At 40.2% G+C, this 103,715-nt stretch overlaps 2 protein-coding genes across 3 annotated transcripts; one reads left to right on the top strand and one right to left on the bottom strand.

Moving 5' to 3' along the window:
- Positions 1-3,122: 3,122 nt before the first annotated feature.
- LOC139207203 (solute carrier family 4 member 11-like) lies at positions 3,123-24,853 on the top strand. 2 transcript variants are annotated; one of them, XM_070836855.1, is made up of 20 exons: positions 3,123-3,286; positions 12,830-12,880; positions 13,689-13,784; positions 14,186-14,229; positions 14,506-14,725; positions 14,828-14,909; positions 15,192-15,315; positions 15,930-16,139; positions 17,102-17,186; positions 17,390-17,515; positions 17,752-17,865; positions 18,510-18,642; positions 18,954-19,027; positions 19,875-20,154; positions 21,237-21,343; positions 21,664-21,829; positions 22,031-22,204; positions 22,803-22,998; positions 23,488-23,657; positions 24,029-24,853. In XM_070836855.1, exons 1-20 carry the CDS (start codon positions 3,226-3,228, stop codon positions 24,093-24,095), a joined length of 2,580 nt encoding a protein of 859 aa, XP_070692956.1. In that variant the 5' UTR covers positions 3,123-3,225; the 3' UTR covers positions 24,096-24,853. The 2 variants fall into 2 exon arrangements, with proteins under 2 accessions (XP_070692956.1, XP_070692957.1); XM_070836856.1 differs by lacking the exon at positions 3,123-3,286 and adding an exon at positions 7,758-7,909.
- A 1,711-nt stretch (positions 24,854-26,564) lies between these two features.
- Positions 26,565-93,323, bottom strand: LOC139207095 (ecto-NOX disulfide-thiol exchanger 2-like). The gene is made up of 14 exons (XM_070836729.1): positions 93,207-93,323; positions 79,273-79,428; positions 68,156-68,362; positions 65,736-65,969; positions 62,261-62,473; positions 55,006-55,112; positions 51,552-51,672; positions 50,955-50,960; positions 47,469-47,653; positions 42,529-42,653; positions 38,883-38,922; positions 32,594-32,660; positions 29,351-29,436; positions 26,565-26,696 (listed from the first exon to the last, which is right to left on the bottom strand). Exons 1-14 carry the CDS (start codon positions 93,316-93,318, stop codon positions 26,565-26,567), a joined length of 1,791 nt encoding a protein of 596 aa, XP_070692830.1. The 5' UTR covers positions 93,319-93,323.
- Positions 93,324-103,715: the final 10,392 nt, after the last annotated feature.

The following is a 103,715-nucleotide window of genomic DNA, read 5'->3' as shown; positions in this document are numbered from 1 at the left end:
AGATTGACTATTTTTAAGGACCTGGTTTACTGTGTCAGCAGTTTGTCAGCACAGTCAGAATTGCGTTAGAATATTGTGAAATACTGACATGTAGAAATGTCATTTAATACAGACTGTTGTGTATGTTTATTTTGAAAGGCTTCGTTGTCAGCAGCCAGCTACCAAACTACATCCACAAGTAATAATGGACTCCTAAATATACAGAACTCCACATAAAGATAATCTTGGTAATATAACAACACTACTGTGAGACAGTTTACTTCCTGACATTACTCATTGAATACACCCCCTTCCAAACTCAATTACTTTCTCTCAACCACCGATGTAGCAACTTTTGGGGAAAATAATACATGAAACAATTGTGCGTTTTTGGGAACATTGTGTGGAAATGACTGCAAATCAAAACCCCAGAGAGATTGAGTGGTCTGCATTACAAACAAGTCAAACGGGTCGCACTGTGCTAGTGAACTCAAAGCGTAACGAATAAAGGAAAACACAGACAGGAGGATTCAACAGCTCAGTTATACAGTACTAGCAGTGGTCGGCACACATGTAGGCAGTCAGAGATCAGGCCAAAGTCAGGAAACAAGCAGGGATCAAACTAACCAGGTACACCACACACAAGGAGAAAATGCTGGAAAACTTGTCACAAAGGAACGGAGATGAACTGGAAGGAAGGGCAGACACAGACTAAATACACCAGGGCAGGCTAAAGAAACCACCCGCATTCTTTAATGGACAGCCCGAATGATAATAATAATGAGACAAAGGTGGAACTACTGAAGGTGGAGACACCATCAACAGTGACGGGGAAAAAAACACAATGAGAGAAAGTAAAGATGAGAGAAGAAATGAGAAGAAAATAAAACAGGAAATCAACACAAATTAGGACAGAGAGTGGGACATGACACAAAGTAAAGACTTAATCCTAAACTGTGACTTTGAAGAGTCCTCTGCCTATTAATTACATAACGAGGATGCTTGTTATCATGTAACAGGCCAAGTCTTATGATGCCAAGTCATTTCAATTCCCACAGACAGATTAAATGAGTATCTGTCCCGATGAATATCTCATCTGATAGAACGTAGCTAGTAGCTAAATCTGGCTCAGAATGAGATGCACAAACTGCTCAGGATTGATTGTAAGAAGGCATGATTGCACAAAATGGTCTTATGGTTACTATTAAAACTCGTGACACTGAATAGTCATTTAAATTCTTAAACTATGTAACTCATTGTCACATTGCGATGAATTGCGTCATATCAGCTGTCACAGTGTCTTACAATACATTTACATGTTATTCCATGCCTGTATTTCATGCTTTTGCAATTATTAACATACTAAAACTAAAAACTAAAAAGACGCATATGCCCCTTAGAAGTAGGACCGTTATTTTCAGCCCATGTCTTATGTACTGACACTATGTAAGACAAGTGGATGTTGTAATCATCGATGTGTATATGCATGTAGGCATATTGTAACCATGCGATCATGCACCATAAGCCAACTTCCGTAATCAAGTCGAGTTGATTTTAATTAAAATGTAAAGATGTCACAAATTTCCCTCGAGGTGCTTTGCAATCTGGAAACTACATGAGACTCTCTGATTGAGGAAAACATGGAAGTAAATTCCACAGATCACTTAACAGATTTTTTATAAGTGTGTGTTAGCTCTCTTAAACCTGTGTTCCCACCCTGCAAGGTGAGAGACAGTAAAGGTATTCTGGACTAAAGTGAGAATCTGGGTGATAATAGCGACAAATTTTCATCTGAAATAACTTCTTACTCAAACTTTTCAACAAGAGTGATTTCAGATAAGTGGGAAGGAGAAATTGTGCAATTGGAATACATTCACTGTGAGGAAGCTGACACAATAAGTGACAGATTACACATGAGGGTAGATGATTGCTGTAAATTCCTGTGGATACTGCATATGGGAGTAGCATCTGTGATAAATTATATATTATGGAGCTCTTCTACAGTAACTTTATTATGTACATGAACTTATGTTGTCTCATGTTATAGAAAAGTGATAATAATAAAATCCTACATGATCCATAAATACAATGTTACGGAAGTGAATTCTCATTGTCATGTCACCTGCTGTGTTAATAATACCTTTTTCTATTAACACAATATGATTCAAACTAGGAGCCAAACCTCAGAATCTCTTGGTCTCCAATACTTCAATTTGGACCATTCTTTTTAAAATCTCTTTTTAAAAGTTTCTCACAAACCCCATTATTATGGAAATCACTTACCTTTTAAGGAATAATGGGAGGGGGGGTGGGGTAGCGGAGCTCAGGCATGGTACAGCACCAATGTGCTCCATCACAAGTGCTGGTTGGAAACTCCCCTCCCAGTTAACAGTTATCTGACATTTTAATTACAGGCTCCGTGTTTGCAGATTTCTGTGTCTTTCAGACACGTACAATCCAACACTCACATCCACTTCATGCAGATTTTTGCCCACTGTGTGGAGGTGAGAAAGCTTGGGCGAAGTTTAAAGAACACTTTAAACTTCCGAACTTCTAAAAATATTTTAGACAAACTTTGAGAAACTGTTTACAGAGCGATCAGTTTTAATGCAAACTTTAGCCAGTGAATAAGAACGCATTCTTCTTCTGCTTGACTGACTTCTAAAGCACTGCTTGTGCAACATGTGGCACGGCAGTATTGTATATTAGTATAAGCACACTGACTTGTTCCTGTATTGTACTTGTCCCAAAACTGCAATTCTGTATCCAGGGACTATTTTGAGATCCTTGGCCTTTTGAATAGGGTAAATACTGCAATGAAACATACATGTTAACACTTCGCTAGGACGCAATGGTTGCATTCATGGTTTAGCATAACAGTGAAGTTGTCGACATCCAACAGGACAGTTACATTTGAATATCAGTTGAGTCCCAGCAGGGGTTAAAAGCAGTTTCCTCACACCTTCCTCCCCCCTCTCTTTGTCTCCTCTTTCCCTAAAGCCTGCCTTCACCTTCCACATAACCTTTTTTCACATAAAGTCAGCTTCACTGTGATTGGCAGGGAGGACATTAAGGTGTTATTCATTGGTAGTCACCCATTCCCATCTACCTGTGGGCCTGCCCGCAAGACCACTCATGCTCTCTCAAACAGGAACCGCATTATCAACGCTCAGCTCTGTGTAGAGCTTTCATTGCCGTATCCGAAATATCACCAATTTGTGGCTGCGTTGCAAGAATCCTTGTGTGATGAAGACCAAAAAGGAAGCACAGGAGATTTCAGAAGTCACTCTGAATCATTTTGCTGAAGGTAAGGGTCATAAAACTCTACCAGACTCCGACCTGAGTCAAAACAGTATCTGTGAATGATCATTAGTGTTTCTTCTTTGCTTTGTGGGAGCACCAGATGGCAACTATTACTTACTGCTTTGTCACTATGCACCAGTATTTGATTGAGAAAACCTACCCATTGTGTTTTCAGAGTGAGCTATCTGACTTTTGAATCTTATTGCTTTATTTATACAGTATCATTGGCAAATAGTGTGGTGAAATAATACCCTATAATCTAGAATGGGCATTCACTTGCATGCATTTTTCATTCTGCTTGTGGTATGCAGTGAGAGCTGTTGGCTGAATATGTGATGACCGTCACGCCCAAAGGTCAGGGCAGCAGATCACTTTAAATTGAATGTATGGAACAGAATACATACAAAAAAGCATATATGCTTGACTTCAAAACTTCTGTTCATCATTTTTGTTAGACAAGAATATGCAGGAGTGTGTCCCCCTGACTGCTAAAAATACACTTTACTTATCAGCAAAATCACAGGTATTTATTTAGAATGAATAAACAGTTTGAGGCGGCAGCTAATGTTTCATTTACTCAGACGGTTATTACAGAGTCGGTGGATGCCGAGTTTCTCCGGGCTCTTCAGTGTGAATAACAATGACTTAGGCTGTCTACACATGTGCCCATATTTAATGTTTGACTGCAAAAACTCTGTTACACATTTATCGCTCTCAGCCAGTAAAATATTATCAACAGATTAATTCAGCAGCTCTCATAAGCTATCATTTACTGCATGATGAAGCTACTTGATCATAGGCCTTTCTGCGGATTTTGATTTGAATATTCATCATTAAGATCTTTATGTTTTGCTGCTTTTACAACAAACAATGCAAACATCATGCGTGTGTTATGGGCTCCTGTGATAATGCCTCCCTCAGGTGTTCTTGTGTGTGTGTTTCCTGCAGTCATGCCCCTCAGCTGCTCATGGAGTTTCATTAATGTTTGACTGTAGACTCATAGACTCCATTGCATACTTCCAATGAACCCAGAGCCCAGAGCAGAACATTAGTTTATTAATGCAGCGTTAGTGGTCACTGTTTGACTTATTTTCCAGAATACATACTGCATGTACGTGTATTTCTGTGCGAGTGGGTCAGAGAATTGAGGATGAGTTATCTGAGGGAATCTGAATAGACTTTCAGGTATCAGCCTTTTACTGAGAATCATAAGTGGTGAACCTGTGAGTTCACAGTCGATCAGTTTTATCGTGTTTATTTTCCAGCTTGGGACTCTAATTTAAAGTTGTAGCATCTTCTTAGATGTGTGGAGTGTGGAGTGTGCAAAATACAAAATATAAAGGTTCTGTAGTGTGCAGTCATTATGGATTAGGACTGTTGCCTGAACATGTGACTTACATTTACTCATTTTTTACCTGGTTTTGGTCAGGTCATTTTAAAAATCAAATGTACAATTTATACCATATACTTTATATATACCACATAAAAACAAATACAGAGCACATACACATTCAGCACTAATGACATACTAGAGCTGGGGCCTGAATTTAAATCTAAAAGTTGATGTTGTTTAATATCCTGGGAGATTAGTCCCACATACAAATTCTACCAAAAAAATTCCACTTAAAATCACCCACACAAGGAAATCCCTCATGTGTCCTCACTGGTAGCTACAATTGATATTGTTTTTTGAATGAAGATAAATTTGATTAGTTCCAGGAGCTCTAAAGTCTGCAATCATCCAACGGGAACAGAAAAAAACAGAAAAGTACAGCTTGCTGTGACAAACCACCGTGGCACCGTAGAGTGAGTGAAACTCTACTCCGTGACAGTTTCTCTGTCAAGCTTTAATTGGCCTCTTTCATCAAGAAAAAAAAAAATCCTGTCATAAAATCTTCAGCTGAGTCGGATTCTGTCTGGTGCCTCGCTGTTTTTGAACAATAGACTGTGCTGCCATCTGGTGGCAGACGAGGGAACAGCCATGCCTCACTTTAACTTTTTTGTTGTTTTCTTTTTTGCCTTGGGCCAGGTAGTGATTGTCTTGAAAGTTGCCCGTTAACTCAGTGTCTCAATCCTCTCACTCTTCTAATCAAGGAGGAAGTTTTCCTTTCAGGAGACTTGGTTTATTTTGTTTGCCTCCACGCACCCATCAAAACTCCATGAGCTCTCTGTCCCTGTATGAAGTACCATGCACTGAGCACCTAAGGTGTGCTGCCTTTAACTGCCTTTGATGACAATTAAAAAGAGCCTGTAAAGTTTTACAAGGCTTGTAACTTCTAGAAAAATAACAAGCAGGTACACTGTGAGGAATTACATCATGCAATTAGGAATTCAGTGGAAGGAAGAAAGAGAGAAAGTCGCCAGCTTCTACGGGCACTGTTTGTTTTGAATGCAAAATTATTTAATTGTACTTCTCTCGCAGAGGTCATTTCATTTTTCTGTTTCATCGCTTCTATTAACATTCCAAAATTGTTTCCCAAATTGTCAGATAAAGCACAGCGTTACAATTTTTCCTTCATGCGCGCCAGTCAAAAGAAATAAGTGGAGTTTGTTCCTTGAGGCTCAGACTCAATCAAAAACACCACTCTCTGGGTAAACAAGTGATAGTCGTGTCACATTTCCTCCATTAGTTCAGCTTTATTCAGTCAAATCAACTCATGCAAGTATTTCCAGGACAGCCATTCAGTGTGCCGTTTGTCGCTCCAGCTAGAGAGTAAAAAAACTGAACAAATGATGTAATTGTTGTATTTTATTTCCCTTCCTTCTCAGATATATTTTTCACATGTGGAAAGATATATCTGTATAATTCTTAGTAGTTTCTTTTAAGGAAACAAATTGGTAGAAATAGTGAAGCAAATCTGAATCAAGAATTACATAGATAAAGGTAGGACACTTAAGACACAATACTACATATCATAATGAGGAGGAACCTGCATATCGACCACTTGGTTAATGAAAGCACATTACTGATATAATCATTAAACTAGTTATTAATGCTTTATTGTGTGCATATTGCTGTTTGATTTTACCTCCAGTTAAGTACAGTACTAAATCTTGTTGAGTAATGTCAATAACTATTTTGTTCATGTTTACTACTCCATAATGTGGAGTGACTGACAGCTAAGTACTATTGGATCATGAATACAATGTGATATAATGAGATCATTTTATACCTTTTTCAGTTCTCTTGAGCAGCCGGTCTGACAGTGACTTTAGAGTCGAACTGCTGGGGGCAGAATGTCTTTATTTATTTATTTAAACTTTGCACTTTTGTCACATCGATTTATGTCCGTTATTACATCAGGATTCAGCGACTTCACCACAGTCTATCCTTTACAAAGTCTGACAGGAGTGTCGCATGCTCCTCACACAGTGTATCTATTAGGGGCTGCGTTAGTGATGACGGCATGATGTCAGAGGCAAAAATGAACAACGGAAACGAATGTCTTCACACACACAAACAAATGTGAAGAAGTGAAAGATTGACATCATCTACCAAGAAAATGTAAAACAAAAAAGTAATATTTATTTTTGGCCACTGGTATTGTGCAATGTTGTGAAGAGTGTGTCACCTTTCTTCTAGGATTTTGGCATTCAGACACACACACACACACACACACAGAGTGTTGCAGGAGTGCTTTATGCTATTCTGCTGATTGACAATTGGTGGCAGTAATGTGCCAAGAAATGTGGCAATGTGGACATGAATGTAAACACTGTAGGTTTAAAAATGTTCTAATAATCTGCCCTCCCAATGTTTTATCAGGTAGGAAACGTATTCAGAAGTTTAATTATGCTCAAGTGGTACACACAATGTTCTGTATGTTGGTGAGACACACTGAATGTAAATACAATTTTGCCATCTATTACTGTTGTGATAATGAATACTACATAATAACGTACACTGGTAAAGGTTAAGTGAAATTATTTATTTTCCATAATTGTGTGTGTGTGTGTGTGTGTACAATCTGAAAATGCCCACCTGGCTGAAAGAAAAAAAAAAAAAAATATATATATATTTTCCAATACACTAATAGACTGAGCCGAATTCCTTACTCTTCAATACAAAACATGCAATTACGCCTTTTCCTTGTCATTTTCAGCCTCTAAATGAACCTCCTTCCCACCCAGAAAACCTTCAGACGACACATAAAACGGACACATATTAGTACATATACATGCACAACATGAAAGTTACCTAAAACTCTCAAACAGCATATTTATTGAATGAATAAACAGAATAAATTTTGATACATTGATACAGAAACACAGAAGCCTGTTGACTCTTTTAGTTATTTTAAACTACCTGAACCTATACAGTTCATAGGCACAAGGACCCAGCAGAAATAAACACCCCTCTCACCCCCATTGCCTTCTCTTCCTGCCCTCCCACTTCCTCCCTCAAACCCATGTGCTGCTGGAGGAGGTGCAGGGAGGTGATTTTACCTCAGCATGTGTGTGTGTGTGGGTGGGTGTGTGCATGAAAGATATTGAGAGGAGATCAGCAGTGAGTGCAGGGTGTTTGGGAGTCGAGGAGAATGATGATGGGTTGACCTTTGGAAAGCGTCTCACCTAAAAAACCTGGAGAACATGGAAGCCAAAAAGGTCCTCCATTTTGTGCCATCTGGTAAGTTTTACAGGGGTGGAGTGGGGTGAGAAGGTCTTTCATAGTGCAACCTGAGCCAACTCTGTCAAACACGTGGAAATACCCTCTCTGCAGCATGTGTATGTGTGTGTGTGTGTGTGTGTGTGTGTGTGTGCTGACAGCGTCCAGTAAATAATGTTTATAGCATATACTGTATAATGCAGGCTGTTATCTTTAGAAGTACAAACATTTCCTGACACCACCATTTTCTTTTATTTGCCTGCTTCTTTGGGTGCTATTCAAATGTTTTATGCCTTTATTTTCTTGACATTAAAACCAACTGAATATGAGCAAGATAGTCAAAAGCAAAGGATACGAGTCAATATTTAAAATATGGCAATAAATGGTACTTGTCTATCATGGTAGGTTTTTACAACAGACCAACAAATATTTTTAGCATCTGCTTTAACACTCTTAAAGAACCACACCGGGAGAAGAGAACCGTTCTACAAATGTTCATTAAAGTGATTTAAAAATACTTATTGGGTTAAACTGTCTGTAGTTGTGGGAGAAGCTAATATATAACTTTATGCTACAGCAGTGATGTCACTTCCCCAGTTTGTTACGTAACACTTCTTTAAGCGTGCCACTTGCAAAATACAACAATATCAATGGCTATCCAACAACATAGAGGCGAATTTCGACCGAAAATTAATTGGAAACTATTTTGATAATCATTTAATTGTACAAGTAAGTAGCACCATGTTAGGAATACTCTGTAGACCGACCTATTAATCAATTAATTGAGAACATAATGGGATAGAGAATCATGACAATAATAATTAGTTGAAGCCCAACAACCCATTAAGATGAAAGTCTTTTTTTTGTTCTGTGCCATTAATGGGTTAAAAAGACCGACTTGAGTTTTCTAAGAACAAGGATTAAGAAGATTATCCTGCAGAAAAATGTCCAATATTCTAATCTGGCAAATTTCAAGTGTTTCCACTCTTATTTAAGAAATTCTCTGGTTGACGTTGATGATAATGTGTCAGTTACAATTCAGCCGTTACAACTAATCAGAGTGATTATAGAAGCCATTCTTTTATCTGCTTTTATCTTCAGGTTTACAAGCAGGTTTTATGTCATCCACCACAAATTGAATGTTATTAATGAGAATTTGCCATTTAATATGTTAGCCTCCCAGAGGATTTGTGCCATTTGACACACACACACACACACACACACACAGAATCTTTTGATGTCTAAGTGGGAAAAAGCCTTCCTTCAGGTGTGTACTTTAGCTAGTAAAACATGACTTGTGTGACTATGAATTACTGTTCAGTGGTCTTTTCACTGTGCTGGATAAACAAACACCAGGCCGTCTTTATCATCAACCTTTGAGGTGTTGAAGTGGAATGAGCTGTGGTTCCTATTTCCTGTTGTTTGCTTTGTTTCAATACACAAATGTATGCGACTTACACAGCACACACTTCATGGTACAGCTGCTCAACTCCCACAAGGTCAAATTCAGATTTTTTTAAAAAGTTTTTTTAGCACTTTACTACAAAGCAAAACATTGAAAAGCAGACTTTCATATTTTAAAGAACATCTGCAATAATGCCTTACATTTATGAGCACCGTGATCCCTCTGCCTTGATGGTTTGACCTTGTGCAGCTCAGAATAAATGCACAGTGAGGTTTGTAGCTCGATGCACTTGTTTCCAGAGACCCAATAAGGATTTTTCTGTTTCCTTATGCTCAAGGACATCCTCTGTCTACAGATCACAGGATGGCGGGGATTAATAAAACATGTCTTGGGCTTTAAGTTAGCCTTTTTTTTTTATCCAGGGAGACACAGGACTTACAAACATCACATCACTGGCAGAGTGGTGGCCTGGTTTGTCAGAGTTAAAGTTCATTGGAAACATTAAAAAAAAAAAAAAAAAAACATCCAGATTTTAAGTCACAGTCAAAAAGCAGTCTGGGTGTTTTTTTCTTTAGTAATGTATTTTCTACAAATGTGGACATGGCTTATCAAACATGGAGCAATACAGATCTGTAAAGGCCTTAAAACACACCTCCTCATCAACGTTATTAGACAGAAGATGAAGAGTTTTGGTATAAAATACTTAAAAGTTATTTTTTTAAGCATATACTATTTAGCTTAATACATGGAGATATCAATTAAAACAGGCATGAATATGTATATCACTTTTACATAATTATACTGCATTAAAATAACTTGTAACCAATAACAGAATCAGGGTGGGAAAGCTATTTTGAGGAGGAGTTTCGATGTCAATGTTGCAGCACCGCTTGTGAAAGAACTCAAGGCTTGGCTTACACATCTGTCACTGTCAGTGTGTGAGGAAGTCAGCCAACAGAAAACCCACATGCATGAGCCATCGTAACCCACAGGCCTGCAGAAGCAAAGTGAAATATCCTTCTCTGATTGACTTTTACTGCAGCAGCCTGTACTGAGTCAACACAGATAAACTGAAGGAGAAAACAAACGGGTTACTGTTCGGTGAATTTTTACTTTTGAAGCCCAAATGTCATTGCTCTTTTATTGTAGGAACTGATGAGAAAAGTGTGTGGCACTGCTGTTTAGTGGTTGTCAGTCTCTGTTGTTGATCATGCTGCGATAAGACATAGTTGAGAGTATTTACAATAAACTTGACCTTTATCTTTATGAGGCAGGACTGCAAAGGTCTCAATCAGGCAGGCAGACTAAATCATCCAGCACACACCCGGCTCTGGTACAAACAGCTAGTTTCATAAGCTGCGAGGTGCCCTGTTGTCTGTGCAGACTCCTGTGAAGTGGAGGAGTCCTGGGAATGTTCTGTCTAATCTGCTTTGAGATATAGCCTTGCTCGGGAGTCCCTGAAGCCAATCTCTGCCTCAGGCAAGGAAAAGCTCATCCATACAGCTGCAGCAGAGTCTCACAGATCCATGACCGCCTAAACAAACATCGGACACAGCTGGCGTCAGATTTTTGTTGTAACTGAGCGGGAAGAGGTCTCTTTTCAGTTTCTCAGCATGTGCTGTTTTTCCACCGTGCTCTTAAACCTCTCTCTGACTGATATCCACTGTCTGTCTCCATAATTTGATATCATTTAATGTGCCACGTTACTTTACTAAAGGTTATTAAAGGGCTTTAAGGTTTGACCGACTATGTGTCATACTGGCAGTATTCAGTGGTTATGGCAATGATTCAGCAAGCTTGGATGTTACAGATAAATAGCCAGCTTTTTAATCAAAAGTTCCAATTTCTGTCTGCAAAATCTGTCACTATGTGCAATGAGAGCAGTTTAAAAGGTAGAAACCTGCTGCTGAATGCAGCCTGTAAAGTGAGAGGCGCTGTTGTCTAGGGAAAACACAGTCAGTCAACATGGAGTGCAGCTTCACAAAATTTGTGTCTGTGTCAAACTTCTATGATAAAATACATATTAGACCTGCATGGAAGGGATTTAATTAGTAGTTTAATATTTTAGTTGTGTCAGTAGGTTAATTTAAAAACCACGATTACAAACTACTGTGTCTTTAACTGTGTATTGTATTCTTGACACCACTGAAAATGAGGGCATGCCCTCAGTGATTCCTTGAGATTTAAGAAAAGGTTAAATGAATGAAAAAAGTAATCATGTTCGGCAGTGGGCTTGGTTTGAGTCTTGCCCTTCATAATGGTGTCAGTACTGGCCAAGCCTTCCTCACACTGCTTGGGAAAAATGTTGGAGGAAAATACAGATTCTATTAATTTCATCTATACCATTTACCTAAAAGTAATCAAATTTAAATTCAGTCTAAAAATACTGGAATCAGCTGGAAAAATACTCATCATGTGTATAATTTTACTATAAAGACGTATACCATCAAGAATGGGTCAAATGACTATGTGTAATGTAAAAGGAGTCACTCACATGATAATGAACCCACAGAGAATTATCACCAACTGCAGTTTTTTCAGTTGTGTGGAGCTTTTAGCATCTTTCAGCTCATTATTCTGGTTTAATGGCCCGCAATGTTACCTTTTGGTTCACTCTGACTGCTCTCACTGACCTTGTTTGCATCTGTCACAGCTAAAAAGCTTTGATTGACACACTGAACGCTAGTCGCCCTTCAGCAGGCAGCAGACTGACAACATTAGTAACTAGGTGGAGCATTTGGCAGGTAAAGAGTCAAATACAGTGGTGGAGACCAAAACCAAGCCACTAGGAAGTGCGCTTTGAAGGAAATTTTACATAGGGGCCATACCGTGTACACCGTGTATTACAACAATGGCGACCGTCATGCGATGCCATTGGGCCCAAAAGACTTACTTTCTTTCATAGACTTACTTTCATAGACTTACATTGTGAAAAAGACATCTGTAAATCAGCTGATACATTTTTTTTCACCATCAGAATTTACAAAGTTAGCGAGAAGATAACAGGAAGTTAGCTGGTTCGGCAGGCCTGAGACACTAGTGCGCATGCTTTAAGGGCTCAGCAATTTGGAAGATCCAGGTACTTCTATGCCTGGGAAGTTTACCATTTTTGGCTTCATGCACCACTGAGAAACTATCATAAGAATGAACGGAGACTCGCCTCCAACACTGTATTCAGTTCTCGCTATACATCCATCACCAAAACAGAGCTAAAAGGAGAGCGATTATTGGACTTGTATTCATGAGGCGGACACGAATATAGATTCAAATAAAAGCTCATAATGAGCTAATATCAGACGTTAATATATCAACATTTTTACTGCTGGCTCTGCTGCTAAGAGGCCAAAAATGAATGAATACTGTAATTAAAGTGGAACGTCTGAGGCATATTTGTTTTGTTATATTTCACATGATTAACTTCTCTACAATGTGGCCGAAGCTTGCATATAAACATAAACAATAATGAAATCTAATATGAAATACTAAAAGCTGAACATGAAGTTGCTTTAATTTCTTATTTGTCTTTTCTCCAACAGACGCTCCATCCACTGGGAGGTCCAAGAATGGATATGTTTTCCAAGAGATGGGTGCGTAGCTGCAGGAATAAATGTTATATTTACTCTGATTGCTTTTCTCAGCAAGGGTCCTGCTCTTTCATGTACTTGATATGAGCTGCTTTGCAATCAGAAAACAGTATTCAGTTTTTTTCCCTTTGGGACACCAGGGAGAATACAGTAGTTTTTCACATGTAAATTTATTGCAACATTTATTTGTCCCAGTGCCAATGCTCCTCGCTGCTCACTGATGACCCATTTCACATGCTGGTGAGCACAGCCAGTTCCTTCGCTGGTGTGTTGTGAGGTTAATTAATGGATAAATAACGAGGCAGATGATCTCCGAGTCAATGACGGGAAGAGGGAATAATCATAGCTCAAAGCTTTGCTCATGAAGGGTTAAGGGTAATTCTTTAATTCTCTGGCTGTTTCTCTCTCCGCTCATAAAACTCGCAATCGAGATGCCATATTTATCTTCTATACAATTAAGGAATTTACGAGGGGCTGCTATTGTTATATTGCTGCATGTCTGGTTTAAGGGGGATTTTTTATTGGGTCTCTCTCTCCCTCTGGCTGTGTGCTTGTCAACAGATGGCAGAGTGGTGGGAGGCAAAAATAAATTGTCCCTTTCTGTGAGACACTGTTAATGCTGGTAGCATAGCATCTTAGCCCTGATGCACAGAGCAGTTCTATTTCATGGTTAGGTTGACTTGCCCATTATTACTGCTTATTTCGTGTAATCCACTAAATACTGCAGCAAGCAGAAAGTTATTCTGATGTAGAAATTGAAATGATAGTAACGTAGCATCTATACTGAGACCATTTGTGTTTTTATCCACAGAGCTGCAGGATGGGGAACAGGAGGATTGTGGGCAAGATTCACCTGTCACTCACAAGGCGCACATCTATGAGACCGAGATCCAGATCAGTGTTTCAGGTGTGTGTGTGTGTGTGTGTGTGTGTGTGAGTCACAATAACTGAGGCAAAGTTCACAGGCATAAATGGGCAGTTATTGCTCCCTATTAATGAGTAATACTAATGAGAATATATAACACATTTTAGTCATTTCCAAAGCTAACTTTAGAAGTTTGAAAGAGCAATCTGCAGCGGGGATGAGATCAAAGATATGGGGTTGGGGACTGAGATAGTGTGAACAAGTGAAAATGCTGTTTAAAAGTTTTCTGTACAACATTCAGACTTTAATATAGTATTAAGCAATTTTTTGCTATGAAAAGAAACAGTGGAGAAATGGCGACCTGAGAGTTACACTCTGTTGTAATCCAAGCTGTCGTATAAAGAACCTTTACATATATATTTCCATGTGGCTTTTATTTACAGATGCTGACTGCCCTGGGTTTGGGCTTTTAAATACAACAAGAAAAGTAAGATTTGCTTTTCCAGTCACCTTCTTTGTGTTGTGACATAATCATTACTGCAACACCCAATAACACCTATAAATCCCCAGATTTCTACCCAGCTCACGCCGAAATTGTTTTAAACTAACTGAGAACTGTGCTAAATCTTAAAGCATCAGCAGTGAGCTGGGAGGGGAATGTGTGGATTTACTTGGTGTTGAGCGATATGTAGTGAACACAATCAGAAAATGAACCTTTAATATCAATATCAATGGATTTTCCCTTGTTCTTGGCTCACACTAGTATGTGAAGCCAATGAACTTCCAGGAGGAAGTGCGCGCCCACAGAGACCTGGACGGCTTCCTGGCCCAGGCGAGCATCCTTTTGGACGAGAAAGCTGCCACTCTGGACGAGGTCCTGAGGCGAATGTTAACTCATGTGGTGGAGGACGGCCACAGGAGCTGTGATGTGGACAAGGTCATGAACTCACTGTTCACGGACGCAGGAGGGAGGGAGTTAAACGGTGAGCAACACATATCAGAAGTGGACTGTGAGGTGAGATGAAGTGACGTATCAATATTAAAGCTTTTTTGGCTAATCATTGAAATGTTTTATGCTTTCACAGTTCACCTTCTGGCAGAGACCATTCAGGGCGTGACTGCTACTTCCACTGGTGTTCGTTACCAGCAGTCCTGGCTTTGTATTCTGTGAGTTCATCTACGATACTATTTATGAGAGAAGGTGCTATTTTGACAAGTTCTTGTAGCCTCCAGCTCAGTAGGAGACTGTTGTAGAAATCTCCCTCTTGATAATTGCTGAGATCAATTGACTGCACAGGACGACAATAGTTTCATTTGAAAAATAATTTTGTTTTGGGTTTGGTTGGGTCGGAGGGGGGTGTCTCATTCACACCTGCCAATACAGAATGCAGCACAATCAATCATTTCTACACCACCGATTCAAAAGAAATTATCCCTCTAATAATTCAGCTCCAATGTGAGGAGCCTGCAGAGGCGTCATGTCTGCATCGCCCGCCTGGACAAGCCGCAGAACTGGGGAGTCAACTGCTGCGAGGCTCGCTACGTCATCCTCATCCTGGCCCCCCCTAGAACGGTACGATCCAGCTCTCACTGCTTCTGTTCAAAACTCTCCTATTTTGAGCAATCCGTAGGTTTACCTGGTGCAGGTGTTGAGCTGAAACAATCACTTGTTTAATGTAATTGTCAGAAGACTAATCTATAGTTTTTTTTGATAATCTATAAGTCATTTGCTGCTTTTAGCCCCTTAAATGTGTAAATGTTTGCTGGTTTTTCTCGCATTAAATGACGAATAATTCTCCTCGGGATCTGGGAAACTCTGATGAGCATTTTTCAGCATTTCCCGACACTTTAGACCAATGATTAATTGAGAAAATAACAGGCAGGTGAATCAATAATAAAATAATAATTATTTGCAGTCCCAATCAGGTGCATTCTGACAAGCTACATAATTTTGGTTTGAGGTTTGGATCTGGCTGCTCACCTCATATGTCAGCTTTTGCTCACACGAGTGCAAAACTTCACAGTAAAATTTAAAGAAGCCTCAAGCCAGCATTTCTGTGCCGTTACAGACATTCAATAAAATCATCAAGAGATATTCTTAGCATATTATTAGTTAAGAAATACTTAATTGGAAGAGTACAGTCAAAATGCCAGAACAGATTTCACTTTCTTCATCATCCGTTTCAGAAAAGCACCAAGACGGCCATTGAACTGGGTAGAACATTTGCCACGATGTTCTCCGACATTTCCTTCAGGCAGAAGCTTCTGGAGGCCAAGAACCAGGAGGAGTTCAAACAGGAGCTGGTCTGCCAGCGACAGCAGCTCTCCATAGTCAATGAGAAGCCGGTCTTAGAGGAAGTGGAGGATTCAGATCCACGTAGAGGGAAAGCACTTCAGGTATTACAGGAGAGCAAAGCAAGAGGTGGCTCTGCGCTGCGATCAGGGCAGAATTCACTGAGTAATAAGTGGCCAAATTACTAACATGACTTTAATATGTTGTACAACTACAGAACAATGGCAATGGCAAAAAGCATAAGCCTTAAAATCACATGTACAATGATATGGAAACGTAACTCTACCTAACGAGGAGTTGTAAAAGCAACATTTACTCTCTCTACTGACTGTTAACTCTCCACATGTGGAGCCCACCCCCGTGTTTTCCAACTCCATCCAGGCATATAAATACGAGGTGCAGTGAAGGAAAGAAGTTGAGCCAGATTATCTGCTTATCCTTGATTCCACACTCTGTCAGCCAGGCCTGAGGAATGAGAAGCAGCTGGACAACAGGCCGAAAAAGCTGCCAAGTCTGCCATGGTGCTGGCAGCACTATGTGTGCGGCTCCATGTAATGATAAAGTACTTCATTATGCCCAGTGTTTAAATTAAGAGGAAATGTCTGCTCTCAGCAGGAGGTTGGACAAGAGGGAACACCCAAATACTGCCTAGAGAGAAAGCATGTATTTGGGTTGTAAAAGACCAAAGTTAACAACAGGTTGTGGCTACACCTGATGTCTTGAGTATTTAAGTGGAGGTTTGTTGCTGCGAAACCAGCTTTTAAATCTCTTCAGCAATTGCAAAATCATATATATATATTTCAAAAACAGGCAACAATGGTCATTCAGGTCGCCCAGTATCTTCAGCTGGATGTCAGCTCTGCTACTCCTCAAGTGTCTCTACAAAGAATATTAAAAAAAAAAAAAAATCATTATTACACTTATTGAAAAGACTCAGTATCCAGCCAGCAAATGTATGAGAATGGTCATAACACTACAGTTACAGTATATGACTAACTGAATACAGTCCATCACACTGACCAACGTGTCCAGTGGCCTTGAATCAATTCTGTCTTTTTCTTCACAGTGCAAAGATTTCTTTAAAGTGGGTAAAGGTGTTTACGATGACCTCCGCCGCAGACTCCCCCTCTACCCCTCAGACTTCACAGATGGTATTCATATTTTATTGTAACACTGCTTCCTAAGCCGGCAGATATCTATTTTGATTTGTTAGAATTTTTACTGCTACAAAATCACAAGATTTCTTCTTTGCAAGTCATCAGCTTTGAGAATAACTTCAAGTTTTGGCTGCTTTGACTGTTCTGGTCGGTTAGATTGTTATATCTGTAATAACACCCTTAAATAATCCATTAAGGTATAATTGGGAAGGACCGCTCGCTGCTGAAGTACACTACCACTGCTATTTTCCTCTACATTGCCATTCTGCTACCCGCGATCGCCTTTGGCTCGTTGAATGATGAAAGCACAAGAGGAGAGATAGGTAAGGACTCCTGCCTTTACTGTCCTGATCTAAAACATCATACAATATTATCAGAATCAGATCAGTTTTATTGGCCAAGTATGTCAACACATACAAGGATTTCGACACTTTTTTCCACTGCTCTCGTGTACTTACACATAAACAGACAACAAAAATTCAAACTTCAACTTGAAATTTAAACTATTTAATCTGAAGCACAGAAACATACCAAGGTTTGGCTGTTTGTTTTTTGACAGATGTTCAGAAGACCATTGTTGGCCAGAGCATCGGAGGAGTCATCTACTGTTTGTTTGCTGGCTCACCGCTCGTCATTCCACTGACCACTGCTCCACTGGCCATCTTTATAAGCGGTGTGTGTGTTGTGTCCTACTGCTTAAACAAGGAGATCAGAACATCTGTTTCTGCTACAGTCAACAGAAGGAACAGAAAAACTCATCATATATCACACGCAGCAGATGCATTGCAATTCAAGCTTGTTGCTGATCCTGAGTCAGCTTCAAACAACCACGACAACCAAAACACTCAATCACATGACTGTGTGTCTTTTGCTACAATCCAGAAGAAAATGCTGTGCTTTTTATCCCACTACATTTATTTGACAAAGTTAGCTACTAAGTTCTTTACAAATTAAGATCAACAATACAAAATACAATTAGCAAATCATGACGTCTAATTATGGATGAAGATAAATCGGTAAACACCTTTGTAAGTGCAGAGTTTTGACACATGATGAACTTTAACTTATGGTTAAGTAATAATAGTAAAAGGGTCATAATCTTATAAACTGGCTCCCAGTCTATATGGGACATTTAAAAACTATTCGTACCACTTGTAAAGGAATTCTTACAGGGAACTGATGCTTTGAATGTCCCATATTATCCAGAACAATATGATGTCTAATTCTATACTGCTAGAGCAGTATAAATGTTATAAGTTATAAGTATGTTATAAGTATGTATGAGTCTGTATGTGTGTACTTATGTATGTTTTACAGTCATCAGGGGCATCTGCGATGACTACGATCTCGACTTCGATGCTTTCTATGCCTGCATTGGTTTATGGAACAGTCTGTTTCTCATCCTCGGAGGTTTATTCAATGTCAGCCTGCTGATGAAACTCTTCAAACGGTGAATACACAACACCGCACCACAGCATTTGTTACTATGACATACAATAGCCAGGAGCCCCATCCATACTTGTGATATATATGTGCCCATGCACTGAGGTGAGGTCACTGATAAGCCAAGGCGCATCTGTTATGACTTCCTGTTTTCAGCCATAATTATTAATTTTGTTCGTTGTACACTCTTGTTATCTGGGCCATCGTTTCGCCTTGGATGGCATGTTACGTCTGTGCCAGTGTAAAAGAACAACTTGGATAAAACATGAATGATCGCGCCATGTTTTTTAAAAAATGTTTTATTCCATTATCTCCCAGCTCAACAGAAGAAGTCATTGCATTGTTCATCTCCATAGCATTTGTCGGGGATGCGGTGAAAGGGACTATCAAAAGTAAGTGAAACCAAGGTCAGACTACATTAAACATGTTTTGAATGCTTCTGCAGCAGAGCTATCTCTCCACACTGCAGGGGGAAGTGCAAACACCCTGCCTATCGTTTGTTATATATACATATCCATCATGTGGTCTTTAGAGGAAAAGCAAGCATGAAATCAAACACGGACCCCCCCCCCCATGTGCTGCGGAAAAGTAGACAGCCCTGAAATGTTAATATAATGGAGTTTTTCACATTCCTTCTGTACATATCTTTTCACCGAGGTTTTATTACAAGAAAGGAAAGAAATGGATGAGATGGATGAGCATATGGTGGATTCTTTAGAGCCCTATTCTTTCCTTTGTGAGCCACAGGCTACTGTAGTTTTCTACTAAACTACACCAAACTGAGCAAAGCTTGTATACACTGCGCTGCTTGAATGATTGAATGTGCGTGAATGTCAGGAAAAACAGAGAATGGCAACATAAACGGGGAATTATGTCAGTAAGGTAGTATTGTAGGTATGAAGACACTCAGTGTGGTGTGTGTGTGTGTTTGCCAGCCCTAAGGTTTTTGTAGGACTTGACAAAAATGTTGGAGACTAAGGATATTTTCATGTTATAGCAAGCTTCATATTATATTGTTTTTAATGTTAATTTGACGGTTATGATGGTGTTTTTATGTGTTATGGCTGTGTGTTACTTTCATTTTGTTTGTGAGTCATCACTGTGTGTGTGTGTGTGTTTGGTATCAGTGATTATCAAAGACGGGGCTACGATTCAGCAACACACTGTCATACGTTTGTCCCTCGTGTCATCCTAACTATCTATCTAAAGTTTCTTTCTTCTTTCCCTCACGCTTCCTAGTTTTTGAACACTTCTACCACGGGCCCACACTGGCAACCACAAACAGCACGCTGGTTCTTCAGCAGATTAATGAGATTCTAGAGAAGATGCAGAACCAGACGGGAGAAGCACGGGGGATTCATAATGAGACTGTGTCACTGATGGGACACGCAGAGGGACATGCGTTAATCTTCCTGCCTGAGTCTCTGGTATTGTGCTCAAGAGAAAGGCCCATCCTCTGCCTGCTGCTCATGTTGGGGACGTTGTGGTTGGGTTACGCCCTCTACCTCATCAAGAGGAGGTATGTCCACTTACTGTAGACGACCATTTAACATGTAAGCAGGATTGTAATGTTGTAGATGGCTGAGGTGGAGTTCATTCTAACTACTTTAGTTACTGTTGGGTATTTTAATGTTTGTGTCACGTTCTATAAGCTGATCATTGCTTTGAAAGTAAAACACTAATCTTTAAAATATAGCGACAGTGTGTCAGATTAATGTAGCGGAGTTAAAAGTACAGTATTTCTCTTTAAAATGCAGTGAAAGCAGTGGTGGAAAGCACATTTACTCAAGTACTGTACTTGGGTGCAACCTTAGAGGTATTTGTACTTTACATGAGCATTCAAATGTTCTCCTACTTGATACTAAAACTCTTCTAAATTTGAGGACACTTATACTTTTTGTTCCATTACATCAGTCTGACAGCTTATAAAATATGATGCATTATTAAACAGTGATCTAAACCATCTAAACCGTATGTAAAATATCTAGAATCAGCTTCACATGCATTGATGTAATTGATGATATGCATTGATGTAATTTTATTTTGAATGCAGGACTTATTCAAGCACTCGGATATGTGTTACATTGTCGCATTGCTACTTTTACTTCTTCCACCACTGAGTTTAAATATGAAGTAGCATAAACCAAAAGTGCCAAAGTACCATAAATCTGTACTTGAGTATATTAATAGAGTAAATGTAATTAATGACTTTGCACCACTGCCTGTGGTAGCAGAACAAAGCTTCATATAACTGCTTTCACTGCACTGTATGAGGTTGGGAAGACCTGAAAAAGAGAAAGAGAAGAGAAAGTGTACATCCCCGGAGTCACACAGAAAGTTACAAATCACAAGCAATGATTTTCACCCTTCAGGTATAATAATGTAATACATGAGGTGGATAAATGTGACTTTGCCATCATTTCTATGTCTGACTCCTGGGAGTCATTGTTCTTCCCTCTCAGTGACAAACCTTCAGTACTTGACATGGATTATTTTTCAAACTAAGCGAGTAGCTACTGTAAATACTGTAGTATAACTTGTACAATTTATTACATCAGAGTTGCACAATGTTGAAATAAGTGTCACTTCTTTCTCCCACAGCCCGTATCTGAATGACAAAATCAGAGAGGTGGTGTCTGACTGTGCTTTGCCTATCTCCGTGGTGATATTCTCCTTCATTGGCTCCTACCTTTTCCTTGACATACAGCGTGAGTACAGATCTCTCAAATAAAATAAGTGATAGAAGACATCCCCTGAGACTTAAAGTCACAACCTTGGCACAGAACAACTTCTGAAACTTCTTATGGAGGGGGGAAAAGAAGGAAAATATTTGCTTCCAGTGAGCTTTCAGCACAGTGTGCGTTCTGTACCTTTGTGGGCCAAAGACACTGGGTTGAATGTTGCTCACAAAACAAAGCTTACAAGCAGCAAAGTTCACTATTTCTTTTCTTATGAATTTTTTTTACCTCACAAATGAAACTGTTCATACTGAATTTGATGTCTTCTCTAAATCTTATGCTCCTAATAGTTCCTATATTCAGTATCTATGACAGCCCGATCTTCAACTTCCCTTCATTTGAAAAGCTGTCAGGGATGAACACACTGAGCGCGGTTGGGCTGGGTTTCCTCCTTGCATTGCTCATATTTATCGACCAGAACATCGTCATCTCGCTCACACACGTGCCAGAACACAAGTAAGAATTTCCAAGCCATGACAAGACATTTAGTATAACTTAGCACATTTCCTTCACAGCATTTAAACAGGTTATATTGTATTGTATTGCATTTCTTATTGGCAAACACGTAGTAGCTCATCAAAGGAACAGAAGTAATGCCGCAGCCTTTCATTGTCAAACCTCTTGAAACTTGTGTGTGTGTGTGTACGTCTGAACCAGGTTGCTAAAAGGCACGACTTTCCACTGGGACTTAATGCTGACTGGTTTCATCAACATCCTCATGTCCTGTCTGGGGTTGCCATGGATGCATGCCGCCTTCCCACATTCCTCCCTACACGCCCGTCAGCTGGCCAAAGTGGAACAGCACGTAGAGAACGGACACCTGTACTCGACGTGAGTGACGCTGAAACAAGGACAAAAAGACACCCAGCTCGTGACTGACTGCCGACAAAACACCAACTTGCCTAAACCCATTTAACCCTTCTGTGTGGAGGCTGTGAAACAGTGGTGTCAGTTCAAACACTGACCAAAATAACTGAAAAGGTATTTCAGTAAAGCACATATAACTAATATGTAGATTATAACAAGTATTTGAAAAAATATAGTCAGACAAAGAATATCATAAACAACAAATGTGTGCTGTAAGTAATTCTTATTTTCCTTCAAGATATTTGGAGTGAATCATTTTCATTTAGGTGAAAACATTTTTCGATGGCAGTGGTTCCTAAGATTAAGACTTATTTCTAATTTACAAATCCTTCAGACAAAACAACCTAAGAAGGAAAATCAATCTTTGGCTGACTACCATGTCCACAATGGGGCCATAACCTGTGATTAGGGGAGACACACACTTTTTTAAATCATTTTTGGGGGCCACAAGCAGCAAACACGGCGCTATGGTAATTCACAAAAGTATTGTGTATGCTCTCTAGTCAGCTGAGGTGTTTATTGGAATATTTAAAGTGCTTTTCTCTGCCTGTGTGTCAAATAGCATTGTGAGTGTGAAGGAGACACGTCTGACCTCGCTGGCGGCCAACATCCTGATCGGCCTGTCTGCATTCATGCTGCCCGTTCCTCTGCAGTGGATCCCAAAGCCCGTCCTCTACGGCCTCTTCCTCTACATCGCAGCCACTTCGCTTGATGGGAACCAGATGGTGGACCGCATGGCCCTGCTGCTTAAGGAACAGGTGAGCTGGAAGGACTCTGCGGGTTTGATTGGTTGGTCTGTTTGCTATAGCGGACAGTTTGCACACTTGCATCTCTTTGTCTTTCCTGTTTATTCGTTAAACTTCACATGGTGGCTGCCCAAAAATGGCAACCAGTGGTTGATGTCTAAAAAAGTTTATTATCCAGATATTCAGGGGGCAGAGAAAGGTTAGGGGTAAAAATTATGGCAACTTTGCTGCCACCATCACAGCGAATCTGGTCTCATTACGTCACAATGACATGAAAAACATCATTTGGTGAAAACAAGAGGAACAAGAGCTGCTGTACAAATTTGAATTAACTTGACCAAACATCAGAATTAACATGCGCACAGAGGAAACTTTTTCTTACTGACTTTGTCATTTATGATGCAACAACTGGTGCATGTTACTGTACTGGCCAATCTATTTTCACTTTAGCAAAGCAAAATGTCACTTTTAACCACATCATACTCACACTTCTCCATCTAGACCTCCTATCCTCCCACACACTACATTCGCCGCGTGCCTCAGAGGAAGGTCCACTACTTCACAGGGTTGCAGATTGTCCAGCTGATCGTCCTGTGTGCGTTTGGGATGTATCCTCTGCCCTACATGAAGATGGTCTTCCCCGTTCTGATGATCCTGCTGGTCCCCATCAGGTGAGATGACCCAGGCTGACAGGGGACAGAGTGGGACCATGGGAACCAACAGAACTGATCTGCATAGCGCTGGCAGTCTGTCAGACAGAGTTGTTTTTAAAGGGGCACTCCACTGATTTTAGATATGAAGATCAGTTTACTAGTCACACATTCTGTGGCCCTGGAGGGAGCTTTCTTCTCTCAGAGATAATAACTCAGGTGATATCAGAAATATCTCAGCTTGGGCTTGGAGACGGCACATTTATAACGCAAACAAACTGGGGGTGTGGAGTTTGAAAGACTTTTGTAAGGCAGTTGTTCAAAAACATTTGAGTCTTTTTCCATACAATACATGTAACTGTACCATCTGGTATCTCCATGTTTTATCTCAGGACCAGTCTGCTTCCCAGAATAATCGACGCCAAGTATCTGGACATCATGGACTCCCAGCACATGTAAAACAGAGCAACTTTATGCAAACACTCATTTTCTCCAGCTGGAAGGGAAACAGACTCAGAAAGATTGTGTTGCTAACTAAATCAAATGCATTTGGACTGCAAGATTTGGATTTGAGCACTTTGCTGCTGATTGGACGAGCATTTACACCCTTCATTTTGCTTTCTTGTTGCTCATCACACATTTTCCATCAATGTAGCTGACTCTAATATGTAGTGTTCCTACATCTTTATTGTATTTAACAATATAGTTGTGAAGGAGTTTCTTTTGTTCACAGACATACAAACACACACACATCTGTCTTGAGCTGGTAACTGACAGGTGCACGACTTAATGTCAGAGACATTTTTTTTACAATATTTAAAAAAAATCCTAATCATTTCAATAAATTTAGGCATCATGCTGTTTATTAGAGAGCTGCTTGGTCTGTGGCCTACTTGGGTTTGAAGTGTGATGTTGATGAGGGGATTATGTGATTTCACTGTTTTAACACCGTAAAAAAACAAAATCCATAATCATTTGACTGGAAGAGGAGGATTTTTTTCAAATGCAGAGCGAACTGTCACCTGGCATTGACTCAAATCAACCACACAGAAGCCAGGTATCACAAACTGTCCCACTTGTTAAGCTGTGAAAGACTGCTATTGTCATTTCTAGGAGACTCATAACAATAAAGTATGTTAGCGTAAAGATTATTGGTTCTGTCTATTTCAATGTTGAGATGAAATCGAACTGCTAAACAAATAAAGCCCTTTAAAGGATCTGAATGATCATTTTTCATTGTACTGAGCCTCCTCCATACTAACTCCCAAAGCAACACACTTAACATGCAGCACCAGTCATTGATACTGTAATAGGAAGCACCTGCTCAAATAGCATGACACACAGAATCAGCACAATACCATCCTTTGTTGAGCGGAGAGGGGCAGACAGTTGGAAAGCTTACATTTCTCCAATAGATGGCAGTAGAAGCTCATCTTCAGGATAGTTTGAGCTCAGGCTTGGCTGATGATAAATGTCCACTCACCAGTACATTACAGGAAAAAATGAGCCAGATTGATATCACCCAGTAGAAGAAACTGGGATAATGAGGTTAAGATTGGGTAGATATAAGGCATTAACAGTTTTCAAGTCACCAGCTTTAGATGTTTTGTTTAGATTTTTTTTTATCTCTCACTTCCTTTAAAGCCACTGTTGTAAGCCTACAAACCACCTGACGCTTTATTTTAAATACATTTTACTGCTACTTGCTGGGTTCAAAATTGTTACTCCACCGTTAATGCATCACCTACGTTATCATGACTGTTTTCTAGGCATGTTTTATCTGTCTACACGGAGTGCCGTGAATATATTAGCAGGACAAAAACACCCGACTGTTTGTTTGTGCCCTCTGATAAACAAAAGAGGGATCCTTTCACGTTGTGCTACAATGAAGCAGTGCAGACAATTATAATCAGTGGCTACGTGGCTGAAAGTATAATCACGAACGCAGCAGAAGAGAAGGGGTCGTTGTAATTCACATTCAACAATGTGGGGTTGAATTGTCTTTGTAAAATGAAGCAGACCTGGAAGGCACTGTGTGAATGTCCTCTGATAGCCAACATGTATCCTGTTCTTGATTTATGATAAGAAAATCATGATCATAGTGATCAGACTCAGATAACCAGATCAGACACACATCTGACAAGAAATTCAACAAGTGCAAAAAAAGATGTCTGTGTATTTTAACATTTGCAGCATCTTAGGTTCCCATCGATTATTCTCCCTGCTGTTCATTGTCCATTTGAGAACTGACAGTGCAATTATGTGGCACCAAACAGGAGCATAATTCAACACTGAGAGATGTGGAAATGACTACAAATCGATCTGATCCCTGCAACTGTCTTGTGTGCACTTTTAATAGCCTGGACAGAGAGCAGAAGGAAATCTAGGAATTCATTTTACACGATTGTACAAAATCAACAAGAGGCATAAAAAAAAAAAAAAAAAAAGCAAGCCAGAGAGTTTCGGGGTTGAAAATAGAGCCTGACGACCTTCCTGTGTAGCCCTTTAGTCCACGTCTGCCAGTACAAAGAGCCAACTGTGGGCTCGAGTATAAAAATACAACCAATCCCATGACTCTGCTGAGATTGGTTCTCTGAAGAGACTTTGGGTTGAGTAAAAAAGAAGAGGGGAGAGTGAGAGATGATGCGCTGTCACCATAGAGATGCATCCACCTCTTGGTCACCATAGAGATGCTGCAAAGTATTAATTTGCCATCACAAAACCTGTATATTTATCTCTCTGCCACCCACACAGAACACTCCTTCCTGATCTGCACTGAATAATTTGTGCTCTTGTCTGGGCAGGTGGAGCCGGGCGTCTCCATTAGTCGTGAGCTTTCTCCACATTTCTGGAGTTTCTTCCACGTGCTTGTGCTGTCTTGTCTTCCTGTCGTCCCTTTCAGGTCCCAGGGCGCATCACCTGCAGATTCTATGTGTTCTTGATGCCCTGAAAGCCGCAGAAGTTCCAGCGTTTCTCCAGACTTGCTCCGACACCAGTCAGCTCCAGTCTGAAGGTGCAGGGCAGCCGGGAGAGAAGAGCCTCCACCTCACTGGGGTTAATCTGCCGATGCAGTGCACACACAGCAAAGGCAACAGTTAGATGCCACACAAAACAACTTTTCACACACAAATTAACACTGACATTCTCACACATTCTCACACCTCCACTATTCACACCTCTGCTCTTCATTATGCTGATGCTTGTTTCTCACACCTTCGCTTAAACCTGATGAATAGGGTAAGCAATCAAGGCAATATGAGCCACATGACAGGAACTCTGCTGGCTCACACCAACCAGATGGGCTGAGCAGAATAAGAGAATCGGACTAAGGTGACAGTAGAGACAGAAATCCACTGTACTAGCTGCTGTAGACAACCTACAGTGTCTTGCATTAATAACTAGGTTGTTCAAGCCCGGTGCTGATGTCAGGATGCATTAAGGTCCATCATGGAGACAGAACTGGTGTATCATCACACACAATGGAGCAGAGTCAGTGTGGAGCTGGCAGATAAGCAGAGAGGATTGGGGTTGTTGTTGGGGAGTCCAGCCAGTGGTATTGACAAAACTCTGTGGGCTGTTTGATGTGCAGAATTAGTGGAAAATAGAAGGTACATGGACTCACACAGTCAGGTATAAAGCATGCTAAATACACACACACACACACACACACACACATATATATGTAACACACATGTTTTAAGCAATAGTTAAGCAAAGTGTACATTTTGGGAAGTACACTTTCTTGCAGAGTTAGATGAGAAGATCGATATTACTCATGTTTGTGTGATAAATATGAAGCTTGAGCCACGATATGGAAACAGTTGGCCTGGCTCTGTACAAAAGTAAAAGCAATCATTTGTTTTACAAAAACATAACAGTAAAAATGGGAATGAAGACATGAGCTTTGACTCTAATCTAAAAGTAATAGACTATCTAATAATGGAAAAAAATTGTACTTACAGTCATACTAGGCTTTGCTACAGACTGATAGTGATTCAGTCTATAAATGTACAATTCCTGTACATCACATCAGTCCACATAACATCAATTTCAGATCCAACAGAGGAACACCGACTGTCTTTAATATTTCATTTTGTTTGTTTTGAATGCCTGGTCCGTAACCAATGATCTTTACTAGTAAAATCAAGAGAAAAATAGTCTTACAAGATTATCATTTTAACAACATTATATCCACTAGATGTTCTCATCATGGAGGTGCCAAAAATCTACAGAGAGACGAGTGGCAGGAGGTAATGAGAGCACATTTGAAAATCAAGAGTGGCATCTGGAGCACCATGCTTCACCTGTTGCCACCGCGACCCGACCCCAGATAAGTGGAAGACAATGGATGGTTGGATGAATGGATGGGTCATTAAGAGATGGTGATCACAAAGCTCAGCTCAGTTATTAACCACAAATGAGCTCGAACATGTCGTCTTGTTCAGAGGAATCTGGCTGACTAACAGCCTAACCTGACAGTGGCAGGCAGCAGCAGACAGATGCAGGAAATTAATATAGTTATCAATAAGTTCTGCAAATGGGGATGTGTGACAAAATTAGAAGCCGATAACTGCAACAAGACAGAAACAGAGAGGCACTGATGGAGAAAAAGAAAAACAACATCAAACTTCTCTCTATTATGAGCAAGGTAGGAGTAGCTTAGGTCTAGAAGGTCAAGATAAACAAGATTTTGACCACAGGGAAGGTCAGCAGTACTTCGTCCTGCATCAGTAGAAAAAATCTGATGGGATAAACCTTCTGCGGTGCTCCAACAACAATTCAGCTTCCCACATTAGTTGCTGTTTATGTCACTAAATTATCAGTATTGTACAAGAATCATACCAGGAATGGCCACTGCACAGAAATGAAGTCAACTGTCTAGTCTGCTTCATTTTCTGCATCATTTATAATCCCTAAACAGTACCTACATCTGTGTGTGCCCCCCCCCCAAAAATAATATAAAACATAATATTATAATCTAATTAAAATACTCAAATGGTAAAACATGATTTGTATTTGAAAGGGAAAAAGTACAAGTCAAAATAAAATATGTTATTATCAGTGTTCTAGGTGGAAATCAATAGGGGAAATAGAACAGGAGGTTAGGGAAGAAATTTGTGTCTGAATTGCTTAGATCATATAAAACACGCTTTTATCTAAAAGCTGAAGGATGTGTAATTGGCTCAGATGAATGTTGGCCTGAAATATCGGTGAAATTTTTTTTTTTTTAAAAACAGGCCATAATAGCTCATTGTTTCATCCTTTAGCATCATTTTAAAAAAAAGTAGATTGTTCATCCAATGGGAGGAGGTCCAGATGAAAATGACATTATTTTCAAATGTCAATTCAAAAAAGAAATGGAGAGCTAGAGAGCTATTGACGAAAGGCCGTTTTGGCCATTAGTATGCAATTTTGAAACAGTCCCTTACTTATTATCCATTTATTATCATTTACATATCCTCCTGGTAAGTACAGGTATATGAGTGTGAAACAGTGCAGCTTTAAATAAAGGCTAAAACATCTCAGATTAACTGATGGCTATTGCCTGCACTTCAGGCTTGATTGTGTGCCAGGAGACTAAAATGGCACAGCAGGACCCTGGCATACAGCGGGCCCATATGTCAGCCCTGCAGGGAAATTTAATCTATGTCACTATGTCTAGGATGTGTGTGTGTGTGTGTGTGTGTGTGCGTGTGTGTGTATCTGCCTGTTACCTTGGTGTCCAAACGCTGCAGGTAGGAACAGATGTATTCGATGCTGGCTCCAAACGGGTGGACGTTCAGGAAGGTTGAAATGATCCCTGAGGTTGAACAAATAGGTCACACAGGCATGTTAATTAAACTGTCAAAATGCAAAGAGGTACCTTGTCACGTAGCTCCAGCCTTTGAGTTTCAGTCGCTTGTTAAACCAGTTAAATAACTTTGCACTGCAACAGAATGTTCAAGAAATCAGTTTGTGTTATTCTTCCTCCTCCTGCCTGACTGAACAACAAGCGGCTCCTCTCAGACAGTTAAGAGACTCTTATATTTTGTGGCTCCAGATTAGAGGGAGTGTTTGATGACGGGTTTGATGCTGTTATCTTTCATCAAAGCTGTGTACTGTTGAAACGCTCCAAAAACTCAACCAAACCATCTGCTCCCAGCTCTCTGATAGAACCAGGAGAGGGTTAAACCTCAAAGTCTGTTTGTCGTTGGAGCACCATGAGGCCGATTAAAGAGTCAAAAACTCCCAGGAAGGCAGCTGAGATTTGGTTGGTGGGTTTTAAGATGATTCAACCTCAAAGTGTGCGTCTGCATGGAGTCCACGGGCAAAGCAGCTAAGCTCAGGTTCAGACTTTCTGCACAGAGCGACAAGAGGAACTTGAAGGATAGTTCCTGATTTCCGACAGCTTGGCCAGCATTACCCTCCATAAAGTAACTGATGATATCTGGGAACAAATCATGTATCGTATTCTGTGAACAAGCAAACAAGCCTTGATATGAGTTAGAAAACGACAGCGAGCCGCTGAATGCTAAAAGACACTGATGAGGGACAGGTCATCTAGTGACTGTTAGAATCATATTCTGTTGTTGAAGTTCAAGGCAATTTCTGCAAAAATTCTGCAGATTTATATGCCAAAATCAAATAATTTCCTCATTGACATCTTTTGTTGCATTCATTTCAGCAATTAACTTGCAGAGTTGTAGCTACCATTGAGAACATCATAATATAACTAACAATATATCAGGGAACGACAAGAGGAGACGTTTATGTAAAATAATTACACGTGTTACATTTTCAAGGTTGATTTCATAGTTTTTCAGCCAAACATCTTAGTTTTGTAAAGTTTTAAGAGAAAAGAGTTTTAGACCTGATCATTTCTAAAGTCCTAGCTTTGACCCTAGTAACTTGGTGAGCAAAATCATATTATTATTGACGAGAAGAATTTTTCAATGGTGTTTTCAGAAGCACAATAGCTTCATTCTTATTGAAAAAACACAGCTCACCCTGAAAAAGCCTCTGCAGCTCAACAATACAACCACAAACGCTTTCATCTTTTGTACTTTTGCTTCTCATTTCGCAACCGTGTTCATCTACATTCACTACGGAGAGCAAAAGGACGGGCAAAGAGATTCCAACCTTTGTTTTCTGATGCAACATTTTCCTTCAGGAGCCAAATGTCCCCTTTTTCCTGCGGTGTTCCCTTCAACTCAGCATCAAACAAGACACCAGGATGAGTGATTCTGACATTAGGAGGTGCCAGGGTCTTTAGCTGTGGCCCATCTGCCTTAGCAAACAGCCAAAAACAGAGGACAAACGCCAATGGCTACCTAACTGCTGTACCTGTAAACCAATCACTCAGTCACTCTGTTGTTAAGACAGTAGTCGCAGGTATTTCTGGCACTGGAAGAGCAGTGGAACTGGAAATAAATTAACAGATACAGAACATGATATAATTTGGTAAACTCTAGCCCAATTTCTGTTGTACTTTTTAACAAGACGCAGCATGTTTTGAGCCAACGGATGTCCTTGACAATTAACATGTGAAAATGCAGCGTGCCGGAAAATAAGGCACAAAATAGGACAAGGCTTTGTTTACTTCTATAAATAATGTAGTTTATTATACACATGGGAGATAGACGTTGGCCATATTTTCCATTATCAAGAAGTCACATTGCGTTATGTAATCTAATGAGTAAAGTGGACGATTTCTCTCTTCATATCTTCCTCCTCTCTCGCTCTAATGGCTGTGTAATTATGCATAGTTATTACCTCAAAGTGACTGAAGCGAATCCAAAAAAAAAATCCCATAGCATTAGAGGTGGCATTAGTAGAGGATGTTGTGGTTATGTTATACAAGGGATGGATAATAACACAAATGGAAGAACACATTATGATACAATGCAGTCTCATGCCTCAGTCTCAGTCCCTACTCTCTTTGTGACGGTACTACTGTTAATTTTCTACCAAGAGCAAGGCTTTAATTGTTAACACTGTGGTATGGACTTGTTTATATCGTAAGGCATTCCTCTTATTTTGTACACCTCCCAAGTGTCAGTGTTTTGGGGGCACAGTGTTCAAAGCAGGGACAGGCAATCATTTAATTATCCCCAATCACAAATACTTGAAATCAATAAAATAAAGTAGAACTTCATTGTACACTAGGGTTGAAAATTGACCTAATTGAATTAATATGCAAAATAATATCAGAGCACTACCATAAAAAACACAATAAAATAGTAAAAGCAGCATAAAAAAGATGAAACATAAGAAAAAAATACTGAATAGCAGGTCTTGTAGGTCAGTTTTTAGAGTTAAGATTAAGTTAATCTATAGACATGCTGGCAGCTGTTTGGATATTGCACTGTTTCGAGCTAAATGCTAATATCTGCATGCTAACATGTTCATAATGGCAATGCTAAAATGCTGATGATTAGCAGATGATGTTCACAATGTCAACTTTTAGTTTAGCGTGTTAGCGTGCCAGCATTTAACCAATCAGCTTACAGCTGGGGGTGATGGACATCTTACTAGTTTTGCTGGTATTTGGTTTTAAACCAACGTATGAGACAATGTGAGAATTTGATGTAATGATGGCGCAAGAGGACAATTCAAGTCATTAAGTTTCTTTCCCTAGGCACTATGGGTATCTGTAACAAAAGTCATGGCAAGCCATCAGATAGTTGTTGAGACACAGAGAGAATAAAAATGACAGAAAACTGTCAGGATGTCTGTAGCTTTACTCCTTGTTGTGACTGTAATATAAGTCACTCAGCTTCATTCTGCACACTCCCACGCCAAAATGGCACGACCATGATATTCATGTGTTCATCAACAATTATCTGTCCTGTTAAGGTGGACTCTTCAGGCCAAACTAGCTTTTCTAGTGCTTCAGATTATGGAGGGACAGTCAAAACGACACATTTCCACCAAATGCAGTGATGCCATGGAGACAATGTAAGACAATGTAAGCATACCGACTAGCAGTGCATCCCTCTCAGAGTGAACAGGACTGTGATGGCTCTTCTCTGGAAGACCTTCCTCCTCCTGACTGCAGGACACCACTGATGATGCCGTTACATCCTGAGGAAAGGCGCACATAAAAAGCCTCAAGTGTCAAACTGTAGAGACTGCAAAACATAACCTAGTTGAATGACCCACATAACTGTAGCACCTCAATTAAACACAGATGCTACTGAAAAATCCAAACAGGGTTCTGGGTAGTTACAACCTCGCATTTGAGGCTGTACATCAATTTACTTGGTGATGCAAATGCACAGGAAATGCATTAATAAGCATGCAAAAGTAGGAAATAAACACAAAATAATCTACATAAAAAGAAAGACAAGACATCAAGGAAAAGATGAAGGAGCAAAAGAATTAAGCCAGCAGCTAGAGCTCTGACAAAGGGGCAAAAAAAAATACCAAGAGAGAGGAAGTGCCAACGATGCTAATGATCAAGCTGTTGTTTACTGAGAGGCTGTGACAGCCTGACACACAGAACTGAGGACAGAAGAGGAAATTTGGATGCGTGTGTATGTGGCAAAGACATTATGTATGTCTTGTCTGGCTGAAGTTTGTAAAATGTGGATCACACTGATGCAAGGTGGCCTGCAAAGAGTGTGCGCATTTACTGCATGTGTGTCTTTGTATGATGTGGCACAAGTCCTTCATTTTCTAACCCAGTTGTGTCTGGAAGATTTATTCAGGGCCAAGTACAGTCCCTGTGAAGATTGGCCTGTAATGATATGTCATGTCGGTGCAAGAGTTAAGGAAGGAGAGGAGAGGACGAGAAACGAAGTAGGGAAGACAAACATTTAGCATGGAGTAGCGAGGGTTCAGTCTTTTTCCCCACTTACACTGACTTGATTAGCACTCTGTTCGCTTCCTCTGTCATCTTGCTTTAGCGTCTCCAGCTAGAGTCAATTAGAAAAATGAGAGGAAACGTCAATGAGAGACAAGTCGCCCACTAATGCAATCAGACACACCAAAACTCACTCTCCATCCTGCTCTGACTCTCTCATACGCTCACACTGACACACGCGCATACACATGAGCAACATCGGTCGCTGCAGGATCAACAGGCCTAGTTTCAGAGGGACGTTTTCTCTTCCAAGCTTTGGAGACAAAGTCAGACAAAGAAAAGTCAAATAGTTTATGTCATTATATGGGTACACGTCCCAGAATAGCAACCAAAATAATTAGTCCTCTGCTCTGCAGTGCTACATGGAAAGACACTGATTTATTTAATCAAAGTTTCACGCACAGCGCAGAACACATGCTCTCAAGGAAAAACTTCTGAATACATTTGAATAAAAAAATGCTGTTAAAATGGCACATTGACATACTGTTTAAAATGATTAAAGTGGCTTCTCTTTCATTGCTGAAGGAGTGATAACAGCACTGACAGGTGTATGATGAAAGATGACATCTTCACAGAGGATTTAGGAGACTATGGGACAGATATGGCAACTACATTATTAAACAGACACACAGTCTTATGACATAATGCCGCACGGACAGCGGCAATCCTGCATGAATGCACACAGTGAATGAATATCTGCACGGTTTCATATGTAATCTATCATTCAAAGTAAACAAAGAACTCTCCTGTCACGCTGTATGAGAGGAGCTTATGCACCGTCAAATGTGCTGATATACTGTTTATCTTAATTCATATATGTTAATGTGTTTCTCCACCTACAGTATGTCAAAAGGAAAGCACCTGTTAGTTTCTTTGCGCTTGTTGAAAAAAATCTGTCCTCCCCCAGATGATGAAATAATCATTAGGATTTAGTACATAGATGTACAGGTTGTATTCTAACAATTATGCTGCTCTAATTGTTTAATTTTCCAACAGGGAGACAGTGATCTGATGCAATGTAGATCCAATGTAATGTTTAGTCGATCAGTGAAGGTAAACTGATGTCGTCAGAGCTACATTTTTGAAGGAGAGAATGTTTTTGATAATGATGACTTATATGTGATTATCAAAGAATTGTGACCAAGATATGTGCATACTGTAACAGGACACATTAAACCTGCAAACAGAAACAAGTTGTGAACAAGCATTGACATACAGTAGTATCACATTTTTGAAGAGGGCTGTTCAGCTGCTAAATGTTCCACTGCCTTTAACAGCTAGACTACTGTTTCTGTCTGCTGTTTGGTGATGATCAGGCAGTAAACTGTAGATTTCTAGAGCTTTTTCTCTGAAAATTGTTGCCTGCTGTGGCCATGAGAGCAGCGAGCGTACAGCGAAACAGTAAAGGTGTGAACTGCACGGGTAAAAAACTTACTAGAAAGCTTTGTAAATCTGTCGGGAGCTGCAGATTCAGGTGATCATTCTCTGTAGGTTCTATATATAGAATATATATATATATATATAGGTCTATATAGGTTAATATCTATTACGGCCTCTTTAAGTTTGTCGGTGCTCTCTGATGGACAAACCATGAAATACCAACACCATTTCTAAATTCCCGCAGGCATTGGCATTTGTGTTGAAATTTCTTGCCATTTACCAGCCCACATATACGCTTATAAGCTAGGCTAATAATAATGGCCCTGCCAGTTTAGCATTCAGGCTCTAATTATGAGTACTTACTTTAACGACACTCCTCACTGGTGAAGGGTGACAATTAATAGGAGCCATGCTAAGAAAGGACACTTCAAAGTCATCATCCCTGTTAGCGTAACCTTTTCAGTGGCGGTGGCAGAGCCATATTTAGGGGGATGTTTGCTGAGGCCAGATTCTCTGAGTTGTGCTGTAGGGGTTGATTGCATGTGATGGTTGTGGTGGAGGCTGAGGTTGTGCAACAAGGTGAAGGAGTGAGGTTGTGTGCTGTGCATGTGTAGTAGAGGTTCTGTTACTTGCTGGGAAAAGAGGGGTGGGGGAGCGTGATGAAGCTGTGGCTCGACAAGCTCCAGTTGAAGCACAACATCTTTCTCTTCTCTCTGCAGATCAACACTGCTCATGTTGCTCAAGTGTGAGACTCTCAGAAAGTTAAAATGCTTCTTTTTTTCCAAACCTCTTTGTCTCCGCCAGCTGAGCCATTTATTTTTCTTTTTGATGATTCACTTCTCCTATAGACACGTCTCTGGTTTTTCTACCTCCTTTTGTATTTGTCATTAATGCACGGGGATGAGGATAAAAAAATAATAAAAAAATAGGGGTGTGCTAACATGTCACAGCAATATTTAAACATTAAAACTTGGAGGTCTCTTGCTATATAACAAATTAATTATAGCTTTAAAAAGATGCTTTAATGTTGAGAACTAACTTTTTGTCAGTTTTTGTTGTAGCCACCAGCAGGGTTCACAATGGTAAACAAATATGAACATTTGGTGCTGTGTTCAGCATGCCACATATCAGTGCAGGATAGCAGGAAAAAAAACACACACACAACATACAGAATAGTGATGCACACAAATGCTGTTGTTTGCAATACTGTGAAAGCAGCTTCAGAAGATGAAAGTGGTGTTTTCAGCTTTCAGCTGGTAGCCATATGACTGTCTCATGGGATAGTCCAGAAATAGCTGGACATAAGCTACTGCCATCTCCTTAATGTCACCTGAGGACATCATCCTCACTAAGGTCCAGATGATGAAGTAACTCTGTGACTGTACAGCTCTGCTTGTATGGAGAGATAATCCTCCCGGGAACAGGACGAGATAAAGATGGAAGAACTGAAAAGAAATCTTCACCAGCAGAACAATGGAGCAACTAGAGAAGTTTAACCAAAAATGTGTCGTCCTTGCAGAGAGACAACTTCCAGCAACGTATACTATTAAAGAGATAGAATACAAAGAAAAAGGTAAACAGGCCAGAGGTCAGTCATACTAAGCAAAAGATATTAATTATTGGGAAAATAGTTCTTTAAAAACATTCTTGCATGTTAAACTGACCTTTTTGTACCAAAATACAAAGTTCTTTCTGCTAAACTCACAGGAGATTTATGAGAAAACAAGGGACTGGTAAATACCAAAAATTGCTTCAGTATACCTAATGAAAAAAAGGAAGTCACATAAGTTCTCAAAAAAACTAGAAAACAAAATCCAGATGAGGTATCCTGAATGTGAGCTCAGCAGGATGGAAAGCCAAGGGGCGGGTTCCCCACTCCTTTATTGGGTATTGTAGCACCTTATTGTGCACAGAGTGCATAGTTCTGTCTCAGTGTGCTGAGGACAGTTAAGCCTATTCACATAGAAAAGAGAAAAGCTAATTCACATAGTTCAAATATCTGCAGCTGAGCAACTTTCCATCAGCTCGCAGCAAGCCAGCTTGAGCAGCTCTGCGGATCAAAAAGATGACCTGAGAGCAGAAAGCAATCCACCACAGTCATCAGACAGCACTTGACAGTACCATTTTAATATCATCATTATCCAATTACATAGCTGATTGAACTTGATGCTCATTCTCATGTCAGACGTCTTTCCCTGTTATCATGCTGAGCCAAAGTAGGCCAGTCAGAAATGAAAATGTAAGAGGTAGTGGAGCACACCTGCACTCAGACAAAATCTTTATTGTATTTCAATGTATGACCTGCAATTAAATGTAATGTGCTTGGAGAAGAAAAGCAGTGAATCTCAGTATTTCTCTTGCTGTGAGTTCCACGACAGTTTGATCTCTTCACAGCCTTTGTCTGCGCTACAATTCATCCATCCATCCATCTTCAACTGCTTATCCCGAGTCGGGTCGCGGGGGCAGCAGTTTCAGCAGAGATGCCCAGACTTCCCCGACCCCAGTCACCTCCTCCAGCTCGTCTGGTGGGACCCCGAGGCGTTCCCAGGCCAGCTGAGAGACGTAGTCCCTCCAGCGTGTCCTGGGCCTCCTTCCGGTGGGACATGCCCGGAAAACCTCCCCAGGGAGGCGTCCAGGAGGCATCCGAAACAGATGCCAAAGCCACCTCAGCTGGCTCCTCTCGATGTTGAGGAGCAGTGGCTCTACTCCGAGCTCCTCCCGGATGGCTGAGCTCCTCACCCTATCTCTAAGGGTGCACCCAGCCACCCTGTGGAGGAAACTCATTTCGGCCGCTTGTATCTGTGATCTCGTTCTTTCGGTCATGACCCAAAGCTCATGACCATAGGTGAGGGTAGGAACGTAGATCGTCCGGTAAATCGAGAGCTTTGCCTTTTGGCTCAACTCCCTCTTCACCACAACGGACCGATACAATGAACGCATCACTGCAGACGCTGCACCGATCCGCCTGTCGATCTCACGCTCCATCTTTCCCCCACTCGTGAACAAGACCCCGAGATACTTGAACTCCTCCACTTGAGGCAAGGATTCTCCACCGACCCGGAGAGGGCACACCACCTTTTTCCGGTTGAGAACCATGGCCTCGGACTTGGAGGTGCTGATTCTCATCCCAGCCGCTTCACACTCGGCTGCAAACTGCCCAAGTGCACACTGGAGGTCTCGGCTCGATGAAGCCAACATGACAACATCATCCGCAAAAAGCAGAGATGCTATCATGAGGTCCCCAAACCGGACCCCCTCCAGCCCCTGGCTGCGCCTAGAAATTCTGTCCATAAAAATAATGAACAGAACCGGTGACAAAGGGCAGCCCTGCCGGAGTCCAACATGCACCGGGAACAGGTTTGACTTACTGCCGGCAATACGAACCAGACTCCTACTCCGGTCGTACATGGAGAGTGTGGAGCTGGTCCAGTGTTCCGCGACCGGGACGGAACCCGCATTGTTCCTCCTGAATCCGAGGTTCGACTATCGGCCGTATCCTCCTCTCCAGTACCCTGGAATAAACTTTCCCCGGGGAGGCTGAGGAGTGTGATCCTCCTATAGTTGGAACACACCCTCCGGTCCCCCTTCTTAAAAAGAGGGACCATTCCAGAGGCACTGTCCCTGACTGCCAGGCGATGTTACTGAGACGTGTCGTGTGGGTGATGGACGAGTCCACTTCTGAGTCCCCAGCCTCTGCCTCCTCAACGGAAGACCTGGCGGTGGAATTGAGGAGATCCTTGAAGTATTCCTTCCACCGCCCGACGACATCCCCAGTCGAGGTCAACAGCTCCCCACCCACACTGTAAACAGTGTTGGTGGAGTACTGCTTCCCCCTCCTGAGGCGCCGGACGGTTTGCCAGAATTTCCTCAAGGCCGACCGGTAGTCCTCCTCCATGGCCACCCCGAACTCCTCCCAGGCCCGAGTTTTTACCTCCGCTACCGCCCGAGCTGCAGCACGCTTGGCCTGCCGGTACCTGTCAACTGCCTCAGGAGTTCCACGAGCCAACAAGGTCCGGTAGGACTCCTTCTTCAGCTTGACGGCATCCCTTACTTCCGGCGTCCACCACCGGGTTCGGGGGTTGCCGCCACGCGCCAACAATGGAGGTGGAGAACATGGTCCACTCGGACTCAATATCTCCAACCTCCCCCGGGATCTGTGAGAAGCTCTCCCGGAGGTGGGAGTTGAAAACCGCGACAACAGCGGGTTCCGCCAAACGTTCCCAACAGACCCTCACGATGCGCTTGGGCCTGCCGAGTCTCTCTGGTTTCCTCCCCTGCCAGCGGATCCAACTCACCACCAGGTGGTGATCAGTTGACAGCTCAGCCCCTCTCTTCACCCGAGTGTCCAAAACACACGAACGGAGGTCAGATGACACGACAACAAAGTCGATCATCAACCTCCGGCCTAGGACGTCCTGGTGCCACGTGCACCGATGGACGCCCTTGTGTTCGAACATGGTGTTCGTTATGGACAATCTGTGACTAGCACAGAAGTCCAACAACAGAACACCACTCAGGTTCAGATCGGGGAGGCCGTTCCTCCCAATCACGCCCCTCCAGGTCTCACTGTCGCTGCCCACGTGAGCGTTGAAGTCCCCCAGTAGAACAATGGAGTCCCCAGTCAGAGCACCATTCAGCACCCCTCCCAGGGACTCCAAGAAGGCCGGGTACTCTGTACTGCTGTTCAGCCCATAGGCCGAAACCACAGTAAGAGACCTGTCCCTGACCCGAAGGCGCAGGGATGCGACCCTCTCGTTCACCAGGGTAAACTCCAACACATGGCGGCTGAGTTGTGGGGCTATAAGCAAGCCCACACCAGCCCGTCGCTGCACACCTCGGGCAACGCCAAAGAAATGGAGAGTCCAGCCCCTCTTAAGGAGCTGGGTTCCAGAGCCCAAGCTGTGAGTGGAGGTGAGCCCGACTATATCTAGCCGGTACCTCTCAACCTCCCGCACAAGCTCCGGCTCCTTCCCCCCCAGCGAGGTGACATTCCATGTCCCTACAGCTCCCTCTGCGGGTGGTGGGCCCACAGGAGGTCGGACCCACATCGTCCTTTCGGGCTGGGCCCGGCGCTACAATTCAGAGATAGTTTATGTTCGGCAATAAAGCGGTTGACATGCAAACAAACTGTACATTTGAGATGCTCTGTTTTATTGCAGTCTTCTCCAGCCAGCCTATGAACAGTCTCATTAGAGTTGTTTATCACTACCTCCCTCACTCAAGAGTACCTTAGTGGTTGCTGTTAAACAAAAGAGATCACACAGTCATTCAGGCCATTAAAGTAACCTTCTGGTGTGGCTTTTCTAAAATCCTCCCACTTACTGATGCCTCCTAATAACCAGGAAGGAGACAGCAGTGTGCTCCATTTTCTTTTTTTATGGTGTAAAATCAAGCATGGCATAGCTAGAGTGAAATGGGAGACAAGGCAGTGAAGGTAATGAAGGTATCCAGAGTTTTTTTCCCAAGGTATGAAAATATTTTCTGCTTCAGAAGTAGGGGAGATCAGGGTTTGTTGTCACACTTTATACTCTCATGTGAAGCGCTCATCATGAACACATCTTACAGTAGTCATTCCTATATTAGAGGGATTAGAGGTCTTAGTTTGAAATGGATATTCCTTTCATTCTTATAACAGCAAGTTATTAACTATCAAAGACACTCTTACACATTGTGATAAGCAACTCCATGACAGGGTTAGTTGTCATCAGAGCTGTGGTTTCAGTAAAAAAATTACTTTAAAAAACATTTGTAACCTTCAAGTTTTTTATGCTACAGACACCAAATCAGTTTTAAAATTGATAGAATCAACATCTCTTCAATACACATTGTATTTGACTACTTGTTTAGATGGCCAGATGGAAAGGAGCATCAGAGGACATCACCATAAATGTCTGATATCAACATGATGAAAAAGCGCCCTCCAGTTTGGCAGAAATAAGCACCGTGACAGCCAACCTATGAGCCAACCAATGCCGTTCTCTCTTATATACCGTAACATAAATCTCATTTGGGTTTAAAAGTTCATTCAAGGGTTTTTATGCCTCGTACCACACAAGAAACAATTCCAAGTCCCATCTTGAATTGACTTGAAAATGGGGAGAGACATCTCAATGTGCAAAATATAACCAGTTGAAATTTTCTCTTAAGGGACATTATAAATGCTTAGATTAAGTGAAATTCTCATTTAACATTTCAGTCACATTAATTGAGGTTTTCATGATGTCAAACCCCATCTTTTATTCTATGGTTATGGTCAGCATTTCTTCAGCAATAGCCATTCAAAGCATTTAAATTGTGTGATGACCTCTTTCTATAGTAGTAGGTTAGTGGTGTGGTCCACCATCCCCATGCAAGATTCAAGTTGCCTTCACATTCACAAAGGGTTCAAATGAAATAATGCAGCATGTAATCCAGCATTACCGTAATTTTATGTCATGTATTGTATTTACATGCACTTAAGTAATCAGGTATATTATATACTATATATTTTGGATGCATTGGCTTTCTCATTGTAACTTTTGAAGACGCTGTATTGATCATTTACTGTACAGACTAGTTTGTGTTGGTTTCAGTTTCACGGAGACTTTAGATGTAATCATTTTAAGTAAGTGGATGCAGTGCTCCACATATTGATCTTTCCTTTTAACCAGCCACTCTTGCTGTTCTGTCTCTCTTTTGTTATGCACATTCAAACTTGTAAAAAGCTGATTATAAGACCGGTTACATGTACACGTGCAACAGAAATCAGTGTTCCCCAGGAGAAATGCAGTTATGGGTATCAGGTTTCCCTAATCCCCGGCCCTGCTTACGGTAAGCAGGCTATTCGCGTACATGACATTTAAGAAAACTGCTGGATGGAGAAAGCCTACTGTAACCCAGTTACTTAAGTGCCGCACCAGAGCTGTATTAAGTTACTGCTAATGCAAACCAAACATTTCCTAATGCTGTTAGTTCACTTTAAAAGTGTTCAACTGACAAAACATGGGGTGGTTAGCACTGACCAAAATCACCCATAAAAAACAGTCTAAAAAATAGGGTAATGGTCATGGCATGATGGGAAAATACAGATTTTTAACTGACCTCTTTATTGAAACAATGGCTGTTTGTTTGGCTGCACTGGAAACACCAGTACATAATCTTGGGGCAGTACATGCTGCCCAAGATTTCCTCTATCTATAGTATTAAACCACACTTGCTGTTACCATGGTAACTACAGGTATCGCTAAATCAACCAAGATTGAAATCTTAAGGACTCTACTTTCATATCCACCATTTCACATGATTTAGACTTTGATCTGCTTGTCTGTTACATTTTCTAGCCTGAATGTTAAATTATTGGTTCAGTTATAGTGACAGTCTTTTAGGTACTTCAAATGATGTGTTACGGCTTTTTCAATTTTCTATTTGTAAAGTCGTGGTAAAAACTAAAGCTCTTCATCACCTGTGCCTTTAGTGAAAACATCCATACATCATTTACTGTGCTGGGTTGATTCAGGAAGAGATCCTTAAACATCACCTAAAATGCATGAAAATCTTCCTTCAATACAGGCAGCGGTGTGTTGAATTATTTTCCAGATATCGCAAACACATGAACATGAAAATAAGGTTTTTCCTTGACTTAGGATGTGCGTATGTGTTTGTTTTCTTCTGACCTGTAGTATGTGTGGGTTCTGCCGGTTGTGCAGTCCTGCCTTGAGGTTATGGATTTGGTTCTTCAGCTGCTGTTTGTCTTCTATACTCTTTTCAAGCTCTGCCTCTCGCTCCTTCAACTCGTCCTTCATTCTCAGCAGTTGCTAAACACAAAGAAGAAGAGTGGTTAGCTGTTAATGTTCATGTTAGCCAAGTTATATCAGTCCTGATCTCCTTTCTAACTGTTCTGACAGGGACAGCATAAGTTCATCTGATGCATTGTAGCGTCAGGAGCAGTAAGGCCCTGACCTTAACTCCAGTGAAACGAATGGTAAGATTCCTGTTGGGAGAAATTGAAAATAAGGTCTCCCTCATCAGCTTCTTTTAATGTGATGCTGAACAATTCATCAGTTACAATGGTGCTGTGCAGTGTGTGTCAAGTGAGGTGAAAAATGAGCACAGGAGACAGGGAGCTAGGGAGTGATTCAGCTGGTCAGTAAGGCAGACCTGAACATAATGAGCACCTCTGCCTACCTGGGACCTCATTCATAGTATTAAAAATATGTTTTCTGCATATGCTATCTAGATAATGAATGGTCCAATTACATCCTAATATTTTCACATTATGCATTGTTATGGTCTGTCATCTGTCTGCACTGTGTTTTCTACATGGCATACACTTTACTGTGCAGGTAAGGAGACAAGTGGCTGACACATAGCACAAATGTAGTATTCATATCTGGCACTATGATGGTGGTCCAGTGAAGAACTGGCTATGGCAAAATGCCATATTGATGATATTGATGATTCTGAGTACAAGATTTAATTAATTTTGACCTTACCATAAGTCTGGGATGAACTTGTTTATAATTGGAAATTTTTATCAGGTAAAGTAATATATTGCATTTTAACATAACAGCTCGTGTTGTAATTGGAATCTAATTAAACGTTGTGATCTTAGTGTTGATGGCACTGCCTGAATCTCAGATAAATGTAAATGTAATCTGTGCAACAGCAGCAAGTATGACCGTAAAACAGAAGCTGAGGCCTGATGTTGCCCACTGCTTATCTAGTTTCTTATTATGATGCAGGCGGATGCACAAACAACAAATACTTAGTATCCTGATGTAAATATATATATAATATATAATACCATATACTGAGGTCACAACCCAGATGACAAATTAAGATTGAAATAGATTGTATCTTCAGTGTCAGATGAAAATGAGGATTTTGGGAGAGTATTTTTTCAATAAGGTCCTTATGCATAAATCCTGGCTGTCTCTTATCATATCATAAGGCCAACGAAAATCTTATCAAATTGTGTTTATTTCTTACACAAACACCTTTCCTTAATGCAGATAAGACTGAATTGGGTATGTTTGTATGTATATCTGAGAGGTTGAAAAATGAAAGCATGGTATGAGCCCATTTGAATCTGGTTACTACTTAATAGTTTATTAGATGTACGACCAAAAGCAGAACATTATTTAGAGGCTCGGCTCATAACACTGAAATCAGAACAGTGACTGCAGAACTGGTACACAATTTGTTATAATTTGGACTTGGTGCTGAATAGACTATTGGCAAGCACCAGAGGCAAATCTCCACATATGCTTTCCGCCCCTCAGAGGACTGAACCTTGTCACAGTGATAAACAGAAGACTGTGGTTGCACTCTGCAGCTCCCTGATGGAAATGCGTATGTGGGAATGTGCAGCACTGAAAAAACAACAGATGTGCTCAGCCAACCTTTCATAGGTAAATATATTCTTAAAAATGTTAACATTTTTTGGGATCATTTAGATGAGCTGGGAAAGTGTGGTTGATGACATTTTGCATCTCAAATAGTTAAGAGAAAATCGGTTGCCACTGCATGAATATGTTTCACATGAAAGCCATCATCATCTTGTTATTATGCAGCAGTGATGTGTTTATTTTGTCATGAATGCAAAAGGGTCTGGCAAAGAGACGTTAACTTATGGGCTGCGACTAGAGAGGTACTAGAAAATAGGCTGAAATAAAGACAATATAAATGTCTTTTAGGTTTCAGGGTGAACATCGGCTCTCTTCTACAGATCGAGTGGAGGATGTGTTACATCATACGATAAATTTATCTGCTGATAATAATTCAGCCTTCTGAAGGCCAAAGAAGACCTCACTTTCAGACTGGGGAAAAAAGCAAAGTGTTTTAATCATCAGCTGAAGTTTTATATATGAAGACACATTTCATAAAGGTGATCACAACGCACTTTGTAAAATGAAATATAAGTGGATTTAAGCTCCGATGCTTTACAAACAATATTTTCTCTGGAATCTCTTTGCTTAAGGACTGCAAGCCGGGGCTATTTGACAACACAGCAGGTGATCAGAGAAGTGGATTGCTGCCTGAGGAAGTATTTTCTTTTTTCAATTGGATTACTAAATGTTCCTGAGGGTAATATTCTATTAAATATGGCCTAAAGCTGTGGTTTTCATTGCCGGTTCTCAGGACACAAATACTTACGGTTTCTTTTTTCATTTTAGCCATTTAAACAGTAAGGTCTGCTAAATGCCAAACGCTATTCTTCAATCATACAACAACAAATTGATTCACATCCTGGCCTCTGCAGAAACACGTGCCTGCAGCTAGCAAACACTGAACCAGATTAGATTAGTGTAATAAGTGTTTCACTAAGTAAAGGCTGCAAAAAAATTAAATATTAAAGGTTCAATCCACTCATTTTTTTCCCTCAACTACAATAAAGAAACTGAAAATGCTATTGAATGATCAGGTGACACAATGGAGGTGTGTGAAGGTACATGATTTACTGAAGCAATACAGTTGAAGGACAAATCCATAGAGCAGCAGAGTACTCTATAGGGAGCATGGCCTGCATTGTAAAGGTGAATATGACCACAATATAGCGTTGTACACTGAAGGATGAATACAACTATAGAACATGGGGTCTATATGTTAGTGTTGTGGTGTAGTTAGTGTATGATGATAATATATATAAGTGTGTACTGTATGGCCGCAGTGAATGTTGTAATATATAAAATGATTGCTAAAGAAAAAATCTATGGAGGCAGAGTCAAGCATGCATTAACACTAGGGCTGATTATTTTGTCTCAAAATACACCAAGTACAATATACCCATCACAATTCCCAAAAGCCCAAGGCAGCATATTCAGATGCTTAAAATCAAAATATATCCACTGCACTAACATACTATAACTACTATATGAGAAAGAAAAGAAAGTTACAAAGTTACTATTTTATCAGTTTATGATGGTATAAAACAGAGAAATGCAGCAAATTCTCACGAACCAGAAGATGTTTGGCGTTTTTGCTTGAAATATTATTGAAATTATTATCAATTGATTATCAAAACAGTTACTGATTATTTTTCAGTTTATTTATTATACTACTACAAAGCAGCAGCCTCTAGAGCTCTGTGATCAGCCTTAAAGCCACCATACAGCCACTGTCCACCCCCACTGGTGCTTTCACTTAATCTGCCGGATTAGAGCTCTTCTCAGCACTGGTGTGGGTGTGTATTGATTGTGCATGATTGTCGTCTCAGTCTGTTAGTTTGCAGCATCTGCTAGGGAGGGACAGCTAACACTTTTATAATCTTAATTGGTACATGCTGGTTGGTGACCTCACATATTTCCCAGCATATCCCACACATCAGTTTTATGTGTGGGGTCTTTAAATACACCTGGATGCAGCCAGGGCAGCTGTGCAGCACCCCACTTACCCAAAAGGCTCCTCGAAAGGCTCCTCGAAAAAATGACAAAGTTAACAGAAACACTGAGGGGGGTTTCTGTTAAGTTCCTGACCTTAGAGTGACCACAACCCTGACTGCTGACGTCTCTGATAACTGCCTTCAATCATCTTAACGAATTTCAACTCAATTCCCAGTGTTGTATATCCGTCTAGTTGCACAAAAAGCTTCAAGAAATCATTCATTCTTTATGCCAAGTGCTGCTTATGCTAGTTTTGGAGTGCATTGACAAATGTGACAATGTTGATAAACACAGATTTCTCTGAAAACGACTGCTTCGGTCTGTTTTTGTACGTGTCACAGCCCTGAAGATGATCAGCAATTTCTTGGAGCAGTCAAGTGTAGTCTGATCTGATCTTTGATTGAATCACTGATTAGTGAGAGCCGTGACAAGCCAAAGCTGCTATGATTTACACTAATAAAGTCCCTCCACTTCTGATGAGTTTGCAGTATCATGTGCAGCTAATTTAACTCATGCTGATTGGAACCTCACAGACAGTGGCTGAGGTTTGTTGTCAGGCCCTGTCAAGGTACCCCCTGTGTGATTGAATTGGGATGTATGTATGTAAATATGATTGAGGCAGAATAATTTCACCTGCTTTCTATGCAAAGCAACTTATTTCAAGAGTGTTTTCAAATCAAGCGATGGTGCGATGGTTGAGTTACCTCTAATTATTCTGATAGGGAGAGAATTCTCAAAACAGGAGACGCTACATGGCAAACAAATGGTATTCGCCGATTGTTTGGGAGGGAAAAAGACTCAAGAGTAACACTAAACATCTTGTTTAGTTGGATATTTTTGCAGCAGAGAGCACGAGTATATCGATTTTGTTTTAGATACTGACATTTATTCTATTTGGTTTCATATTAACCGATAATATGCGGCTCGTCTTTACAGCATATGCCAAAACAACTAACTGAAATCATCTGTTCAGTGGTCTAAACTTGAATCACAGGATACATCTAATGAGATGATATACTGTAACACAATAAAGACTCATGGAAATCTGTCTTCTTTTCCAATCCAGTCCATTGTTGTAAACCTGCAGTTTTATCATCGCACTCTCAAATCTGCATGATCACTATGTCTTTGGCATTCCCTATTGTATTTTCTCAACTTCCATCTGTGGTTTCCTGGAGAATTTCTGCCTGATGTATGAGGCATCTAATATCAGTTTATCTCCCGTATGCGTTTGTACTACCACATTACCTTCTGCATGCCTTGCAGAGCCTGTTGTAGGAAGCTGAGCTGCTGAGAGTGTGTGTTGTCCTCCTCACTCGTCATTGGTTGCTTCTTGCCCTGTTCCTGTTTGAGCAGCTCCACCTCGTTCCTGTAGGCGTCCAGCTGGCAGCGCAGGGAATTATTCTCCTCCTTTAAGGCTTCCGCTTGGGAAACTCCTATAGTTTCATAAACGGTACACAAACACAGAATGACACATTATTCGACTGCCTAATACAGAATGTAGTATGTCTAGTTTCTGTCTAAACGCCAAACTCTATTGTTCTGTACGCTCTGGGTTCCCAATTCGGGCATCAACAACAAACACCAACATATTTCCATTGTTTTAAAGAAAGCCAATTAAAAAAGAAAGTTAATTAAAAGAAAGAATTTAACTCGTTCTTGAAATGACAAACTCAATTCAGGAAGGCCTGTAAGCTCACAGAAAAGATACCTGAATTCAAATTTGAGACTCATTTTCACAAATAGATGCAGTTTTCACCAACTACCCACTGATAAAAACCCAAATTGAAGCATGTGTCAACCTCACATAATACAAACACATCCACAGACTTTATACTGTAACTGTACTATTATACCACATTCAGAAACCTTAAAAATGCCGTGACACTTTTCATACTGTCATGCTGATGCAAAATTAATTCAGTTTAATCTCAATTATAGGAAAAGTGTGCAGAAACCCCCTAGAGGCTTTTAGACAAAGAATCATTCTACTCCTTTTACATTTCTGAACCAAATGCAGTTTGAGAGCCTTTAAGAGATGATGTTCCCATGAAGGCACTGAAATACAATCCCTTTTGAAAAATGGCAAAAGTGCCTTTTATCTCTAAATAGGCTTTAACTTCAATTGAATTCTTCTTTTTCCTATTCTTTCTTTTTGGTATTAACTTTTCTGAAGAAATTTAATTCACACTGACCTCAGTGCGACGGAAAATGGAACAAAGCCGATTAATTGATTTTGATCTGAAATCCACTGCTAATAGTCTTACATGATGCCAACTCCAAAATAATATCCTACAATAGGCAGGTTAACAGAACATTTATTTATTTGATGGTCAAGGTTAAACTCCAAGATTGAACCCTTAATAGTTTTCATGCTGGTTGCTATCTATTAACAATCATGTCAGCTTCAGGAAATCTTTTAACATCTTTTTCAAGACAGACAGCTTACTGACTGAGTGGAAGTTAACCATCATCTCAGAGCTCTGAAATTTGTCTTGAAGTATTAAAGCACTCCAGACGAAACCACAGACCCTTCAGGATTGAACAGACTTTCTGAATCTGTGAGCTGGTGGAGACACGTGGACTTGGTAGATATTAGGGCCTGGTTATGCTCCACCTTATTTGACAATGTTGTTCTCAGAAGCGTTTATATCCGATCCAAACGGCCACATTCCAAGCCGGGATGGAAAACCAGTCATCACAGAGTGGAGGGAGACGTAGTAGTAGTTTAAAAATCTGGGATAATGGCGGTGGGATAATGATAGTCTCTCCTGGAAGACGTTCATAGTGTTGCACAAAAATGAAAAAAAAAAAAAAAAGACATAAATTTAAGCCCTGCCTCCTGTCGCACTTCTGCATTGCGTGGCTGGTGTGAATGTCAGACCCCCCCCCTCCCCAAATTGAATGTCGGAAAGGCGGGGGAGGGAGTTTCTGAAGCTGTGTGACTGTCCGAGGATTTCTGATGGAGTACACTGGTGCCTTTAAGCTTTTGTCGGGAGCTGCAAGTAACATTAACTGTATTACATCAGCAAAATGCTGAGCTTACCACATGCTGCTTGAATCAAATCAACCGCAACACAGTCTTTCCACTTATTTTCTTAATCTGTTTATCTATACCATGAAGCTTGATAGCTTGACAGTTCCCTAATGTTCACCCATACTTAATTTCAAGTCAAACTGTATTTTTGTTCTTCTGTTGTACAGTTTTTCAGTAACGTTTTTACCATACTTCTTTTTAGAAATACACATTTTTTCTTCTTGTGTCTTGTTGCCTTTTCATTTTTTTATTTTCTGTTTTCACACAACTCTTGAATCAGCAGACCACTTTCTTGGTTTGCCAGGGTGTGAATCAAAATCCCTGAAAGTGCAGTTGGGAACGATTTCCACAAGAACAAAAGAACAAAAGTAAATGTGAGAGAAAGTTGTGTCGAAAAGGCTCATTTTGGCCAGCATTGGACAGAGTATTCAAACTGTAAACCAAACTGTGAAGTACACTTTCATGGTTGTTTCCCTCAGATTGAGAGGGACATACGATGTAAATAAATTGCTGATAAAAAATGATATAGATTACATGGTAAGAATATCCTGAATTGTGCTTAATTTCACCTCTACGATGAACATGTGAATCATATTATGGTGATGTTACAGTTTCTTTCAAATGCACACTTGAAAGATCCTCTCATAAAGCTTTATATTTGTTTCTTTTCTTCTCAAGTTATATGTGGAAATATGATTAAATGACTTACTCACTGAGTTATAAAGATGGATATGGAGACCCCTTCTTGTGTTGAAGTTTGTGTGTGTGCTTTCTCCCACCAGTATTCAGCGAAGCAGGGAAGTGGTAAGGATAGTATTGATCATAAAGTCTTATTAACTTGCTGCCCAAGGAAAGCCAACAGTTTGTCTGGATTATATCCAATTCCCCCTGTATTTGCCCTGAATTTCCACGGTGAGGAATGTTATCAACACTAGCAAACACACATACCTGTACGCATGCATGCGCACACATACAAAAACAACTCCCATTAATCTGTGAGCTGTGACAGAAAACTCTCAGCCATAACTTGACATCTGAGGTTTCTTTTTCGGCTTCTTTGTGCGTATGTGTCTGTGTGCACACTGCGCACTGTATGCCCAGCTACATCATTTAGAATTCCATAAAAATATCCTTAATATGATATATTTTTATTAGAAGAAACTTCAGCAATACTGGCACTATTCCCTGTTTAATTTTACAGTTTTTTCTCTTTTTCTTGCTTATCAGATTTATCAGTGAAGAGATTCACTGTAGTAATAATAATAAAGCATCTCCCAATATGAAGCCTAAAGGGTGCAACTTTCTTCAGAGATTTCAAAAGATTAGCTCTATTTCCTGTTCTGCACATCTTATTTATCTCTGACTGTGTTGCCTGTTTCTAATATCAGATTACAGCTTCTTTTCAGAGGTAATGCAGGCCCCAGTTCTCTCTCTCTCTCTCTCTGTTTGTGTGTGTGTGATGCTAGTATCAATGATTTTTGTGCTTTCTAGGGGCTCCTTTGTTGTAATGCAATTGTTTGAGCAACAAATTTGATTAAGAATACTTTGTCTACAATTACTGTACTTACAGATTTCCTACATTTCCCAGTCCAAATCAAATTATGGTGTGGATCAAACATTTACCCCACGCTCCAAGACCATAACATGATTTGTGACCACAACAGCAGTTGTTTCTAGATTTATTTTAACTTTAAAACTTAAAGCTGATGCAGATTAAATGCTTGGCCAATGTATTCAAATGTAGCCAAATCCATTGAAAAGGTATAAGCATTCGCTTTACCATATTTAATCCAAACAGAGAAAAAAATCTGAACGGTTTTTCTAAACTAAAACTGGTTCAATCCATCAATCCATCCATTTTCTTCTGCTTATCTCTGGGGTTGGGTCGTGACGGTAACAGGCTAAGCAATGGAGGCTTTGAACCCACTTGGATTCCAGGTCCCCAATCTTGCCCAGGATGCATGAGACATTCCTCCAGAGGTGGGATTTGAACACCTCACAGATGGGGGCCTCCACCAGACGTTCCAAGTTCACCCTCACTACACGTTTCGGTTCACCAGGTTTGTCTGGCAGCCTCCGCCACCATCTGATCCAACTCAGTTCCACTCACAGCTCAGCTTGCTAATTGAGAGGTTTTAATATGTAAAAATTGGGAGTGGGGTCCAAAGTTAATATTATCCTTGATATGTGTTTATGCAAAAACACCAGTGACGTGCAAAATATTGGCTGGTAGATAGTATGCCCCCCCCCTAATTCAGAACCTGTATGCTGCTTGTCAGCCTAAATATTTATACCTGAGTCCTCAAAGTCTTTGCTGTTGGTAACAGAGCAGTCCTCCATGTCATCATCAGACATCTCCATCTCCTCTTCTCCTCTGAAGCCCATCAGCTGCTCACTGTGCACGTTTCTAATTTTCTGCAAAACATGAACAATAGCAGGTAAATATCTGCATTGAGATGTACTGCATTACATCTCTATTGCTTGTAATACAACATCATACCACAAAACGTGGGCAAACAAATGCAAAAAGTCCGACACACCCACAGTCACACCCACAGACAGTCACCTGTTTAGTGTCTTCAGGGTTTCAGCGCAAGGTTAACAGGGGCCAGGCATGTAGACATGTAGTCTTTAAATAAACACACAGAACTGCACACTGCATTTGTAAGTTGTAGGTGGCAAGAGGGTAACTTCTCGCCCCTGATCTCGCGTTCAAGGAGTAGAAGAATATGAACTCCTGAAGTGTTTGTTTTGTTGCTCACAATAAAATTATTTCATATGATGAGAAAATTCTTTGACCTTTACTCTGGATACTGTTGGCCAGGTGCAGTTTGACATGCAGAGAGATACTATCCTGTTGACCTCCTATTATAATTATTGCCTGGTAAGCACACACACAAACACACACATGCACACACACAAAAGAGCTTGCATCTGTTCTATTATCACATTTGGGAGCATGAGGCCTTTCTACCCTGGTTAATGCAGTGTGAAAGTATATAACAGATAAAAGGCAATGGGATTAAAACAGGCTATTGAGCATGTTAAAGAACTAAAGATCAAAGAGCACTATAATCCTTCATGAATCTGACGTCTTCCTGTTAACAACGGGAACCCCCTCAATACTGTCCTAGAAGGTTTCCAAGTAGTTGTGAATAAAACATTACACAACAACCTTTCTAATGTTTGTTTATAAAATATGTGACTCAGACCTACTGAAAAAAACATTACAATTCAGACTTTTGCTACCCAAACTCAAGAGTAGAATAACAACACAAAAGGCACAGCATGCTTTAACTTCAGTGGTGGTTAGATTTCTATGTTTGTTTTCCTCAACCATCTACTTTTCAATTTGTCGACTTCAATTTCCTGCACCATGTCAAAGGGCAGGACGAACTGGTGTCCCTTAAGATACAAAACAGTTTCCCTCTTCGTGAGAGCAAGAAGGGACGTGACATTTTGCCTGTGCAGATGATTTCCCCTGTAGGAGAACCCTTTACTCTAAATTTGGTACTTAGACTGAATATCCACGATTTTCAGCCTTCAGCCTTTCACCGAACTTACACATGTTGCTTTCAAAATGCACCTGAATATGCACACGTAGATGAGATTATATAACAACTGCCATCATGGTTAAAAGATATTTCAGTCGGGCCCAAAGTGGTGGACTAACCAACAGAACGACCGCTGTCAGTAAGAAAATCTCAAAGTCTGATTCCGATTACTCCAACCATGTCCTTTTACTGTTACTGCTTTCCCCAAATACTAGTAATAATACACTCTTGTTTGCATTTTTTCTTCATTTTTGTGTGCCTATTTTTTTTTGCATTTAAAAACTCCCTTAATATAAGCATATATTAAGCAAATAAAGCATAAATGTATGACACAGTGAGTGAAAACAGTTTAGAAAGGACATTTTTAATTCAAAGAAGACAGCATGCATAAAGGGATGGAAAATTTGACAGAAATAGACAAAAGCCAGAAAAGAAGACAAACAAAAGCACAGTGACATGTAAGATTTTGATTCGCTTCATTAAAGAAATTAAAAAAAACATCAAGTATAAATCATGTTACCCATGATGTTGCAGTAAAGTTACTCTGTCTGGTGCACAGATAGGGAGGCAGTTTGTCTTATTTTAGATACAGTGATTGAAACAACACCAAGCTTGACTGATCCACTGAGAATCATTCAGGGGCTGATTTACACTTGTGATGAACATAAGAGGCTCTTCAAGTGCAGCGGTAACAAACATCAAGATCTGAACATACACCCACCCTACGCACTACAGCCTGTGATGCAAAGGCTGCTGTCATTACACTGGGGAGTTAACAACAATGTGTAGAGGCATGGTGCTCCGCCTAACAGCAAATCAATATTCGTGGGTTAAAGTTTAAAGTGTGATTAATGTATCAACACTCTAATGTGGACAGCTCCCAGCAGCGGTTCTGAATAGTTGTTAATGTCATAGATCTATTTCTGGAAAGTTATTAGCATTTTCATAGTTCTGCAGGGGATGGATCAGAATAAATGCTATTCTCTTTTGATACTGTACATGAATATTCACAAACAATAGGGCCTCATTGACATTCAACAGAGAAGATGTTTGAGCAACATGCTATGACAAAGCTTCATTTGCAATGATGTGGGATTTCTGTGTGTGGATATACCACATTAGTTACAGTGTTTGTGTCTGTTTCTTCACTTCACCAATCAGATCTGCACCTAATGCTGCATTCTCTGTTAAAAACAACACAGACTCCATTAAACACAAATCTTCACTATAATTAATGTGGCATTTGTCTGACTGTCAGTACTGAAAAAAGCAAAACGCTGTCACTTTCTGAAAAAAACAATGAGATGGATAACCTCAATTTCCTGCCCAAACAATCCTGCAAAAATGCAGTTATTTTCCTGTCTGACCATAGCAGAGGCATCAAAACAACCTACAAGTTACCTGCTAATTAAATCCTCATCCACAAGCTCATGACTTTACGAAACCATTTACATGTATGTAAAATGCAATCTGCATCCTGGTATGTGATCTGGATAGTGACATCTGATCGTAGATCTGTTATCAAAAAACATTCTTATCTTGATTCTTCCTGCTACATGATTTTAAATGTATTTACTTAATTTACAGATTCATAAACTTCCCCACCCATATGAGATATCATGACACTGATCAGATGTTAATACTAGGTTTAAATGAGGTTACTAAAATTAGTGGAAAAACAGCACAACAACTAACCAAGTACTTACGAACCCAGCTAAGATTTTTTTTGGATACAGACAATAATATTGTTGAAAGATTGAGTGTTTCTAACTGCTTAGCTACCATCAATCATCCTAATGAGCTTTCACATATTAGAAAGACACATTTTCCTGATAGTGTGTGTAAAAATAGAGAAAATTCAGCTGTTTCAGCTCAACTTTTGTGTCAAGCTTTTACTTTTTTCAGAGTTTCAAAAACAATGACTAATTTATATGTACATGATGTTCACACTCAATACCGAATACCTCCTTTTAAAGGAGGATCTTAGTGAGCTTCTTTACTTTGGAGTTCCACAAGGTTAAATTTTAGGCCCCTTACTGATTTTTTACTTTTCGATTACAAGAATACACCTGGACTTTGGACACTTTCACTGCAAAAGGTTGACAGCATTTTAAGTACAGTATTGATCAAATCACTGCCACAAAAAATTAACATAAAAAATTAAGCAATCTTAAAGCAACATTGAAATACCAACCTCAACCTGCTTGCGCCACATGTCCAGGTTCTTGCGCTGAGCTTTGGAGAAATGGTCCCATGCCTTTTGTTTGGAAGCAGCATGGAATACAGATACAATCTGTTCAACTGTGGTGAGGAAAATATGTGTAGATGTAGGGGAGAGAAAAGAAAGAGGGGGCAGAGGAGCAGAGGAGTGAAAACAATGAAGTAATCTGGGGAAAAACAGCTGTGTGTCTGCAGCATGTATATGTGCCATACCTGTGCTAAATATTGATTCATGTTTTGCCATTATTTACTCATAGTATATAGATGTTGCCACATAGCATGACACAGGATCCAATTAAAACCAATTTTAGTGCATTGATTAGTGCATCTTCAACACCATCATAAAACAACCACGTGTTGTAAACTCCTTCATTTTGTCTTGAGCGGTTTTGGTGTGATAGATAGATAGATAGATAGATAGATAGATAGATAGATAGATAGATAGATAGATAGATAGATAGATAGATAGATAGATAGATAGATAGATAGATAGATAGATAGATAGATAGATAGATAGATAGATAGATAGATAGATAGATAGATAGATAGATAGATAGATAGATAGATAGAGTGCAGGATTCTTTGATTTCTTCAAAGTTTAATGATATTATATAATTTATAGAGGAATGATTAATGCACAAAGAGGAGAGGCAAACAACATGTTTCACTGTGTTGTGGTTCTATGCTTCATACCTCTACTGGCATATAGATTTACAATTCCTTATTAGCCTGCACACAAGTAATTAATGCTCTGACCAATGGATTTCTACACAGAACGTATTATCTTAAAAGGATGCAATTATTGGAGACAGAAATGGTGTTCTAGGGCCCATGAGAGGTCCCTAGTTTCTTAGAAAAAAAGGCAAGAGGAAAAACAGGCTGCCTTTCGTTGGAAATTGAAGCTGAACTTGATTATTTGGTGGAGAATTTTCCAGATAATAAGCCACAGTCTGTGATCTACTGTTTTATGTGGGCAGCATTATCAAATCATTTTCATGTTAATTTTAAATTATTGCGTATCTGTAACTTCACAAGACCATCAATGAAAAGATTAACAGCATCTACCCCCCTGTATGCTACATTTTGCAGAAGTCATAGTTCTATGGTGTGACGAAAAACTTATGGTATAAAACTGGAAGGGTTTTTGGCTCTAGCAGATGGTAGGCTGACTTAATGACAGATGAAAATCCAAACAACAGACAAAAAAAACATAACAAAAATGTCCATCATGCTTATTGTCTTCCCCAAGGCAAAGGAGAAAACTTTTAACTTAAGAAGCAACAAAGCAGTAGGGTTTATAGAAAATCTGGCTCTACTTTTGAGAGGCATTTGATTTTTAGGATTTAATGTTCAAAACATTTACAAACAAACAGTTAATAAATATGACATCTCAGTAACAATGCTTGCAGAGGCAGATGTGCATTTGACTGTGTGATGGTATTGTTTATCACGTTATAAGGCAACAAACAGCCCACAACGATTGCTATTTGTACAAATGCACTTTTGTAAAACCTGGTTCCTCATAATGTGGCAGAAGAGAGACAGAAGAACATTTTAATAAATACTTACAGTACCTTTCTTATTATTTTAGTTACATCAGTGCACTGCATTTTCAGAATTTAAGTCAAAGAAACCCAACCAACAAAGCTGTAAGAAAAAAAGCATTTTTCTTTAGCTAGATCTTCTGCTATTTGGCAGTGAACTGATGCTGATTCATTGTGTTATTAATCTTTAATCTGCTCACCTGTAGCGAACACCAAGACAGACTTTTTCTGATGGCTGTCCAGGCCAGAAGGCATTTATTTAGAATCATAAATACTTAAGCATTCATAAGATGCCAAGATAAACCCTTTTAAGTTTTTTGCTGACTGGCTGCCTTGCCTCTGGAGAGACTACTGTGGTACTTTGGAGGCTATTTTCTTAGACTATACAGCAGAGGACAGTGACCTCAGCATTTCACCAGCATAGATTCTCTCCATCACCCAATTCAATAACATAACAAAAACAACAAGCTTACTGTAGAGCATGCATCTTGTCACGATCGTGCACTGCATCTTGCTTACTATTGTTAAGGTGAGTCCAGACTAGATTATGGTGTATTGATATTGCCATATACCTCTAAGGTATATAGAGGCTCTAATATTGGACACTATAGTTTAGCCTTGGAAAAATATATGTACATAAGTTTGTGTGCATGTGTGTATTAGCTGTACTACTTTGTGTCTAGTCACCACATTTGGAGAAGCCACTGCTGTGTAGTGGTCTAACATAACAAAAACTAACAAAGTCCAAAAATTACCTTCTACCATTTAGTATTTATGCTCCATTATCAATAATATCAAATATGTATTTTGACACAAACATATGAAAATATGTCATGCATGCATATCCCAATCATGCATATTCCTTTAAAACTATTTTGAAAATGTGAGTCCAGCATTAGCACAATGTAAGATAAGGTTATATTTACAATATTTATTTGCATTGTTTTTTACTGTACTATTTTAGAGTATTGTTGACATATATACAGTACATGTATATACATATACATATGTCTAGTTCATGTATGCATACATACTAGAATGAACTAGTAGAAGAAATATTATCTTGACTCAAGTTAAAATAGTTTAAAATATGTTAATATAATACACTCTATGATATTTGAATGTCAAAGGACAATCAATAGAGAGAAGAAATAAAAGATCTCATACTAAAGCCTGGAAATACTACTCAGCAAATAAATTAGCAAGTATGGTGAGAGAAAACAAGGAGGACTTGCTCAGGAAAATGGTCCATTTTACAAATTAGAAATGGCTCAATGATTTTAGAATGACTAGTTGACTAGTCTTGGCTAGTTTTAAGAAGCTCGAAAACATTCTGTGAGTTAGAGTAGATCAATTAAAATAATTTCATTTCATTTGAAATGGAATTAAAACAATATCAAAATATTAGCAGAAAAAAGTAAAATCCAACGGCAACAATTTGAACAAATTGAATAATGAACAGCATGTCAGTGTCGTGATACAGTACGAGTGCCCAGTCCTACTTGTAAGATAGGCTTTCGTCTTCGCCGCACCCAGAAGGGGGCATACAGGCCAAACCCAACACAGAGCACCATTTCTTCCATAGCAGAAAGATCGGTGAAAAGCTCAGACAACAGAGGAAGAGGATGCTCTATCTGGGCATTTTCCTACTCCCCTCTGGAAGTAGTGAGAGGTGAAACAGTCCCTGCGGTGAGAGTGAAGCACCCAGGAGATCTCCCCTGTGATTTTGATGGAAGGCAGTCAAGCTTAGCAAGACATGTCTGAAACTAGCTGTGGTTAGGGCCACGACACAGCCTGCGGCAGTAGCAACACTACTGGTCAGGTTTTACATTTCCACTGCTAACAAGGACACAACCATACAGCCTCGTATTCCCTGACCAGTTAGCAAAAATGGTTGTGAAATAGGCAGTCAGCACTTTATCAAATTGGGGAATGGCTTAGAAGCAGTGGCAGGCCTGGGACAGCCCAATTATGGTGCCAACAAATAAAACTGATGGTTTATACTTGTTGTGATTTCATGGCAGGAAATGTTGTCAGTTAACCTAGTAATGGTGGAAATCCAACCTAGCCGACCTGGTCAGTGGTCAGTAACATTCAGTTATATTTCAAGGAAGATCTCCAACATCTGCACAGAATCGGTATCTAACACTGGATGCATAAAGTATACAGTGAATTACACAAAAGTATGTAACCCTGGATATCTACTGCTGCAAGTGGATCACAAGTTTTGTTGCTATGGCATTCAGTAAATTTTCAAACAAAACAGGGACAATGTCCAGAGCTTTCTAGTGAAGGTAACTCTATTCACGGTGTCAGTGCCTCAATAATGTGTCCTTAGATGGCAGGAGCTCTGACAAAAGCAGAGTCAGGTAAATATGGCTCTGGATGTGTCTTTTATTCAGGTGTGGTCACTGGTCTCATGGGAGTCTCAGTGTTGACATTTGCATCGGTGGAACTACAGCGAACGAAAGACAAACTCATGAATAGAAATAAGTGTTTGTATGGATTATTGTGTTGGGTGTGGATGGCCTTTAATGAGAGAGAAACACAGACAGACAGAGTGAGAGTGACGGAAAGAGTGAACTAGAGACATGCAATGAGAGAAACGCGAAGAGAGAGAAAGTCCTGGGAGGTTGCAACCCCCTTCAATCTGCCCTTTTGAAACCAGTACAACGTACGTACATATCAATACACGCAGGCTTATAAATATGCATCAAATGGAGCAGCGTGATCCTAGGTGACAGGTCCTCTGTATTGTTGTTTTCTGTCATTCAACCAACTATTCATGTCATACATGTTTATTACATTGTAAGGTATCAGGCAAAATGACAAAAGGAGAGCACAGTGTTGAGTGTGGTGGCAGTACAGAGGCAGTCCAACATAAAGATAAACAACCTGAATGAACACAAGAGATAAAAGGTAGAAAAACTTAGCTTATAACTGCAAAAGCTGTTCATAAAGTATACATACAACACAGTACTTTATCATATATCTAATGCAGTAATACTGAGTGCATTATATATGATGTTTATATGAAACAGGCCGAACTGAGCCTAACTATGCTTTCTTATAGGCAGAGAGAAATTAAATGATTGTTAATTATCTGCTTTTTCTAGTAATTATATATGTTTGATAAGTAAAGTTTTACGTTTAGCAAAGGTATAATCTTTTCTTGTGAAAGTATTCACTGCATAAAATGTAACTAAAATAAGCTTGGATAAATAATAATAGTAAATAGCTTGTAGAGAGGTGTACAGAGATGTCAGGATAACCGAAACACAGAATTAGTTAATCTTACATAGTTATATTAAGTATAATAAACCAATGACTAGTGAATAAATGATTAAATGCCTGAACGCTCTTCACTGTAGTTACAGTTTTACAACCATATCTGTTCAAGTGATTATGCATTAAGACAGCATGTAAGGCATTAATTTAATGTTAATTCCTTTAAACTAAGCACTTGATGTCTCAGGTGACATTAAAACCTCTACTAATGCCATGTAAGCAAATGCCTGAAAATAAGCCTGAACTGCCATTTTCGTTTCACTTCATTCATTCAGCCTGGCATGTCGATTTCTTGCTAGGAGAAGGTGTTATTTGTTTTTCTCCCCCCTAACTAATTAGTATGGAGCGATGTATCTGTCCTACCTTCATCCTGTTCAGTTGACACAGAAGCTGCAGTAGTGGTTACACTGATCAAAGAAATATGCGTATTTCTGTAAAACGAATAAAAGCAACTTTCACAGCTACATCAATATAATACGCGCTTGTTGCCATTTTTCTGTCACTTGTTATAATGCTAGCTCCTAATTCTGCCTACTGAGGGGAACAGTGAGCTCAACTGCTGAATAAATCATGGATGTGGACGGTGAATAAGAAGTCTAAACCACTGTCATTAGGAAATTAATAATGATAAATGAATTGTTAAATTTTCATTTCTGTCTGTAATGGCACCAGTACCTTTGCTAAAGCTAGAGAAGGCAGCAGCAGAAGAAGCAGTGGGAGTGTGGCTCAAGTCATTGCAGCCTTCTTCATTGTCTTCTATTCTTGTGAATTAAAACATTTTGATCATAAAAATAATCCATCCTACATCTGCCATCACAAGGACAGAATCTGCATCAAATGTATTTGTGTCTTACAGTAAGCCTTTAAAAGTCCAGGTGCTTCTGGAACCAAGGTGTCCTGCAAAAGATCTTCACATTGACATTTATCATTAATGAGTGAGTGTGTGTGTATGTGTGCGTGTGTGTGTGTGTGTGCGTGTGTGTGTGTGTGAGGGGGAGAGAGAAAGCCCCGGTGTGTGCTGGCAAGTGTATGTGTGAAAATGTGTGGGTTAGAGCATATTTATGTCATGGTATTTCTCTCTGGGTATTTGAGCATTTGATATGCCGTGTATAGAGCGGTGACCTGTGATAAAACAGCAGACTGGAGAGTGTCATGGGAATTACTGCAGCGCAGCGTGGTCGATTGCACCTGTTACCCAGATATAGCACTAACTGAATGGTAAATTCTGCAGGGTGGGGCTCTATTCTCCGGGGCTGTGAAACAGGATGAACTGTTTACAGAGTGCACGTATGTGTGATTGAGAGCGATACATGTAGACTCTCTGGTAATGTCCTGTTCCTGTGACTGGTGGCAGAGGGTCGGAGCCAATTTTCCATATTAAGGCGCAATTTGTTTGTGAATATAAAGCATGTGCCGTCGGAACATGCTGCATTTCTGTGATATTTAACGTGCTCAACTCACCAACCAGCACTAAGGGTTTACCAGACATCAAATGTCATAACTTTTGAGCGTATTTGGCATACAGGGCGGTCAACACTTTGATGGCACTTGTCCTGAGTTCCTACTTTTACCTAAGCATGCACTGTGTAACGAGACATGACAGGTGCTCTGGTTGAAATCAAAGATCATTTATGGCTCAGCCTGTCCACATCGAATTTCAAAGGCTTGTTCATTGATGTTAAGTACTTCACCAGTCATTTTAGTGGGATTTTTAAAACTTTTATGTGTTTTTTAGTGCTATTGTGCAACAGATGGAAAAATTAGGATCCTTTTGTGCTTTGATGACCTTGAAATTAAGCATACAGCTTGACTATAAAGTATAACATCCCATACTCATGGCTCATTCAGACAGTCGGTCTCCGTTTGATATAATCAAGCTCGCAAAAGCACTTTGTAATCTTGTTTTTTTAAAGTGTTTCATTTACAGAGGAAACTTAAGATGATGCTTTTTGCAAAGAAGCTTTCACTAAGTTGAAATGTGCATTACATATAATTGTTGTTGGTGGTGGTGATGTTATAAACTGTTTGATGGTAAATATGCATGGATGTGGCAGAAGGGACTGTCAACATGAGTTGATTTACCTATATATGATGCATTATATTTAAAAAAAAAAAAGTAAATTGGAATTAAAAATCACCTGCAACGTGTCATTGTGTGTTTTATGTTTTTGGTGGGTGTTTTAACTTTTTGTCTGTGTTATGAATTGTTTATATTATTATTATTATTATTGTTATTATTAATATTATTATTATGTATGGGTATGGAAGGCAAAATTATACAATATAATTTATATTCTTAAATTATACAATAAACTCACATTAAGCTACTGACTGCACTTGTGGTGTCTTTAAACTACATATGTAAATTATCTGCGCAACTGAACAGACAGGACTCACACTGAGCCAGTATGGAGGCCATCACGGTCTTCAACTTGTCCTTGGCTACTTCCATCTCCTTCTCATGCTGACTCTTCTCGCTCATCAGCCGACGGATGTGGCCGTTGGAGGACTGGATCATGGAGTAGAAGTTGTTGGCGTTCCTGCGGCTGACTTCACCTCGTTCCAGCCAGGTCAAGAGCACACGCACTGCCTCAGGAAACTTATTGTCATCTAGGGAAGACAGGAGGAGACGAGGTGGAGAGAGCAAACGCCTGGGTCAATACAAGCACGGTAAGGTAAAAAGAAGATTTTCCTTAGAATTTTTACTGTCATCTGGGCAGACATAGTGTGAAGGAGAAATTAGTCTATAAAAGAAAGGGTAAAAAAAGGGCTGCCTTTGCAAAATGTCTCAGTCATTTGCCCATGATGTGAGGAAATTAGAAAGTAGCTCCCAGCCTCCTTTTTCCCATCAGCATCCTTGGAAAAAAAGAAAAAAGGAAGGAAAGGAGATATAGAGATGTGGCCACATCAATACCACATAAGTACAATGACAGACAAGTCTCTGCCTTTAAGTTTTTCCAGCCAAAAGGGGACAGCAGGAAAGAATTGGGGTCAGCAAGAGCAAGGGAAAAAAACCTCTGCAAATTTACTTTGCATTTGATGATCAGGGACATAAGACAGGAGGCACCAAGTTCAGATCAACACGCATGAGGAAAACAGTTCAGCAGTAGCATCATCTCAACCTTCAGCTTAAATTCAAGCTGTATTCATATAAACCTGACATTGAATGGATTTAATGTTTGAGCGTTATTTTTGCGTTTGAACAAGCTGGCTTAGCAACGTCTTTTTGAGTTGTACGCTGGGTTGTCTGCAGGTCGCACACAGGAGTTTTTGGGAGGAAAGAATGAGGACATGAAGATGATGAGATGAAAATAACTTCAAAAACTGACTGTCGTCTTGGGAGGAAGAGAAAACACCGGATTAAATAAACGATTGAGGAGAAAAATTATCATATCTATACGCTGAACATAAAAGAGCAGGAGGTTAAATAAGAAGTTTTGGGTAAGATCAATCAGCTCCTGTCTCTCCTATAAATATCTTTGGTAAACAACCCTCGCCTTGTGTCTACAGAAAAAGTGAGCACTGTGTTATATAGCCCACTGTTTACAAAGTGTAGGCTGTTTAGCAGCACTCCTGCTTTGTCTGGTGAATAATCAGATGATGTCAGGAGACTTTATTGATTTCTATTGTTGTTATTCCGCTGTGGTTGTCCTGTCCTCTGCTGCCTCAGTGTGCTGCTTACAAGTCAGAGGAGCAGTGGAGAGAATACGCATCCTCACACAAATGTAAGCACACAACACACGGCCTCAGACCTCAACAACACACACACACACACACACACACACACACTGTGGGGCACATGCATTATGTGCACACACATAAACATTACTTAGCGTCTTAGATTGAGCAGCTGGGGAGGTTTATATTTATTTAAGCCGGGTTCTGCAGATGCTCTCAATTTCTCTTTGTAGCCTACGACCACACACACGCTTATACAATCACACACACATACAAACACACAGTGGGATCCATCAGAAGACTTGCATGAATGATGATCTATCACAGCTACAGATATTGAATCAAGGTGTTATCTCAAGAATCCCTGAAGTGTTCCTGTTTGTTTATAGGCAGTCAGGTCTCACAATACATGGCCCCCCTGCAGCAGCATTATTAATAGACAATCTGGAGCAATATTAGTAGTATTCGATCACTGACAAAGGCCAGAGGCCACAGAGATTGGGATTCACATGCACACAAATTAAAACATAAAAATGTTTTGCCTTGGTTTATTAGAAATAAAAACCCAATTTGGAAAACTGTTACCTCTTTGTTTCCTTTTTGCCCATAAATCAGAGCCAGTCTCACAAGGAACAGATAAGATGGTCACATTGAATGTGCAGAATGATCCAAAACATAAAAATTTTACCAGACAAAAAGACACGATTTAACTACAAAGCGTTTCATTGTTTAAACAGAGTCAACACAGTTCTGTGAACAGTTGTAAGAAAAAAACACTGTGAGACATCTCAGTAAATGGTGCTATATTCAAGCAAAATTCTACACATCCTATGAAACCATCTACTGACTTTTCTGAATTAATTATTTTCTCTTATGCTTTTATTTCTTTATTCAAAGATTACAAAATAAGTGAATTAAACATTTGTAATTCTTTGGAGCTACAGGTGCTTGTTTTAGCCGCTGACAGGCTTAGATTGTTATTCAAAGTGTCTGAAAACATTACAAAGAGGATCCTTACAGAGATATATCTGTAAGATCATTTTTGTTTAACCCGAAACAGAAGGGTTTAAAGCCACCATACTCCATTGATAAAAATGGGAATTTACATGGGATTTGCCCATCTACTACTTTTTGATCATTTTGATCAGTTTGTTTGTGTTATTGTGTGACTTTGGTTAGTTTGGATCCCACACAATATCAGTGTAACACACAATAACACATACAAACTAACGATTGAGGCAACAGTAGAGCAGTCACTCCTGTTTTCTGTGAAGTGAAATTACTGTTTTTGTGAATGGAGTCTGGGAGGTTTGCATAGCACAATGCAATGGCTTTTTTCTGGTTAAACTAAATGGATCTTACAGGTCTATTTCCGTAGGGTACATTTTTTAAATGTGGTCAGACAATCTGAGCCTAACAACTGACACAAGCACTTTTGGTGAATGTACTTTGATTTGGTGCTGTGGATTACATTGCAGCCATTACAGTGTTAGAGATTCCTCCTGGCTGTGATTGGTTGTTTTCATTTCAGGTGCAGCGGAGTCTTGCAAATGCCATTAGGAGCACTAGGAGGAGCCAAAGGAACCTGATTTTAGTTTTTAACTTTTGATTATGTCCTGCTGTCAGCATATAGTGACAAAAAGCTTTTTTCTTTTGTTAAAAAAAGTTACCTTCTGAGCCTTTATGAATCCACACCACTCAACAAGATATTCTCACATCCCAGAGGCCCTTTCAGCCCACTCCTTATATGTGCTCTGTACACTGATCGGAGCTATACTCAACCACACAGAACATTTGAATATTTCAAATTATAGTGTAACTCCTTGCAGTCAAGAAAAATGATTAACAAGTAGCAAGTCACTTTAAATTCACACTCAAATGAGAAAAAGTCTGCAGACACTAAAGAACACTTAATGAAATGTCAAGTGTATTTGGATTACTGCCACTGCTGGCTCTAAATAAGTTTAGAATCAACTTAAACATATTTTGATCCTTGCATTTGAGTCCATATTGGAATGCACCAGGTTATATTTTCAACTGGTAGATATTTAAGTTATTTAAATTATAGCCGAAAGGAAACATCTGTCGTAGCCCTAATTTGAAATGGCTAGAGCGGTTCCATGTTTTTGTTCAGCTGGCTACGGCGATCGCAGTGCACTCGGTGTGTATGCATATTTCATGTTTGTCTATCAACCTTTGATCTTGTCTCCCAGAAGGATGCACTCGTGCTCGGAGTAGTGGACGATGGGAGGAGGGGAGGGCGGCCGGAGTCGATCCTCCTCCATCTTGCGACGGTGCCTCTCCTCTCTGGCCAACATGCGCTGGCGACACTCCCACTCGTAGAGGTCGTCTCTGGCCTGGGCGAAGTCCAGGTGAAGACGGCCGGTGTCTTTTTTGTCTGTGCTGGAGCCCAAGCGGATACGGTAACCTGTGGAGAGGTTTGTAGGCAGATGAGACAAAGGTGAGGTCTGGGGAAACGATGGACCGTAGAGATATTGAGAGGACATTGAAGACTGCTGAGACATTTCATTGATTGAATGAGACTGGCAACAGGGTCATGTATCAGTTGCTCTGATTCAAATATACAGTAGATACATGGAGATAGCATAGACAGTGTGACAAGCACAGATAGTGTTGCCAGATAGGAAGACAAAGAGTACATTCACTCACACACGTATACACACACACACACACAAACACAGTAGTATCTGACAAGGTTTAATAACTTATCCCCATTTTCCTTCAGATAAGAAAGAATTAACCTGATCTACACGTCGTCTTTGTTCTTTCTCTCTGCCCTTTTATTGCACATGCGCTCCAGGTCTATAGACCAATACTTGACAGACAAAAGCTGAGCAAGTCACCAGACCATTTCACTCTGTATGTTCAAGAGTGAGAGACACTAATTACAGTGATAGCCCTGGATCACCCCACTGCCTGCCACCTGACACTCAAAGCTCATTCTACCGCCTGTGTGGGGGTGTGAAGTGCAATCACACTCATTTTGTTAATTGATTGGTCTGAATGATCTGTGAGAGGCCTGAGTGTTTACAGTACAGCATGCTCTTCAAAACCAGGAGGCAAACTCAGAAAGTCCTGGGCCAGCATTGCCTCCAGATATATATATATGAATGCCCACTTTGATCAGAGGAAAAAAGGAGATAAAGGTAGATATCAGTGTGAGCAGAGGAACGACATGAGTGTGAGTTTTGGATTGTTTTTGTCGAGTCTGCTCTCCCTGCTCAAGGCTCTCGGTTTGCTTCAATATTTCATAAAGGGAGACTTCAGTGTGCCGGGGCAGCTGTAGTGTGTATCTGTGTGGGGATGTGTGTGTATGTGGGTTTTATGGGAGAGGAGGCCACGGTTCGAAAAGTAGTGTTTATGAGAAAGCTACACAGGTCCGTCATGTGGCTAATATATGGACTTAAAGCTCCTCTCTTACTGTGGGGAGGAGGTAGATGAAATCACTCACAGACATACGCCCACACACACACACATTAAATAATGCAGAGGATATTATTGCAGTGCCTGGTGTTTTAAATGAGCTTTGTGAAGAGGGAATATATGGCCAGCAATTCACATAGAGAGATTTAAGGCATCTGTGCAGGAGAAGCTGCTGGATGGAGATAAAAAAAAAAACATAAGCTGGTGCCACATGATGAAGAGAGACCTCTTCTTCTAGAGGAGCAGTTAAAGCAGCATCTTATTGGCCGAAGGATTTTAAATGTGAGCAAATTAATTTGTCCAGTGGTGTGAGCCAGTAAGAGTAACTTATGAGTGAAGGTGTATAGAGGTAAGCCAATAACTCATCAATAGAGAAATTATTAGCCTGTTGAGATGCTGTCTAACATTTACCTTAGATGTGTTATATACACACCGATATCAGATTAGATTAATTAATATACTCTTAGATTAATAGATCTGGTCACCTGGTTATCTGGTAACTTGAGTCCTATAAACTGGTGCGAGTGCTTCATCTATCTATCTATCTATCTATCTATCTATCTATCTATCTATCTATCTATCTATCTATCTATCTATCTATCTATCTATCTATCTATCTATCTATCGCAGGGATTGCAGAGAACTTTCCACCTATCTGTCTATCCACCCCCCCTATCTATTTATCCATCTGTCAAATGGTCCCATGTGAATGTGTGAGGCTGGAGAATTGTAGTGCTGAATGATAGATATCAGCCCTTTCATTTCCATCGGAGTAAAGGTTAACAGCTCATCATTCTTCCCCCACCTGAGGTGCTACTGAGAGAGGGCCGGGAGAACTGATAGCAGTGGACTGACAATGCAAGCGGGCTCTACGGATTCAATACTGTCCAGGCGAGTAAGAAAGAAAGCCGTTATCCTCTGACCTTTAAGCCCAATGTAAACCAATACATACCTAAAGACAAGGTTGAGGGTTTGTTGGGGTTTTCATTGAACAGCAGTGAGGATTTGGCATAAAAACAAGAACCTATATGTAAGACAGATGACTTACCTGACATGATGTGTTCCTTCTCTAATAAAAAGACAAAATCAAATGCCACACAGGATGGAATATATTACATGGGTACATGAGGAAAAACAGTCTGCGCTGGTTTTAGAGTGAAGATACCTTACCAGAGAGGAGGAGAGCCTTGTCCACAGTGAGCTCCTCAGAAAAGCGGATATGGCAGAAGTTTTTCTTGCTCTTTCTGATGGCAGCAATATCTCCACACTGTCCAAAGACCTCCACGATGAGCTGCTCCGTGGCGTTCTCGGGCAGGCCGCCGACAAATACCGTCTTACACCCTGGAGGTCGTTCTCTCGTGGCAGGAGGCGGAAGATCTGTCAAACATGGAGAAGAGAGAACACAAATGTATTCAATTGAAGGTAGGATTGTAGCCCCAACCCTCAACAGCATTCATTCAGGAAATCCACCAAAAACACAGATTATACAGAAAAACAGATTATAGTCAACCTAAACACATCAACACTGAACAACCATTTCAATTCATGATCGTCAGTGCGTCAGAACACTTCAGGGTTATATTGGGTGAAGCCATATGGATTCAGTCTGCTTTCCATTTTCAGTCTAGCTGTGTGGGCTGGATTTGCATTGCATTGCTTACCAGGAAGTCAATTATTTTCTCCTTTGCCTATATCTAATATGGGATTGACTGTAGGCCTTTAGGGATCTGCTAAAAGTTTTGACATGTTTTCTATTTTGCTTTCCATTAATTCATTTAACCACAATCTTGGTCAGCTTGGCACTGTCAAAGACGTGTAGCATCCTGTTACACGTGATTTAAAGTCAAAATCCTGCAAAATAGGTCAACGATAGGATTCCTGTTATCTCCGTAAGTGTCTATTGACAGAAAAAAATTATAAACCTAATTCTAGTATTTCTCTGCGACTTTCTCCTTTCAATGCTTACACTTTGACACTTCAAACCATTTCAGGTCTAACGTCAGCAACAAACAAAAACTTCTTCCACTCTTCTAACTCCGACAACTTCCACTGTTCATACACAAGTTACGTCAACTGCTTTCACTGTTAACACTCAAACTTTTCTGGGTTCAAATATAAATCTTGAAATAGCTGGGTTAAAGAGTAAATAAGCCCCCCAAAAACCTTGTGAAAACATATACGACAGTCAGTCAAAGACGTGTGTACATGATTTAACACAGGAACATGGCCATTAAATGCATGCAGTGGCTGAGTGCTTCAAAAATTACTTTACATTTAAGCCCCATTATACAAATGAAAACTCGATGCTGTGGAAAATATTACAGGAGAAACCAACTGAATACAGCAGCAGTCAACGTCTGAAAGTGTTTCTGCTTGACATTTGCACTGCTAATTTAGTTCCACATCTTTTCCCACCTTATAATGACATGCTTGGAGGCATGGGAATCTGCTGTGAGAAACCAATAAAATCATACTAAAAGGTTACCTGAGAAAGTAAAGTCAGTTTTATTTACACAGCCCACTATCAGAAAGCACAAATTTGCCTCCAGGAGCAACAGCATATGGCACTCTCTATCCTTAGACCACTCTTTAACAGGGAAAACATGAAAGAAACCTCTTCCTCTTCCTCTTCCAGGATGGACAGACATGGAATAGATGCTGTGTGTACTGAATAGACCAGTATAGTAAATTTACAGTATGGACAATCAGCATGACAATGATATAAATAGACTGCAAAACATGAGGAATATGGACCGGGAGGATGTCAAGCATCTTCCAGGAGAAAGCTGAGCTCGTCTGCTTACAGTTACAAAGCCTGAAGTTACCAAAATACAAGCAATTCACTGAAAGTTAAGGAGAAAAGATTTAAGTCTGGATTTAATGGTCTCAGAAGAGCCAGACTCTCTCATATCATCAATGATGCGAAATGCAGAACTGGGAAGATTTCTCTATGACCAAACAGTGATGCAAATGTAGAATGATAAGCGATAACATGGAACAATATGCTTGAATCATTTTTATATTACAAAGATAATCGCGTCACGCCATCCCTAGCATGAAAATCAAATCCTTCTGGCCAGAGAGGAGTTTATCCTTTCATGTCCACGGTCCGAAGCATGAAGGACATTACTTACTGAACAAAGATAAATGTTAACTGATCTAATCTCAGTGAGGTCAGGATTTCCATGGATGATATGAGCGACTGGTTAAATCTGCACAGAGGACACGGGGAAATTGATGAATGCTATACCATCTGGGTTTTGATGTGTTACTATGGTTTGCAGAGAGGCATTTTTTTCTGTTTGTTTTTTGTTTGAACATTAAATTCAAAGAGTGGTTGGGTGAAGTCTGGGCTTTGAGGCTGAACATGTTCTGTCTTTTGCCTGGAGCGCTGTATATCTAAGTTATGGTTCTTTAACACAATACGTTTTCCATTTACAAATGAAGCTCAGTAAGGGTGTTCACAACTTGCTAACAGTCACAAGTATTTGATCTGAGTCCATGTAGTGCTGATGATGCAGGGTGACATCACCAAAAGTCATCTATCAATACATTTGACTTCAAGCTTTCAGCTCTTGGTTCATCTGTAATAAGTCAGGGCGAATATGAAACTCACCACAACAAAGGGTAAGACATATGTATGTATAAGTATTTTTTCCCCCTCATTTGGACAAGAATAGGAGAGTCTTTTTATATTCAGTGACCAGTTTACTAGGTGCACCTAAATAAACTAATAACTAAAGTCGTCCATTACAACAGTTTTGCAATAAATCCTCCCTTGAGGAATGCTCTAATTTTTACAGAGGTGATGATTCAACTTTATGGTCACTGGTCACTGTAATAAATGTGATGGACAGAATATTGGAAATACCGTTCAATCACCACAATTCAGCAGCAGCACAAACTGCTACCTCAAAAACTACAAAACCATGTCGACAAAACATTAAACCCTTCACGAAGACAGCATTATTTGCAGGGCTGTTATCTCAGTGTAACTCTCAATAAGTGCAGATGTCGATCTAACGTGAGCTCAAAATATAACTGTAATAACTGTTAAATATTGGTCCAAAGGAAACTGGTCCAAAGTGAATAAATACAGTGGCGTCCAAAAGTCTGACACTGAAAATCTCTAATATTTTTGAAGAAACCTGGAAATAATCTGACACATTTAAAGACACAAGACATAATAAGATGTAAAATGAAGAAGAAAAATATTTAAGATTCCGCATTATTTCTAGCAACCTGATTTAAGCGAATTTGTGGTATTGAACAGCTTAACTGCTTTGTACAAAAGTTAGATTTTGTTGAGTTGTATCCTTTCTATTGAACCATGCGTTCAAATGATCTACTTCTCCCTTTGTACAAAGGAGTTAAGTTGGTGAAATCAAGATATACATAAAAATATTAGAGATATTTTCAAGGTGGTCTGAAACTTTTGGACCCACAGTATATACCATTAAAATGGATTTAAAAAATATAAAGAAGGAGGAGATATAAATAAAGGATGTGTACAGTTAAGACAGAGGAAGTACAAAAATACAAACAGTATAATATAATAAAAATAGGGGAATATAAAAGAACAAAAGAAGGGGGAGATATTAGAAAGTACTGCACATTGTGAAGTGGGGTAAAAAGATGAATAAATATATTGCACAGAGTGAGGTTGTTCTCAATTAATATATTGCACATTGGTGTACATTATAGTGTCGTTATTGTCATTATTACAGCCAGGTCAAGAGAACTGAACTTCAAAATGCCCCTCAATGGATTGCACCCATATGTTTTTGACAAAAAAATAAAACTGACAATACTGTCCTATTATCGCAGCAGAATTTATAAATGTACAGTAACATTTGCTGACTGACAGACACAGAAATTGGGCTCAGAAGTTATGTGAAAAGTGCCTCAAGCAGCACTGAAATGTAGGACTCACTCATGTACATTTTAAGCAGCTGAAATCCCTTTCCCCTGGCTGTAAAGCTGTGGCCTAAATCATACAACTTTCCATCAATCATCTTCTAAATTAGAAGGAAATCTGTGTATTTTTCCTTCAATGCTCAAAAGGCTGGACATGAAATTTTAAATTATGGGCCCAAGAGGAGCCATTATCCACTCCTGTAGCTTTACTGCTGGAGAGCCTGTAGCAAAGTTATTGTAAAACACATCAAAGGTACTTTATGGCTTTGTCCTCCTCATGTCACAGCTTGCTCTGGCACATGGCCCAAATGCCTTCATCCCTTGACCTTCGCGATGATGATGGCGTTAAAACTGGAACATGCACATACTCGCGGCTGCTCTCACTCACTGGCATAACCAAAGCCAGAAAACACACACAGACACACAGACACACTGACACACACACACACCATCTCTAGGACAGCACCAAGGTGATAGTTTCTCTGCCGTTACTTTGCAGTCAGCGAAAACATTCTGCGGTTCATTGGACAATTCAGCATTAAATTACAATTTCTGACAGAGTTCGGCTGATGAGCGAGGAGGACAATATAAAAGGACAACAAAGCAACAATCTGACATTTAGCTGATATCTTTGCTTCATAAAAGCCTGCTTTTAAAAAAAAACATTTTTTTCCAGACACACTTGAGATGTGACTGCATTACCAAATGTTTGGCTTTGAAAGGAGGATGAAATCCATACTAGGGACTTTTTAGAAATGTAAGCACGTAGACAGGAGGGTTCTGAAGGGCATCTTTGGTCTTTTACTTGAGGGTAATTACAGACAGACAAGCCTGACATCAATGAAAAAAGTGTTCGAAAAAGAAGAGCTAAAGGAAGAGATGACCATTAAAGACTCTCATAGAGCAATTCCCTGAAGCAGCAAATGAAATGTAGGTCTTCAGCATTAAAGGAATTACTGGCAAAAATGGGTTTGTGCCTGTGAGTATGGGAGTCGTGGAATAAGAGACAGAGACAGAAGAAGACAGAGACAAAGTTGAAAATCAAATCAAATCAAATCTTACGGCTTTCTGTTTTGAGAAAAGAAGAAAGCCATCAGAGGACAATAAGGCTACACATTTATTAAATGTCATAACTCTCAACACACATCATGTATTGCAGTCTAATTGTTTATGATTAATCAAGAAGTCAAATGACAGAAAATGTAACATTAATCATCAATAGTCATTTATAAGGCATAATAACCAAAGGCTTATCATAGGCTTTTTTACATATAGTTGATTTTTTATATATTTTGTTTAATTTTTCGTCTAATTGTGATTATATTGTATTGCTGCCGTTGAGGAACCCTTCGCAAACAAGATGCCATATCTTAAGGAGTTATTCATAAAAAATACGCAAATTCAATGACAAATAAAATAATGAAAGTAAAAGATGTAGAAGAAGCGTAAAGATAAAGATGCAGATAGGAACAAAAGCTGATGCAGAGAGACAGATACTGAGTTTCAGTGCTGTTCAGTTAAAGGTCAATAAGGAGGAAGCTGCATGAAATGTCCAAGGTGGAGTAGCTGGGGGTCGTGCTTCCTGTGATAGTCACCATATGCAACCCGCTGCCCTCTATCCCCGTCACACACACATGCTGCTATCGCCTGCTGGACATGTAACTGATACCTTCGGCAACAGAGCCCTGACTCAGAAGCATGCTCTGACTTCACACACACCACATGAAAAACACTCTCTGTTGAAACCAATATTTCTGTCCTCGTTTTCCATTTTCTCCTTATTTTTTTGTTCCCTCACACACACACACACACAACACATACAAACACCCTATTTAAAGAAAGATGCATGTGAGCTGCTATTGTGACCCCCTGCATGGTCCCCTGTGGCGGAGCTGTATCACACTGTGAGCCCCTCAGAAGAACTGCGGAGGCTTCAGTGAAAGCGGAAACCCTTCCAGTGAGGCAAAGAATCTCCACAACAGCTCTGTTTGGTTCTGGGTGAATGTCTTCCCATCTGTTCAAATAAATTGACGAGTTAAATTCCTTGCCTGAAATGCTGTGATTTCAATGCCATTTTTCCTTTTATTCTCTTCTTGAAAAAACTGTTTGCTACTGAGGAATATCTTCTAATTGGTTTCAAAGGACAGTTTTGACACCCTCCTGGTCTATTGTGTAAGGCAACAGCTGCATCTTTCAAAGTGAAAGAAAAGCGCTTCTCTTTCATGTTGGGGGTAAATTGGCTCCCTCTGAAGGCTAAGTTTTTGACCCATTCTTGTCTATGGCATTTGCCTTAAAAGATGACATAAAAGCTAGAAAAATGAGTAATAGGAGACAAATGGTATGAGAGAAAGGTGAGGGAGAATGAAATTGTGGCAGAAAATATCAGGAAGATGTGTGAAGATACCGTCGAGAAGATGGGCGAAGGGTTGTGAGAGATTTCGTTCAAGCAGCTTAATGGGTGCAAGACATTATATCTTAACACACCGCTGGGTGGATGCTTTTATCGAAAGTGCTTTACAAGTAGCATGAGTGCTTAAATTTTGTGTGTGAGCGGCCAGTAGGAGATGGAGTCCTTAACTTTAGCAGTGTATGTGCCTTCTCCGTGCACTGAGCTGCATCTGAATCCCTGCCATGATTATTTCAAAAAATCTCGCTTAATCTCTGGGCTGTTTACTTTACACCTTTTGTCATATTCACAAAAAAGGCTCACAGAGTGATGGAAAGGTTTGACTTCAAGAATGCCTGTCTTTTAGTGACAGTGTTCTTAAGGATGTAAGAGCAATTCTGAGCCTGCATAAAGACAAAATGGTAAGAAAATGGGAAAGCGCTCACACTGGGAAAGGATGTGAACCTAGTTCAGGCAGTCAGTGTTTATGACAGGTTTTTGTGGTGTAATGTTGAGCACTTAACAGCCCGACTCATGATTCAGCCTCAGGATAAGAATGAACTCTGTATTAGGTGCACTGCTTTTCATCCATGCGCTCGTCTCTGATCACTGGTGTAGCTCATGTAAAGGTCTAAAGGTGCGGGGGGGATATATTTATTAATTAATTCATAGCATGTGATACATTTTTCTTTCTGCTTGAAACCATGAGAGTGATGCTTTTTGCTAAGGGTGAATACTGAACTCAAAGACACTTGGTATCAAAGGCAGACTCCCACACTGGTTGTAGTGAGGAGCTCTCACTAGTGGTCTAGGTTGAAATTGATGTGCTCTCCATCTGACGTGAGGCTGCCTTGAAAAAAAATCCCCCAGACAGAGGGGAGAAAGTTCCTCCCAGAGGGAGCGAACACTGCGATCACGTTTAATTATTTACAGAATGTGAAGTTTGAAGAAAAGGTGTGAGCACAGACCATGCTGTTTTGTTTTCTCTTCACTTTTGCTGTTTATCGCTCAATATTCTTATTTCTTGATAAAACAATGAAAATTTCATTGAGAAACCATAGTTTTCTTTATTTGCACAGGTTAAAATCAAATAAAAATGTAAAGGGGGCTTCTTCATGACCTGAGTAATACATAAGATCATATAAATATAAGACATGAGATTGTAAAGCACAGATTAAAGGGGACATATTATGCAAAATGCAAATGTGTTTTCAACATAAATATGTGTCCCTGGTGTGTTTCTTCTGCTGCATCTTTCAGTAATGTGTTTGAGAAAGTTCCATTTAGATGGGGCTCCGCTTGTGATGTTAGATGCAGGGATCTATTAAACATGTGACCTCCTTCAGCCCTTCAGCAGTCTGAGGATCTGAGGAACCGCTATTGCTATATGGCTAATGCTAGATATAGAGGATATCTTTAAAGAGATGGGAACTACAACAGAGTGTGTGGAGTGTCTGAAAAGAGCTGTATGCACTGTTGTGTTTTTTGAACACTAGAACATAAAAACGTATTCCTTTAGGACCCCCAAAACACAAATATGAACCTGAAAATGAGCAGACTATCTCTCCATTTAAATTATGTTCTGTAGGATTTAAGGCAAGATACAATTTCAGTCATATGAGAAAGAGAATTTCATAATAACCCCTGTAGGATGAAGATTAGATGTCTGACTCTGTGAATTTGATTTATAATAAGTCCTGAACTGCTTTGTAAGATTTTCTTATGTACAGTGGGTTAGGATTAGGGTTAGGGTCAAAAAAGTATTTAGTTAGCCACCAATTGTGCAAGTTCTCCCACTTAAAAAGATGAGAGAGGCCTGTAATTTTCATCATAGGTACACTTCAACTATGAGAGACAGAATGGGGGGAAAGAACCCAGGAAATCACATTGTAGGATTTTTTATGAATTAATTGGTAAATTCCTCGGTAAAATAAGTATTTGGTCACCTACAAACAAGCAAGATTTCTGGCTCTCACAGACCTGTAACTTCTTCTTTAAGGGGCTCCTCTGTCCTCCACTCGTTACCTGTATTAATGGCACTTGTTTGAACTCGTTATCAGTATAAAAGACACCTATCTACAACCTCAAACAGTCACACTCCAAACTCCAGTATGGCCAAGACCAAAGAGCTGTCAAAGGACACCAGAAACAAAATTGTAGACCTGCACCAGGCTGGGAAGACTGAATCTGCAATAGGTAAGCAGCTTGGTGTGAAGAAATCAACTGTGGGAGCAATTATTAGAAAATGGAAGACATACAAGACCACTGATAATCTCCCTCAATCTGGGGCTCCACGCAAGATCTCACCCCGTGGGGTCAAAATGATCACAAGAACGGTGAGCAAAAATCCCAGAACCACACGGGGGGACCTAGTGAATGACCTGCAGAGAGCTGGGACCAAAGTAACAAAGGCTACCATCAGTAACACACTACGCCGCCAGGGACTCAAATCCTGCAGTGCCAGACGTGTCCCCCTGCTTAAGCCAGTACACGTCCAGGCCCGTCTGAAGTTTGCTAGAGAGCATTTGGAAGCAGAAGAGGATTGGGAGAATGTCATATGGTCAGATGAAACCAAAATAGAACTTTTTGGTAAAAACTCAACTTGTCGTGTTTAGAGGAGAAAGAATGCTGAGTTGCATCCAAAGAACACCATACCTACTGTGAAGCATGGGGGTGGAAACATCATGCTTTGGGGCTGTTTTTCTGCAAAGGGACCAGGATGACTGATCCGTGTAAAGGAAAGAATGAATGGGGCCATGTATCGTGAGATTTTGAGTGAAAACCTCCTTCCATCAGCAAGGGCATTGAAGATGAAACATGGCTGGATCTTTCAGCATGACAATGATCCCAAACACACCGCCCAGCCAACGAAGGAGTGGCTTCGTAAGAAGCATTTCAAGGTCCTGGAGTGGCCTAGCCAGTCTCCAGATCTCAACTCCATAGAAAATCTCTGGAGGGAGTTGAAAGTCCGTGTTGCCCAGCGACAGCCCCAAAACATCACTGCTCTAGAGGAGATCTGCATGGAGGAATGGGCCAAAATGCCAGCAACAGTGTGTGAAAACCTTGTGAAGACTTACAGAAAACGTTTGACCTCTGTCATTGCCAACAAAGGGTATATAACAAAGTATTGAGATGAACTTTTGTTATTGACCAAATACTTATTTTCCACCATAATTTGCAAATAAATTCTTTAAAAATCAGACAATGTGATTTTCTGGATTTTTTTTTTCTCATTTTGTCTCTCATAGTTGAGGTATACCTATGATGAAAATTACAGGCCTCTCTCATCTTTTTAAGTGGGAGAACTTGCACAATTGGTGGCTGACTAAATACTTTTTTGCCCCACTGTATATTGGAAGATTTCCAGACGTGAACTGTATCTTTTCTATAAAAGGACATATTTGGAAAGCATTAATATCATATCGAAAGAAGTTAAGTTGCTGAATAGATAATAACAGAGAGGAGTGTCTGTTTATGGCTAATCATGTTGCAAAATACTATAACTCCCATATTGTCATCAAGAAATCCTGATAGTGCCTTTGCACAACATTACCCATAAATGGCCTTATACAACCAGAGCTATTAAAGGTCTCACCTCTGTATAAATGGTAGAGTGAAGTATCTCACAGTATATAATCCTATTTAGATGCTATGCAGGGGCAAAATCATTGAAATATGAAATAATACATTTGCCCTGCCTCTTGGCATACATTTCAGTAGCATTTTATAGAGGTTATATGGGGGACTGGACTTGTTGTCACAGGCAATAGCCCCTTTGGGAGCCATTGCAGAACCACCACTCATACAGGAATGGTGTTCACTATTCCATTCCTCTGCTGCTCAGTTTTATATAATGTTGGCTGTTTAACTTTTCGTGACCTACTGTTAAGAATGGTCAACACGTGCTGCCAACATTGGCCCCTGGTTCGGGCGTAGAGCTTGTTTGCTTTTCAGTATGAAGAAAAATTCTCTCTTTATTCCTTCGGAGCACAATGAAAAGATTAAGCCAATTACCGCAGGTCACCTATAGAGGCACACAGAGGACAGCAATGTAGCTATAATTAAGAGACAATTTAATAATACACTCATGAGAACAGGCACTTTTTGCTCTCTCTCTCTTTTTTCATCTCTGATCTTGATCCACAAATACTTCAAAATAAAAATGTCTATATATATATATATATGTGTGTGTGTGTGTGTGTGCCTGTACAAGAGTGACTGTGAGTTAGCACATATGCATATGTATCGGCCAGAGCTTGACAGAGACCTTTTGAACTGTTACTAGTAGCTGGAGGGCTCAGAGGTGATCAGGTAATTAAGTGGATCTGACCCCTCAAACACGAGGTGGGAGGAGAGGAGATGCAGTATTTGATAACGAAGGAGTGAAGAAGAGAATGCAGGAGAACTATGTATCGTTATAGTACAGTAGGTGAAGAGGGATTAAGAAAAGATGCAGCGATAAGAGTGAGTTGAGCTAAGAGGAGGACAGGGTCCATCACCTCTGTGGCCTGGCATATTAAAGACAGCAGCACTGTCTTATGTGCTCACAGAGGTCACTCTTCCAATTATACATTCACAGACACCACAAACGTGCACGCCCGCATGCATACGCACACCCAAACACCTCCTCTAATTCCTCCTCTCCCTTTCTTTCCTCCGTCCTTCCTTCCTTCCTTCCTGATGAAACATGAATGCAAATCAGCTACGCTCTGCTGGGCAGAGGTTCTAAGCGGTATCAATGCTGACATTAAGGAAGAATACTCCCCTCTTTCTTGTTTTCACATAATATCTGGCTGAGTGGTGCATAGGTGTCTATTCGGAACCAAAAGAGTGAGGACGAGGACAAAGAAAAGTCATAGATAATGCACACTACTGCAGCGATAAATAAAACATGCTCCAGGCTCTCTGAAGATGGGTCAGCTTGCAGTGCTTCTGCGATGCTTATATCTGTTACAACAGCAGTGATAACTACTGAGAGACTTACTGGGGTTGGGAGGGAAAAGCGTGCAGCTCTTGCAGTGGATGATCTCCTTGGCTACTGGTGCATCCTGGGAGAGGGGCGGGGGCACCAGGCCCAAGCCCGGAATCATGGGATTCATGGGGGCGATGCCAGTCATCAGCCCAAGACTGGGGTCAAAATCTGGAGTCAGGAGAGAAATATGGATAAGAATACATAGCAAGTCACAGAGCAGCTGCTTGGAAAGCAGTGACGCACAGTGCACACACATTAAGAAGTTGGTTTCTGTTTCCTAACTGCTTTTCAGTCATAGCTAACCTTTACTGTGGCATCATTTGAGTACAAGCTGGTTGTTTCATGTTCCATTTTACATTGTGTACTTCCTCCATGAACACAGAGCAACACTTTTGTCAACAGAAGAGACACACAAGCAGTTTATAAATAACTGAATATGTCAGCCACTCATGAATTAATCATCTAACAAAAAACATGAATATTTACACTATTTTTCCTTAGTCTCTTTTTCTCTTTCGTGAAATCTCTCGCTCTCTATGTCACACACACATTCCTAAACTTTTACACACTCCCTCGCTCGGTCTGTGTCTCCTCATCTCCTCTTTAGTCTTTGAATGATGACCTGTAACATCACAAAGAAACTTCAGAAAAAACAGTTGCTACATTCACAGGTACTGATTTAGACTGCACCTGGATGCACACACACACACACGCACACACACACACAAATCCCCATCTTTTTTTGAAATGGAAATACATTGCCCTCTCCCATGAGTCTGCACTGCACCTGCAGCAGACAGCAGGAGAGAAAGGAGGCCATTGTGTGCATGTGTATGTATGCAATGTCTCGCATGCCAAGTCTCCCACTCCCACCACGAGTGACAAAAACTTGACTGAGACAAAACTGAAATGAAAGCACAACAAAACACAGATGCAATGTTCGCTCAAGAGGACTGGCAAAGAGTCTTTTTTTCTGGAGGAGTAAACAGAGGAAGAGAAACCAAGTTCGATGAGCTATTATGCAGTGGAATAGTGGGAGGGATGGAAAAAGTTATCAGTGACACAATGATGTTGAACTAAACACCATAAAGATGAAGAGCTGTGATACTGCGGTGGTTTGCCTGGCTTTCCCTCCCGTTGATGACCCTGACATTCATCTTTAGCCAGGTGACAGAGGGAGAGCAGGCAGGTGATAATGAAAACACCGCTAGGTTGCCAGAGCGATGAATGACTTCTTCTGGTGAGGTAGAGGAGAAGAAGATGGATAACACTGAGAGAGAGAGATAAGTGATGCAGGAGAGAAGCAGCGGAAGCAAAACAGAGGCATAAAATTTGATCCCGTTATTACCGCAGCATACCAGGATGAACTGTTTCCCATTAAAACTGTGTCGCTGCATCTGTCTTGGCTGGTCACAGATGTCACTGATTGTATTCTTATGTGTATTTGTTGAGACAGAAAAACAATAACTGGCCACCGAATAGCAGCATTTTATGCAATGTATTCTTTTCACAGTGTCCGTGTTTTGTTATTGCCTGTCTCCCGGGTTTTATTGAGTTTGGCACGCACCTCTCATGCTTTAGAATCAGAGTATTAAATCAGCACAAGGATGCACCATAAGTCAGTGGCAGACTTTTCAAGACCCAGAGCCAGAAGAAAGCAAAAGCATATTTACTGAACTTTTTTCTGTTGCTTCTTCAGCTATGCACTTAACCAAGAATTTATGATTTGATATCAGATTTGTTCACAGTCACAAACATTTATTTCCATTCACATATCAGATATTTGTTGCATGACCTTTTTAGATGAGTAAGTGCTAAAAGCGAGACCCGTCCAAGAAGTCAATTTTATGTCACAAACCTGATACTGTTGTGCTAACTGGGCTGCGAGGAAGCACTTAAAGACAGAGCTTCAACAATGGAAAGAAGTCAATGTCAATTCAGTCGAAACTTAAAGGCACAGGAATGTATTCAAACCAAGTGAGAGAAGAAAATGGACATGGATGATATTGTTACTCTGTACACGCATGACTTTTCACCATCACTGACAGTTCATGCCGGTGGGGGATACGGATTACATCCTGAATGCATATGAACAGTCATCTGGAAATTTAAGTTGAGCTACATTTATAAACTGAGCAAGAAGACCTGTTGTGTAGATGTACGTAGTCATCTGTATTTCCTCATTTTTCATTTTGATTACCACGAATGTATTTTTTCTGTGAAATTAAGATCTTTCTGTGACAGCGTGCCTCCGCGCCTTTACTTTTTGTACTTTGTGTAAAAAGGATTACACACTGAGCTCAGACAAAAAGCCATCTACAGGGTTACTTCCCTGCTTCACCTGCTTCTAGCTCTCCGCGAACTCGGGTCAGCACACCACCGCCAACAGACACGATCTGACTGCTCGGGGCTGAGTTACTCTGGGTGTGTGAGCCTCCCTCACCGCCTGCGCATTTCTTTATTGTGACTTTGTTTATCTGTTTTGCTCCATTTGCTTTGCCATGGTAATCCTCTCAAGACTCCAAGCTGATATTCCTTTACATGTGCAAAAGAGCAGCAAGGAATTCTGAGCTCTGTTGTGTTCACAAGATAAATGTTGACTGAGGGGCAAATTAAGATTGCATTCGGAGTGAAAACTAATCTGATTAGGGGCATGGCCGACTCACCTCAAATGAAGTGCTAGTGTGTTTGCGTTAAATATTTGTTTTAGCGCAAATTTCAAAAGTCATACATTTTGTCGCTGATGTGTCATAAAAATAATAAAAACCCTAACCCTAACAATGAGCATAAAAAAAAAAAAACTACCGACAGATGATTTAGATCTTTGGCGAGTCTCAGATCTGCATGACCAGAATCACACAATGTGTCAGCGGGCAGGAATGATCAAAGCATACTTGTAATGTGAAATAAAAACAAGCAGACATTTCAATAAGTGATCACTGTTTTATCATCACGACCACAGTGATTACAGCATTCATCTAAAACAGCACTCCTATTTTTCTACATCCATCCATCTACACTCAAAGGTGTGCATGAGCAGAGAGCATCAGCAGCAGAGACGTGCATGATGAGATGTTATTTACCGTCTCCTCTTTTAGGGGATTTTCAGCTGGCTCTGGCTCTCTCATCACTATGGCAACGACGGCGCTTCGGTCTGGAAGCCATGTTTTATGTTTCATCACTAACGGTGTGATGACCCCTGTGTTTGAATGGTTTCAGTGCAAAGGGGTCTTTGGTGGGAAACTCCTCTGAGACACAGAGGTCATGAAAGTGTCCTTAAACAAAAACATCAAGAGAAACCTTCTAGTTCTCTGACCGCCCACACAAGGCCGCTAGTCTGTTTATCTCTGATCTCTTATGCTCTTACTCACTGTTGTTTTTTACTGGCTTTTTTTTTTTTTCAATTTTTCTATTCGTGTCTCTGTGCATTTCTTCGTTACAGTGCATGCCACTGCTCTAAAGCATTTTACACATAAAGTACACCCTCATCTTTATTCTTTATTTCTAATGTAAAATCTTCCCTTGAGGTTTGTTAAATATAACTGTATTTCAGCCTGCCTGGGAATGAAAAGCACAGACATGAAAATTTAATTTAATATATATAAATTTGACTACAACAAGCTCCTGGCTATCACTATTGCACTCCCTCCTCTGCTTTGGCGCAACCTCCTCTCCCCTTTCTTCCTCCTCAAACTGTGATTTCCACGGTAACCGTCCCCTCTCAGCAGAGTCAGCCATGGGTGGCAGTCAGGGGGACACGGGCAGCCGCTGTTAGACATGCTGGGTAATATGGGTAATATTTTATGATGAACAGACAGGCCCAAGCCTCCTGGAACTTGGCCTTTTACTCACCCTGCCAAATGTTACCCCCATCTGCATCTCAATTTCCCTCCTAATCACCACCAAATATCTCTCAAAAATCCATCAATTTCTATTAACCATGAAAGAATTCTTCATTTGATTTTCTGTGTTGTGACATATAATACTTTATCACATTCTGCATATATTGCACCTGTTGAACTCTGTGAAACATTTATGAACCACAATTTCCATTAATTTTTACACTATTCATTCTCCCCCTGACTTTACTGTACAGTACATTAACCTCAGTCAGTTTAATCAGCGTTTGACTGATTGCTGCAGTAGATCTGATCGAGTATGATGAGAGTGATGACGATGTGTGTGTTTGTGTATGTTTGTTCATGTATAGTTAGTGTGTGCCAAGCAAAAAAACATACTAGTTGAGTCAATTCCACTCAGGTGTGTTTGTGTGTAAAATCTGTATACTTTGGTGTGTGAGGGCAGTGAACATATATGTGTGTTTGTGGATGAAAAAAGGAGAAACAGGGAGAATAAATTCACCCACATAACTTCTGTAGTCTCTTAAGCAGCTGCCTTGTAGCCTCCATTCAATAGCACTTCTAATCAGAGTCCAAACCAGACGATCAATGCCATTATTGCTTGTAATAGAAACAACTATTTCTAAGACGAGAGCCTCTCATAAATGCCCTTGTTGTCCTGGAGTGCTGTGCGTTAACAGAGCTGCAATTTTGAAGTGAATACCAATGTAAAGATGCATTGACACTCAACCAGGATCTGCAAGCATGAAAAATACTTAATCCCCTCCAGCTCACACTGATCTCTAACCTTTCAATGTAGCAGGTCAAAGGACCATTGAATTTCCTGTTAGGAACCTGTAATTTTGTATAAAGGGTCGGTGTTACACAATATAAAAGGATATCTACAGCCTTCAGAAAGCCACATTAAAAACATTTACAGCCTTTTTAATGTTTTGTGGAATTTAATTTGAGGCCAAGTTAAAAGACAGAATAAAGAAGGTGGGAAAAAAACAGCCTATTAGTGATAGCTATTACAAAAGCATAGCTAATTATGATACCTACAGTATGAATGGGTTGCATAAGAAAACAAAAGGCACCAAGAAAATAAGTGCAATGAGGCGTGAAATCAAATTGGGTTTAAGGTTTACAGCTGGCAGCATGCATATTGTTTCACAAACCCTTTTTCTCTTAATGAAAATTTACATCCAGGGTAAATAATCACTAATTAGTTTAGAGTTTTCTACTTTTGTTCTGCCACCAGCTGTCTGTTTCAACTGAACAACCTGTTGCTACTAGCAACCCCTAAGTGGCAATGCTCCAGCAGTTGTTGTTTAAAGGCCCCTTTGGTCGAGATTAGCCATTACAGCAAACTACAGCATGTGGTATGTAATAGAAATGGCCTTTCTGCAAGACTAACCAACAGAGAACACCAGTACCTACATGTAGCTGACATTAAAACAGCACAATGATGAGCTTTCATGAAGTCTGGCTGTCCTAATGGCTTTTATTGTTTCCATTATCATGTTGGTTTCACCTGTGTCATACATACGCATCAATTAATCCACACCTTCCTACCCAAGAGGCCATATAACTGACATTATTACAATACAATTTGTCAAAGCTAAGATAAAGTCAGCAATGACAATTATCTGTGATTCGCCTTTGCTTTGCTTTTGTTTGAACACTATCTGTGGGTTTGCAGTCCTGTCAATTGATCATTGTGCTGTAATTCCTAATGGGGCTGAATGTCCCTTTTTGTCTTCCTGGTATGAGGGCCAGTGTAATTCATTTGACAGTTTGTCTATACTATACTATAAACCAGGTTAGTGACAATTCTTTAGGGATGGCCATGAACTTTGGTCTGGACATGTCTGATTCCTAGAAGATAAGTTCTAACAACTGAATTTGGTGATCTGCTGGCTTTATCTTTACTGCCACGTCCAGGTTCACATTTGGTTTTAGTGACGTGTCTCAAACAATTGGGGAAGTAAAACAATGAGCCACCATTAATTAAAGTGAGGACTACCTTTTCCTCACATGATACCTTAAATAGAGGAATGCTGTTTTGTGCAGTCATCAAATTAGGGGGGATTAATGGAGGAACAGCCTGAAAAGGAGGATATCTCATAGATGAAACAACATGAGTAGGCCCTGGCTTACCCCGGGAACACAATGCCTACCTGAGTTCATGTGTGCTGAGGAACCTTTTTTTCTAACGTCCAGGTTAGATCAGCTACATAGCCAGCATGAGCCGATCAAATGCAGCTCACGCACATCTAGAGAGTCAGAATCTCAACTATTTTTTCCACGACACGTGTGCAGTTCACAGCAAAAATAGAAAATGAGCTGTGATAGTCATATTGACATCCTACTAGCAACATTATACACATTTCACTACAGTTTCTAAAAAAAGAAAAGAGAAATTAAAAGCCCTGTAGCATTAACCTTAACAAAGCTGTCTTTTGATGGCCATTATCAAAGGCAAACTCAATAAGGAAAGATGGCAGGCTGGCAGACAGCACTGCAGCAAACACGCTGTCTGTGTGGAAACCGCACAGCCACAGCAGTTCATACACAGGTAGAGGTAGACAGTGTGGCCCCCGGCATAAGTCTTTTTAGTAGTGAAGCATATTTTTCCACAATCAAAAGACCAAGAAAGAAAACCTACAGACAACTTTACTTAAAACGTCATTATTTATGGCCTCTACGTGGCATTTTTGACTGTTAACACAATAAATTGTTGGCAAAGTTGACTGGAGGACAGAGGAATACTGAGATGTAATCAGTATCAAAAAAAAAGAGGAAAAATCTGCTTTAATCTCTCTGTAGAGGACAATGTGAGTTATGGTTGCAGATGTCTTGAAAACTCTTGAAAAAAGCTAAATTATATCCATGAGATAAAGTGTCTCAGACATAGCTGCCAGAGTGAATAAATCCTGCCAGATTTAGAGATGAGAGTGTCTGTGTGTCTGTGATAATAAGTGGTAGCTTGTAAGGTTGTAAGGTCAGAGGGAGAGGAAAAGGGAGAGGGGGAGGCCGAAAACAGAGAGACAGACATAATCATATTTGACGGAGAGAGGAGAGATGGAGGAGTACCATTTTTCTGGCTATTCCATGGTATTCTGCTGTCATCACAGTGTTGGTGTATGACTCAGTGATATAACAACCTCCATTCAATATTGCAATAATAACACAGCGCCACTTTCACAACCCCCATTCACCAGCCCTGACCATAAAGATATCTATCATACATCGATCAATAGACTTCTCATCTTTATGGTCACCACAACTCAAAGTGAATACAACTTTTCCTGCCAGAATTCAATAACATTAAACTGTGCTGACAAAATAGTACCTCTTCTCTGGCCACAAGGAGTCCATCTGTCTCACAACCTCTGACCTAAAAGTAATAGTAGTTTACAGAGCTACAATTCAATAAAGTCACCATAAACAAATCAAAAAATAAAATGGAAGTTAAAACTGCATGCACCAACTAACAAAAATGAACTGTAGATAAACTGATACCTTTAATTTGAGAGGACATTTGCTGGTTCAGGTTAGTTTTTACTAAACGTATTTTTGCTTTTCTGTTTCCAATCTTGGCATTCTTTTATCAAAGGCATCCATGTATTTTCCAGTGTTAGTGCTTTTTTTGCCTTTTATCCCTCAATGTGCAATAATTTGTAAAGTTTGCTTTGATATGAGCGCTATAAATCATTTATTAGATTAATGATATATCTGATGTAAATTGCTACAGTAATAGTTTCACATAATGACAGCTGCTCTGGCATTGTTGGAAAATTTTGCCTACCGTAATTGAAACAGATTGTAAAATTGCACATTGCATTTTCTTTCATCTTTTTACAGGTGGAAGTGGAATAGAAGCACAAATGTGGCTTGTGCCTGGTTCCAAAACCATTGAGATTTGCATATGGCTTTATAATTCTGATGAAAAGAATGCTATAGAAATTTATTTCTTTGTGCGACATGGAGGATTTGTTTTCAGAGAGGTTTTGTGTCAGCTGAGCTCTCTGCTCAGTTTCTGTACCTTTAAGTCCCAAATATGTTGTTTTGTTCTAAACTTTGCTGTTATGCCACTAAAAAAAACAATTAAGATGAAATTCAGTTGACTGGCGTGATGCACAAACTAACAAACTGATATGAGAAAATGCCTAATTGTAAAAGCAAGATGGCTATGTTATGAGTAACAAGTGACAATTTAGGGCAATTTTTCATGCTGACAAAGTGATGAAAGATCAGAGGGAACTTTGTATTCAGTCTGTTACATCATTTACACACCAGTTACAATCAAATAATAATAATAATAATCGTCTTCATTTATAAAGCACTTATCTTAAAGCGGAACTGACAAAGAGCTTCACAGTCTGTTGGTGCAGCTGTCTAGGCAGAAGGATGAAAAGCAGGGACTATTAAGATAAAGAAAAACGGTGACATTTTGGGAAATACACTTGTTTGTTTTCTTACCAGCAGTTAGATGAGAAGATCAATAACAATTTAATCTCTTTCCATTCGGCATAGAAATATGCACAACATTTGTTTAGCCTGGCTTAAAACCGGGCTTTCAGAATTTCCACCGCTGTCATATGGACATGTGTATAAACAGAAAATAACCCATTGCAACGTAATGTGCAATTTGTGGACAGACAGTAGTACTTTACTCACCAGTAGCTTGTAGCGTCTCACGGTGCTTATTATTGAGCCTCATTAGATGTTTCTCAGAACTAAATTATATGTGGGTGACCCCATTTCGAAATTACATCAAACGTAGTCAGGTATTTCTGTACTGCAGTTTTTTGTTACTTATGTGCCGGCATATACACCAATATTGATAAGACTGTATGTGCAAAAAGCTAATATTGGCTGATGTATTGCCCTGGCTGATTTATCGGTCTAGCTCTACTCTCAACAAAGCACAGGAGTATCTTTATTCGCGATCTTTAAGGGTCCACTTGGTTCCGAGGAATCAAGACCCAACAATGAATACGAAATCGGGCCTGCTCAAAATTATATTTAGTTCAACTGGGTCACGTAGGATCCTGTTGTGTAACCATGGATCTGTGTGTAAATGTCTACTCACTGATGTGCAGCATCAAATTCATGACAGCAGAAAAATGTGCCTTTGACATGAGACGGAGAGTGCAAACTATGAAATACAGGTCAAATTCCATTCACTTTTCAACGGAGGCTGCTCCTTAATTGGAGAGGCATCATGCCACTGCCAGTGTCGGTCTTCTCTGTCAGCAAATCTGGAAGTTTTTCCACAATTCTGCTTTAGGGTCCAAAATGATGGATCTATCTATCCTCTATCTTTGCTGTAATGAGCGCTAGCTAACAGGACACAACATGTCAACAAGACAATGTTGAAGCTGTAGTTTTCCTCTTAACTTGTCTGGCATCCAGTCTGTGTTCATTATGGAACATCTGTCTGCACTGATATTAATCTTCTCACCTAAGTCCAAATATGACAGCAAAGGAGCCGATTTTCCCAAATGCTGGATTATTCATTTAACCATGATGAAAAACCTACACATAAATCACACACGCTCTTCAGTGGGTAAGTGAACTCAGAGCAGGATTTCTTTCAGTCATGATGGAGAGTCGATAGTTAACCCAGCTGCATTAGTTCAAAGACCATAAAACATAACATGTGACAGAGCATGTGTGTGTGTGCATCTTTTATAGCTTGCTTAAAGTTGTGCTCTCTGCCTTATGTGTATGCGTGGGAGGCTCAAGGGGGAAGGCATGCATTTGCGTGTGATACGTTCAGAGTAGCTCAAAAGGTTCAGGAGGTTCAGAACCAACAGACTGGAAATCTGACCTTGCATCTCTCTGCAAAGCCTGCTGAACCTATGGATTATGGATGGAGCTCAGCAAAGGTCAGGTTGACTGCTAGGAGGCCTCTTTTCAGCTGCCTGTTAAAGAGCAGGCGGAACAGAGAGTGTGGAGGCACACTCATAACTCAGACTGCACTTAGCAGTCAACTTTGACTGACCTGAGATTTCCTTTTCATTAATGGTTAAAGTGAGAGACAGACAGAGATGGTAGGAGTGGAGAAAGGAAAATGAGCTGGTAGGAGTACTTCAAACAGATCTGTTGCATCCTGTCTTCGCAAGCGTCGTTCTGTCTGTCTGCAGATACATAATACTGAGCTCCGCAAAAAGTACAAAATAGATAAAGATAGATAGATGGAGATAGAGATAAAAGAGGTATGTTCAGATATGTATCATGTAAAAAAGTAAACAATGCTCTCACAAAGTGAATGATAACACAAAAGATTACAGTAATGTCTAAACTAAAGGTGTTTAAAGAATAATATAAGTGATGAGACATGATCTAAATTTTAGATTTTAAGGATTGAAAATGAGATGCTGTTGGTTTCACTGTGTTAATTCCTCAAATTGATATGCACTCCGTTTGCGGCACAGCCCGGTTTATCACATGTACTGTTTGGGTTTTCACCGTGAGTGGAAGCTAACGTTGTGAAAGCGCTCGGCTCTCTAAAAACCAAATGAACAGCGTGTGTTCTAACGTGGCTGTGGGTTACAGTGGCTGACTCAGCTGTAATGAGACATTAATGAAGATGTTGGGTAATTTGGGCTGGAGAGGTAGCGAGGGAGGGAGGAAGGGGGAGTCAGGAGAGGGAGAGAGAGGAGGAAGGGAGAGGCAAAGGTAGGGAAGCACCAGCTGCTTTTCCAGATGATCCATGAGGGGAGACACAGCTGTCCTCTTCACCTAACTCTCCTCCCTCTCCATCTCTCTCTCCTCCCCACTTTCCTCTCTACCACCCTCCGAAAACTGCTTCAGCAAAACGACTTTAATGAAGATATATTACCACAACGAAGGCTTCATCCATTGTATGCCACACAGATCAACCCCCCCCCTCCACAACACACACACCTCTCCCTTAGCCAGGGGTTCTCCCTCGTGGGCGAGAGCGTTTCCCTCCATCTCCATCACGCTGGACAGCCTCCTACTCCATCGGTAATGTTTACGATGCTCTTGAAAGAAGAGCTGGCAGATGCTGTGCTGAGTGTGAGAGCAGTAAATACCACAAATGGAATTCAATAGATGATCCGTGGTAGCAAAGGGCAGCAACCACATGCATTCATGTGGACTCGCAGACAATCACATGCATGTGTATGAAGACACAATTGAAAAGCATGTGCTAAATTCCACAAATGAGGGTAATAAAATCCACCAAGGAGAGTGAAAAGACTTATCCTAGATAAGTAATTGGTAAGTATGAAAATAATGTCCTCAATGCCAAATATTCAACAACAAAGTGCTCGCTGAGGTTGTAATGACATTGAATAACGACAAACAAATGGGCACATGCGTCAATGCTTCATTAATCTTGAAGCAATTTATTGAGCCTTCTGAAAGTAATGTCGATGAAGTGTTATAAATGTGTGCTCGCTCTCTTAAGGACATATCAATGACGCAGCTCTCTGATGGGTTGCATTTGTTCATGATGCTTAATAGTTGTAGAAAGACGAGAGATGTAGCAGCAGGAAGGCAAGGCAGAATCCACAAGCTTCAACCTCTTTGAATGGCTTTCTTAAATAACCTCTGACCTCATTAACCAGGAGGATGTCGTAATTAATCATTCACAACTCTCTATAATGTCAGCTGGAAATATTTGAACTTTGTCTTGCATGTATCTAATCATCATTATAAAATGAAAGCTTGAGCCTTTCGTCTGTGACCCAAACGAGGAGCTGTCTTTTATAGTATTGAGTCACTGTTCTGTGCATGCTTGTGTGGGTGCACATGAGCGTTGCTCACCGTTTATGTGTGTTTATAAGAGTGTTTGCCGGCTTCTCCTCAGACAGAATAGAGTCATAACTCCTTCTCCCAGAGTGAGCTCAGTGTATCTATTTTAATTGGATCAATCGCAAGTGCCAACAAAAGCCGACATTAAATGTGGGCAGGGATACGTGTGATATAGGTCCGTCAGATTAACAGAAAAGGCCGCAGCAGCACAAGGTGAAAGATGCAGATTGAGTCATTAAATGCATGTCTAACTGTCTCTCCTTAATCAGTGTTTTCACTTTTCATTCGCGCCAACTTGGGGATGAATAAAAGAAAAGCCTGTGCAGCAAAATGATTTGCATACAGTATGTGATAAACAAGTGTCCCAACTTAGTGTGCCAAATATCGTTCGAGCGCCTCTTTCCATAAATGTGTTGTCATGCCTGAATAAAACAGTGAGTAAGTGAAAGTCACCTTATTCTGCATGACAATAAGGCTTTTCTACTTTAGCTTTTCTCACATGTACAGTTGGTGCCTTCATAACTTTCTGGCTACAGATAACCCACCACAAAAATAATGGTTCAGAGTAAATGTAACATTCCTTATGACACTTTGTAAATGCATGTAGATTATTTAAAAGGGTATTTATCAAAGCAATTTCAGAAACTTATTTCTCACAGTGTTTTTCTCACACAAAATACTATTTCTAACTGGCAGACAATATCAGCTCTTCTAAATTCTGTGCTGCAAAAATGCCCCATTAGAGGGAATTCAGCATGTTTTTGGTGAAGTGCACCAATAAACATCCAGTTCTGTTGTAATCGTCTGTTGTTAGTCTCAAACTGCCTGTAAAACACAGAACATTTTGGAGAGGTTATAACTTGAAACTGAACCACTAAAATATATATAAATATTTATATTTAAATAGCAAACACAACATTACAGTTTGTTAATAAACAGGGGAACAGTAATCTTATTTTAATGATGTGAACTGTTCGTGCATCACTGTCTATGGAGAATAACATACACCACCATCCTGCACTCTGAAGTTTATGGTGTGGGTATAAATATTTATTTCATTGTTGACTGTATTTGTGTTATTGCGCTGTAACTGTATTTGTGTTCACAGGGCATAGCCGTACCCGCTGAGTCACACTCCTCGACAAAAGAAGTCTGCTCATGCCTCGGTTGGGGTTGCGAACCACAGTTTAAGAAAACAGGCCTTAGAGGGATTACAGGGATGTTGATGTGTTTACATATCTTGACTTCAAGCAAACTAGGTTATACAGAAGGGATCAGCAGACTGAAATATCATCCTCTCCTAAACCCCCTCGGTTGTAACATTGGCACATTTGATGTATGAACACACATGTACCACAAACTGGCATATTTTCAGCTGCTGCCCCAGTGTGACCTGACAAAAGCAGGCATTAGTTAAATATTTCACAGCTACTCTGGTTCACGGACACAGAGGTTGCTAGGTCTCTTAAGATTATTTGTTTTCTTGCCAAAAGGCTTTGATCTACTCCAGGTAAGAATAAAATAATTTCCCGAAATGCAGCTACACTTGACTTCGCTTGCTCAGCCAATCGGAATGGAGCTAGTCAACCCCATGGAGGTTGGATGAGGATTACCAACCTTTCAGTGGAAAGGAGAGGGAACTCCTTAAAGGGGTTACCACACACACTGTAAACACCATGAGCTCCAGCTGGACTTTCTGCAGCCAGACAAGGATGACTTACCGCCCTCTCAGGCCCCACACAGGTAAGAAAACATGCACGCATCGTCATCCTCTGGACACATCTGGCATTTTCAAACCTTTACTTTGGCAGGAAAATGAGCTAACACCACATTATTAACTGTAACTGCCCGGGGGAAGAGATGGAGATGCAGAGGAGGGGAAAACTCCAGACATTCAAACACTGACGCATCAGGAGCTGCCCGGAGTGATGACTGCAACTGCCCCAGTGACGATGCTCACTGACTTGCTCACGGGCACTTTGAAGGCAGCAGAGGGGGAGGAAACATTGTTACTCATTTGTCCTCCCACACACATTTTTCCGGCCAGTCTGTGAATTCATGCCAACAACCAAAAGAGGTTCTGTAACTTTTTCGGCAGCTCTTGCTCCCGCCTCTAAACATATAGGCAGTTATTCCTTACTTACAGCATATCTTGTAACTACAAAAAATGTCAACATAAATCTTGCAATTTGAGGTTTTTATGAGCTGTGGGATAGAAATTCCCACATCAATATATTCACTGTACAATACAATGCACTTTGGTGTGGCACCGCGTGACCCGTTTGGCAGCCTGTAGCACGTGTTCTGTGGTACCTGGCAAGAGCTGCTGTCCAGTCATGCTTATCGGAGGCATCCCCAGGTTGCTCATGGCTGTTGCCCAGGCGCTGGGGTCTGACGTGGGCATTGTCATGGAGTTAGAAGCCATGGTCATGTTGCAGTTTACGTCTGGAGAGAGACACACATGAGGAATGAGAAACAGAGATTTAAAATTCCCTTTTTAGGGTTTGTTATTGAAGAGCTACAGAAAGATGTGAATTTATTTTGATGGGTTAAAGGAAAGTCCAAGGTCAAAACCAGATTATATTTTAAGGATGTCAGATCTCTGGCTTCCCTTTATGACAAAATCGCTCTACCATAGTGACATGAGTGCTTTGTGATCTCCACCCTCATTCAAATTCTGCATTCTGTCACAGGGGAGAAAAAAGTGGCCACTGTGACCCTGTATTCATTCTAACTCTGTATTGAATTTTACAACACTGTCATGTAGAATATATTCCTCTTCATGGAGTTGTTTGTTGAGCTTCCGCTCAAAGGTTCAACAACCTGGCCTCTTGGCACTTCCTGTCTCGGTGAACTCTGACCTCTGCTCAAAAGGTTGGGGTTGCTCTGACTGAAAATGCTGTCACACACATGTACAGACACCACACAGACACAAAGACAAGCACACAGACACTCAGAGCACTCTCCCACATTGAGACGTACAAAATGTTCAGGACATCTTGCACAAGAACCCTGCAAATGAAAAACAGCCCATAATTATCAAACTGCTGAAAGTGAAACTGAGGACTCACTATAAGTTCATGATGAGAATAAAAATCCTTGACTTTTACTTCAACTCATAAACTTGAGAATTAAAGCTGTTTATCATATTTCTTAGAAACTTAGACAAACTGAAATTCAACAGAGCTCCAGTGATTTCTTAAGTTGGTTAAGTTGGCTGAGGTGCAGAGCCACAGGTGAGCACATATCTTTGGAGTACATGTGGAAAATATTGGTAACAGTGAATAATATGTTACTTAAAGCAATATGTATAATTTAAAATAAGGTGGTTTTGGTCAAGTATTTGCATTTCAGTTAAACATATGACACAAACAAACATATTAAATATATGAACATATGGATATTACACCTGATTTCTTTTATTTTATTTCATTTTTCTTGCATTTATCAACAACATAAATACGTTTGCCATGGATTTGATGTATGATCACTCTCCATACATAGTCTGCACTAGTCACAATGATCTCCAGTTTACTTTTAATTATCCCTATTATGTCATCCCTATTTATATATCTATATATCATACATGTATTATTCATGATCGATGATTGATTGTTGGCAATTTCTCATGTTAATTGCTGTTATAGATATTAACCATTTTACACAAATTAAACTGGAAACTATTTTTAATTTAAATGACTTGTTTTTGCAGATTAATCATGTGATTATGTGAGAGCTGCTCTTGAAATTTACTCCTACACTTCATTTAAAGAGGAAATAAGGGACCTGATAAATGTGTGTTATTCTTCACACTCAAGAACTTGTTTTATTCCTAAACTGGATCATTAGAGCTTTATGTAGAGTCATTCTTAGAAGTCCTCACCAAAGTTCAAATTGACATAAAAGACACAAAGGGATAAAGCAGAATACCTATAACACCGCCTCAGAGCAAAGTACAAATCCAGACATTAATTTCTAAAGCTTAAAAACACTGAAGTTTCTCCAACTTACCACCTATGCACATATCAGCTGCCATATAAAACCTCAGGCTTATGGGTCTCTGCCAAATCCTTAGTTTTGCATAGAAAAGCAAACATATTCAGATCCCCATAGATAAAAACCCTGCAGTAAAGTCAACACCAACACATCATACAACCACCAGTGTTTCATTCTCCTCATTGGAAGTTCATTTCACAGCTCTAACTACTCTTACAACACTTGCTGCTGGAGCTCTCGCTTGCAGACGTGTAAATTACTGAGCAGAAGCAGCTGCTGGCTGAGCCACAAGTTTGATTTTACACCTTAAAAATGTGTCTCCCAATGCCTGGTTCGCATGTAGTCACAGTGTGTGTGTGTGTGTGTGTGTAAGAGTGTGTGTGTCTGCGGACCCCGGCCTGGTCATGTTTGTGGTTGTCCGTATGTATACCGACACACTGGGCCAATGCAATTTCACTATCCTGCTGACAGAACACAAAGAAGCTTCTAGTGCTGCTTCTCTAAAAATGTGCTGAGAGAGAGAGAGAGAGAGCTTTTTGTAAATAGGTTTTGACAAAAGGGAAACCATCCTAGCCGCATGCTTGTCATACAGCAACGGGACTGTTTTACATTGCCTTTCATCCTGCTAATTAATATTCTTCTAAAAATTCAACTAACACAACAACAGCATCCCTGCTCAGATCCACTCATTAAAAGTTGTGTGTATGTTGCCATGGCGAGGCCCGATAACACATTCATTGTTGTGATCTTGCTATGTTAATGTTCCCGACAGAAGCTTCACAGGCCTGTTAACTGCTTACAACCCCATTTGCTGTCCTGCTGACTGGGCGGCAGTACAATCAGTGGAGAGATAATACAGTGGGAGGAGAGGAACTGTGAAACGTAAAGATTTACTACACATCCATGCTCATTTTAATGCAGGTTTCCCACATAAGGAGTGATAAGAGTCTATATGAAAAGTAATGCAGGATTTAACAATAGACTGCAAACTGTCCTGCTGGCAGTAAAGTGCTGATTTGGACTGGGAAAAAAGATCAGAAAGTGGCCTAGTTGGGCACGTGCCCAGAAATAGTTTCCTGACTACTATTTCTCACCCACTGATGCTGTTATCTTTCCGCGAGCGGCCCACTCTCCACTTTCTTGCGTCTTTTTGACAAATCAGATTGCGTGCCAGCTCAGAGTTAGTCAGAGTGTAGTGCGGTGTGTTTGCGGGGGCTGCTACTTTGAATTACAAAGCAAGGAAAAGCATCAGTTCTCCATTAGGTGAAAGTGATGAATCAGTCTTCAGAAGTTTTGTACCATTTGTCAGCAATAAGGTGCTCAGAGCTGGCTGAGTTTCTAAAAGCACAAACAGTTGCCACATACACAAGCCAATAATGCCAACAAATGGTGTCAGTAACGCCTACAGTGGCCTGTGTGATTGTGAAGTGACTAGTTGACAACCTGCTTCAGTCATGAAAAATGTGTCAGCAAGTCTACAATCCAGTCTCTGTTTATAACAGCAATCAAACAAGCAGTTGGTGAACTTAGTTGGCACTACTATGTAATCCAGCCATTAAATAAACTATTCATATAAACCACATATCATCAATATTATTTATATAAATTGCCTTTTTTTTTTTGCTTTTGACATCTTTGCAAAAACTTGAAACAAAGTCGTCCCTCATTGAGTGTGTACATTTTCAAGTCAGAACAAATGTGTTTTTATGATCCTCTGTGATTGCTTCACTATTAATGAAGAACAGCAGTGGTTTTGTATCTATAGAAACAACAAAGCAGTTAATATTTGCACACATTGCATCAAAAGCATTGGGATCTCAATAAAACAGGAGGTAACAGAGACAACAAACAGGCGTTTAAACTTTACAATCTTGCAAACAATTTTAATATTACACCAGCACAGTTATCTCCTAAAGGGTTTATCTGAATCTATTTGATGTTATTTGATCTGTCAGATATTTGCTTTTCATTTCATCATGCTCATATCCTGCTCACATCATCTGTCAGAAACAATAGACAGCCTGGGTAATATGCAAAACCAATTCACCCAAAGAGCCACCTTGGCTCTAGAAGCTGCGTGACTCATTAACACAGTCACAGTTGAAAGTTCTTTACTTTTAAGCCGGCGATTCAAGGGGAGATTGTAATAACAGGATCAAGGTTAGGGCAAAGTCAGATAGCTGCTGATAATGAGTCAAATGCATCGTCTCAGCTGGTTGCCACTGGTTGAGTTTGGTTTGTCCAAAGGCCAGTTCAACATGTGGCATCATGCTGTTCCACACAATTATTTTTGTGAGTCATGAATAATTGATTCTGTACCGAGTTATGGCTCAGACTTGGAACAAGGTGTTAAAAGTTCAGTGTGTAGGATTTAAGGAGATCTATTAGCGAAAATGGAATATAGAATTCATAATTACGTTTCCATTAGTCTATAATCACCTGAAACAAAGAGTTGTTGAGTCTTAATTTACCTGCAAATGAGGCCTCTATATCTACATAGGAACTCTGGCATGTTGCATCGGTTTGTTTCTACAGTAGCGTTTTAAACGGCAGTTTGACTTCGATGGTGGATGGGAGACAAAAGAGAAGAAAGAAGAGACATAAGATTATGTGAAGAAATGGAAGACAACACTTGGGAAGGGAAGGGTGAGGCTACGGGTATTCGGTCACGTCTAGATGCCACTAAATCCTACACACTGGTCCTTTAAAACAGTTGGAATCATATCATGTTAACTAAACTCAGTGGGAGTAATACAGTAGCTGATCGTAGTCAGTTGACTATCTGAAATGAATGTGGACCACTTAGAAAAAGTTCATCTTTTGACTTCCGTAACTGAGTTTTTGTCCTTGTGCTTATGTGCCACGATTTTGCGACATCTAACTACTAACTATGAACTACTAGTGTGACAGGTTGGGAAAGGCTCTTTTTCACTTTCATGCAGAGATGTAAAATTGATGCCATTCTCATGTCTGTGCGGTAAATATGACGCTAGAGACAGCAGGTGATTAGCTTAGCATGAAAACTGCAGAAAACGGCTAGCTCCAGCTTTGAGGTTAACAGACCTCTGTAGCCTGCACCTCCTCTCGGCTTAAGGATAGTAGCTCAGCAGGTAAACTTGCATTGTGCCAAGGAAGAGGAATACGTAGAATAAAAGAGGGTATACCTCTGGTTCTGCTGGATCGACTTGTTTTTCAATGCAAAATTGGTGGAATACTCCATCAAAGTTAATAAGGCAATAATTGTGGTCAAACGGTAATACTGACATAATCAACGCTGCCTTGATTAAGTCCATGCGAGGTTGAAACCAGTCAATATTTTCAGCAAATATGCCCAACGAAATGAAGGCTTTCAATGTAACTTTTCTCCTCCCTCTGTCCAAGAGAGCCTGAAGAACATTTTCTTTTCCATGACTCAGTGGTTCTCTAACACTGAGCATGCATATAGTACACAGCAGTTCAGGCATACAGTAGGTTTTTAGTAATTGTCACTTGTCTTATGATGAATGAGGAGCAATCCCTACAGTGCCAAATAGTGCCTGTAGAGCCAAATCACATTGCAAATTTAATTAGGCAGAGACAAATTCCTCACTGCTTGTCATTTTCTTTGTGCATTTTTACAACCTACATTTCATGTTGTGTCAGAAACTGCAAAATGTCACCTTATGAGCTGAGTCTAATTGCTTGTATTCACAGATCTTGTAAGCCAATTCAACAGTATTTCATCCTGCTATCAACTCTATATAGTAAACATTGTCTGCTATTAAACTGGGTGCAGCAATTCAGTGAGAAACACAAAAATATTCTCTTTGCACTGTTTTTTGGGGTCTAATAAGTCAATTTTGAGGTTTGCCTGAGGTGGTAGAGGAATTTCCTGGAGAATATTACATTTGGTTTCTCTGTCTCTGATCATAAAATTTAATTTCCATTTTAGAGCCAGAGTGTACCCTCTGCTATACAGAGGGCTCTCTGTCAATTTAGTCTGAACCCTACAGCCAATTGCTTTAAATCCACTGACATTTTCTTTGCACTGTGGTAGCCAGAAGCCAAAGAAGGGTGCATTAATTATTTAACATACAGTTAAAGTACCAGGTAGCAACCTTCAAATACAGTATCCCCTTATTTTTATCTTGCGTCTACATGCTCACAGCAATGTGTTTGAACTTATTTCCTTACCAAAGCCAAAATGAAAGCTCAAAATGAGGTAAATTGTTCTTAAATGAAGCTGCAGCAACAGTTTAACAGTTATCAAACATTCTTTCATCTGTCTGCTTCTCTTAGGATTCACACATTTATTTTTCTGCACATGTAGGCTATTATGTCATGTATCTTTTGTTTAATAATTAATATTGACAGGTGTTGGATCATTCTAAGGTCACTCCGTCTGGTTAAGATGAATTTGTCAATGGGAAGTTGATTCCCCCTGTACCCCAGAGTCATGAGCTTGTGAACTCTGAGGATTGATTTCAGACCAAGACTTTACTGATCTCCTGGACTCTCCTGATTGGCCTTTAGCTCCACTAAACGCTCCCTCAGGGGAGTGGGGCTGATGGGAAATGAAGCCATTTTAAGGCCTATTGGCAGTAAACCTCAGAGCCGAGAGAAAAGACGGGGACCATTTCGTTCACAATGAGCAAGCCTTCAATAGCAAACCACCATCCTAAAGGCAGAGATGGAGAAGGGGGAGAAGTTGGACTGAGATAGGGAGAGAGAAAATAAATAAGGAAGCGGATGACAGAAGTGAGAATACAAAATAACAGGCGATATCTCTCTTGGTTATCATTTAACATGTAATAATATATTACCTAACTGGCCTTAAAATGAGAAGGACAACCACGTTACTACTTGGGACAAATTGCACAATTTGTCAAATATATTCATCATATACTTAATTTATCAAAGACAATGTATTAATAGTGGGTGGAAGGGAGGCACTTTATGCAACATTAGGTCATTTAGGTATGATGTGTGTAAAGTGGCATCTGATCATTTACATGGAGTGCATCTTTAAACAAGAAAACATGCAGCAAGCGCAATAAAACGCACGACTTGCAAAACTGCCTTCTAGTGCTGGATGACTTTTTGACCTTACTGCATGTGTAAGTGTAAGTGTGTGTGTGTGTGTCTTTATACATCTTCCTCACCTACAGTCAACATCAGCACAACCACGCAGGTGAAACTACATCAGCACAAAACTTGAATCATCCCAACCGAGAGCAATCCATCTATATTAACTGGACTTGGAGTGGAGTGTGTCTATGTGAAAACAACACTAACTCTCACACCAATACAGTTTCGTGTAAACTTTGGCATTTTTCTGTAAAGTTTTCAGCCAACATAATGCAGGCCAATTCAGTGCCAATAATGACTGGTGCAACAAAAATGTGTAGGATCCTAGGATCCCAGTGGCCGAATCTTGTGTTTGGGTAGCATGGTGGTGCAGTGGTCAGCACTGTTGTGTTCCAGGCTCCAGGTTCTCCCACAGTCCAAAGATATACGGGTTAGGTTAATTGCTCACACTAAATTGAGTGGTTGTCTGTCTCTGTATGTTGGCCCTGTGATTGACTGGTGACCAGTCCCGGGTGTTCCCCTCCTCTCACCCAAAGTCAGCTGGGATTGGCTCCAGTCCCCCACGACCTTGACGGTTAAGCAGTATAGATAACGGATGGATGGATTTACTGTTGCTAAATAGGTGAGTAAGAAAACTGCATTTTATCGAAAATATCACTGCATGCGCACACACACATACAGTTGCTCTTTCGAATTCTACTTATATATTTCTGTCAGTTAAACACTTCACACACACATACACCCTTCCTTGGAGCAAAAACATTACGTACAGTGCAATGAAACCAGTGAGGGTGAAATAATTCGAGCTGTGTTGAGTAAGACCTACAATTTGCTTTATATATATATATATATATATATATAGCTGACTTTTACTGAAGCTATCTCAGGATCTCAGTGTAATAACCCACTCCTGCCAGTATTTTTTACTTGTATATGCACTACTACTACAAACTAGTGGTTTCGTTGCACTGTGCCTTTAAGATTATTGACTATGTCTGGCTGTGTGATGTAAGGAGTGCAGGTAGCACCGCAACCACCACTTATGAAACAGGGATTGCATTTGGTGGCCTAATATGCAAAGCAGTCGCATTAGAACTGCAATACATCTGCTCCAAAATGTTTAACATCAACGTAGAGAAAAGTTTAAAATAATGCTGTGTGAAATATCTGTATGTGTGTTGACCACTGACATGTTTCAACCGTGAATCATCATTTTCTGAAAGGTGCAATTTTCTACTTGTAAATGATCTTGTCAGTGTCAGAGTCATTTTGCTACTGACCAGTTTTAGACGCAATTGGAAATTATTTTTAAAACACTTTTCCAGCCTTTACTAGCCCTAGATAATGATGTTGGACGCAATATCAAGGACACCTTACAATATTATGTAATACATCAACAACTTTAGGCCTCACACACACCGAGACAGTGTAAAAAAGAGAAGTAACAGAATTAACAACGATTTTGATTAATCATTTAAGTCATTTTCCAAGCAAAATTACCAAATATTGATTCTGGCTCCTTCAACGTTTGGATTTTTTGGTTTCTCAGTTCCATCTCACTTCAAACATTTTTTTGTTATGGACAAAATTTGATGTTTGATGAAGTTACCAGTTTTGTGGTTGTAAACAACCCATTTTTATATCAGAGGTAATTTTTCAATGAGTGGAAGAAAGATTCTTTTCATATTTTGTGTGTGTGTGTGAGTGTGTGTGTGTGTGTGTGTGTGTGTGTGTGTGAGTGAGAGAGAGAGATAATAGAGACAGGAAGAGAAAAGCCTGGGTTCTCTTACATCCATATAAATCTCCTCCAGTTCTGCACTTCAAACAATCAGCAGTGCATTATGTGGTTTGAGATGGGCACAATTGATTGATCCTTTCTCCTTCTACCCTTGAGGATCTACCACCAGAAAATGTGTCTTCATCCTCTGCAATTAATCTAATCAGCCTTAATAAAAGCATCCATTACCGAAGCAGCAGCATCGACAGGCTGGAGCAGAATGTTTACTGAGGAATAATCAAACACGGGAAAATACTGACTGGTCTGCTGATCCAAACAGCCTCCAAAGCTGCCACGATACCGAGTATGCATTCATGTATTCTTATTAGTTTTCTGTCAGTCAAAGCAGATGATGAGCCTGTAAACCAGTTAGTTTTATCTTAATCATCAATAACCTTCCGATGATTTCAAGGCGGAAACACCACACTTGATTATTCAACACACTGCACTGTACGTAAAAATATATTTGACATTTTACATTTATTAAAAAGGCAGTAGTGACTCACTCTCTACAACTACATTTCTAGGACTTCTTCATAACACTAAAATTGCAATGGCTTACGGGGTTTACTTTCACTTTTACTTCCTCACCGGCTTAGATAGAGCGAAACACAACTTCAGGCACTGTGAACACTGGGGAACAAGTAATTCTGATGTATTTATTCTGTGGCTTGTTTTTGATGAGTTACACGACTCAGGCAAGTACAGTAGACTCTCAGTAACTTTTTTTCTAACACCTATAGGAATGCAGCAAAACAAACAGGAGTCTGGAGACACCACCTACAACTTCCTTAAACTGTGAATATGCTACAGACACAAATTTCTTTTGTTTCAACAAATGGCATAAATGAGCAGAGAACTCTGGTAAGCATCTGGGTTTTGTTTTCCAGGATGTGTGTGGGCCAGCTTATGCCAGTCTCCTCTGTGATTAAACAACCTGCTAAGATAGCTGTATCACCACCAGAAATACACAAGACTGTGTGTGGACAGTATCACAATAAGGGGGGCTAAAATGCTACATGGAGAATTTGTTGGAGCAGAAATAAAACATGGCGGGGGCAGCAGGAGCCTAGAGATTAGAGAAGTGGATTTGTGACTGAAAGCCACTTCTTTGAATTTCCACGTCGCCAAGGGAAAATGGGGGAGGGGAGACCGGACGACTAACACTCTCACCTCCCTCAAATGCCATTGATTAGGCTTTAATGAGGGAATTTTATCACTGTTTGCTGCAGTGGAGCTGCTTCAGGCCAAAAATAGAAAAGAAAAAGACTGTGGTTGGACTTGGCTGCACAGTGTGAAAGTGTCCATCAAGTAACAAAGCAAGTAACAAATTGTATGCATGTCCAGGCAAATTTAAATTCAAATTAAATGCTTAAGTTAAGTTAGATCAAGAGTTGGAGACAAACTAGGGCTGTCGCAATGAAGGAACTTCCCCAGCAGGGATTTAGCATAGCTCAATAGTGCGGTAATAGCGGTCCTTTGTCCTGGTTTTAGTGTTATATATAAATAAGCTTTCATTGTTAGCTATTATAAGGTGTTGCTGAGGGCTATGACTCGTGGCTATGATCAAGATAACAACACGGAGGCTCCTGAGCAGTTGATCACAGCTGCAGACACCTGAGCACAAAGCAGGTAAATACACAGAGTCACCGCTGAAGTAACAAGCAAGTCAGCACACTAGTAGCAGCAGTCACATAAAGTATTTGGGGATAAAATGTGAATGTTGTGGTTGTGGCGGTTGCTTGACGTCAACCACGGTTGGGACAATATCCCTCTGCTAGCTACTGCAACCCACAAGCTGACAGTGAATGCTTGCCTCAAACCATCGGATTTGATACAATGGAAAATGGAAAATCCATGAACAAGAGTTAACCAGGTTATTTTTTGAGGGATGTTAATGTATACACACCAAAGACATTTAACATATACCGAATGATAGCACAACTGTTAACACAGGGGTACAGGAAAAAAAGAAACGTATT

This window comes from Pempheris klunzingeri, chromosome 9, assembly GCF_042242105.1.
Source record: "Pempheris klunzingeri isolate RE-2024b chromosome 9, fPemKlu1.hap1, whole genome shotgun sequence".
NCBI lineage: Eukaryota > Metazoa > Chordata > Actinopteri > Acropomatiformes > Pempheridae > Pempheris > Pempheris klunzingeri.
Note: the sequence above shows the minus strand (reverse complement) of the source record. Positions and strands in the feature narration are given on the sequence as shown.

Coding starts and splice junctions, on each gene's coding strand:
- LOC139207095 (XM_070836729.1), bottom strand. CDS start 93,318: ATGGCTTCTAACTCCATGACAATGCCCACGTCAGACCCCAGCGCCTGG. Junction 55,113..62,260: donor GGCCTCCATACTGGCTCAGT/GTGAGTCCTGTC, acceptor TCCTCACCACAG/TTGAACAGATTGTATCTGTA. Junction 38,923..42,528: donor GGACTGCACAACCGGCAGAA/CCCACACATACT, acceptor GAACCCGGTGGT/GGACGCCGGAAGTAAGGGAT.
- LOC139207203 (XM_070836855.1), top strand. CDS start 3,226: ATGAAGACCAAAAAGGAAGCACAGGAGATTTCAGAAGTCACTCTGAAT. Junction 17,516..17,751: donor AAGCACAAGAGGAGAGATAG/GTAAGGACTCCT, acceptor GTTTTTTGACAG/ATGTTCAGAAGACCATTGTT. Junction 17,866..18,509: donor ACTGGCCATCTTTATAAGCG/GTGTGTGTGTTG, acceptor TATGTTTTACAG/TCATCAGGGGCATCTGCGAT.